The sequence below is a fragment of the Carya illinoinensis genome, chromosome 1 (genome assembly GCF_018687715.1).
Source record: "Carya illinoinensis cultivar Pawnee chromosome 1, C.illinoinensisPawnee_v1, whole genome shotgun sequence".
In the NCBI taxonomy this organism is placed as follows: domain Eukaryota; kingdom Viridiplantae; phylum Streptophyta; class Magnoliopsida; order Fagales; family Juglandaceae; genus Carya; species Carya illinoinensis.
The window spans coordinates 2,034,512-2,176,096 of record NC_056752.1 but is presented as its reverse complement, the minus strand read 5'-3'; the positions used below and the strand labels follow the sequence as shown (position 1 = coordinate 2,176,096).

The 141,585-nt window shown below is 36.5% G+C and overlaps 12 protein-coding genes and 1 pseudogene across 21 annotated transcripts; 7 read left to right on the top strand and 6 right to left on the bottom strand.

Annotated features, from left to right (window-relative positions):
- Window positions 1-5,256: 5,256 nt before the first annotated feature.
- LOC122293315 lies at window positions 5,257-18,172 on the bottom strand (annotated as a pseudogene).
- Window positions 18,173-22,587: 4,415 nt separating this feature from the next.
- LOC122305251 (SUMO-conjugating enzyme SCE1) lies at window positions 22,588-28,604 on the bottom strand. 2 transcript variants are annotated; one of them, XM_043117644.1, is made up of 5 exons: window positions 28,377-28,596; window positions 28,132-28,215; window positions 23,667-23,819; window positions 23,407-23,520; window positions 22,588-22,981 (listed from the first exon to the last, which is right to left on the bottom strand). In XM_043117644.1, exons 1-5 carry the CDS (start codon window positions 28,443-28,445, stop codon window positions 22,919-22,921), a joined length of 483 nt encoding a protein of 160 aa, XP_042973578.1. In that variant the 5' UTR covers window positions 28,446-28,596; the 3' UTR covers window positions 22,588-22,918. The 2 variants fall into 2 exon arrangements, with proteins under 2 accessions (XP_042973578.1, XP_042973570.1); XM_043117636.1 differs by having other exon boundaries at window positions 22,908-23,328; window positions 28,377-28,604.
- Window positions 28,605-38,357: 9,753 nt separating this feature from the next.
- Window positions 38,358-65,530, top strand: LOC122305219 (kinesin-like protein KIN-4A). 6 transcript variants are annotated; one of them, XM_043117624.1, is made up of 27 exons: window positions 38,359-38,585; window positions 38,740-38,864; window positions 40,349-40,472; window positions 40,591-40,740; window positions 41,108-41,361; window positions 41,728-41,915; window positions 42,000-42,124; window positions 42,663-42,699; window positions 56,924-57,015; window positions 57,176-57,286; window positions 57,363-57,476; window positions 57,695-57,788; window positions 58,291-58,403; window positions 59,233-59,331; window positions 59,448-59,561; window positions 59,732-59,848; window positions 60,136-60,216; window positions 61,025-61,096; window positions 61,759-61,852; window positions 61,923-61,954; window positions 62,611-62,708; window positions 62,808-62,906; window positions 63,005-63,226; window positions 63,589-63,751; window positions 64,064-64,219; window positions 64,296-64,595; window positions 64,962-65,530. In XM_043117624.1, exons 2-26 carry the CDS (start codon window positions 38,809-38,811, stop codon window positions 64,509-64,511), a joined length of 3,021 nt encoding a protein of 1,006 aa, XP_042973558.1. In that variant the 5' UTR covers window positions 38,359-38,585; window positions 38,740-38,808; the 3' UTR covers window positions 64,512-64,595; window positions 64,962-65,530. The 6 variants fall into 6 exon arrangements, with proteins under 6 accessions (XP_042973550.1, XP_042973543.1, XP_042973558.1 ...); XM_043117593.1 differs by having other exon boundaries at window positions 40,349-40,495; window positions 57,704-57,788; XM_043117603.1 differs by having other exon boundaries at window positions 40,349-40,495; window positions 61,759-61,825.
- An 8,165-nt stretch (window positions 65,531-73,695) lies between these two features.
- On the bottom strand, window positions 73,696-74,202 carry LOC122293307 (patatin-like protein 6). The gene has a single exon (XM_043101851.1). The coding sequence runs from the start codon at window positions 74,200-74,202 to the stop codon at window positions 73,696-73,698; it is 507 nt and encodes a 168-aa protein (XP_042957785.1).
- Window positions 74,203-76,281: 2,079 nt separating this feature from the next.
- Window positions 76,282-77,564, top strand: LOC122305208 (protein IRX15-LIKE). Its single transcript, XM_043117572.1, has one exon. It carries the CDS (start codon window positions 76,404-76,406, stop codon window positions 77,334-77,336), a length of 933 nt encoding a protein of 310 aa, XP_042973506.1. The 5' UTR covers window positions 76,282-76,403; the 3' UTR covers window positions 77,337-77,564.
- Window positions 77,565-81,397: 3,833 nt separating this feature from the next.
- On the top strand, window positions 81,398-86,103 carry LOC122305190 (probable 2-oxoglutarate-dependent dioxygenase At3g50210). Of its 3 annotated transcripts, XM_043117556.1 has the most exons (12): window positions 81,398-81,555; window positions 82,004-82,119; window positions 82,679-82,797; window positions 82,912-82,975; window positions 83,590-83,657; window positions 84,284-84,342; window positions 84,433-84,595; window positions 84,704-84,723; window positions 84,804-84,850; window positions 85,351-85,431; window positions 85,514-85,603; window positions 85,702-86,103. In XM_043117556.1, exons 1-12 carry the CDS (start codon window positions 81,522-81,524, stop codon window positions 85,825-85,827), a joined length of 987 nt encoding a protein of 328 aa, XP_042973490.1. In that variant the 5' UTR covers window positions 81,398-81,521; the 3' UTR covers window positions 85,828-86,103. The 3 variants fall into 3 exon arrangements, with proteins under 3 accessions (XP_042973490.1, XP_042973481.1, XP_042973498.1); XM_043117547.1 differs by having other exon boundaries at window positions 84,284-84,595; XM_043117564.1 differs by lacking the exon at window positions 82,004-82,119 and having other exon boundaries at window positions 81,419-81,555.
- A 739-nt stretch (window positions 86,104-86,842) lies between these two features.
- On the bottom strand, window positions 86,843-89,558 carry LOC122305182 (tRNA-dihydrouridine(16/17) synthase [NAD(P)(+)]). Its single transcript, XM_043117535.1, has 3 exons — window positions 89,043-89,558; window positions 88,845-88,951; window positions 86,843-87,958 (listed from the first exon to the last, which is right to left on the bottom strand). Exons 1-3 carry the CDS (start codon window positions 89,520-89,522, stop codon window positions 87,211-87,213), a joined length of 1,335 nt encoding a protein of 444 aa, XP_042973469.1. The 5' UTR covers window positions 89,523-89,558; the 3' UTR covers window positions 86,843-87,210.
- Window positions 89,559-94,958: 5,400 nt separating this feature from the next.
- LOC122305174 (probable WRKY transcription factor 7) lies at window positions 94,959-96,801 on the bottom strand. Its single transcript, XM_043117524.1, has 3 exons — window positions 95,983-96,801; window positions 95,732-95,857; window positions 94,959-95,468 (listed from the first exon to the last, which is right to left on the bottom strand). Exons 1-3 carry the CDS (start codon window positions 96,723-96,725, stop codon window positions 95,309-95,311), a joined length of 1,029 nt encoding a protein of 342 aa, XP_042973458.1. The 5' UTR covers window positions 96,726-96,801; the 3' UTR covers window positions 94,959-95,308.
- Window positions 96,802-106,984: 10,183 nt separating this feature from the next.
- Window positions 106,985-113,376, top strand: LOC122305167 (beta-1,4-xylosyltransferase IRX14). Its single transcript, XM_043117513.1, has 3 exons — window positions 106,985-108,005; window positions 108,238-108,801; window positions 112,733-113,376. The coding sequence occupies exons 1-3, from the start codon at window positions 107,257-107,259 to the stop codon at window positions 112,965-112,967; spliced, it is 1,548 nt and encodes a 515-aa protein (XP_042973447.1). The 5' UTR covers window positions 106,985-107,256; the 3' UTR covers window positions 112,968-113,376.
- A 1,616-nt stretch (window positions 113,377-114,992) lies between these two features.
- On the top strand, window positions 114,993-117,694 carry LOC122305158 (cysteine proteinase COT44-like). Its single transcript, XM_043117505.1, has 4 exons — window positions 114,993-116,225; window positions 116,493-116,728; window positions 116,848-116,988; window positions 117,156-117,694. The coding sequence occupies exons 1-4, from the start codon at window positions 115,748-115,750 to the stop codon at window positions 117,426-117,428; spliced, it is 1,128 nt and encodes a 375-aa protein (XP_042973439.1). The 5' UTR covers window positions 114,993-115,747; the 3' UTR covers window positions 117,429-117,694.
- A 3,488-nt stretch (window positions 117,695-121,182) lies between these two features.
- Window positions 121,183-123,113, top strand: LOC122305137 (UPF0481 protein At3g47200). Its single transcript, XM_043117472.1, has one exon. It carries the CDS (start codon window positions 121,363-121,365, stop codon window positions 122,944-122,946), a length of 1,584 nt encoding a protein of 527 aa, XP_042973406.1. The 5' UTR covers window positions 121,183-121,362; the 3' UTR covers window positions 122,947-123,113.
- Window positions 123,114-124,763: 1,650 nt separating this feature from the next.
- LOC122305147 (protein RER1A-like) lies at window positions 124,764-127,958 on the bottom strand. 2 transcript variants are annotated; one of them, XM_043117483.1, is made up of 4 exons: window positions 127,511-127,957; window positions 125,449-125,629; window positions 125,266-125,331; window positions 124,764-125,188 (listed from the first exon to the last, which is right to left on the bottom strand). In XM_043117483.1, the coding sequence occupies exons 1-3, from the start codon at window positions 127,867-127,869 to the stop codon at window positions 125,275-125,277; spliced, it is 597 nt and encodes a 198-aa protein (XP_042973417.1). In that variant the 5' UTR covers window positions 127,870-127,957; the 3' UTR covers window positions 124,764-125,188; window positions 125,266-125,274. The 2 variants fall into 2 exon arrangements, with proteins under 2 accessions (XP_042973417.1, XP_042973426.1); XM_043117492.1 differs by having other exon boundaries at window positions 124,764-125,331; window positions 127,511-127,958.
- A 1,073-nt stretch (window positions 127,959-129,031) lies between these two features.
- LOC122305126 (phosphatidylinositol 3,4,5-trisphosphate 3-phosphatase and protein-tyrosine-phosphatase PTEN2A-like) lies at window positions 129,032-135,328 on the top strand. Its single transcript, XM_043117460.1, has 13 exons — window positions 129,032-129,197; window positions 130,484-130,913; window positions 131,120-131,221; window positions 131,316-131,372; window positions 131,555-131,620; window positions 132,439-132,615; window positions 132,732-132,818; window positions 132,913-132,977; window positions 133,059-133,135; window positions 133,550-133,596; window positions 133,727-133,857; window positions 134,345-134,414; window positions 134,556-135,328. Exons 2-13 carry the CDS (start codon window positions 130,485-130,487, stop codon window positions 135,090-135,092), a joined length of 1,845 nt encoding a protein of 614 aa, XP_042973394.1. The 5' UTR covers window positions 129,032-129,197; window position 130,484; the 3' UTR covers window positions 135,093-135,328.
- Window positions 135,329-141,585: the final 6,257 nt, after the last annotated feature.

Sequence of the window (141,585 nt, the reverse complement as noted above, 5' to 3'; positions counted from 1 at the left end):
GTGGTAAGATTGTGGTTTGACACATGTAGCTAGATAATTCTTTTGCTTAAGTATTCATGTGAGTTTGGAGAGGATTGAGAGCATACAAATGCAGTAAATTGTGATAAGCGTTTATTGATCTGTTGAATTGGGCACTTCTTTTGAGAATATCATTACATGGTTTGTGGTACAATGGTGGATATACTTGGGATATGACGAAAGTCAACTTAGGATTAACGTTTGAGCCTTTCAAGCTATCCTTTCCATCATAGACCCCTAGTAGCCAACTTTGAGCCAATAAATACTTGTAACTTTTTCTTTTCATATGCTCATATCATCCATGCCTCTCCACATTGGAGTATAACCTATACACAGATTTTCTTACTCCTTTTACTTCCAAGTGTATACTAGGTGTGGAATTTGTATTTTCTTTCTTTAATTTTATCATTTTCAATTAAGAAGAAGAAGAAGACGACAAAAAAAAGAGAAGAGTACAAGTTGCAAAGTGTTCAATTGAGTGAGCTCCAAAAAAAAAAAAAAAGAAGTTGGTAGAGATGGAAAGAATACAAAAGTGGCATGTGTTTGTCCATCAAATTGTTAAAAACAAAAAAAAAGAGGAAGAAGAAGGAAAATTATTATTATTTGATGATCTGAAAAGTTGGAGAGTATATCAAGTGAGAAGTGTGGTCTATTGAGATATTTAATAAAATTCCCTTTGTATGTACTTGGAAGTTTTTGAATCCCTTTCATCTTTTTTTTTTATTTTTTTATTTTTTTATTTTTTTTATATAACCCCAAAACCAAACCACGTTACAACCTTTTTTGTTGACCATTCTGATCCTAAGTAAGTTGTTGGAAAGATTGATGGAAGTCTCATTTATTAATGTTCCTATCATAAGATCAATGTTTGCTTGTTACTTGTACATAATTGCCAAATTTTTCATGAGAGTGTGTATACACCCATTATCAACTCCATAGAAAGAGCCTTTACACGAAACACTATTATACCCGTGAGTTATGGAGTTGAACCTTTTGCTTAAGATGTTCTTGATGTTGCATGTGTCAAGGTTAGTGATACGATGGTTATGGCTTGGAGAACACACACACACTTTGTGGATTGCTATAGGTGGATTGATCTTGATGGGTTATTGGATTCCTTAAATTGTTTTGATATGTGAATCTGCAAAATGTGACTTGATGGCCTTTATGTGTGATTTTCTTTGGTCTCTTTCATTGTTTTAACATGAAAATTGCTAGGGACTAGCAAAGAGTAAGTTGGGGGGTGTGATGAGTGTGTGAAAGTGCACTTTATATACCCTATTATTGGACTAAAATGCTAAAATGTGAATAGAAATCATAGGAATTAATGTGTATTCTTAAATTGAATTTCTATTTACGTTGGGATACTCCTAAACAGTTTTTTTATGTCTAATTTCAAAGTTTATAAAAGAGCAAGTCAAGCTCAGTCAAATTTAAAGGAGGACATTCATGGGGTTTGAGAGCAATTTGGAAGAAAAGAAAAAGAAAAAAAATCACAAAATGAAACCACAAGAAATCCAAGTCTGAAATTCGCTAGGAGACAGTCTGGACATACTTTAGTCTTTTGACTGTATCTTTTTACTCACAAATCGGATTGATGTGATTCTTAATGCATTGGAAAGCTATCTTAAAGGGCTATAATTTTGTCTCTGATAAAGATTTCCAAATTCAAACTTCTGAAGGCCGTACTTGGCTGTCAAGATAAGTCCTAAAATTTAGGCGATTTTTTTTATGTTGAAATTAAGAGGACATTAGGGTTTCTTTCCTATCCTATATAAGCATATCATTAGCATGAAATGGAGGGGAAGGAAGAGGCACAAGAGGCAGATCTGAAGAGAGGAGAAAATCACTTCCATGGCCACCGTTCGCTTCAGTTTTCTCTGAAGATTTTTGTTGTCCATTATATTTATGGCTAACTAAATTCTCAAGTGGGGTTAGGGATGAACTTGCACATTAGATGGTATTTCTAATTTATTGTTAATTCATGTATTTGATTTTCAATTGCTAAAACTCTTTTGTTTTATCATTCTCAATTCATCGTTGATGTTTTCTTCTCAGATTAATCATAGAATTTATTGTGTTTATGGATTCAGTCATACTTTTTCTATTGAATGGATTAGGTCTTTGATTATGTTTGGATCAATTATTTATCTATATTGATTTAGTTTTTTGTTGCAATATCGCTTCCTGAGTATATTGTTGTCATTGGATTTTATCAATAGGGATAGTAATTCACGTTTTTTAAAAGTGATGAATGTTTTTTCAAATGGTTACATTTTATTTAAGTCTGGTTTATAAATCTATACCTTCCGATTGGGAATTGTGAGAATTGAGTTCCTAATTGAGTTATCCAATGAATTAAGAATAATTAAAATACCAGATTTGTGTAAGGGATTCCCGACACTCTACTGTTTGTCAAATTTGAGTACTTTTTCTATTAATCATTTTGTTTCACTTGAATTTACATTTAAAATTAATCTTTGTTCTCTATTACTTATTTAATATTTTTCTTTAGTTTCTTTATTCCTCTTACTATTTTTTTAATTTGTCTCCCTGTGGAATCGACACCCCAAAACTGTGCTACAACTACCGCGTTATTCTTTGGGCGTAATCATTTATCATAAAATATTCTTCATATAAGTTGTTCCTTTTTTAGTCTAGTTTACGTGGATATCTTATTTGTCCCATTTGAAGATTATTTGGTCAGTCAAATATTGTGTAAACTATAGAAAGGTCATTTTAGGAGATAAACTGGAGAATATGTTATAGTTTGAAATTTTTGCCCAAGCTAATGGATAGATATTGGTTTGAAATTTTTATGGAATATTGTTAACATGTATATATGATTATTGGTTGAGGATTTTTGCACGACTAAAGGTTTTGATGAAAGATTTTCTTAGATTTAGAAACTTAGAAACTGGCAGAGGAAAAATAGTTTCTGTTTTGAGAAAGTTTAACTCTTTGGTGGTTTAAACCTATTCCAATGACTTTGATAATTTTATTGGAGGATCCTAAACATCTTATATACATGTTATATTATTATTTTGAAGATATTTAATGTTAGTTTCAAAAATATGAAATTTTATGCAAAGAGATATTCAGATAAGCCAAAGTGTGGATGTTCTTGGCTAAATTTATGTTTTGGTTAATTTTTAACCATGTGATTTTGAATTAGAAGGTTATATATGTTTTAAGACATATTTTTAAATCATGTGATGGATTGATTTGAAGATCACATTTTTATAAGTTATAGATCAAAAGGTTAATCAAAACAAGTTAGAAACAAAAATACATGGAAATAGCATATGAGAATTTCGACCCTATGGAGTTTTAATAGTTGTGATTAGTTTTAAATTTTTCTAAATAGATATTTGAGTTGAGGATAAAATTTACATGAAGCATGTAAATTTTGGTGACTTTTGGAATTAGTATACAAAATCTTTAAGTTATGGGTTAAACGGTCATTTTCCTACATGTAGAGAGTAAAATGAAAATTTTACTTTTTAAGTTAGTATTTTTTATATTTCAATTTATTAGTGATTTAGTGCTAATTTTTAGAATCACTAATTACAGTTCCTTGTGATCGCGCTTAAGGTTTTATAAGAAACGTGGAGATCGAGGTAAGTTAGCTTTTAATTTACTAACAGTCTACTATGTATGTGTGCTAAGTAAAGGAACTACAGTGTATATATATGTGTGTTATCATATATGTCATGCCATGCCAAGTTATCACATAATTGTCTGTTACATAGAATATATTCTGTCATATATATGAAAGCTGTTACATAATATATTCTGTCATATATATGAAAACTGTTACATAATATATTCTGTCATATATTGCTATACATTACAAGTACGTCATGTTAAGTATGTCATCTATTACATGTATGTCAAGTCATATAATATTCTTTGTTGCAAGTATGTCATATCAAGTATGTTGTCTATTATATGTCATGTTACGAAATGTTTTTATCTCAAGTTGGTCATGTCTTTCAAGTTATGTTCAAGTCACGTTATGTTACGTCTGGGTTTCAGTCCTTTCGTATTCCAGTCATGTTTCATCTTGAGTTACATTGAGTTTCGTGGGGTCCACAACAACTATGGCACACGAAATATGGGGTCACAGCAATTGTGACGCATACACTACGTGAGACACAACAATTATGACACGTAGAATACATGAGGCCACAACAAATGTGGAATATGTATGTAACTGTATTGTGACACATATAATACATGGGGTCACAACAACTGTTAAGTATGTATTTACACGTAGAATATATAGGGCCACAACAACTGTGGAGTATTTATTTTTCATGTTAAGTCAAGTTTCAGATCAAGTTCATGTCAAGTCAAGTTCAGTTCACGTTTCAATTTAAGTTATGTCAATTATGCTATATTATACATCAAGTTATGCTTCAATTACTTAAGAATTTGATTATGCATTCATGCTTTTACTGTCATCCATGCATCATTAGCCTGTGTGGAAGTTTGTTTTTGTTAACTTATTGAGATTTGAAATCAAATCTCACTGTAGTAGTCCCAACTACCATTCTCCCGAGTGGTAGATCTTGTTACAGGACCTGAAGGAGGATCAGAAGCTGACCAACTAGACACAGTCGACTGAACGATGGTGTGTCGTTAATGTTAATATAGTAGTTAAATTACTACTTGTACGATGAAGTTGCATCTCCAGTACTTTTTGGATCATAACTATTTTGGACTAGTGTTGTGATCTTAGTTATTCAATGGATCTTTATATATGAAATATGTTTTAAGTATTTGAGATATTTTCAGTTTGGTGCATAGTATTGCTAAAGAAAAAATTTATCCGCTGCGAATATTGCATAATGTTATATGCATGTTAGGAATATTACATCTTATATGTCATGAACGGGGGCAGGTAACCTTGTGTTGTATGTCTCGACGCTTCAAATGTCCGTTCGATCCCAAACGGAATTTTGGGGCGTCACACCAGCAATGGAAACATCATGCATGGTACAACCAGGAGGGTAACGATAGGCACGTCCCCTAGGAAGCATCTATTTCCAAGCATTGGTATAAAAAGAAAAAATAATGTTCTTAGTCGGTTTCAATATGACCTTTTTCAAATTTATCAAGAACTAGAACAATTAAATTACAGATTACTACCCACTTGTGGCTGCATTAGTGGGAGGGCTTGCTAGTTTTGTTGCCTGTCCTTGCTCCGGACCATTTACCACCTGGATGCTGGCTCTACTGACCTGGTTGGACCATTGGGACAAAAAAGTTTGGCCTCATATTAGTAACTAATTGTTGTTGATACCCAAATCCAGGTTGACAATTATAGAAAGAGGATCAATTCTGCTATAATGGAAATGACACAGGGAAGTGTATCAAACTCATGGAACAATATACATATGAGAGAGAGAGCATGGTCAAGGAGCGAGTCTCAACATAAGAGTATGGCTTGTTTGATATTACTATATCAATATAAAAATTAGCAAAGAGGATTACTTTATGGGAATATCGAATGAGGATTGAGGAATGGGAAGGGGCAAACATAAAGGGAAAACTAACATGTCTAATTTACTCAAGTAATCCATTCTTAAAAGCTGGTTTTAGGATGTGATAGCGACAAAGTAGGATGTGATAGCGACAAAGAGAAGGTACATGAAACACATTGTGAAAACTAAAGTTGAAACAACATCAAAATGACTTCTGATATGAAATGAAAAGACTTGGAAAAAAGGAAGCCTTGGATATAGAACAAAGTGGTAAAATATCTAACTGTTATAAGCAAGCAGATAATACTTGGAAGAGAAAATAGATTTAAAAGAACTTTTCTGTAACAGCCCGCTAGAAGTTCAATTGTGAAATTTCTATTAACTTTAGGAACCTCGTGAAGACCCCATAAGTTTTCACGAATCCATTAATCGTATAGGTTTTTGTCTAAATACATAGTTAGTGTTATTATTTATTATGGTATCAGAAGTGTGTTTTTGATTATTGGAGATAGTTAGAAGTGTCAAAATGTATTATGGTTTGTGCCATTAGACTCGGAGGGTTATTTAAGGTCTTATGGCGCAATAACATTTTTTCATATTTTCGGACAAAACGTCTGTTTAAAACTATAGATATTATTGGATTAAAATATCTTAAGCTAATTTTGTGGATATTATTAGATAAAAATATTTTAAGCTAATTTTGTAGATATTATTGGGTAAAAATATCTTGAATTGATTTTTGTAGATATTATTAGGTAAGAGAGTCCTACACTCCACTCTCACTCCGGGTAAGAGAGTCCTACACTTAACTCTCACTTCAGGTAAGAGAGTCCTACACTTAACTCTCACTCCAGTCTCATCTCTTCCATGTCTCATCCATAAGTATCTCCAACCACCTCTCCCCACGAAATTATTTTTATTTATACTTTCCATTAAAAGAATATCAAACACTCTCTATCGGACAGCTTTTAGGAGTTCTTTTGTATGCCTATTTCGAAGCTTTTGTAAGTGTTTTATCATAAAGTCTCCTTCATATACGTTGTTCCTTTTTGAGTCTAATTTACGTGGATATCTTATTTGTTCCATTTGAAGATCATTTGATCAGTCAAATATTATGTAAACTATAAAAAGGTCATTCTAGAAGATAAACTGGAGAATATGTTATAGTTTGGAGTTTTTGACTAAGCTAATGGATAGATATTGGTCCGAAATTTTTATGGAGTATTGTTAACATGTATATATGACTATTGGTTCATGATTTTTTCATGATTAAAGGTTTTGATGAAATAGTTTCTTAGATTTAGAAACTTAGAAACTTGAAGAGGAAAAACAATTTCTGTTTTGAGAAAGTTTAACTCTTTGGTGGTCTAAACCTATTCCAATGACTTTGATAATTTTATTGGAGGATCCTAAGCATCTCATATACATGTTATATTATTATTTTGAAGATATTTGATATTAGTTTCAAAGATATGAAATTTTATGCAAAGAGATATTCAGATAAGCCAAAGTGTGGATGTTCTTGGCTAAATTTATGTTTTGGTTAATTTTTAACCATGTGATCTTGAATTAGAAGCTTATATATGTTTTAGGATATCTTTTTAAACCATGTGATGGTTTGGTTTGAAAATCACATATTTATAAGTCATAGATCAAAAGGTTGATCAAAACAAGTTGGAAACAAAAATCAACAGAAATAGCACATGGAAATTTTGGCCCTATGGAGTTTTAATAGTTGTGATTAGTTTTAAATTTTTCTAAATTGATATTTGAATTGAGAATAAAATTTACATGATGCATGTAAATTTTGGTGACTTTTGGAGTTAGTATGCAAAATCCTTAAGTTATGGGTAAAGCAGTCATTTTCTTACATGCAGAGAGTAAAATGGAAATTTTACTCTTTAAGTTAATATTTTCTATATTTCAATTTATTAGTGATTTAGTGCTAACTTTTAGAATCACTAATTACAGTTCCTCGTGATCGCGCTTAAAGTTTTATAAGAAACGCGGAGATCGAGGTAAGTTAGATTTTAACTTACTAGCTGTCTACTGTGTATGTGTGCTAAGTAAATGAACTACAGTGTATGTATGTGTGTTATCATATATGTCATGCCATGCCAAGTTATTACGTAATTGTCTATTATACAGAATTTATTCTGTCATCAATTTTTATCTGTTACATAATATATTCTGTCATGTATTACTGTACCTTACAAGTACGTCATGCTAAGTATACCATCTATTACATGTATGTCAAGTCATGTAATATTTATTATTGCAAGTATGTCATGTTATATATGTTGTCTATTATATGTTATGCCATGTTACGAAATGTTTCTATCTCAAGTTGGTCATGTATTTCAAGTTATGTTCAAATCATGTTATGTTACGTCAGGGCTTCAGTCATTTCGTATTCCAGTCACGTTTCATCTTGATTACTTATGTATGGGGTCACAGCAATTGTGACGCATACACTACGTGAGACACAGCAATTGTGACACGTAGAATACATGGGGCCACAACAACTGTGGAGTATGTATTTACACGTAGAATACATGGGGCTACAACAACTGTGGAGTATGTATTTTTCATGTTAAGTCAAGTTTGTGTAGAATACATAGGGCCACAACAACTGTGGAGTATGTATTTACACGTAGAATACATGGAACCACAACAACTGTGGAGTATGTATTTTTCATGTTAAGTCAAGTTTGTGTAGAATACATGGGGCCACAACAACTGTGGAGTTTGTATTTACAAGTAGAATACATGGGGCCACAACAACTGTGGAGTATGTATTTTTCATGTTAAGTCAAGTTTGTATAGAATACATGAGACCACAACAACTGTGGAGTATGTATTTACACGTAGAATACATGGAGCCACAACAACTGTAGAGTATGTATTTTTCATGTTAAGTCAAGTTTGTGTAGAATACATGGGGCCACAACAACTGTGAAATATGTATTTACACGTAGAATACATGAGACCACAACAACTGTGGAGTATGTATTTTTCATGTTAAGTCAAGTTTCAGATCAAGTTCATGTCAAGTCAAGTTCAATTCATGTTTCAATTTAAGTTATGTCAATTATGCTATGTTGTACATCAAGTTATGTTTTAATTACTTATGAATTTAATTATGCATTTATGATTTTACTGTCATCTATGCATCATTAGCTTGTGTGGAAGTTTTTTGTTAACTTACTGAGATTTGCAATCAAATTTCACTTTGGTAGTCCCAACTACCATTCCCCCCGAATGGTAGATCTTGTTACAGGACCTGAAGGAGAATCATGAGCTGATCAACTATATCCCAACTAGAAGCCTTGGATATAGAACAAAGTGGTAAAATATCTAACTGTTATAAGCAAGCAGATAATACTTGGAAGAGAAAATAGATTTAAAAGAACTTTTCTGTAACAGCCCACTAGAAGTTCAATTGTGAAATTTCTATTAACTTTAGGAACCTCGTGAAGACCCCATAAGTTTTCACGAATCCATTAATCGTATAGGTTTTTGTCTAACTACATAGTTAGTGTTATTATTTATTATGGTATCAGAAGTGTGTTTTTGATTATTGGAGATAGTTACAAGTTTTTGATTATTGGAGATAGTTACAAGTGTCAAAATGTATTATGATTTGTGCCATTAGACTCGGATGATTATTTAAGGTCTTATGGCGCAATAATATTTTTTCATATTTTCGGACAAAACGTCTGTTCAAAACTGTAGATATTATTGGATAAAAATATCTTAAACTAATTTTGTGGATATTATTAGATAAAAATATTTTAAATTAATTTCGTGGATATTATTGGGTAAAAATATCTTGAATTGATTTTTGTAGATATTATTAGGTAAGAGAGTCCTACACTCCACTCTCACTCCGGGTAAGAGAGTCCTACACTTAACTCTCATTTCAGGTAAGAGAGTCCTACACTAAACTCTCACTCCAGTCTCATCTCTTCCATATCTCATCCATAAGTATCTCCAGCCACCTCTCCCCACGAAATTATTTTCATTTATACTTTCCATTAAAAGAATATCAAACACTCTCTCTCGGACAGCTTTTAGGAGTTCTTTTGCATGCCTATTTCGAAACTTTTATAAGTATTTTATCATAAAGTCTCATTCATATAAGTTGTTCCTTTTTTAGTTTAGTTTACGTGGATATCTTATTTGTCCCATTTGAAGATCATTTGGTCAATTAAATATTATGTAAACTATAAAAAGGTCATTCTGGAATATAAACTGGAGAATATGTTATAGTTTGGAGTTTTTGACCAAGCTAATGGATAGATATTGGTCCGAAATTTTTATGGAGTATTGTTAACTATTAGTTGAAGATTTTTGCATGATTAAAGGTTTTGATGAAATAGTTTCTTAGATTTAGAAACTTAGAAACTAGAAGAGGAAAAACAGTTTCTGTTTTGAGAAAGTTTAACTCTTTGGTGGTCTAAACCTATTCCAATGACTTTGATAATTTTATTGGAGGATCTTAAGCATCTTATATACATGTTATATTATTATTTTGAAAATATTTGATATTAGTTTCAAAGATATAAAATTTTATACAAATAGATATTCATATAAGCCAAAGTGTGGATATTCTTGGCTAAATTTATGTTTTGGTTAATTTTTAACCATGTGATCTTGAATTATAAGCTTATATATATTTTAGGATATCTTTTAAAACTATGTGATGGTTTGGTTTGAAAATCACATATTTATAAGTCATAGATCAAAAGGTTGATCAAAACAAGTTGGAAACAAAAATCAATAGAAATAGCATATGGAAATTTCGGCCCTATGGAGTTTTAATAGTTGTGATTAGTTTTAAATTTTTCTAAATTTATATTTGAATTGAGGATAAAATTTACATGATGCATGTAAATTTTGGTGACTTTTGGAGTTAGTATGCAAAATCCTTAAGTTATGGGTAAAACGGTCATTTTCTTACATACAGAGAGTAAAATGAAAATTTTACTCTTTAAGTTAGTATTTTCTATATTTCAATTTATTAGTGATTTAGTGCTAACTTTTAGAATCACTAATTACAGTTCCTCGTGATCGCGCTTAAAGTTTTATAAGAAACGCGGAGATCGAGGTAAGTTAGCTTTTAACTTACTCGCAGTCTACTGTGTATGTGTGCTAAGTAAAGGAAGTACAGTGTATGTATGTGTGTTATCATATATGTCATGCCATACCAAGTTATCACGTAATTGTCTATTATACAGAATTTATTCTGTCATCAATTTTTATCTGTTACATAATATATTCTGTCATGTATTACTGTACCTTACAAGTACGTCATGCTAAGTATACCATCTATTACATGTATGTCAAGTCATGTAATATTTACTGTTGCAAGTATGTCATGTTAAATATGTTGTCTATTATATGTTATGCCATATTACGAAATGTTTCTATCTCAAGTTGGTCATGTATTTCAAGTTATGTTCAAGTTACGTTATGTTACGTCAGGGCTTCAGTCATTTCATATTCCAGTCACGTTTCATCTTGATTACTTATGTATGGGGTCACAGCAATTGTGACGCATACACTACGTGAGACACAGCAATTGTGACACGTAGAATACATGGGGCCACAACAACTGTGGAGTATGTATTTTTCATGTTAAGTCCAGTTTGTGTAGAATACATGGGGCCACAACAACTGTGGAGTTTGTATTTACACGTAGAATACATGGGGCCATAACAACTGTGGAGTATGTATTTTTCATGTTAAGTCAAGTTTGTGTAGAATACATGAGGCCACAACAACTGTGGAGTATATATTTACACGTAGAATACATGAGGCCACAACAACTGTGGAGTATGTATTTACACGTAGAATACATGGGACCACAACAACTGTGGAGTATGTATTTTTCATGTTAAGTCAAGTTCAGATCAAGTTCATATCAAGTCAAGTTCAGTTCACGTTTCAATTTAAGTCATGTCAATTATATTATGTTGTACGCCAAGTTATACTTTAATTACTTATGAATTTGATTATGCATTTATGCTTTATTGTCATCTATGCATCATTAGCTTGTGTGGAAATTTTTTGTTAACTTACTGAGATTTGTAATCAAATCTCACTTTGGTAGTCCCAACTACCATTCCCCCCGAATGGTAGATCTTGTTACAGGACCTGAAGGAGAATCAGGAGCTGATCAACTAGACACAGTTGACTAAGCGACGATGCGACGTCAATGTTAATATAGTAGTTAATGTAAATTACTACTTGTACAATGGAGTTGCATCTCTAGTACTTTTTGGATCATAACCATTTTGGACTAGTGTTGTGATCTGTTTAATGGGTCTTTATGTATGAAGTATGTTTTAAGCATTTAGGATATTTTCAATTTGGTGCATAGTATTGCTAAAGAAAAAAATTATCCGCTGCGAATATTGCATAATGTTAGATGCATATTAGGAATATTGCATCTTATATGTCATGAACGGGGGCAGGTAACCTTGTGTTGCATGTCTCGACACTTCAAATGTCTGTCCTATCTCAAATGGAATTTGGTGGTGTCACATTTCCCAAGTGTAAACATAGAACCAAAATTGAACATATAAACAGAGTAATTAGCTTAAATGACAAAAGCAATTACTTGAGAAGGAATAAGAGCAGGAGGGCCTTGACCATAGAATAGTTGCTATTCCAGACTTGGAGCACCTTGGGGATATAAGGGCATGCGAGGGGCCACATGAATTGCAATGCCAGTAGGACGAATTTGTGAAAACTGTGCTTGCAAAGAGGAAAAAAAGAGAACTTTGATATTAGAAGCAGCCTATGGCTACAAGCCAAGTCTTTGACAGGCTAGACAACTATCATGAACTTAAACCACTCCCCTCCAAAAAACATATAGGAAATAAAGGTTACTCTTCCCTAAAATAAATATAAAAATTTTGGCCGCACCAGTACTTACCTGTTGGTCAAAAAAGGCCATAAGTGTGTTGTAGAACACTACAAGCAAGATTGTATAAGTTCATCAAATATCTCCCAATGCTTGTTAACCATTAGAGCACCAGAGCTTGTGTATTATTGAAAATAAAAATAAAAGAAAAATCGTAACTACACACATCTTTTTGTTCAAATGGTAATTTCACCCAACCAAAAGATAATTCTACCCCCAACAAGTTCATCTGGTGGGTGAGGTCATGAGTTCAAGTTCCATGAAATGTGGGTGACAAATTGGTAATTAAAAAAACCAATAAGAATTGAAAAGAAAAAGAAATACTTGCAACTTTGCTCTTCTATCTTCTTTACGTTGTGCAAGTGCGACATTTAGTGGTTTGCTAACAACCATTTTACCATTCATCTCGAGAAGCTACAATCATAAAAAGAAGGGGAAAAAACGTATCATAAGAATAAACTATAAGGGCACAAAAAGAATCAAGAAAACAAGAGGAGAAAAATTGATTAAGTGAATATGCACAATTCAATCAAGAATATCAACTCACAGCTCGAGATGCTTCTTCGATAGTTGAGAAAGCAACAAATCCCAACCCTTTACTTATACCATAAGGGTTAGACATGACCTAGAAAAAAGAAGAACTCACACCACATTGAATATGTTTAATTCATTATCATGGGTGCAATACCAACCTTGCATGAAGTAATCTCACCAAATTCTGAGAACAATTCCCTTAGATTATCATCAGTAATGCTATCATCTAGGTTTTAACATATAAATTCAGTCCTTCATATTTGTCAACCTTTTCCTTCAAGTTTTGCTGGATTCTCCCTTTCAATTCCATCTATTTTTCATATTTCTTTTGGGCTTTACCAACATACCACTCCTTATCCTCAAAATTCTTCCCATTAAGGGCCTCAACAGATCGAGTTGCATCATCAGAATTTTCAAAGTTGACAAATCCAAAACACTTAGATTTTCCATCGCCATCTTTCATAACTACAACACTGGTTATATTTCCATAGTCACCAAAGATTTTTTTTCCAAATCCTCCTTAGTGGTTAATTCAGACAAATTCTTCACATAGACATTATTAAATTTGTTCTTATTTGTAACCGGACTCTCTTTCCTGCTTTCACAGAAAAGGTCCAACAAAGACTTGTTTCTCATTCAATAGCATTCCATTTAGCTTTTCAATAGCATTTTTAGCAAAATCCTCATTATCAAATTGTACATAACCATATTCTTTTGACTGACCCAAATGATCAGTTTTTATCTTGCAAGATAAGATATTCCCGAATGTTGAAAAGGTGTCCTGTAATGCTTTGTTGTCAGTGGCCTTGTCCAGATTTTGCATAACAAAAGAAAAAATCCCAGATGTCAGATCCAACCATCGCAGAAATAATCAATATGCCCATTGAAACTAGCAGGGTTCCAAGTATATAACTGCGAAAATCATAAAATTAGAGTACCTTGATAAATATATTCCCTGCTCCACTTTTATGAATGCTAGGGTAACTATAAGAATACATAATTCTAATTAGGTTGCCATTCAGAGGAGGAAAATTCAAAGCATCCAATGCCCGTGTCGCTATTATCAACAAGGAAAATTTACAAAACACATTACAGGAATATATTCATCAATCAACGCACAAAAATGAACTGGTACACTATTCGTGTAGACAATCCTAATTAGTTGCTGAAAAAAATCATCTAAATGGTCCAATACAAGTTCCATATACATGTTCAAAACTAGACTAACAGAGGCAATGCGTATTATATTAACAATGAGAGGTAAACATAACTTTAAATCAATGCAAATAACAGTCAAATGTGAAACTTTTTACTAGTTCCTAACTCATAGATGGATGTTCTCTTTATATACCTCCTACGTACTTGGGCTACGCTATTCTCTTCTATCAATGATATTTTACTTTACCTATTCAAAAGTGAAAAAACAGTTGTTCTACCCAACACAACACCTAGAGGGGGGTGAATAGGTGTATTTCGAAATTGATGGTCTATTTAAAAAAATAATGACAAACAAACAATTAATCAACAAGAAAAATCACATAAATAATTAACACAACAATTTTGGTCATGAAGTGGAAACTCATTTGAAGAGCGTTTTCAAAATTTAAAATCACTCCGAGTGTAAGTCATCACTTCAAATCCACTTTTTGCCCAGATGAATAACACAAGAGGGGGGAATTGAGTTGTATTTAAAAAAATAAAAATTATAAATCAAATATACAATATAAAATATAAACAAAATACGAAACAACAATAACTATAAAAAGTAAGGGTAAGAGAGAAGCAAACTCAGTATATTAACGAAGTTCGACCCCACTGCCTAAGTCCTCGCCTCAAGCTACCCCTTGAGGATTCACAAATTCACTATTCAACCTCCTTTAGGTGGAGATAGAAACCTATTACACTTTTGAACAATACCGTTACAAAGGATCCGTGTAGAACACCATCTATATTTGCAATCACCTTACACGTGTGATTCAGCTATTCTCTGTGTAGAATATTTTCTACACGCACAAGGGTTATACACACATTTTTACTGATACAAGAGCTGATAGTAGGTAGGTTATCAGAAAACACTCTTCAATGAGTGAAATAAGAATAATATAGTGCAAAATATATATCTCTCAAAATGAATAAGGATTAAGACTCAATGCCTAGAGAAGAGAGAATGAAAACTTTGAATGAATGTTGTATGCTCTTGGTGTTGTGAATGTGAAACTCTCAAATGATCTATTTATAGGCATATGAGACTTCATATTCAAATTTAAAAAGATTCACATGTCAAATATAACATCATTCATTTTTTTAAAAAATTCAAATAAAAGATTCTTCTTTTTCAATTGTCAAAGACAACATCATTCATTTTTCAAAAATTTCAAATCTAATTTTTTTACTTTTGGCATATGATAAAAGGAGCACACTTTACTTTTCAAAAAATTCAAACCTAATCTTTTTACTTTTTACATATGACAAAAGGAGCACACTTTACTTTTCAAAAAATTCAAACATAATCTTTTTACTTCTTGTATATGATAAAAGGAGTACACTTTACTTTTCAAATTTTTCAAACAAAAACATCTACCTTTTGCATAAGTAAAAAAAAAATAATCATTTTTAAAAATATTCAAATAAAACATTCATATGTGAAAAATGACAATCAATCATCTTTAATATTTTGAAATTCAAACTTTTAATCATGTTATGTACATGTGAAAAATGACAATCAGTCATCTTTCAAAATTTTCAAATTTAATTTTCAAAATATTCATGCACATGTGGAAAATGTATTTTAATGCTTTATGATAAAATATTAATTTTGAACCTTAATCCTAATTTCAAATTTTTAAGAGATTTATAACATTACTCTATGACTTTAATGTGAACTTGTTCCCTTCTTGCTCATGCTTGGTTCCTTCATGTGCTTGACTCCATTGTGTGGATAACTTGAGTTAGAAACTCCTTTATTCTTTGAATTCATTTGTTATCATCAAAATTCAAGTGTAGATATATAATTACACAAAACTTGAAACATTGGGTTCACTACTGTAGAAACTTTAATTTATTATAATCAATTTAGAAGCACTCACAAAACTTTTATAGTAGCTAAACTCAGCTTGTAATACCATGAGTGACTCACTCGATCTCTGTACGCATGCAGTGCCGAAACTCCGACCTTTCTATAGCTTCCCACAAGAACTTATCGATATTTGCATCAACAGCAGCTCCAGTAACCTTCTGGCCAATGAACATGTTCACACCAATGGACTCAACTATATTTAATCTTGAGTGTGATATGATGGAAATGTATTTTCCAAGAGAGACTCAACTTTGAATGTGGAAGTGAGTTACTCTCAAGTGCTCTTAAATGGAGCTTAGCTTTAGCTCAATTTCTCCACATTTTAGGATAGAGCACAAGTTTCCTTTTATATCACCCAAAAATTTCAGCCCTCAAAACCCTAGTTTAAGTGACAATTCTAAACATTCACTTTAGCTATGTGTCTAGTGTGTGTCGAGCGCATGATATATTTCATAAATCACTCAAGCTTCATGTCGAGCGAGGGTTGAGCAAACTCTTTGTATAGGTTACCGCTCGAGCGAGGGTTGAGTGAACTCTCTGCATGAGTTCCGCTTGAGCTCCATGTCAAGCGCCTATCAAACAAACTCTTTGTCTGAGTTATGCTCGAGCGCAATATCAAACGCATGTCGAGCGAACTCTATGTATGAGTTCTGCTTGAGCCATGTTGAGTTCATTTTGACCCCTTTTCACTTTAACCTACTTCAACACTTGTTACAATACAATTTTACAAAGATTTTCATAAGAATATGCCACCACACTCATTTTCACATTAACAATGAAGCATTTAATCCATAGATTTACTGGAAGTTCTGAAGTTGATTGGAGCCAGCGAAGTCATATAATAATAAAAGTCCATTGATTATTAAACTAAAACATCATATTAGCTTTAGAAAACCTCTCGACAAAATTTAGATGTTTATATAAACAAAGGAAAAACATTAAAAAAAGAAGACGAACCGTCTTGGGTGTTGCTGTAGTTGACATAACCGTAGCCGAGGGAGCGCCTGCTACTCAGGTCCTTGCATACCCGGACCGAAACCACCTGACCAACTTGGCTAAAGAAGTCATAGAGCTGCGAGTCAGTCACATTCTGTCAAGATCTCCAACGTACAACGATGTCGACAAGAACTGGCCTGCTCCATTGCTGACCACGCCATTCGGAACCGAAGACTGCGCCTGAACTTGAACCTAGGACATTCTGAAAACTCCCCTACAATATCTGCCCACCCTTTTTTTCTTAAATTTTTCTTGAGTTATAGGAAATTTTTGTGTGTTTTCCGTAAGAATTGTGTGTTTTTTTTAGTTTTTTTTCTAGGAATATAGATGATAGAGTGGTCAAAGATGGACAACGATGCACAGTCATACAGTTGAACCAAAATGTCATAAGAAAGTAAGAGAGAGGGCAGGGCTGCACTGGTGGCACCACACCGATTGTCCTACAAATGGACTGTTGCTTATATCCCACCGTCTGATCTTTATTGTGGCCCCACCTGACGTTCTATTATTCATCTGAGTAATTGTACAGTTGTATGTATTTTTTGTTCACTCTATTGATATAATTAATTAAAATAATTATTTTATATTAAAAAATATGTAGCCAAGATCATATTAATAACATACATAAAAAATACATAAAAATGGCTACATATAAAATTTTTATATTCACATATCACTACACTATTTCTAGTAAAAAATTAAAAAACCAACGGAACTTCACTATTATCCCATTTTATCAAGGTGTTTATAAATTTTAAATCAATTGTTATTAAAAACATAATATGAGTTAAATGGTTATTTAATCGCTACCTCCTCAACAAAGTTTAATAGTGGTATAACTTGAAATAGAAAAAATATTTCTATAAGTTGGTATGGATAACATATTCAGTAAAGTATTTACGTGATATAATTTAATTTGAAAATTAACAGTATCTCCTCAACAATATTAGATAGTGCTATAATTTGTAATAGAAAAAAAAAATTATAAGTCGGTATGGATAACATATCCAGCAAAATAGTTATGTGACATAATTTAATTTAAAAATTAAAATAAAATTTAAACATTACAAATCAAATCATACAATTTAAGTTACGTGGATAATATACTCTACACACCGAATAACCCATTAGGATCTTCAAAGTGTTACAAATACGTTGGTACCCGCACGCGTGTAGAATCCATGCTACTATGGCATAAAATGTGTACAATATTTCAATCTCCTATAGGCGAGATTTGAGATTTCAAGAGACCAAAAAAGAAGAATAGAGATATCTCCAATATTTATCCAAACCACAGATTTATTTTTGCCTCTAATGAAAGTTAAAAGTCCGTCACTGGAAAGTATCTTCTTTTTTGGAGGGAGTTTGCAATTCCTTTTTCTTAAGAGGGATTTTGCAAACAAATCACTCTTTAAGCACATCCAAGATGGGTCCCTGTTATCAAGATAGGCAAGCTCTTCCTTCATATGTGCCTTTGAATTCTGATGCAACCTAGCTAATGATACAGACACAGACCATATGGCTTTACAGAGATAATGTATCTTGACTTGGGTCCTAAACTTCTTAACTGAAAAAGCTTTGGTGCTCTTATGAAAGTGTCAACAGGAAACATCAATAATTTTGTGTATGAAATTGTCTTCTGCATTTGACTTGGGGACCATATTTTCTGCAGAATAAATTATGTTGGGTTATTTGTTTCCTCCTAGTAGTGTGAGGCTTTGGGATGAAATGAGGATTGTTTTTTTTTTGGGGGGGGGGGGGGGTCATTTTGCTTTACTTCTGAGTGCTTGTTTACCTTTTTTTTAACCACTTCTGGTTCTCAAGCGAAAACCAAGGAAGGAAAATTGAAAAGCAAAGCAAAACAAAACGTATGTTTAGGTTCCAGCAGCTTAGAAATAATGTAAACTATTAGTGTAAAATATCTGCAGCTTGGAAATAAGTTTTATGCCCCAGCAGTGCATCAAATATTAAAAATATGTATGGAATTTCTTGTCCAGATTTTTTATCCTTACTTCATCTTTATCGTTTTCTTTACTCTCTTGGCCCTTTCTTCTCAACTTTATTTTTTATCATAATTTAATAGCCCAGGAAAAAAAAAAAAACCAAAAAAAAAAAAAAAAACAGAATCTTATGCTCTTTCTGCTTTGCCTTCGTGTTGTAGTTCTGTTGCATGTGTTGATCTTTAAATTGTTATTAATGCTTGTTTTATCTCAGATTGTAGTTGAGCCTCATGGACCTTAGTGCTACCATGCCTTTGTTGGGATCTGAAACAATCCCCAATGTGATTGATTTGGATGGCTCTCTGTCTTTGCCTCTACCTCCAACTTTGGATACCTCTTTTTTTGCCTACGGTTGGTCCTAATGTTCACCCTCCCATCAAAAGATCTCAAGGTAGAGAGATGTATGTCATCATTTTACTAGGATTGGGGACGGGGCACAAAGCTGCATGTAATTACCGTGGTAAACTTTTATTATATTATTCTAAAAAACAACATACTTCATCTTTGAAATACCATAGTGACACATGTAAGACCTTTATTTTTTGATAATTAGAAGGGTAACTCCCAATAAAAAATGACCAAGCTTAAGAAGAAGGATGGAGTAGATGGTACAATTAGCAGTCCTAGTGTTGGACTTGGCAAGTACAATAAATAGAAAATAAGGTTGACAGTAGCTAAAATAATAATTGCAGATGAGCTACCTTTTAGATTTGTAGAACGGCAGAGATTTAAAGACTTTATGGCTGTAGTTGAGCCTAGATTTCCAATTTCCTCTTGCATTACTGTTATGCAAAATTATATGAAGATGTACTTGTCAGAAAAAGATAAGTAGTTAAAGGACATATTCATGGCATCCAATTACAAGATTAACATCACTACTGATATATGAACATCAATGCAAAATCTTAGTTATATGTGCATAACATCTCATTTTATTGATGATGATTGGATCTTGCATAAAATAATTATAGGCTTTATGAAAGTTTTTTTTTTTTTTTTTTTTTTTTTCATAAAGGTACAACAATAGGAAGAGAAAATCGGGTCATCCGTACTTGGATGGGGCATAAAAAAATATATTTATAATCACAGTAGACAATGCATCTTCAAATACTAGGGACATCGATTACTTGAGGAAAATTATCAAATTTAGGGATTGTATGGTATTAGACAATGAATGACCTTATGCACATAAGATATGCATATATTTTGAATCTTATTGTCCATGATGGCTTTAAAGAGATTGATTGATCGATTGTGAAGATTCAAAATGCAGTGAAATATGTGAACTTGATTGGAAAATCTTCAAGATTTTTGTTTGATTTTTTAAGATTTTTTACAATGTCACCTTATGGGTTTCAGGCTCAACTTATGCAATTTCAAATTTATTCATCAAAGAAATAACTACAATCTACAACCATTTGAACAAATTTTCTATGAGTGATGATGATATGTTGAAAACCATATCGAAATATGACAAATATTAGAGGGATGTGATTATGCTTGATCTGCACTCCAAGTTAAAAGTTTTGGAGTTTTTGTTTATAGATCTTCTTGGTCACGAGCGAGCTTCCAAACTTGTTACAAGTTTAAGGAAGATGATTCAGATGTATAAACAATATTCAAAATCCAATGTATGTTCAAATAGGGTCAGTCAAGTGTTGCTGAGACCCAAAGCAACACAAAGTCCTATGATGATGAGGATGATTTATATAATAGGTATAGGCAGTATTAAGCATCAAAGGGTGTGTAGAGTCCAAATTAGCATTGGATCGGTATTTTACGGGAGCGTAAAAGGATTTTAAAGCCCAACTTTGATATTTTAATGTGGTGGAAGATAAACTCAACCAATTTTGCGATCCTTACCAATATAGTTTGAGATGTGTTAGCTATTCTAATATCTATTGTTACTTTTGAGTTGACATTTCGTTTTGGAGGTCGTGTCTTAGATTCATTCTCTAGCTCATTATTGTCAAAGCTCTTGTCTGCACACAAAACAAGTTGAAGACTTCCTCTATTAATTATGACTCCCAAAATATAATAGAAGATGTAAATGCTACAAGTTAGAAACTAATAAGATTCATATTAGAAGAATATTTTCATATAGTCCTTTCAATTAATTATATTTTTAACATAATTTTTTTCATGTAGAGATAACTTTGAAGAATATTTTGAACAAAGACAATTGAAGATTACTTGAATTTTCCATACTTGAACTTATGGTGATCATGAAGTTCCTTGTGGTGTTTCACAATTTTATTTAGAACTTTATTTGCTGGCTAACTTATTTAACTTGATCATTTTTTCAGGTAAATATGGATTTTTGCATCATATGATCTTATCTTTCATTTTGGCACAAAACTAGCTAATCCAAGGTTAAGACCATATTGTAGTTGTAGACACTTGTGAGAATTAAACTGATGTTAATGTCCGTTAATGTTCTGCCTGTTATCTTGATGTCTGATTCTGGAAATGTTCTTTATTGCTGCTACTGGAGTTCCCTTTGTATGATCTGCTCTGGTTGTGAAATTAGCAATATATAGATAGCTTAGAGCATTCATTGTGGTCAAACTGAAGAGGCAAACCCAGGTAGCATAATATCATTTTCCTAATAATATTGCTACTTCTTAATGGTTAAGGATTGACAATTAGTGAATTTGTGTATTTTTTTTTTTTTTATAAATTTTTAAAGATGTTTAATAAACGTTTGAAAGAAAAAAGAGGAATAAATAGAAAGTGAATTCAAGGTTACCATGATTATTTGTAATCAATGCCTCTTGAATACTCAAGTGTACAAATTAACAGAAGCATCATTTTGTTACTTTTATTTGTATGTTTTTGATGTTTTAAAAGGATCTGATTTAGTGTAATGTGTACTTTTATGTAATTGGGTGGATGGTACAAAAAGCAATATGTTGATTTGTCTAATGTGGAACTACAAATGGCATTTTCATAGGATATTATTTTTACCATTTCACAAATGATATGACCCAGACAACGACGTCCAACATATCTTATATGCGTTCAGTAACCAAAAAAAAAAAAAAGGTTTTCCCACCCGATATTTCCCGGAAGCAAGTCTGGTTCAGGTAATTGATTAAAATGTACAGTTCATAATTACAATTTTTGGAAGCAAAACTCTTTCAGGTCAGCCCAAAATCTGGGTTTTTCAGTCTGGGTCGGGTGAACGGTCCAAGAAGTAAGATTAATCTTTGCTTATACACGAACCTTTCTTGGTTCATTGCTCAGGCCCAGAATACTATTAATCCGGCATGGGCTACATGATCTCCCAGTAATTTACCAAATAAATTGATAAGCCGAGCATCCCAAGCAATAGGCTAACGCTAAAGTTCAATTGAAAATAAAATTATCATCATATCCATCAAACTTATTTATCTTGCATATTTTTTGATGCATAACATATCTTTAGTCTCTAATAATCTTGAGAATTGAGAGAACAGAAATCATAAGGTGAGAAAGCATACATTCTAACAATGAGTAAGACCCAAAATACTCATCCAATGAAAAGTTAGGACGATAAATAGAGACACAGAAACAGGGTTAATTAATAGATATCGCGCTGCAATGGATATTCAGAGACAAGATTTTCCCAGGACATTAGAATAGACACAGTAAGTTTCTTAATAATATGAAGACCGATGAGTCATTGGTCAGGTCATTTACTCCCATATATAAATAGACTTTAACGGCAAATCTAGAAAGGAAAAACATTTCCACATGCAGTCTAGACATGATGGTAACTTACATTTACTGAATCCTGACAATTCCTTGAAAAAACACTTTTCTAGCTTCAAACAAGAGGTGGCACAAATAACAATTGCCATAGAACGCATTCTCAGTAAACACGGAGTTAACCTTACAGGAGAGGTGGGTATTGCTTGGCCTGCAGTCGGACTCTTTTGTTGTACTCTGCAGTATCCTGTTGAGGGTTGTGTTTTCTTAATGAGAACATAGACTCAAGAAAGATAAGAACAAAAACAAAAGTGAAACCCTATACATTGTTACTTGTAAAACGAATTTAATTCTCTGCACTTAAACCCTACTGTCCTACATTCAGACAGCACAGACATCATGAGAATTAATTATGATCAACAGAAAGAACTATTCCCTGGTTTACTATATAACCCAGTCATATAGTATCTCATCAGACAAGGAGGGCTTTGCATCTAGACAACACAGATGTACATCACCACTACACCTGCTTTGCCTCATTGAATGAAATGAATTGGCCCTTTTATACCCTGTTGAGATAGTATGTGACTGGACCTGTTGATGCACAGAGGCTCATTGAGAACAACGGGATTTTCAAAGGGAAATTCAGAAAGTACATCTGGCCATGTATACCTGGATAAAGAGGTGATATCCTTCTGTCTGTGCAGGATCAGCGGGATTTGGTTGGTCAAGCAAGTCCTGAATTCCCACAAGAATTTGCTTCACTGTGATGGCCGGTCTCCACCCCTACAAATGGCACAGGGTTTTTCATGTTACTCAACCCTAAAATCAAGGTTTGCAACGTTATCCCAGGGCTTCACCATTATGGCTAGGCTCCAGTCCTATGTATAACAGTAGCTTCAAATTGTCAAGAGCAGCAGAAAGGTACTTACACTATCCTCATTAAGAATAGATAGACAGACAGTTCCAGAAGGGTAGACATTAGGGTGGAAGAAACCTTGAGGGAATTTACATTTAGGGGGCTTGCTAGGGTAGTCTTCACTGAAGTGGAGTGTCAGTGGAAAGTAACCGCCCTCCCAGTGAGTCTGCAACATAATATGAGTGGAAAAGGAGGTCATGAGTCTTAGAATAAAACATTAGATGCTTTTAAAGAGTCCAAAAATTTCGTACAAACATTCTATAAACCTATCTTATATGCTGATAGAAATGGAAAATATAGAAGATAACCAAAAGAACGAATAAAGGATATAAGACACAAGCAATGAGGGAAAAACCCAATGACATGAGAAAAATTCTGACAATGTTGCAAAGCAGGTATGCTTTATGGTAGCAATTTTAGGAACTTGAAAAACTAACATAGTGGTTAAAAGCTACAGATTCATTCCATTGTGCTGGAAATAGATGTTGCAAGAAAAAACCTCCAACCTTATTTTTCAAATACCAAAACTAGTTTCCACAGTTATCGGCCTTTTTTTATATAGGCAATCAGTTCTGATAACATAGCACCAATCATACTTCAGGATCCCGTGGGATTAGTCGAGGTGCACGCAAGCTAGCCCGGACACCCACGGATATTAAAAAAAAAAAAAAAAAAAAAAAAAAAAAAAAAAAAAACCACCAATCATTATTCTGCATATTAAAGCTGACATATCTATCAAAGAATGAAATGGCATGTGTATGGTGAAAACCACATGACGCAGATGAACCTCGATTGAAAAGAGGATGAGACAATGCAATGAAGTAGAAGAGGAGAAACTGCTACATTACTTTTTTTTTTATAAGTAAATATTATATATATATATATCAATAGGAGTAACCAAGTAGACTGGACATATACAAGAAAACACCTAACCCATACTAGAGTGCCCCAAATCACCTAAAAGCCTGCCGTGAAAACTATCCTAAATACACGAAACCCGAATTGGAATGGAACACACCTCCCCAACCCCAGCCCCTTGTTTCCCATACAACTAATTCAAATCCCTCTACAAGACCGTCCTCACAATGTCTTCCCTTTAGTCTTCCCTCGACTTGAACTACCTCCCTTAGCGTTGTAGCTAAGTGCCCATGAAAGAAGCTTTAACTCCCTACTTTTCTTGAAAGTTGATTTGGTTTCAAGCGTGTGGCTCGCCTCAATCATAGTGAATAGAGCTTTAATTTGGTCTTCGTATGCATCATTTGAAATCCCCACGATTTGCTTAAACCCATTAAATTTATTAAGAACCCAATCCAATGGTGAACTCGCTATATCATTTAACGGAGGAAGAGAAACCAGGGGAGCAACATTATCCCCAGACATAGTACCCAACTGCACTCCCAACTCTAAGCCTTCCTCCACACTAGGCACCGACAACAAATCTTGAGTCTCCTCGACAGCTAAATGGTTACTGCACCAACACTAACTGCTACATTACTAAAAGGTTAAAAATAACTCGGGATGTATATGTAACTTAAAATCAAACTCAGGAGAAGTTCATACTTGAGCACCCACTGTAGAAAAAGCAACTCCATTATCTCCCATTATCTGGACTAAGGCTATCCATTCAACAGCACAATAAACTAGAATAAATGGAAAGTCCAATATTTGAATCTTCTTTTGGATTTTGTTCAGGGTTACTTTTAAGTTTAAGTAGATTTTCCAAACTTTTTGAATGAGCTCATTTTTTTAATATAGGACCAAGTCGCAACCCTCATTATTACCCATCCAGGCAGGCCTCATCTCTTAATCCAACTACCACGTCAACATATTGAGCATGAATACTAATTACTGATCATAGAATAGTAAATTCATTAAACAACAACATATTACTCTGCACTGAATCATAGAGTCTTGGTTCAAAATGCAAAATGTGCAACGAAAATAAAAGGTACTAATAAATCTATTTGCAAGCCTATTTATTGACACACCAAACACAACCGCTGAAGAGAAGCATGCCAAATCAGCTAAGATAAAAAAGTATTTGTAACGTCCCGAACTTCTGAGGTTTCTATTTTAGGATAGTTTGGGTTTACACTATAATTAGGGTTAGATCTAAAATTAGGCATTTGAGCCTGTGTTCATTCCTTGAAGTTAATTATTGGGCACCTAGGATTTGACCATCGTTATGCAGGATTATATTTATGAAGATTTAGAAACCCACCAAGACCATTAGGCCCAAGCCCACTAGGCCCATGTAAGGATGAGCAAGCCCAAGTATTATCCTTGCCAAACCCATATAGCCAATGAAAGTGAACCCACATATCTTATACCCGAAACCTATTTGCAATACACTTCTAGTTGCAACTTGCAAGTACAAGTCTAGTCCTACTCCAACCACAAGTCACCTATTCTGACTCCAACCACAACTCCTAAGGCGAACACAAGTCCTAAGGCAACACAACTCATAGGGCAACTATGACTCCAAGTCAAATTCAAACACTCCACTAAACCCACAATACTAGTACCATCACACCCCTTGGACTCTAGACCCTCCAAACTCTATTATAGACCCCATATGAGAGCCTACCTACCATTAGATGAGCCCCAAGTATGGCGCCCCCCCAAGGCCACGAAATTCTCTTATATTTTGTGCTAAAACCAGAAAACATAAGCCCCATAACCCTACAATGTTCACACCACACCCTATGCAAGAAGATCAAGATCCAAACCGCTTAGCCAAGCCGTGTACTCCAACCCAACCTTTGGATCAACCTCTTACTTTAGGTAACTCTCTCTCTCTCTCTCTCTCTCTCTCTCTCTCTCTCTCTCTCTCTCTCTCTCTCTCTTCCCTTTTCTCTTTTAATGATAGGTATGTTGGATAAATGCCATGAGATCATATGGAAATAGTGAAACTCGGATTTCATAAAGGGCTAGGAAATACACATGCTAGAATTAAGTTTTACAGCATTAGAATGCATCTTTATATGTGGGATTGGACAAGCATATATATAGGATGATCATTTGAATAAAATCATGCATATTTGAGGACTTAGACCCACAATTTTGATGGTTTAAACATAGGGACAGATTTTACAAAGAGAGATCATAAACAACTTGGGTGACATCTTTATACTTATAAAAAGAATGGATGGATGCATTAAGGTTCAGATGATATGAAATCACATGACTTTGTGTTAATAGCATGAATAGTCATAGGTTTACTTAGACAAGATTAGGTTTGAAGATCTTAGAGTGAATAGGTATCAATTGTGATGGACTAAAATGACTAAAGTGATCTAGCAAAATGTTAAGGGCTAATTGAATGTTTAGGAACTCAATAAGCATTTGGGTAGTCCAACTAAGAGAAGTTTGTCTTTTTTTTTTTTTTTTTTGTATCGGTAACTAAGAGAAGTTTTGTGATGATATACGAGATTATAAATTGATGCGATTACATATTTATTGGATAAGTGATTATTGATGCGCTAATTGATGTTTAGAGTTGCGAGGTTAGTAATATGATAATGCCCTTCATTATCACGCGTGTTTTCTATATTATGCAAGTAACATGATCACGCCCTTCATTGTCACGCATATTTTAGGTAAGTAACATGATCATACATTTAAACGTATGTAAGGTAAACAATATGTCTTTTATAAAAGTATCATGTAAGTATGCCTTTTATTAAAAGCCCCTTTTTACATATCAAGTTATGATGAAAGTGATTTTTGAATGTCATGTTATAATATGTGTTTTACATGCATCATGATATGTTTTCATTTATGATCATGATAAGCTATGTCGTTATGTGTTCCGCATGCATCATGATAAGAAAGATAAAAGACAAGTTATGAAAGAAGATTTAAGAATGGCTATAAGAGATGCATGATACCAATGCAGTTGTAGGCAGACGTGCAAGCCACGAATCTAAGCATGGTCCACCAAAGTATGTTATGATAAGTTAAGTGGTTCCCCTATATTCCTAAAAATGATTTTATTCTTAACCCTAGTGGGACTGGGTGTTACAATATTAGTACTTTCACTCTTTATAAATACAATGGGTCCCACAATAAATGGTGGGTTTCACACCATAATTGCAAGTAGCATAACTTTAAAAGGTGCACCATAGGGGTCAAATGCCCAGAGATATACAGGACTTCGCAAAAGGATTGGCGTGAGTGAGTGAGATCGACACCTATCCCCTCCCGCATGTTCTCAAAGTCATAAGAACCATCGTATTATGTTCATAAGATAAAACAAAGAACTAAATTGTCTTCAACTCAAGTTCCAACCTAAATGATCCGCACCAAAATTACTTGTTGCCATTATGCATACCTTATCCATAAAACCAGGGGAGCTATACAATTATATAGAATAAAAGCATGCTAGGGATTGGCAAGTGATAGCAGAAATTTAGGGGAAAAACGAAGAAAATGGACAATATATGGTTGAGATAGGCAGTAACAAGATAGGAACTTACGCCAGATTTGCCAGGGATAGTGCAATGCCACACCATCAAATTGACCGTACCATCGGGCAGAGTCTCTGGCTTCGCAACAAAACCCTAGAATTCCAAGAAACAAAAATAAATATATCCAATCAACAAACAACAAATGCAAATAACATATATATCCAACACATATACATATATATAAATACAAAACAAATTGCACAAGAAACTGAAAATAAATGCAAACTATATCAGATTGAGAGAGTTGTACGCACGTGCGGATGGTTTTTACGCCAAGCCTTTCGCTCCTCAGCAAGACGACCACGAGCTATCCCTCCAGACATGGCTCTCTCTCTATCTCTCTCTCTCTCTAAACTATAAACGTCTCGCTCCGTTGTGAAGTATTTAAGAAGGTAGACACGGAGAGAGAGAATCCTGTTCGTCTTCTACGGGACCGATGCTCCCCCGAGTAGAACTTTTGGCTCGGTGGGTTCGAGGAAAATACGGTCCAGATTTCATCAAGACCGGTACGGAGCATCTGACAGGCTGGCATTTTTGTCCCACGAATTTTACGAAATAAAAATAAAAAATAAAAAATAAAAAAGGATCCCAAGAAGTCAAAACAATTTTGGCTTTTCTTCTATTCTCGCGTGAGAATCACGCCACCGCCTGCCTTCACGTGATGCTTCCACAAACTGACCCACGGCAAAGGGCCAAAGGTGTTGCTTATCACATTTTTATGAGATTTTATCATCCTAATTATTATTTTATTTTTAGCTACATAATTTAAATTGTATTGGGCTTATTCATATTATTATTAAAATTTTATTTTAACATTTATTTTTAATAAAATTGTAAAATTATATTGATTAATTGTAAAATGGGTTATAAGAGAGTTATAAATATATTATTATTCTTATAAAATAATAATACATTATGATATTATCTATCATAGAAGTATGAAAATTTCAAGACGGTGTGTGAAAAACTTTCAGGTGAGACACTCCCTTTTCACTTTTGAGTTTTGAGTATTGCTATTGTATCTTACCTCCCGTTTGTTGAGTGTTGGCCTTTACGAAATAGAGTTTCTTGACAATTTTATTTGTTTGAACATGTTTTCAGTAAGAATGGTTAATTAATAAGAATTAGCCGACGTTGATGATATAACTTAAATAATTATGTTTATCGCTTTTTATTAGTTTAGATTTTTAAGACGAGTGATAATTTAATATTAATACTGTTTAGCTATCAAGAATTCTTATCTTAAATATAAAATTTTCATCTCATTATTACAATTTTATTAAATCTCCATACAAAATATAATAAACAATTCAACTTTTTTTCTACTTCTTCAAATCTCAAAATAATAATAATATTAAAATATAATATTTTAATATTTAGTTTTAAAATTCAAAATTCTCATTTAAAAAATCTCAGTGGCCAAACAGAATATAATGATGTTGCTCATGTTTCCTGGGTCTCACCCATAGCCATGTTGGGTGGGTGCCCCATTAAGTTGACGGCCGAATTAGCCTCCAAGGTCGTCTACCCATATTTTGGATGACAGGGAGATAGGGTTGGGACGAGAGCGAGAGGGATATAGTCCATTAATTAAACAAATTTGTTTTATTGAAAACAAATCATTTTTTAATATAAATTTTTATTTTGAATAATGATAGTCTTATCACTATTTTACTACCCTTTTATCACTTTTTTTTAATTTTTTTTTAAATTTTTCTTTTACTTAATGATTAAGTAAGTGACTATCACTAAAATTATATATTTTTAAAAAAATTTTTTAATGGCTAAAGATGTTAAAAAAATACTTAAAAGAAAATGATAAAAAAATAAATACACTATAAGTGGTAAAATAGTAATAAAAGAGTGGTAAGTATATCATTACCTTTTTATTTTTATATATTGGGTGGGGCAGGCTGAATGTAAGGGCCATTCATGAGGCCTATTTAATACGGTATTAGAGTAGAAGTCTCAAATTCTAACCTTGACATCATACTTCACTCCATTAATAAAATAATTGACACATTCGACTATATAATTAAAAAAAAGTTTGACTTAAAGCCTCACAAGTGAGAATCAATATTAAGAATATAATTTTGTAGAATCATGTTAAAAAATCTAAATATTACTTATTTTATGGATCCTATGAGCGAATTTTCGAGGGTTCACCCAAAGTGATTTAGGCTGCATTTGAATATTGAGTTGAGATGAAAGTTGAATAAAATATTATTAAAATATTATTTTTAAATATTATTATTATTTTAAGATTTGAAAATTTTGAATTATTTATTATATTTTGTGTTAAAATTTAAAAAAATTATAATAAATAGATAAGATGAATTGAGATAAGTTGAAAAACCAAACGGACACTTTAAGAATACTCGTCGATGCCGGGCTGAATCATTGAACCATGTATCAACCCATTATTGGTAATGCTGGTAAGCAGAAAATGGCCTTCACCCAACCGAGTAGGAGGCCCAACTCAATCTATCCATGATTTATTAGCAAGCCCAAATAGTCATGACCTCTCTAAAATAAAAATAATGAGGTCACCAAGATATCACAAATTTGCTTTATTTTATTTAATAATTAAGAAAATACTTTTTTCATAAATTTATAATTTTTTAAATTTTTAAGAGAGAAGAATTTTCTTGCTTGGCGAGGATCCTCGATGTCAGAAGATGAGTAAAGGCAAAGAGAGATGGAGAGAGAAAAAATCGGCTAAAAAAGAAAGGAAAATACTACTTTTACAGGGATTTCTACCAAATGTTTTTTAATTTTTTTTTATTTAGCTATTAAGTAAGTGTTTTTAAATGAATATATGATTTTTTTTTAATTTCAAAAAATGTTTAAATAGTTTTAAAAAAATAGTAAAAGAAAAAATGAAAAAAAATAAAGATTTACACTGATCGATAGAAGGAAATTTTAAGTACACACAGCATGATACAAAAAGAAAAGAAAAGAAAATAGAAAAAGGTGATTGATTGTAATAACAATTTTAGTACATAATCATTATTACTTGCAATCAAGAACTAATCTATTAAAAAAAGGTAAGTCTTTGAAAGGGCTCCGATATAGTTATCCAAATGAATAACATTCATGCATCCAGACTATTAATATCACGATCAAGGTGTAAATAAAGACTCGTGCATTCAAAATTAGCCACTGCAATTATATATGTTCTTTCCTGCATGCCCAAGTACAATTAACGTTTAATCGATTGGTGGATATATATATATATATATATATATAGATGGTTGAGGAACTTGGAGATCATGAAATATTTCAGAAACATTACCTGTAAAGGAAAAGGACATGTTAACAACAAGTGCAATGCTTAGGCTCTTGACCAAGAATATTATTGTCGACACTCATGGTTGCTGTCTTTCAAAGTTTAAACACCCCCCCCCCCCCCCCCCCTCCCCCCACCCCCCACACTTCAAAAAAAAAAAAAAAAAATAATTATATTTATATATATGTCTCCAAATTTCATTAATTCTTAAAGGCGTTATATATTTCATTCCAAGCTCGGATACCTGGATTTGATATGTTGTATAGAACTTTTAGTTATCTTTAGTTAGCTTCAATATCTAAATTTAACTGTTTTTCATCTGAATGTATAATCCCCAGCTGTCAAGATGTAATTATGATATTCTTCCACCATAAGTAATAACTATTAATAAATTTAAGGTACCATCGTCTTCTAAAAAAAAAATGTCATTCCAAGCTTTAAAACCTTATCCAAGACACAAGAAAATCCCCATTTGACACTTTGAGCATATATATATATATATATTAATAACGCATGATCTGAATTTATCCTTTGTTGTTGAACCTCCAAATTAACCAATTAAGCTTGTTTTCTTTTGTCAATATATATGCCAGATTGCAAATATAATTTTTCATAATGAACCGACGTTTCAAATTAAGTAGAAAAAAGCTAAGTATGGTGCAAAGGTATATTGTTTTCACTGAAGTGATGCTGTCAAGGACACACTGCCAATAAAGAAGATCGATCACAGTAAGTGTATGTCTCAAAGCACAACATGGTGGGAATTTGCAGCGCTAGCTGCACATGCAGCTGTTGGCAATTGCTATGAATTAACTCGATCGAGCTGGAAAGATAGCTAGGGAGAAAGAAAAAAGAAAAGAAAACGAAAAGAAAGATAAAGCTAAGATGGTCAGTCATATAAAGCTTTGGAGTCATTGCATGCATGCAGTAGTTGATGACCAAGACAGGACATGATTCAAAATGAAAGGCCAAGAAGTGTGACTGGGATCGATAGTTCAGGACGATAAGGCCGGGACCACAACCCTGATAGCTAGCCACCTTACCATCGATGCTAGCTCCTGATCTCATGTAGTCCCAAGTTATAAAGGCAGTTACACTGACTAATTATTAAAACAAATTAACCAAGTCCAGATCAGCAATCTTCGTGTTGGATTAGAAAGTCTGAGATTCGGAGAACCTGATCATTCACACTCAGATACAAGTTCATCCAAAGGCCCACATTTGCAGAAAGCGTGATGAAAAAAAGCTGAGAGAGAGTACTGATCAGGATGCAGCGTGGCATGCAGTGTGGCATGCAGTGGTATATAAGAAGGGATAAGTCTACGAATATTGATGAGATCGCATGACAACTTTCGTAAAACTCATCCTAGTTTGGGATCAACGAACAATTAAAAAGATCGAGAAGACGAAGTGATCATTTATTCAATAGTATTTCCAATATAATTATCATATAAAAGAGTAATAATTAATACGCACCTTCTTGATTATAATAATTAATCAATAATCACGGGATGCCTTATAAAAAGGCTGTAAACAAAGAAGTTTAAATTCAAATCAAATTTCAAATATTATTCCTACCTACCAAAACTCGTGAATGTGACTTTGCTTGGAAATTAAAGTATTTATTTCCACAAAATTTTTTCATGGGAAAACAATATTAATCTACCTTCACTATTTATTGCAAAATGTCATATTGCTCATCATGAAAGCCAAAATTGGTGTTCATTTGCCACCAAATTCATAGACTTCCTCCACCGTTTGAGTTGTCGGAAAAAGTACTTATTTCTCACGAGTTAGTGATTTGGTAGAAAAAATATTTAATGTCACGAGACTCCATGATTGAATTTAGTGAGAAAATGCTCCTTTTCCGACCACATATCCTCCGGGGAAAAATTAGCATTTCTTGTAGTCGACATAGGCTTTATACGTACCCATGAATCATCGTAATCATAACGCTGTTAAAAACTCTAAAAACATAACTGATCTTTGATTAAAAAAAAAAAAAAATTAATCAACGACTTTAAGACTCCAGATCGACTTTAAGGCCGCCGGCCCTAGTACTCTAGATGAAAAGGGCGAAAAAAAAAGAAAAGAAAAAGACTTCAATTGACCAAAAAAAGGCCAGCAAGATTTCAAACGTCCCGCATGTAAAATTATCGCAAGTCACGTGGCCATGGAACTAGAATGATTTTTATTTTCTTCATCTTGGACGTGACCACACACGCCACCAATTAGCTGATACGTGCATGTACGTCTAGCCATGCACGCGTCTCTACCTTTTCCTGTACGTGTTAATTGCAATTTCACTTGTTAGCTTTCCGAAAGCCAGCTTAATTTTACTGTGCGAGACTGATAAAGGGACGAGCCGGCCCTAGTTTTAAAGTAAGGCTCCTCTTCCCTCTAGACACCAACCCAAAAGAGATCTGTGCAGATTCTGCAGAAGGATCAGCTCCTTCCGTCATCCCTCCTCCTCCTCCTCCTCTCAAGTTTTTAATTATTTATTATTATTATTATTTTTTAATATTTTTTCAGAATTAAGTATAGAGAAAGGTGGATCTATTACTCTCTAGCTCTCGGCAATCACCACATTCCTTACTGTAGGCTTCCTGAGATACCGATCCTTCAAACAAATTAAAAAGTTTGTCAAACGGAGTAGCGCGTGAGCCATACATATAGTTTAAAGTTGGCACGTGAATCCATGCATCTTTGTTAAGGTGATTATTCTGCTGCCACACGCGACTTTTCTGAATCTAAAGTCACTAGTTACATCGCTTGCTATATTCTCAGAGTGCGTGTCCCTCACGTACTATCATAGTCGTTGTGTTTATAATTTTTCTTCTAAGGATGAAATTACATATTTATATATTTTCAAGATGCATTTTCATTATTTCTCATGTATATTTAATTTTTTATACTATTTTTTATTTTAGAAAAATAAAAAACTAAAAAACATATTGTCTCTTAAACTTTTATCCATAGAATGTGTCATTTACTCCGTTTTAGATGGAGTACGGAGTTTGTTAATTCTATTTTAGATAGAATTGTGCTGTCTCTCAGATTGTAGGTTTGTAGAAATTTACAGTATGGATTAGATCATATCAATCACGATTATGTACTGAAGAGTTATTAATGTTATAGTTGTCTTGTAATATATATATATATATATATATATATATATTTAAGCTTATGTTGTAATGTCCATTATTAATTAATGTAATATGCTCTTATAAAATTGAAAAAAGCTTAATTTTACCGTAACTAGCACGAAATTAATATGTAGTGTATGTTTCAAATTAACTAGTCATGACCTGAATCAAATATCCCAATATCGGCAAAATGTACAGATGATCATCGATCGTGCATGTACAGTCCCGAGATCGTGGGTAAATTTTATGGTACGTAAGTACTTGCTTAGTTATGAGGGGGTCTTGGGATCTAATAATTATTACCGCGTTTAATTGAGGATATATTAAGCTAGAGAAATATATATGGTATTTAATTACCGCAGATTATTATTAATTTTCCCTGATGATGAGCCGGCGCCGCTTTGGATGCATTAATTGATTAATTACCTCTCGATCGACCTCTGATATTTAATTTCATTATATTATATAATATATAAAGTGATCAGTACTACGTACGTACGTACGATTCTTACACCCTTTTAATTTTACAGAGAGCGCATATATATATAGATGATATTTACAACTGTCTAATCGTTTAAAAAAAATAAATTAATATAAAATTTATGTAAAAAAAATTAATTTTTTAATTATAAATTTTATTATTTTTTAAAATTATTATATAATATTTACATATTTCACGATTATATATAATATTATTCATATATATATATATACACATATAATTATATATAATACATATGTATTGATCTCTTATAGATCATATGTGTGTATATATATATTACTTTTACAGCATTGATGTAATTAATTGGTGCATTAACAACGTCCGTACTAGTACTCTCTCTACACATATATCTTTAATTTCTGGCCTTAAATTTCTGGCCTTAAAGTCTGAAAGCAAAATTCTTCTACACATGATTATGAATTAAACCTGATAATCGCTTTCGCATCTCTCTCTATAGCTCACCCTTTCTCTCTCTCTCATATACTACAAGGTGGGTAAAAGTACTTGTCGGTGCAAAACCCTATCTATTCCCAATTAGATCCATTCTGTTAACAAGATTATACTAAATTAATCATCACGTTCTTAAAATTAACAATTAAACCGATCCAAATCAAATTGGGGCAAGCTGATCAAATCATTAATTCTATGGGGACCTCGACGATCTGGCCTTGTACGAACATGCATGGTCAATTACTTGCCATGATGCATGTATATATACAAGCTAACACGGTAGGAGAGAGAGAGAGAGAGAGAGAGAGAGAGAGAGAGAGAGAGAGAGAGAGAGTTAGGTAAGAGAGAAGGATAGTTGAGGTTGAGATCTTTGTAATATAGTGTCTAATTCTTCCGGATTAAGGAAATTGAAATTCACATCACTAAAATAGTTGAGGTCGGTCATGTACTGCAGACCAGTTTGCTTGAATTGTGTTTTTCCGTAAAGAAATTAAAGCAATTTGATTATTATGGCTTTGATCTATCGTTATTTAATTTATGGGTATACCAATAATATGAAGGAAACGTCGGGGGGGAATTAAAAGAACTGCAAAGCTATTTTTGTCAGCACATATATATGAATTATATCCTGCATTGACGTCTATATAAATGAATAGGACAAAACCAAGCTGCATCTGTTCCTTTCGTGAGCTGTTAGTGTGATAATTAAAGTTTGCTTTACTTGTGTTTCACCATGCAGTTTGCTTAACCTGTCCTGTTGTACCGCGCGTAAAGGAATTGATCAAGCAATCATTGGAATATAATACAAGGTTGTAGCCTAGTTGATACGATTCGGTATTTTACGATTTCAAGATTAGAAATTTAAGTTAGGATATAAGTTAAAATCAAAGTCTGACCTTTAAACTATGAGACGGATTTGAATTAATTAAATATTTTTAGAGTGTTATGGTGACAGACTTGAGACAATAATAATGATACAAATCAGGCATTTTGCAACCGATAAGGATTCCGATGGTTATGCTTAAAAATGGTTACTAGTTGCCCCCATCTTCCTTTTTTATTAAGAAAAAAAAAAAAGAGAATTCCATTATTATCCAACTTTCTTTTTTGGATGGGGCCATATATGATGTCTTCTAAAGAAGAAATCAAGTACCCTCGGAGGGGAAAAATAAAAAGAACTACAAAACAAAAAATGGGAGTATTAATTACATCATTCATAATAATGGAGGCAATAGAAATATAACAGAGTTGTTTTATAAGTATAATTTAATAGGGTTTGAAAATTAATTGCAAAGGATTTTTTAAAAAAAAAAAAAGAGAAAAAGACTGAAAAGGTAGAAGAAAATGGAAAGTTACCTATAAAAAAATGGAGTAATGGGACTAAAGAGAGAGACTGTGGGGACACTCTGCTTTCCTTAGCGGTAAATAAACTATAAGAGGCCATGTGAACAAGGGCCCAAAAGCTGCTTATTACTTATGTCTAGTTGATCGTGGCCGTCGCTTTCGGTCCTATCCTGTGTTTTATAGAAAAATTATGCACATCGACTTGATTCTTTACGCTACACATTATATATATATATATATTTTATTTTTTTAATTATTTTGTCTTATCAAATATGTGATATGTAGACGGTAAATAAAAAAAATTTAATTAATTTAAGAAGAATAAAATTAATTAAAAAAATAAAAAATAATATATAATATATAGGAATGATGAGTAACAAAACTTTTTATTTATATATATATTTTTTAACTCATTCCACTTATCCGAAATGCCATCCAGGTTTTTTATTTTTTGGTACTTAAAATGTTATTTTCTCTCGTGATAGGGTAGAAGAGAAATATTTTAACTATAAAGATATCCCATATAAATAAATTTTACGAAAATAAATTTATAAACTGATGTAATTTAATATGATATATTAGATTGTAAAATTATTATTATTTAAATAAATCTAACATATTATATGAAATCATGTCAGTTTGAAAGTTTATTTTTATATAATCTTTTTACAGATGTAATATTTGATATTTTTAAACTTATTTTCTTTTTCTTTTATTGCATTATGGCTGGTTAGAAGTAATCAAATTTTCATACTTATAAGAAATTTTAAATAAATAATTACTTAAAAATGATAGAATAACATTATGGATTTGTATCATAATAGGAGTTAAAAGAATTAACATTTTGATGGTGTCTCGCCGAAGAAGGGCATCACTTTACACGAGGTGGTCACCATTTTTCTTGTTAAAGGAACATTAGCTATATTAATTATATATTTTATATAATTTTAAAAAATAGATATAATATAATAATCTCGTAATATTTAATGATGTCAACTATTAATATTATATCAGCGAAACTAAGCTATTAATATTATATTGTCTATTATTTATATATTTTTAAAGTTTTTTGAGCTAAGATAATATAAACATGACATTGGTAATATTGATGCTCATCATTGTCATCAATACTTATGAGTGCTCATTTGTCTAAATTAAGATTTTAAAGTTTCACCTTTTTTATTTACCTATAGGGCCATTGAGTTATTCTCTCTTTAAAGTTTTTTTTTTTAAATATTAGTTATAGTTTGAATGGTGGGATTAGACGAAATAAGATAATTTTAGATAAAAAATAAAAAATTTATTTTTTTTAAAATTAAAATATTAAAAATATTAAAAATTAATATTTTGATAATATTTTTATTTAAAATTATCTCATTTTATTTGATTATCTAAATTGCACTAAAAAAAATTGGGAGAGAAAAAAAAAAAACTCAAAAAGTGAAGAAAAAAAAAAAAAGAAAAAAGAAGAAGGGAGAAGTCGGTGTTGGGCGTGGGAGACTGCAGCTTCACAGTTGGCGCAAAGAACCAGGATCTAGTCAAACAGGAGAGAGAGAGAGAGAGAGAGAGAGAGAGAGAGGATGCTTGAAGTGCAGCTGAGGACAATATAGGAAACGAATGAGAGCGAAGTGTTCCAACTTCCAACACCACCACCGTGGTCTTTGGGGTGGCTGCCGACTGATTGAGTGTGTAGAGCAAGCTGGAAGAAAAAGTTGAAATAAAAAGTGAAGTGGTAATAGTCGTTGATTTGTTATTGCACTTTGCATTGCTCCTCCCGCTCTGTTTCTCCTCTTTTCGAACCACCACCGCCTCCTCTCTCTCATATTTTTCACTCTCTTGAGAGTTAAAAATCCACCACCTTAATTTCCATCTTTTTTTATTCACAGTGCAACGCATGGACACTCCTGAGAATTGTTGTGTCAAGGTTGCGGTTCATATACGTCCCCTTATCGCCGATGAACGCCTTCACGGTTGTAAAGAATGTGTTACTGTTACACCCCGGAAAAATCAGGTACTTTGCATTTTTTGCCTCCCGAGAGCAACTGGGGATTATTGAACTGGAAGCTGCTATGTTCTATATTTTAGCATGTGGGGTTTTTTTCCCTCTGGCTAAAAGTTAAACACCTTTTCTATCGTTTGGCGCGGAATCTATTGAATTCTAGATGTTTTCGACTTCTAGCTTCTGGTTTAATCTATTGGCGTTTGTAGCTTGTGTTCAGTTTGTTATTTCTTTTTTCCATATTTATGCATTTTCTCAATTGGTTTTTGGGTGAGAACTTGGAGGATTGAAGAATCCTTATGTGTCCTTGTTGCTAGTAATGTTTCAGAACAAGTACAATCTGGTTCCTTATTCTCTGTATGTACACTTGTTTCACTGACAAATATAAATTTCCTAAAATGGGTAAGTAGTAGTTGGATATAATCTTAAATACTTGGCATGCAACCTCTTTTTATTGTGCCACACTGCCACCTCCTGCCAATCTGTAAATATTCCTTTTTATTTATGCCAATGGCGTGTGCCGCCGCTCATCTAAACCAAACCGTAGTTTCACAAATTGAGCTCTGCTGCATGAGTGTTGATTTCTACTTATCACCTTTCTGCTTTATGCCAAGGCTATTTAATTTATTGAACCGTAGGTTGTTGAGTAGTTTCTCATTACCCTGATCCGATGATCATAATTGGCCAACACGTTTTCACTTTGTGTATACTGTGCTGAGAACGAAACATTTAATGCACTTGCATACTTGAACCTGGATATGAGGTTTGAAATATAGTTTGTTTATGCAGCCCTGATACAAATCTTGTAATCTCTCTGTACTGACTTTAATTTATACAAGAGTGGATAATAGAGGTATTGTATTTGAAGCTTCAAATATGCAGTATTTTAAATTGGAAAACCTTTTTCCTTTTCAATGTATAGGTGGAGAGATTAGAGGTGTCTTGCTTTAAATTTCGTAGAAGAGCAGCTTAAAGAGAGAGGTTTCCTAATCAGATTATCTTTTTTTTTTTTTTTTTTTTCCTTTCTTTCTTCTTTTTATTTTTTTGGGCCTACGAGTTACATAAGGGAGGCAACTTTTTCCCATCCCTTGACCCCATCATCCATGGTGGGATTGGAACCTAGGTCTCTTATACAATAAAGTTTTTCTAATTGAGCCAAATTGTGTATTTGATTGCTAATTTTGTAATAATATACTGCTATACACCTTTTAAGTATATTTCAATGGGAGATATGGCATGTATGCAATGTGTCATGTCATAAAGTGCATATTTCAGTTTGTGAAATATGTATGTGTTACTTGCTGACATGATATCTCAATTTCAAAATGGAAAATGCTAAGGCACATTATGTGGCCTTAATGCAGCATAATTTCAGGGGAACCTATTTCAATTTATTTTTGCAATTATTTGAAATATTTTATGTTGATAATTCATGCAACATTTTCCTTTCTACCTACATTTCCAAGAATGAAATCTTAGTTGTTTCCGTGGAGCAGGTACAAATTGGCACCCATTCCTTTACATTTGATCATGTCTATGGAAGCAGTGGATCTCCTTCATCTGCCATGTTTGAAGAATGCATTGCTGCACTTGTTGATGGTTTATTCCAAGGATATAATGGTACTGTACTGGCTTATGGTCAGGTAATCTCTAACCTGTACATAAAATGTTATAAATAGAGCAAGACCTCACATCATGTCTCATTTCTATTGATTATCGGCATATATGTATGCTGCAGACAGGATCTGGGAAAACTTATACCATGGGGACTAGCTTCAAGGATGGTTGCCAGACAGGACTTATTCCTCAAGTTATGAATGCACTGTTCAACAAGATCAAAACATTGAATCATCAAACTGAATTCCAGTTGCATGTTTCTTTCATTGAGGTCATTCATTATATGGTTTTTTTTTTTTTTTATGCTTAATACCTAGGTATTCCCTCGGGCATGCACTTTAGAACACAATAGTTTCTGCTGAAGCTACTTATTTCCCAATTGAAATTATACTCAACGGGCCACAACGAAGTAGAATGGGAAATTTATAAGCTTTCTTGATTTATTAATTTGACCTAAAATATAATTGGTTCCAATTCTTCTGAAATGTCATTCCATTGGTCTTTTTGAAGAGAGTCCACCTTGAGACAGTGTGTCGATATGCAAGTGTGATACAATGGCTAGGTTGACCATTTTCTTTTTCTAGATTCCTCTAGTTCCTGATATCCTTAGAAAATAATTAGAATTTTTGAATTTGAAGATTCTCAAGGAAGAAGTAAGGGACTTGCTGGATTCTGTAGCTATTAGCAAATTGGATACTGCTAAAGGACATGCTGGAAAAGTTGCTATTGACGGTAGGCAGCTGATTCAAATTCGTGAAACATCAAAAGGAGCTATAACACTTACTGGATCAACTGAAGTTACTGTTACTACATTACAAGAAATGGCGACCTGTCTGGAGCAAGGTTCTTTAAGCAGGGCAACTGGGAGTACAAATATGAACAACCAGTCCAGGTAAAACTGCCTTTTCTGCCTAATTGTAGTTTAGATGCCAACTTATGCAATCAAATTTGCATTTATGTGCAAACAACGAAAACATTCACTTCTCCAGTGATCAGCTTGTTGCGGAGCTGGGTTGAGGTATCTCATCATGGTCATTGTTACGAAATAAAATTGCCAATGTCATTGATATTGATTCCATTGGCTTGTCATAAACTCTTGTTTGATGACGCATAAATGTAAAATGAAAGATATTGTGTTAAAAGTAAGCACTTGCTCATTTTGCTAAGAAAGTTTTTGTTGATTATTTTGGGGTTATGTCTTATGATTAAATCTTCATAATCTAATGGTGTATGGTTTTCATTTACATGTTTGTACTAGTCGGTCACACGCCATCTTCACAATCACATTAGAGCAGATGCGGAAACTACGTTTGGTTCTTCCTTGTAATGACACGTTGGATGAGGAAATGGGTGAAGAGTATTTTTGTGCAAAGCTCCATCTGGTAGATCTTGCTGGATCTGAACGAGCAAAAAGGACAGGTTCTGATGGTCTTCGTTTTAAAGAGGGTTAGTAAAACTGCTTACTGATATTCCTATTGTACTTTTATATCTTAATAGAATGGAATTTCTAAATTTTGTCATTGTGAATAGGTATACATATTAATAAGGGTCTTCTTGCCCTTGGTAACGTCATTAGTGCACTGGGCGACGAGAAAAAGCGGAAAGAGGGTGTGCATGTCCCTTACCGAGACAGTAAACTAACTCGATTGTTGCAGGTTGGTTTAACATTATTTTGATCTATATGTTATATCTGAGATCCTATCTTTGTCATTGATATTTTATCTCAGCTGAGGAAATTCTGACAAATGTCTTCATAAGTTAAATAAAACATCTTAAACTTATTTAAAATTAGGGAGAGACAGATTCAACATTTGTTTTAGCAGTTAGTCACAAATACCCTCCAGATACAGTGATGTTAGCCAAGAAGGATTTGATTACCTTAAATCTCCTTACCAATCAGATTTGCTGAGTATTGAGATAGCTTGTTGAGATCTTCAGTTGATGGCGATTTTAAATATTATGGTTTAAACCTTAATATACTATTATACAGTTAATTTTCTGGTCTTACAAATAAGGAAAAATATGGGTATTTACCATTAGAACTGAACTAGAGATTAAAATTAAGTTCAACTTTTCATCTTTTTCATGTTCTTTTCTCTCTCTCTATTTTCTTGTTCTTCTGTTGTAGTTGTCTGACTCAAACTTATCAAAAAAAAAGTTGTCTGACTCAATTTCTTTTCTGCATCTTGGCAGGATTCACTTGGTGGAAACAGCAAAACCGTCATGATAGGTAACCTTGAAGTGATTGTTTAATTGTTCAAAAAATTTGGTCCAAGGACGTGATTGTATCATAGTTTCCCATATAGACACAGATCTGTATTCTTGAGTTGCCCTGCTAAAGGATTGAATAGAAGCGAGTTTATTCACCATAGTTTTCATATGTTTTGGTGGTCACCTGTCAGAAAAAGAAATTACTTTCTTTGGTTGATTTCTTTTGAACCAGGTGTAATTCAATTTACACCTTTTGCTATGGCAGCTAAATCATGCGTTAGAAACAACCTTTTCCAAAATGTGATATGTTCTCTTCTTTCCAGAAGATAAAGAAAGGTAATAGTAATAAAAGCTATTCTTAATTTTTTGGAGCAGAAGCTGGTATGCTAGACTTTCTCCCTCTAGAAAGTCTCAGTTTTCTCTTTCTTGCTCGTTGCCGATGATGGGTGTTAGTTAGTATTAAGATTGATAAAGGTTTCTTGATGTCTTTCACACGGGAGTTATTGATTGAATCTAAACTTTTTTTTTGTCGTGAGAGAAGGTGGCCTGGTTCGAATTATTGAGAGAGGAAGAAGGTGTAAACAGGAGTTATTGTTGGGTCTGGGTACTGCATGATGGCTAGGGAGGGTGTTGGAGGACTAAGCAAAGGGTGAAAGAAAGGATTTTTATGCCTCCAGGAGAGAAGGTTCTCGGTGCTTCATAGCTCAGAGACGTCATAATTTTCGTGGAAGATTTTTGGAGGTGGTACTCTTTGGGGATGGGGGACGGCAAAGTGTAGTCATTATCCCGGAAGAAGAGAGGGGAAGAAGATGGTGGAGACTGAAGGAGTTGGTCTTGGAAGCCTCTAAGGAGGGTAGAGAGGGGTCTGATGGAGCTGTATAGAGGCAGCCATGGAAGGGGACAAAGGGGGGAGGGAAGTTGTACAGAGAGGCTCTCGTTCCGGCAGAAAGACACGGTGGTCCGAGGCATGGGGCAGGTGAGGGGGATCGTGATGGCGACGTGCATCGAGCCCCTCGGGGTCTGTCACGAGAGAGGGACTATGGAAGAGAAGTTTATTGTATGGTGAGGGAGTTGCAGGTGCAAATAGAGTATTTGTAGAGGGAGTTGGAAAAGGTGGTTTGGATGGTCGGGGTTAATAAGGAAAGGGGTGAAATGGGGACCAGAAATTGGCCCTTCTATGGATCAGACTTCTAACTGAGAAAAGAACTAAAGAAAACTCAGAGAAGTATCACAAACTTAAAATTTTTATTGCGGAAGCTTTCAAAGTAGTAAGTCACTCAAGGTTCTCTTGTGTTTCTTGCCTACTATCAATTACACACTTATATAGAGGTTCATAAAGTGGAAAGTAGCTCGGGTGCGCTTAGTGGGCCCCATAGACAGCTAATGATCGCACTAAAAGATTCCTCTTTTACAAAAGGCACCGAAAGTGTACCTAAGGAACTGTGCAACACACTAAAAGTATAAATCACACACAACTGGCCATGTGGCCGACATTAAAGTAAATCACACTGTTGGCTCGTGACGAGCATTATTGTTTCACACCGTAGGGATTCAGAAGTGGGGTCCCCAACCCACGTGCTACATGCTGGCCTCCGCCAACTTTGACAGCTCGTTGGCTCGCGCTACCAGCTCCTCCATGAGCTGCTGCCTCAATTGCAATTTTGGCAGTACATCCCCTGCCCAATTGTCCTTTATTGAGATGCGCCTGCAGAAGTCTGCTTCCTTCCGTAGGATCCATTCAATGGAGGCAAGACTGGTTCTGAAGTCCTCCATGGCATCCTCCTTGATTCTCCGCGCGAGGCTACCAAGTTCCTCTGCCCTGTCTGACCGTATTGGCTTCGTTGGTTCATATTGAATGGTTGGTGGTTCACCATATTCCACGATGACTCCCTTCGTTTGCCTGAAATAGTCTGGGTTATAGATGACAGCCCTTTCTGATGGGTAAACAGTTGTTCCGTTAGGGCGTAGAACGAGGCTTGGCCTTGCTTTGAGTGAGATTCCGGGAGTACAGTCAGGATAGACGACAAGGTCTCCCTGGCTTTCTCCGTGTACATCTCCGGATGATCCTCCTGGCTGCATATTGTCAGGGCTACAGAGTTTGCTAATCTAGATAGATGATCGGCTAACTGATTATCTTCCCCCTTAATATGTTCGAATTTCACGCAAATCCCAGTGCCCGTTATATAATCACAGAAAAGCATCCAGCGGACCCTAGATGGCTTTTTATGTGATTGCTTGTCATGGAAGGATATGATAGCTTGACAATCAGTTCTAATGGTAATCTCCTTTTGGTCAAGATAATAAATCTTTAAAGATTCCATTGTTTCCATGACCGCATAAATTTCCGCGTCGATCGTTGATTTTGGATTTGGGAACTTTCCTGACGCGTAGGCGCACACCTTCTCCTTTCCCTTTGGCGTGCCTTTATATGGTGCCCATTTACAGATTCCTCCCCAACCTTCCATACAGCCGTCGGTTTCCAGAATGATGTGACACTCCTTAGGTGGGAGTTCTAGGTCCGGGAGTTTCTGGACCATGTCTTTTATTTGGGCTACCAGTTTCCAGTCACTGTCGGTCCATTTCTTATCCCCGTGGGCTCCGACCTTTTGATACAGCGGCCCAAGTAGTGTTCCGCATTTGGGAATATGGGCCCTAGCGTAGTTTATCACCCCCAACCACGATCTCAGCCCTTTGAGCGTTTTAAGGCTTTCACTGCTTACGTCAGCTATTTTTCTGATGATGTGTGGCTGGAGTCGAACCTTCCGATCTGCGATTGTGGCTCCCAAAAAGTCTACTTCTTTGACTGCCACCTTCATCTTTGTTGGGGAAAGGATTAACCCATTCTTCCTGCATATCTCCAGCATCACCCTGAGGTGCTCCGCGTGACTTTTCATGTCTGGTGAAAATACTAATATGTCATCTATGTATACCGCAATAAAGTCTTCCGTGCCGCGGAAACACTGGTCCATCTTTCTTTGAAACACCGCTGGTGCATTCCTAAGCCCGAATGGCATTACGAGCCATTCATAGAGTCCTCCGGGGACCACAAATGCTGTCCATGGTATGGATTCTTCGTCCATTACCACTTGGTGAAAACCACTCTTAAGGTCAAACTTTGAGAATACCTTTGACCCTCCCACTCTTTTAATGATGGAAGATATCCCAGGTAGGGAATACTGATCCTTGTGGGTATTCATGTTGAGTGTCCTGTAATCCAGCACCATCCTCTCCTTGCCCTTGGTCTCCTTGCCAGTCTTGGGGTCTACCGTCGTTCCCGAGTTGACTATCATGGCTTTGGTCCTGTGCCTACTCGTGCTGGGCCTTATGACTCCGACCTTTAGGAGGGCATCTATGTGCCTTCGGTACTGGTCTTCTACCGCTGGTGGGACCTTTCCAATGGGCTTTGACTCGATTGTTACGTCTGGATTGATGATTTCCAGTTTGCATTTAATTCCGTTTTTGGCCCAATGCTTCAACGGGTCCTCCCCTATATACCCTTGGGCTTCCAGCTCCTTTAGTAGAGGCCTGTATCTTTGTTCGAACTGTTGATCTATCGAGTTTCCTTGGGCTTCAAGTCCTGCCGCCATGGCCCAATTGTCGCACTCGAACTGCTCCTCCTCTTCTAGCACTAGCAATCCTGCCACCTTCTGCGGCGCAAGCGTTGTTTCTATCGACGAGACATTGCGGTAGAAGGTTACCTGCGTTCCTTCAATTCTCAAGCCACCCCCCATGGATCTAATAAAATTACACCCTATCAGCATGTCCACTCCCGGGAGCGTCATCTCAAAACAATAGATATATGGGACCGGGAAGTACTGGGTCCCAACATACATCTTGCCCTGCTTCACTCTCTGCCTTGCAACCTGATTGGAGTTGATTCCGTGAAATACTGAGGCCATTCCTACTTCTTCCATAGCCTCTCCTGGTACTTTCTTTATATTGATGCAACAGGTAGTGCACCCTGTGTCCAAGATCGCTGGTACTTCAAAAGTCACTTCTTTGCCCTGATTAGGAATTACAAACTTTACTAGGACATTGTAAAGTTTATTGTTCATTCTCCTCCCTATTGCTTCTGATCCTGCCAGCTGCTCTTGGCATTCTTCCTGGCAAAGGATCCCTACCTTGTCTTTGCCTTTGTCGTGCGCTGCTAGCTCTTCTGCATCAGCATCCAGTTCTTCCACAGCACCTTGTTCATCGAGCTCCTTATCCCTTTTCTGTCTTCCTTGTAGGGCTTTGAGCTGTTCTGTCAGCGCTTGCACTTGCTTCATCAGGATTGAGTTGTGCTCATACAGGAAGTTTATCAGCTGATCCTTGTTCCAGAACTCTTGCTTTCCTTCACCCTCCCGTATTATTCTTATGCCGTAGCACATCCTGGCACAGAATAAACATATCAGGAGGTCGCATTCCTTGCATTGTACCCTCGTTCTGACTTCTGTAAGGGATCTACAGTGGTAACAACCCCGTTGTGGTACAGGGACCTCTTCCCCTTCCTTCCACTTGTGTGAACATGTTTCATATTTTCCCTCCAACGGCTTCCTCAGCGTCCATCCTCCTGAGGGGTTTTTTGGTACCTCCCCCTGTATCAATACGAACGCCAAGTCATAGTCATCGTCATATGGCATTGGATTGTTGAAGATAGGTGCCACCGTTGGTCCGATTTCTCCTTCTGACATACTGCATATGCCATCGGAGTCGGGCTCACCTTGATCCACAGAGACTACGTCCCAGTCGGGGGGTAGCTGCAGGTTATCCAAGTAAGCTGCCCTATTTATGTCACCTTTACCATTCCTGGGGCATTCTCTTGCAAAGTGGTTTGGTGATCCGCACACGAAACAAGCGCACTTCTTTTGTTTGTCCTTATCCTTGTTTCTAATGACCCGCATGTGGGTCTTGTGTGGCTTCCCTTTGTAGGTTTTTGCCTTCCTTAGGTCATATTTCTTTTCAGGGTCCTTGTAGTACCCTGGTATTGTGACCTTCCTGCAGAAACTGAGATCCTTCAGGCTTCTCTGTATCGCCGCCTGTTTGCACATCTCTGCCAGGTACTAGTAAGTAAAATATATTCTTAGCGGGACGTTAATTCCCACCCCTGGGTATTTTGTCGAAAAGGACTGCTCAATGGCTGGCCCTATTACCGGTGGTAGTTTCCTGAAAAATTTCTCCGACAGCTCGCTTCCTACCCACATCCTTCCTGATTTTGCCGCCAGCGAAAAGTACTGGTTGAGGTAACTGAAGACATGACTCATATCTTTGCATGTTAGCCTCTCTAGGTCCACATAAGCCCTGTTCTGAGCTCCTACGTCACCCTGGTAGGCGTCTTTTCCAGTAAACATCCTTCTGATGGCTGAGGTGATATTCCTTGCCTCTCCAGCCATTTCCACGAGCCCATTGTATTCATTTTCATAGGCTGCTCTCCAGCCCAGCCACGTTAGCTTCTCCTTCTCCCCCAAGGTATTTTCTATTGCATATACCTTGTCGAGGTTGCTGTCCCAGTTCATCCCATTGATGTAGTTGATGGTGATGGACTCCCACCTGCTGATAGCTTCATCATACTGTTCGATATCATCAGGGAGTACCAACATTACTCCTTTGATTCCCGCAGTCGGCAAGTTCCAGAGCTGCTTCGTTGGGGGTATATACCCTGGTGGTAGCTTACACCCATCTAAATTTATAGGTCCTGGTATACCACTGTCCATTCTGCTCGCTGGTTGGTATGTTGGATTTCCCATTATTATTTGTCGCGATGAGGCTCCGTCACCTCCTGTGATGGCACTATGCGCCGTGTCCTTGGTCATTTTTGCGGCTGCTCTTTCGAATTTTTCTCCCATTGCCATTAATTGTGGATAGTCTAGGTCAGCAACGTCCTCCGACACGACCATCGGAGCTGCGGTTTCGCTGGCAGGTAGGGATCCTTTGCCAGGAAGAATGCCAAGAGCAGCTGGCAGGATCAGAAGCAATAGGGAGGAGAATGAACAATAAACTTTACAATGTCCTAGTAAAGTTTGTAATTCCTAATCAGGGCAAAGAAGTGACTTTTGAAGTACCAGCGATCTTGGACACAGCGTGCACTACCTGTTGCATCAATATAAAGAAAGTACCAGGAGAGGCTATGGAAGAAGCAGGAATGGCCTCAGTATTTCACGGAATCAACTCCAATCAGGTTGCAAGGCAGAGAGTGAAGCAGGGCAAGATGTATGTTGGGACCCAGTACTTCCCGGTCCCATATATCTATTGTTTTGAGATGACGCTCCCGGGAGTGGACATGCTGATAGGGTGTAATTTTATTAGATCCATGGGGGGTGGCTTGAGAATTGAAGGAACGCAGGTAACCTTCTACCGCAATGTCTCGTCGATAGAAACAACGCTTGCGCCGCAGAAGGTGGCAGGATTGCTAGTGCTAGAAGAGGAGGAGCAGTTCGAGTGCGACAATTGGGCCATGGCGGCAGGACTTGAAGCCCAAGGAAACTCGATAGATCAACAGTTCGAACAAAGATACAGGCCTCTACTAAAGGAGCTGGAAGCCCAAGGGTATATAGGGGAGGACCCGTTGAAGCATTGGGCCAAAAATGGAATTAAATGCAAACTGGAAATCATCAATCCAGACGTAACAATCGAGTCAAAGCCCATTGGAAAGGTCCCACCAGCGGTAGAAGACCAGTACCGAAGGCACATAGATGCCCTCCTAAAGGTCGGAGTCATAAGGCCCAGCACGAGTAGGCACAGGACCAAAGCCATGATAGTCAACTCGGGAACGACGGTAGACCCCAAGACTGGCAAGGAGACCAAGGGCAAGGAGAGGATGGTGCTGGATTACAGGGCACTCAACATGAATACCCACAAGGATCAGTATTCCCTACCTGGGATATCTTCCATCATTAAAAGAGTGGGAGGGTCAAAGGTATTCTCAAAGTTTGACCTTAAGAGTGGTTTTCACCAGGTGGTAATGGACGAAGAATCCATACCATGGACAGCATTTGTGGTCCCCGGAGGACTCTATGAATGGCTCGTAATGCCATTCGGGCTTAGGAATGCACCAGCGGTGTTTCAAAGAAAGATGGACCAGTGTTTCCGCGGCACGGAAGACTTTATTGCGGTATACATAGATGACATATTAGTATTTTCACCAGACATGAAAAGTCACGCGGAGCACCTCAGGGTGATGCTGGAGATATGCAGGAAGAATGGTTTAATCCTTTCCCCAACAAAGATGAAGGTGGCAGTCAAAGAAGTAGACTTTTTGGGAGCCACAATCGCAGATCGGAAGGTTCGACTCCAGCCACACATCATCAGAAAAATAGCTGACGTAAGCAGTGAAAGCCTTAAAATGCTCAAAGGGCTGAGATCGTGGTTGGGGGTGATAAACTACGCTAGGGCCCATATTCCCAAATGCGGAACGCTACTTGGGCCGCTGTATCAAAAGGTCGGAGCCCACGGGGATAAGAGATGGACCGACAGTGACTGGAAACTGGTAGCCCAAATAAAAGACATGGTCCAGAAACTCCCGGACCTAGAACTCCCACCTAAGGAGTGTCACATCATTCTGGAAACCGACGGCTGTATGGAAGGTTGGGGAGGAATCTGTAAATGGGCACCATATAAAGGCGCGCCAAAGGGAAAGGAGAAGGTGTGCGCCTACGCGTCAGGAAAGTTCCCAAATCCAAAATCAACGATCGACGCGGAAATTTATGCGGTCATGGAAACAATGGAATCTTTAAAGATTTATTATCTTGACCAAAAGGAGATTACCATTAGAACTGATTGTCAAGCTATCATATCCTTCCATGACAAGCAATCACATAAAAAGCCATCTAGGGTCCGCTGGATGCTTTTCTGTGATTATATAACGGGCACTGGGATTTGCGTGAAATTCGAACATATTAAGGGGGAAGATAATCAGTTAGCCGATCATCTATCCAGATTAGCAAACTCTGTAGCCCTGACAATATGCAGCCAGGAGGATCATCCGGAGATGTACACGGAGAAAGCCAGGGAGACCTTGTCGTCTATCCTGACTGTACTCCCGGAATCTCACTCAAAGCAAGGCCAAGCCTCGTTCTGCGCCCTAACGGAACAACTGTTTACCCATCAGAAAGGGCTGTCATCTATAACCCAGACTATTTCAGGCAAACGAAGGGAGTCATCGTGGAATATGGTGAACCACCAACCATTCAATATGAACCAACGAAGCCAATACGGTCAGACAGGGCAGAGGAACTTGGTAGCCTCGCGCGGAGAATCAAGGAGGATGCCATGGAGGACTTCAGAACCAGTCTTGCCTCCATTGAATGGATCCTACGGAAGGAAGCAGACTTCTGCAGGCGCATCTCAACAAAGGACAATTGGGCAGGGGATGTACTGCCAAAATTGCAATTGAGGCAGCAGCTCATGGAGGAGCTGGTAGCGCGAGCCAACGAGCTGTCAAAGTTGGCGGAGGCCAGCATGTAGCACGTGGGTTGGGGACCCCACTTCTGAATCCCTATGGTGTGAAACAATAATGCTCGTCACGAGCCAACAGTGTGATTTACTTTAATGTCGGCCACATGGCCAGTTGTGTGTGATTTATACTTTTAGTGTGTTGCACAGTTCCTTAGGTACACTTTCGGTGCCTTTTGTAAAAGAGGAATCTTTTAGTGCGATCGTTAGCTGTCTATGGGGCCCACTAAGCGCACCCGAGCTACTTTCCACTTTATGAACCTCTATATAAGTGTGTAATTGATAGTAGGCAAGACACACAAGAGAACCTTGAGTGACTTACTACTTTGAAAGCTTCCGCAATAAAAATTTTAAGTTTGTGATACTTCTCTGAGTTTTCTTTAGTTCTTTTCTCAGTTAGAAGTCTGATCCATAGAAGGGCCAATTTCTGGAGAGGGCGGCGGATGCTCCGGAGTCGTCGCATCGGCAACAGACGACGCCGACAACGGTGGAGGTATCGCCAGTGGCTCGAGCGGACCAGTCGGAGAAGCTGAAATCGCCGATAGAGCCATTTTTAGCCCCTTTCTCAACATAGAACCTACTAATGGTTTTGGGGGTGGGAGATGGTGGCTCGGCGAGTCCCCTTGAGCTGAGTTGTGGTGTATCGGTGGTGGGGGTCAGTGAGAATACGGTTTCAAAGGGTACGACAGAGAGGTTGCTAGCCCTTTCTTCAACATCGAATGACGTCTCTCCCCTGGGAACAGCACAAAAGTTGCCAATGGTGTGTGGGGGGGAAGTTGATGGCTCGGCAAGCTCCAAAGTGCAGATAAGTGGGAACCCAGAGTTGGTGGTCAGCAAGAAAGGGGTAATAGGGGACTCAGCCAATGAAGACCTATTTCTCTATGATGAGGAAAACCAAGTGGGTTTTCTGACTGGGGAAGAGTGCCTAGAGGAACAACTAGAGTTCAATTTACAGAATCCTATCCCTCTAAATTTTTTGTTTCCAGATCAGTCAAGTGTGTCGGACTGGGTGTTTTGACACTGTGAGGGACATTCAGGAGTTGGTGGGTTTGAAATGCGAAGGCTATGAGGAGCAATTCATGGCGTTACCCACCGCCATCGAAGTGGGACACCAACAACATAGGAAAGCGGATTCAAAGAAACAACGGGAACTCAAGAGGTTAACTTGGTCGATGAACTCAGAAGGTGGGTCAAGTAGGGACAGGTCTTAGGGGAAGGGGTTGGTCTATCCAAAGTGAAACAAAAAATTGTCTCGTGGAATGTCCGCGGAATAAATGAGGCTAGTAAGCGTCTTCAAATAAAAAACTTATTGCGAGGGTGGAAGGCGGACATCATATGTTTGCAAGAGACAAAGTTGAAAGTTATAACGACAAAAATTGTATGAAGCATATGGAGTTGTGTACATGTGGATTGGGTTTATTTGGTTGCGGATGGGGCCTCAGGAGGCGTTCTGGTGATGTGGGACCAAAGGGTGGTGGAAAAATGAGAGGAGTTCATTGGGTCTTTTTCAGTAGCATGTTCTTTCAGAAGTGTGGCCGATGGTTTTTTGTGGGCTTTTGCAGGTGTTTATGGGCCCAATACAGACTCTGATCGTAGATTATTGTGGGATGAAATAGTCGGCCTACACAGTTGGTGGGATCTTCCATGTTGCGTTGGTGGAGACTTAACGTAACAAGATTTCCCTGTGAGTAGGGGTGAGCATCGGCCGGTCTGGACCGGCAAAACCGACCGGACCGGCACTGTTTGGACCGGACCGATCCGGTCCCATTTTTAAGGGACCGAAAAGATTCGGTCCGGTCCCGGTCCGGGAGTTTTTCACCCCGGACCGAACCGGACCAGACCGAATAGAAATAAAAATAAATAAATATTATTTATATATATTATTTATATAATAGTATTAGCATATTACTAATATATATAATAGTATACTACATGTATATATATTAAATATATTACAATATAATTACATAAATATTAAAAAAATGTCATTAAATATTAGCATATTATATAAATATATAGTTATCACTATTACTATTATTACATATAGTTATTAGTTATAGTATAGTTATTATTACATATATTTATTAGTTATAGTATTATTACTAATAGACTAATAGTATTAGCATATTACTAATATATATATAATACTATATGTATATATATTAAATATATTACAATATAATTACATAAATATTAAAAAAAATGTCATTAGATAAAAAAAAAAAAAAAAAAGTCAACCTTGGACCGACCGGACCGGACCGGACCGGTCCTGATGGAGTTCGGTCCGGTCCAGGGTGGAAAAACCCTGGACCGAATAGGTCCGGTCCGGTCCACAAAACCTCCCCGGACCGGACCGGACCGGACCGAACTCACCCCTACCTGTGAGTGTTTTGGCATCAGAAGAATGTGACCAGCTATGTCAGAATTTTCGGAGTGCATCTTTGAGTTGAATTTGGTGGATCTACCTTTGGCGGGGGGGTCAGGTACGTGGGTGAATAATCAGACGTGGTCTCGCCTGGATCGATTCTTAATTTCCCCAGAGTTGGAAATTCATTTTCCAAAGGTTTGGCAAAAGAGACTTCCTCGCCTATGTTCTGATCATTGGCCTATTATGCTGGATTGTGGGGGAATTCAAAAAAGGCGCAGATACTTTAAGTTTGAAAACATGTGGTTGAAATCGGAAGGTTTTGTGGATAGGGTTAGACAATGGTGGGCTTTCTATCAGTTTCAGGCTACTCCTAGTTTCATATTTGCGAGTAAACTAAAAGCTTTAAAATAAGATTTGAAATTGTGGAATAGATAGTTATTTGGCGATATAGGGGTACAAAAGGACAGTAAGACAAGAGAGATCTAGATGTTGGAAAGGTTACAAGAATCGCGGACATTAACACAGGAGGAACTAGCCCAAAAGCTAGTTCTAGTTGCGGATCTTGAAAGGATTGTCCTTTTAGAAGAAATTTCATGGCGGCAAAAATCTAGAGCTTTATGGTTGAAGGAAGGAGACCGAAGTACCAAGTTTTTTCACAGGATAGCCAACTCGCACAGGAGAGCCAATAATATTGAGACGCTGAAAATTGATGGGTTCTTTGTAGGGAAGAGAATGTAATTAACTCTCATTTAGTTGGTTTTTTTGAGCAAGTTCTGTCAAAGCAGGTGAGTTGCAGGCCTAAGCTTGATGGGTTGGTCTTTGATACTATTGGTCCAATGGAAGGTAACCGTTTGGAGAGGCGGAGGCTGAGGCAATGGATGTGCTAAGAAAAATGGCTAAAGATAAGGCCCCGGGTCCTGATGGGTTTTCTATTGCCTTCTTCCAAACTTGCTGGGATGTGTTAAAGGATGACTTCATGAAGGTCTTACAGGAGTTTCACTTGGAAGGAAAATTCGAAAAAAGCCTTAAAGCCACTTTCCTGGCTTTGTTTCCGAAGAAGGTTGGGGCTGAGGAGATTAAGGAGTTTCGACCCATTAGTTTAGTAAATGGGGTATACAAGATCCTTTCTAAGGTGCTTGCTAATCGCCTTAGTGAGGTTGTGGGAAAGATAATCTCAAAGCCTCAAAATGCCTTTGTAAAAGGTAGACAGATCCTCGATGCAGTGCTTATTGCAAATGAATGTTTAAATAGTAGATTGAAATCTGGCAAGGAAGGGATACTCTGCAAGTTGGATATGGAGAAGGTGTATGACCATGTTAACTGGGATTTCTTACTCGATCTTCTTAGGAGATGTGGTTTTGGAGAGAAATGGCAATCTTGGATCCGTTGGTATATCTCTACGGTGAAATACTCAGTTCTGTTAAATGGAAGCCCAACAGGTTTCTTCGACAGCACAAGAGGCTTAAGACAAAGAGACCCGTTGTTCCCTCTACTTTTTTTTATTGTGATGGAGGCGCTAAGCAAGATGATTTCAGCCTTGGTCCTTAACGGGGAGGGTGTCAAGGTATTCGATCGGACCTAATGGAGGGGGTTCTATTAACATTTCTCATCTATTTTTTGCAGATGACACTCTTTTTTTCTGTGAGGCAAATCGTAACAAGGTTCAAGTATTGAAGGCCCTTTTACTTTGTTTTGAAGCATCTTCTGGGTTGAAAGTGAATTTGGACAAATCAGAGATGGTGCCTGTTGGGAGTGTTCAGAATCTAAGACAGTTGGCTAAGACCTTGGGGTGCAAGATGGCCTCACTTCCTATGACATACCTTGACCTTCCGTTGGGAGCTGCCTCGAGAGCGGCCTCCGTTTGGGACACAGTGATTGAGAAAGTAGATCGCCTCTTAGCAAGTTGGAAGAGAATGTAGTTGTCGAAGGGTGGAAGGATTACTCTGATAAAGAGTACACTATCCAACCTACCGACGTATTTTTTGTCCTTCTTTCTTATTCTAACAAGTGTGGCGCTTCGCATCGAGAAACTACAACGGGATTTTTTGTGGGGGGGAATAGGCGAGGAATTTAAATTCCACATTGTCAGGTGGGAGAAGGTATGTAGCCCCATTTCTAATGGAGGTTTGGGCATAAGAAACCTGAGAACTTTTAATCGGGCGCTAATTGGAAAATGATTATGGAGATACCATAAAAAACCAGAAGCACTATGGAAGATGGTGATAGAGTAAATATGGTGGCTCATGGGGAGGATGGTGCTCCAATGAAGTGAGAGGGGCATACGGAGTGGGTTTGTGGAAACACATAAGGAAAGGATGGAGGGTTTTTTCTCGCCATTTGCGACTACGCCTTGGTGATGGATCCAGAATTAAATTTTGGCAAGATGTTTGGTGCGGTAATGCAGCTTTAAAGGACTTATTTCCTGCTTTATTCAAGATCGCTAATGCCAAAGACATTTCAGTGGAGGAAGCGAGGGTAATAGTAGGGGGACAAATCCAGTGGAACATCAATTTCAGCAGGCCGGCAAATGATTGGGAAATAGACAGCATAGAAGCTCTTCTCAATTTGTTGTATTCCCTCCAAAATAACAATCAGCAGGTTGACTTTTTGTGGTGGTTACCAACTAGTAAGGGTATGTTCTCAGTTCGCTCGTTTTATAAGTCTCTTCTACAAGAACATCCTATTCAGTTCCCTTGGAAAAAACTATGGAGACATAAGGTGCCTCTCAAAGCTGCATTTTTTGTGTGGACTGCCTCTTTATGTAAGATTCTCACAACAGATAATTTGAGGAAAAGAAGGGTGATCATCGCAAATTGGTGTTGTATGTGCAAGAATGGGGGAGAAACGGTGGACCACCTTTTATTACACTGTGATATAGCTCGAGGGTTATGGAACGAGGTATTTAATAGATTAGAGTTGGGTTGGGTTATGCCTGAGACAGTTGTGGTGGCTTTGGCTAGCTGGTCAGATTTAAGAGGCAATCAACAGATCAAGCCTGTTTGGAAGATGATTCCCATTTGCATCATGTGGTGTTTATGGCAGGAGCGTAATGATCGGACTTTTGAGGACAAAGAGAGATTGATGGAGGAACTAAAAGCTTTCTTCCTTAGAACTCTTTGTATTTGGACCATTGCCATTAACTTTCATGGCCAAACCTTTCATGACTTTCTTGTATCTTTTGCCCCTACCTAAAGTAGGGCTTTCTTTGTAACATTTGGCTATGCCTATTCTTTGATTAATACAATTTGATTTTACTTATAAAAAAAAAAAAAAAGATTTAGAAACTGCACCCGCCCCACTTCTTTCTTTTGCCCTAGGTGTCATTCACTTCAGGTTTTTTACCCTATTTCTAGAAATTGTATTGTGTGTGCTTCCTATTTTTGACACCTTTTGATCTGGACTTCTCCTTTATTATAAATTGAACTAATTATGATCCTTGTTCCAGCTTGCATCAGTCCTGCTGACATCAATGCTGAGGAAAGTCTTAATACTCTCAAATATGCAAATCGTGCTCGCAATATTCAAAATAAGCCTGTTGTAAGTTTGTTAGATGACTTTGTTATGACTATTTTTTAGCTGATTCCATCGTGTTCTTCAAGATTTATGTGAAGAAACTTGGGAAACTTTATCAGGTTTTATGATCCATATCCCATGGAGCAAAACATTGATGTTTTTTTTTTTTTTTTTTTGGCTGCAGATTAATAGAGATATAATATCCAATGAGATGCAAAAGATGCAGCAGCAGTTAAAGTACTTACAGGCAGAGCTTTATGCTCGTGGGGAAGGAGTGCCATCAGATGAAGTGCAGGTACTTGCTTTGTACCATACAGAAGTGTTGTTTGATCTTAGTGTTTACTGCATTATATGTTCTTTTGAATGTATAGGTCCTTAAGGATCGGATCGGTTGGCTTGAGGCTACCAATAGGAACATTTTTCAAGAACTCCATGAATACCGCAGCAGATGCGGCGTCATACAGCAGGATGAAATAGATGCTCAAGTATGTTAATAGACACACAAATTTTTTATCTTCTTCTTTGTTTTTCTTTTTCTCCCTGAAAACTTTCCTTTCCATAATTGTATGGAGTAAATTGCCAGTATTTTTCTTGGCATCAGTAGAATGTGGCTGTATTTATATTCACTTTATTCCTCTAATAACATATTTGAGTAAAGTTTCTGCATTGTTATCTACATTACCCAGTGTTTTTATTTTTTAAGGAAATCCAGATCTGTATGACAAAAAGTGATGGACTTAAGAGGGGCTTTCACAGCATGGACTTATCTGATTATCAGATAGTTGAAGCCATATCAGGTGAACACTGCTTTTTGCTTTATAGTTTGGGCAATCTTAGAAGAATGATTGTTTGTATTCAATACAGTGCACCCTTAGGACCATTTAATTAGTAAATAACTAGCATCCCTATCGTGATATGGGTGAAATGAAACGGGTACTCATTTTGCTGTCTGTTTGAATCGTTTTAGAAGTATGATGTGCATTATCGGCTTGATTGTGCTTCAAGCATTGCATCTACAGATATAAAATTGATTCGAGTTTATTGTGGTCATTTAACTAAGAAAAGGGGAAAATACTCTTTCCACTCCCATTAACAGCACTTTGCAATGTGCACCCTAAACTACCAAATTGTCCCATTGCATCCGCCAATGTAATCTCTCTCCTTGTTTAATTATTTTCTCGTGTTGTTGTGTGTGTGGGGGGTGGGGATTGGGTAACGGGTTTCTTCTGTTACTTGAATTACATTTTCATTTGCTAGTCCAATGCTTCAAATGATCACGTTTTATTCTCATTTCTGCAGGTGAAAATTCAATGGAGTTTGATGAAGTAACTAAAGAGTGGGAGCATGCACTTCTGCAAGATACCATGGATAAAGAGTTAAATGAATTGAACGAACTTTTGGAACAGAAAGAGGTTTAATTTATTTGCCTCTTTTATGCTTTGTATGTAAATAAATTGTAGGCTCTAAAGGGAATACTTAAGAATTAGCCAATACGCATGTTTGACGTAATGATTGTTTGCAAAAGAAAAGAAAAAAAAAAAACAGTGATGACGGAAGGAAATCCTGAACCCTTGTCGTATGGAGCCAACGTTATGTTTGATGCATTCTGCATTGTGCCTCTTGGGCTTTCAGTCTGCTGCAGGAGAAGACATTGGCCACTCTGATAATTTTCAAATGTATATTTGGGGCCCTTACCTTTGGCAAGCTCTCTTTTAACTTTTACGGATTAAATTCCAAAATGTGATTATCCTAAGTGAAAAATAAGATACAAAAGCTTGGAAATGCAATTTTAATGAAGGCTCAATAGTTTTGCCTTATCTGAAAAAGCCACTTCTACCCTTTAGAAGTAACTTGGTTTTAACAGAGAACGCTCGCAGGAAGAGATTGGAGGCTTTTTCTACCATATATTTTTCCTTTGGGCTTCTGGTATTGGTCTTGATGGGGAAAGTTTTCATGATTTCCTTGTTTCTTTTTCTAGATCCTAGCTTGCAATTAGGTGTTCTTTCTTATATACCCCCTGTGTACTTGGGCTATTCTGAATTACTTGCTTTAATCAAATTTTATCTTACTTATAAAAAAAAATAGATTTTACCCTGACTTCCATATTGGCATATATGCAATTCTGTATGTGTCGACTACACTGTATGATAGGACCTGAGGACTGGCATCAAATTGGCGGTTTGTAAATATCTTGAAACACCTTTTTTATTTATGTTTTAAAATGTGCTATTTTTTGTGCAGTCTGAGATGAAACTTCTTTGGGGAGTTGACACTGAAGCACTCAAGCAGCGCCTTGGGAAGAAAATCTTGGAACTTGAGGAAGAGAAAAGGATCATGCAGGTTAGATATATATATATGTGTGTGTGTGTGTGTGTGTGTGTGTGTGTGTGTTCATGAATTACTAGTGTCCACCATGCTTTCACTTTTATGGCTGACGTTCAATCACATAAATTCAGCAAGAGAGGGATTGTTTGTTGGCAAAAGTTGAGAATCTTGCTGCTAATTTTGATGGACGGATACCAAAGATGCAAGAAATTCAAGCTCAAAAATTTAAAGCACTTGAAGCACAGGTTAATGCCATTCAGCTTTTTTTTTTTTTTTTTAATTCCTGGTTAATGTAAACTTTCATAACTAAGTCCTGTTCTGTTTTCGAAAATGGGACTATTGATTAATGTGTGAACTTTCCGTTACAAGCTTCAGATTATAGATCTTAAGGATTGTCTTTTCTTATAAAAAAAAGATTCTAGATCTTAAGAAGAAACAGGAAAGCCAGGTCCAACTTTTGAAGCAAAAACAAAAAAGTGATGAAGCAGCAAAGCGCTTGCAAGCCGAAATACAGTGTATCAAGGCTCAGAAGGTTGGTTGGTTGGTTTTCATTTTAGTAATTACCAAGTTTAGGTCATGTTAATTGTAAAAAAAAATTAGAGTTTAGGTCATGTGAATTTGGATTTCTCAGTGGTTGGTTCTTGGTGTATTAAAGCTGACAGGGCTGGTTTGGTTCACATGAACATATGCCTTACTCTCTTTTGTTCTGAAATCAAACTTGTCTTACTTTTCAAAAACAAAACAAAAAATTGCCCATCGAATTTTATGATATCTCATGCTTTTTGGTTCCGTCTTGCTTGTTTTCCATCCATGTTCTAGGTCCAGTTGCAGCATAAGATAAAACAGGTGGCAGAACAGTTTCGACAATGGAAGACCTCTCGGGAAAAGGAATTGCTTCAGGTGCTTCACTTCATACTCAGAAACTTCATTTGCTTACTTTCTTATGGTTTCTTGGAGATATCATGTTTCACGGATTCCACTGTCGTTTGCCACAAACTGGAAATCTGAAGCATTGGATATACATTTGGGTTGCACTTGATGCAAGGTTTTCAACAGAGCCCATCTTTATTAAAAATGTTTATTGCATGTGGTGTAGAATACTAAAGTGCTTTCAAAAGATGTTCCAATATGCTAATAAAAAACCTACCTATAGAAATATATTAATAAGAAACCTAATTTTTTCTAAACTTAAAAGAACATTTGAAACAGAAACTTGCCAAGTTTTCTGTCTCCTCATCAAAATATACTTCTAAAGGGCTACTAATTTGAAATCTTCAGACATTAGGATTTTCTTTTCTTCTCGAGAAGTCATTCAAACCCTTAATATTGTAGCTGGCAAGATTTTTTGCCATTGTCTATGTCTTTAATGCTTTCTTATGGTTTTATGCTGTTGTATTACTAGGTATGTGGAGTGCACCTTCACAAGCTTTTTCCATGTTTCTGATTTGTTCATATGTTTCTTGGAACTTGTTTCAAACGTTCATGCTTTTTTTGACATTTCCAATGGGTTGAACCTTTCCACATAATGGATACTTTGTTGTACCAGGATGTCGTGCTCTTTTAACCACCTTGTTCTGGCTTTTCTTGTGGTTATGTACTTTATAGTCATGCTTGATATATTAAAACTCGTGTTTTATTAAAACTCACGTGTTTAATTTGTGTGATTATGTTATTTACTGTAGTTTTTCTTAAATTTGTTTTCAAGCAGCTAAAGAAGGAGGGAAGGAGAAACGAATATGAAAGACATAAACTCGAATCACTGAATCAGCGCCAGAAAATGGTAAAAGTTAGATTCAACTATTTTTGTTGGAATACTTTAATGCAACCCAAGTCTGGGCCAACTCTCTCTGTCTCTCTGTCTCTCTGTCTCTGTCTCTCTCTCTCAATGTATGGAAAAGTTGGAGAACAATTAGGTAACCATCAGCGTGAGTCTACTCTAGAGGGAAAACCAAGTTAGATAAAGAACAATAATATAGAAGATAGATATATGGCCAAAAGAATATAAACGAAAATTTTCCTCAATTAAATAATGGAAGTACACAAGATTTTGGATGGGTTGGGGCTATTATTTAGAAGTTAGAACTTCATTTAAAAGGAAGATCCAGAAACTCAAAAAAGAAAAACCTGCAGGAGAAGGTAAAAGATAAGGCAATTTTAAATCAAATCTGCCTTGAGTAGAGTAGAATAATAAGAGTAACTTTTGGGAAAAAAATGCTACAGAAATTAGTGCCACCATACAGACAGGAATTTTGGGATTGGAAGGTGTAGCCATTCAAATGAATCATTCTTTACCAAACCAACCCTCAATTCAAGCGTCCATATGTGCAGATAGCGTATATTTAAGATAACAAATCAGGCTCTTCTCATGCTGATTGATATGTGTGGTTATTATCTGTGACTAATCACTATAATCTTTTCCTATAAAAAAAATCTTTTCCCCAGGTTCTTCAAAGGAAAACAGAAGAGGCTGCTACGGCTACTAGAAGACTGAAAGAGTTGTTAGAAGCTCGTAAGCCTGCTGCACGTGACCATTCTGGTGAATATTTTTCCTTAAATTATTCTGTCATTGATACTTTCCCTTTCTGATCTTTTGTTGTGTATTTCAGGGACATATGTGGGACATACAGTGATTGGACAGGTAAATGATCTTTACCATAGTGCAATTTGTAAATTGGCCACATCCATTCAAACACCAGCAACAAGTTTATATACTGCTTGGGGCTGGGATGGGTTCCTAGAAGACAGTTATGATCAATGTGATACCAGCTGCATTCACGTTTTGAAATATCTTTTTGATTGTCAAACATACATATATGGTAACCCCTAGGGGTTTGCTCAAATGGTAAAGGCCTTGGCCATGGTCATATGCTCCCTCCAAGTCTAAGGTTCGAATCCTCTTGGATTCAAACAATTTCTAGGGGCCATCGGATTGGGAGAACTTCTCCATGAATTACCCAAGGTGCACTTGGGGGAAACTCATTGTTGACGGCTTGTGCAACCCTAGGATTAGTCAAGACTTTATTCTTGGACACTTGGTGCCAATAAAAAAAAAAAAAAACATATATAGTGATGCGTAATTATCAAACCTATATTTACTATGAGCAAGTTAGTACATCCGTTTCAATGGATTCTAACAGGGTTTGATTTAGAGGTTCTTTCATTATGATCACCAACGGACTAGAGAATTTAAACGTGACCCACGGCCAGCAAAGATAACCCATTCCTGACTTCAATTAATATTACATCTGCTATACATTTCACAAGGGACCAATTTAATATGAATTGCATCTTTAGGGAAATGAAAAACCTTTGCAAAGGTGGCTTGATCATGAGCTAGAAGTCATGGTGAATGTGCATGAAGTCCATTTTGAATATGAAAAGCAAAGCCAATTGTATGTATTCAGGTTTTTTTTTTTCTTTCAGATTTTCCCTACTTTAGCAAGCTTTCTCAAATGTCTTCAATTGGCTTATTCTTTGGAATTATTGTATAGACAAGCTGCACTGGCAGAAGAGTTGGCCTTAATGAAACAAGTGGATCAGTTTTCTTTTGATGGGCAGAGTCCCCCAAGAGGGAAGAATGGATATTCCAGGTATATAATTATGACATCGTCTCCTTAAGGTTTTCATCCCACTGGTCGTGATTGATTACTTTTTGTGTATGTATATGATATATGTTGTATGGAATTAGACTGTTATCCATGTCACCAAATGCAAGAATGGCAAGGATAGCTTCTCTGGAGAGCATGCTTAGCATGTCTTCCAAAGCACTCATGGCAATGGCCTCACAGCTCTCAGAGGCAAAAGAAAGGGAGCGTGCCTCAATTGGTCGTGGACGTTGGAATCACTTGCGCTCAATGGGAGATGCAAAGAACTTGCTTCAATACATGTTTGACGCCGCTGCAGAAGCAAGGTGCTTGTACAACCTGGCATGAAGCTTGATAGAATTTGCTTTTATTTACTTATTAAAAAATTGGCTTCTATATCTGGCAATTAAAGTCAACATAAAATACATTTTGATATTTGCCAAAGTATATTGAGGCTGATAGGCTAAACTCTGTGCTGAAAGCCCATCACAAACTTTTATTGACCAACAAGTCCATTCCTTCTTGAGCCAATTTGTGGTATTTGTTTAGCTGAGGTGTTAATCACAGAGCTTATTCTACTTATAAAAAAAGCAGTGAACTTATTCTTGATGTTAAGAGTCTTTTGCTGGAGCAAGTGATTTCAAGTTTGAAGTGTTTATATTAGCACTTACATTTTTTTTATCAACAGGTGCCAGTTGTGGGAAAAGAACTTGGAGATTAAGGAAATGAAAGAGCAGGTGAAGGAGCTTTTATTTCTATTAGAAGAGAGTGAAGTACAGAGAAAACAACTCATAAAGGAGCAACAAGTGAGGGAACAAGCTGTTGCAGCTGACTCGGGTTCGTCAGCTTCGGTGAGGCCATCTTCTTAAACTGCATTGTAATCTATAAACTTGAACATCCTGTTCCATGGTAGACATGAATGCAAATCTACAATATTGAAATAGAGTAGGAGTAATTTTAATGGTGTCCATATTAACTAAAATGCAACCTTCTAGTACCTTATGTTTCTTTGCCCATCTAAAAATCATAATTTGGGCTAAATTGTGTACACTGGTTTCTTGAGACTCGAAAAGTCAGAAATTAGCTCTACGATCAAGTACTGTTACTCTGGTGACTCTTCCAGTTTTGAATGTTGTTTTGACACTTCTTAATGCAATCAACAGGGCAATTCATGCACTTCGTTGAAACATTTGGCGGATGATATGAGTGACCCCTTGTCCCCCATGTCACTTCCAGTACCAAAGCAACTAAAATTTACACCTGGAATTGTTAATGGGTCCGTTAGGGAGTCGGCGACATTTCTGAATCAGACGCAAAAGGTAGCTCACCTTTCTCATGCTGCCTATTGGGTTCTCTCCCTCCTGTTTGATTAAGTAGAGATGGTTCTGGCTGCAGATGGTACCTGTAGGACAATTGTCAATGAAGAAACTAGCAGCTGTGGGACAAGCTGCAAAACTCTGGAGGTGGAAGAGAAGTCATCACCAGTGGCTACTGCAGTTCAAATGGAGATGGCAAAAACCATGGAGACTCTCAGAATGGATCAAGCATTGTGATGAGACAGTGATAAGGTCAAGGCCTCGCCCACCGGTTCTGGTTGATAGCATGCGATAACTCCAATATTCATCAGCTTTCTTTTGGCGCATGTCTGGGCTGCCCTGTGGGATCCAAAAGATGGGTCGGTGGGAACGTCAATGGGTTAGTTTTCTCTTCTTGTTTTCCAAACCTGTCAAATTTGGTACCAGGAGAGACAGATTTATTCCTTTACAGAGTTTCAGATTTATAGTGTCATGAACTTCAAATTTTTTTCCAAGGAAAAATTAAACGACCTTGTTATTATCCTGACTACATAAATATCCCTGATGTTAGCATACTTCTGAAGCATATCATCATTTTTCTCAATGAAAAATATTACTTCTTGAATATGTGCATTATGCTATAGCTGCCTCGGGTGACCAAACTCACTTGTCCGCCATGCAGTGTTTCAACCAGACCACTTCCACTTGCTGTGCAAGTTCCTACTCATCATGAACTTCATCTTTTATTCATTTGTTGTACATGCAGGCATCTCATAAATTGGTAAGAGGACATTGGCATTTTCCTTGGTACTTTGGTGGAAGCATTAATGGAATTTTTTGGTATCTTTGGTTATTTTCTGGATTTGATTGGTGAAGATTACGTCAGAAGCATTTCAGGCTGGCAGGCTCACCTCCCACGAAAGTAGTAGGAAAATGCGGATATCAGAGTGAGAGCATTGGATATGCTGGAAGTTAAATTCTGCGATGTTACTTCGTCATGCCGATATGCTTTTTTCTTTCTTCCCTTGTATTTTGTACATAGCTTTTGTGAAGAATACGATCAAGGAGAGATCGAACAAGCCCAGTTAGAACTTCCAAGCTTGGACTGACTTAACCAACTCAGGAATCTAATATAATGATCTTGATTCTTGACCCCCAAAAAAAAAAAAAAAAAAAACTTTCAGAGAATTACACGCAACAGGGAATTGTTCTACCGGGGCAAAAGTCAAAAGTTCATGTAAATGATTCCCCCAAACTCGTTCTTATGTATATACAGTCGTTAACTAACGTGATGCACAGCAGGAATGATAAGTGAAACGTACATAGAGTCATAAACTCAGTTGAGTACTTACAGTTACAGAGACATGCAATATTTTTACAACTCCGCAGAATTTAACGGGCATTTTTATAAAATAATATTATTTTACAACTCTATTTGACAGCTTTCCTTCAGATGCTTTAATATAATATGATATTATATATATATATATATATATTATAAAAATTCAAAACGAGGTGGGTTTCTATATACTATTGTTTGGTCGTTGCATGAATTACAAGGGAGGTATTGTGCCGACGGTTCATTTTAGATGAGGTCTTGTCATTCTTTCGGAGACCCATTCACTTTCCCAACCTTTGGAAGGACACGCCAAATTCTGGGCCATCCTTATCAAAAAAGAAAAAGAAATGGCCCCTTTGCTTACTTTCTTTATTCTGTGCACAGGTTCAAAGGACAAAAGTTGATGCTTTCTTGACCAAAAGGCAAAAAGAGGGATCTGTCAATGTGGGTCTGCTTGCCACACGAAAATTGTCAGATTGGGCTGTGGATACTCGGATTCATTTGCCACGCATACGATTTGGACAAAGCCTACAAACATACGGAGAAAGGCTTTGTGATCCCAAACGTGGCTTCTTCGGCCTAAACGCAGACCAAAATTGTTTTGTCTCTATCACTGTTGTATGGATTAGGCTTAATGGCTTGTTTGGACATTGAGTTGTGTTGAAATAAAAATTTAATAAAATATTATTTTTTATATTATTATTATTTTAGAATTTGAAAATATTGAATTATTTATTATATTTCATATTGAAAGTTAGGAAAATTGTAATGATTAGATAAAATGAGTTTAGTAACCAAATGCAACCTTAATAACCAGAATGATATATAGAAATGTAGTTAATGAGATCTCACCTTATTTAGAAGAGATAAATTTTTACTCTTTATAATAAAATTTAAAAGACATTAATTATATCATTGACTAGTTATTCCAAAGTATAGACCTACGAATGATTTAGACCTTTCTCAAATAGTTACGTTGTGTATGGGCATGATCACTCATGAGGGGTGATATGGCCCTTGCCTGGTGAAGTGGCAATATGGCCCTCCACTCGCTTATATGGTCTTTATATGTTCTCATTGACCTAACAAACGGATTTCTTTTACCCTCTACCTATACATTCAGCCAATATCAACACCCCCAACACAAATTTGGCCACAATCAACATCACTACACTAAAAAAAATTAAACTCAAATAATAAAACATAGATCTGGCTTGAGAACATAGATTTAAGTTAAGAACACAAAAAATAAAATCGAAAACGCTAGGCTAGTCTCTGACTCGAGTGACCTACAACCAAGACTACCAGTCTCTAGCCCAGAGGCTATGGCTATCAACCTCTAGCTTAAGCGATCTACGACCATGATATTGGATCTTACATAGATTAGGGAGAAAAAAATGGAGGAACAAGAGCAAGAGCAAGAGAAGATGAGAAGGAGAAAGAAGATGAGGGAAGCACGACTAGGAGAAGAGAAGAGTAAGAATCTATTGAATTGAATGATATGGGTATTGAGATTTGAAAAAGTCTTGGAAGCAGCCACTGTTTGTGTTGCCCAGATGACTAACACAAAAGGAGGGGTGAATTGAGTTGTATTTAAAAAAATAACAATTATAAATCAAATATACAATATAAAATATAAACAAAATACGAAACAATAATAAATATAAAGAGTAAGGGTAAAAGAGAAGTAAACTCAGTATGTTAACGAGATTCGGCCCCACTGCCTACGTCATCGCCTAAAGCTACCTCTTGAGGATCCCAAATTCACTATTCAACCTCTTTCAGGTAAAAATAGAAATCTATTACACCTTTGAACAATACCGTTACAAAGGATCCGTGTAGAACATTATCTACACTTGCAATCACCTTATACGTGGTGATTCAACTATTCCCTGTGTAAAACACTTTTTACACGCACAAGGATCATACACACCCTTTTACTAATACAAGAGCTGATAGTAGGTAGGTTATCAAAAAACACTTCTCAATGAGTGAAATAAGAACAATACAGCGCAAACTATATCTCTCTCAAAATGAACAAGGATTAAGACTCAATGCTTAGAGAAGAAAGAATGAAGGCTTTGAATGAATGTTATATGCTCTAGATGTTTTGAATGTGAAACTCTCAAATGATCTATTTATAGGCATGTAAGACTTTATATTCAAATTTAAAAAGATTCACATGTCAAACACAACATTATTCACTTTTTTAAAAAAATCAAATAAAAGGTTCTTCTTTTTCAATTGTCAAAGACAACATCATTCATTTTTTAAATACTTCAAACCTAATCTTTTACTTTTGGCATATGACAAAATAAGCACACTTTACTTTTCAAAAAATTCAAACCTAATCTTTTACTTTTTGCATATGACAAAAGGAGCACACTTTACTTTTCAAAATTTTCAAACAAAAACATCTATATTTTGCATAAGTCAAAAAAAGTATCAATCACTTTTGAAAATATTAAAATAAAACATGCACATGTGAAAGATGACAATCAATCATCTTTCAAAATTTTCAAATTTAATTTTCAAAATATTCATGCACATGTGGAAAATGTATTTTAATGCTTTATGATAAAATATTAATTTTGAGCTTTAATTCTAATTTTGAATTTTTAAGATATTTACAACATTACTCTATGACTTTAATGTGAACTTGTTCCCTTCTTGGTCATGCTTGTTTCCTTGATGTGCTTGACTCCATTGTGCAGATAACTTGAGCTTGAGACTCCTCTATTTTTTGAATTCATTTGTTATCATCAAAATCCATGTGTAGATATATAATTACACAAAACTTGAAATCTTGGTTTCAACAATTTGAGTGAATCCATCGCACACATTACGTGTGAACTAGGTTCATTAAAACACTTAACCGATTTCAAGGATTACGTCTCTCAACCCTCAGCCCTCCCCTCCCCCCCCCCCCCCCCACCAAAAAACCTCACAACCCTCAATGCCCTCCCGAAATCAACCCCTTCCCCCTTTGTATCCTACGACATCCATCAAAGCTAGGCACCACCAAGCATCCTTCGTCTTCTTCGACAGCCAAGCCAAACACTGTTGTGAAAAACGATGACAATGAATTGAAAATTAATATCGAACGAGAAAAACACACACACAATCACACACGACACAAGATGTACGTGGTTCGGCAAAATTGCCTACGTCCACGAGAGCTGCAGAGGATTTTATTATTGAGGAATATCACACTACAAGATGGATCTTCAATACTGTACGTCCATAGTGTTCACTCATACAGTAATCGTACGGCCATATGAATTAAAACATCATATATATGGTTACACGGCGGAAACCCTACAAAAAGTATGTTCACTCGAGCGGCGTGTCGAGCGCGCGTCGAGCGAACTTCCCTTCCGCATTCTGCTCGAGCTCACTGTCGAGCTGACATCGAGCGTTCGACTCTGCCTGACTTCGCTCGAGTGGTCAATGTCTTCGCCTTCGCTCGAGCGAAAGCTTCCTGCTCGAGCTCACTGTCGAGCTCATTGTCGAGCTAACATCGAGCGTTCGACTCTGTCTGAATTCGCTCGAGCGGCCAATGCCTCCGCTCGAGCGGTGTGGACCAGACTCCACAACACTCAACAATTCTCCCACTTGGAGACTGGTACACTCGTTGCATCGCCGTCTTCCTCAAATATGATATCCTCCACCTTTGCAACTCATTACTCTTGTCTTCATGATAGAAGACCAACTGAAGTTGCGCACAACTTCAGTTTCTCAAGCGAAACACCCTTAGTCAACATATCAGCAGGGTTCTTGCTTCCATAAATCTTCTCAAGTAATAACTGTCCGTCATCTAACAATGACCGTATGAAGTGATACTTGATCTGAATGTACTTGGTCCTGAAATGAAATGCTAGATTCTTGGCAAGGAATATGGCACTCTAACTATCACTGTAAAGAGTGCCTTTCTGATTCTTCTTACCCAACTCCTCCAAGAAGCCCTGTAGCCATACCATCTCCTTTGCAGCCTTTGACACTGCAATATACTCAGCTTCTGTTGTAGACAAAGAAACTGTTTTCTGTAGATTAGAATCCCATGACACTGCAGTATCACCAAGTGTATAAACAAAGCTCGTAGTACTCTTTCTGCTATCAATATCTCCAGCTAAATCAGCATAAACAAAGTCCTGCACCTCCAAGCTCTTTCTAGAGAAACACAAACAGGTTTCGGAGAAACCCTTTAGGTACCCCAAAATCCACTTCACTGCTTCCCAATGTTGCTTTCTCGGGTTACTCATGTATCTACTCACAACTCTCACTGCATGTGCAATATCCGGTTTTGTGCAAACCATAACATACATAAGTGAACCAATAGCTGAGGTATAAGGAACCTTACTCATGTAATCTTGTTCCTCCTCTGACTCTGGTGACTGATTCTTGCTGAGTCTGAAGTGACTTCCCAAGGGTGTGCCAACTGGTTTGGCCTTGTCCATATTGAACCTGCTGAGTACCTTTTTCACATACTCAGCCTGTGAGAGTCTCAACGTACCTCTAACTCTATTCCTGACAATTCTCATACCAAGGATTTGCTTTGCAGCTCCCAAATCTTTCATTGTAAAGTACTCTGACATCTGCTTTTTCAGATTATTGATCTCATCAATACTAGCACCTGCAATCAGCATGTCATCCACATACAACAACAAAATAATGTAAGAATTGTCAAAATACCTGACATAGCAACAGTGATCTGCCTGACATCTAATGTACCCTGCACTGTGCATGAAGTTGTCAAATTTCTTGTACCACTGTCTAGGAGTTTGCTTCAGGCCATACAAGCTCTTCTTCAGTCTGCAAACTGAACCTTCCTTTCCCTGTACCACAAACCCCTCAGGCTGGTGCATGTAGATGTCTTCTTCAAGGTCTCCATAAAGAAAAGCTGTCTTCACATCTAACTGCTCAAGAAATAAATCTTCAGTAGCAACCATAGCCAGTACTATCCTGATGGTTGTGATCTTCACCACAAGAGAAAAGATCTCAGAGTAATCAATACCCTATTTCTGCTGAAAGCCTTTTACAAGAAGTCTAGCCTTGTACCTCTTACTGCCGTCATGCTCAGTTTTCACCCGGTACACCCACTTTTTGTGTAACACCTTCTTCCCTGATGGAAGTTCTGTCAACTCTCATGTCTGATTCCCTAACAAGGAATCTATCCCATCCTTCATGGCCAGCTCTCACTTGCTAGAATTTTCATCTTGCAAGGTTTCTTCGTAACTCTGTAGTTCTCCACCATCTGTCAACAAAATGTAATTCAAGGTAGGTGAGAAATGCTGTGGAGGACGTATAGTCCTAATTGACCTGCGAACTGCAACTGTAGAAGTGGACGGTTCTGAAACTGCCTGCGGAATAATATGAATGGGTGCATTGGACCCACTCTCCCCGTCACTCACATCTCTACACTGCACTGTGACCTCTGGTAGGTCATCTAATCCCACAAACTCGGACTCCTGAGGAGCTACCGCAGAAACTGTACTAGACTTATCCTTGTACATAATTTTCTCATTAAAAATCACATTCCTGCTTCTTATGATTTTCCGACCCTGATCATCCCAGAAACGATAGCCAAATGCCTCGTTTCCATAGCCAATGAAATAACATTTCTTTGACTTAGCTTCTAACTTACTACGAGCATCAGAATCAACAAGCACATAAGAAAGACAACCAAAAGTTTTAAGGTGAGAAAATTGAACCTCTTTCCTGCTTCAAACCTCCTCAGGCAATCCACAATCCAGTGGAACTGATGGCCCTCTGTTTATCAAGTAAACGGCAGTGCTGACTGCATCTGCCCAAAAAGTGGGTGGTAGTCCAGCGTGCAACCTCATGCTTCTAGCACGCTCATTTATGGTTCTGTTCATACGCTCAGCAACTCCATTTTGCTATGGTGTTCCAGGAATGGTCTTCTCCATTCTGATACCCAGAGCTGCACAATACTCCTTGAACCCGCCATCAACATACTCACCACCATTGTCAGACCTCAAACACTTCAGTTTCAAGCCTGTCTCTGTCTCAACCATGGCTTTCCAAATTTTGAAAACATTAAATATTTCAGATTTATGCTTCAAAAAATAAATCCATACCTTCCTACTATGGTCATCAATGAACGTAACATAGTAGTAAGAACCTCCAAGAGATGCAACTGGGGAAGGACCCCACACATCTGTGTGCACAAGATCAAGTCTTCCTGTCTTTGGCGTCCTGCCACTTTTCAAGAAGTTGACCTTCTTTTGTTTCCCTATAACACAACTCTCGCACATACTGAGATTAACTGTCTTCAGTTCTGGTAGCTTGCATCTAGACAGAAGTTCCATCATGCCCTTCTGACTCATATAGCCAAGCCTGCAATGCTACAAATCTGCTGTGCTTTCTGCAACGGTAATAGCAATAGTGTCAATTAAACCAGTAGTCATATATAGTGTACCAGTTTTCTTACCCCGAGCTAGTACCAATGCCCCTTTGTGACCTTCCAGGTACTATCTGAGAACACCACTGAATGACCACACTCATCAAGCTACCCAACAGAAATGAGGTTCTTCTTCAACTCAGGAATGTGCCTGACCTTTTGCAAGGTCCATTTGTTCTTGCCAGGGAGTGCAATATCAATGTCTCTCATCCCCACTACGTTCAAAGCCTCTCCATCAGCTAGATACACCATCCCAAAATCACCTGCAACATAGTTTCGCATTAGCTCCTGGTGGGAAGATGTATGGAAGGAAGCCCCTGAATCCAGTATCCAGTCATTAACTAAACTGTGAACTGCAAGCAATAGTGCATCCTGTACTTCTTCAGTTACCACATTAGTACTATCATTCTCCGTCTTCTTAGGTTTTTTGCAGTTCTTCTTTATGTGGCCAGCTTTGCCACAATTCCAGCAAGTTGCCTGCTGACCAGGCCTCGACTTGCTCTTGCCCCTGTACTTTGATTTTGATCTTCCTCTGTTTGAGTTCCTGTCATGTGATCTCCCTCGAGAGTCAACATTTAGGGCTGAACTTAAACCTGAGGTCTCGCCTGAATCTTTCCTGCGCACCTCCTCAGCCAAAATCAAATTACGAATATCATCATATTTCAGTTTAGTTTTACCAGCAGAATTACTAACAGCCATTCTCATGGCTTCCCAACTATTTGACAGTGAAGCCAATAGTATCAGTGCACGTATCTCATCATCAAATTCAATTTCAACAGACGACAATTGATTTGTGATAGTATTAAAATCATTCAGATGTTGTGCAACAGACGTACCATCTGCTATTTTCAAATTGAATAACTTTTTCGTCAGATATACCTTGTTATTCGCTGAAGGCTTTTCATACATACCTGACAAAGCCGCCATGAGATCCGCATTCGTCTTCTCCTTGATGACGTTGTGTGCAACGGATCTCGACAGGGTTAATCGAATAACTCCCAGAACCTGTCGATCCAACAGGTTCCAATTAGCATCATCCATCTTTTCCGGTTACTGCCCCAATAGTGGAAGATGAAGTTTCTTCCTAGGGGTAGTCCTCTATCTGCATCCTCCAGTATCCAAAATCCGTGCCATCAAACTTCTCGATCCCCGATACCTTCAAATCATCTCCAGCCATCGTTTTTTCTCATACTTGAACTTTGGCTCTTGATACCAATTGTTATGAAAAACAATGACAATGAATTGAAAAATAATATCGAACGAGAAAAACACACAAGCAATCACAGACGACACAAAATGTACGTGGTTCGGCAAAATTGCCTACGTCCACGGGAGCTGCAGAGGATTTTATTATTGAGAAATATCACACTACAAGATGGATCTTCAATACTGTACGTCCACATTGTTCACTCATACAGTAATCGTACAACCATATGAATTAAAACATCATATATATAGTTACACGGCGGAAACCTTACAAAAAGTATGTTCGCTCGAGCGACGTGTCGAGCGAACTTCCCTTCCGCATCCTGCTCGAGCTGACTGTCGAGCTGACATCGAGCGTTCGACTCTACCTAACTTCGCTCGAGCGAAAACTTCCTGCTCAAGCTCACTGTCAAACTAACATCGAGCGTTCGGCTCTGTCTGAATTCGCTTGAGCAACCAATGCCTCCGCTCGAGCGGTGTGGACCAGACTCCACAGCACTCAACAAAACACCACATGCACTACGACCTCAGCCCTCACTCAAAACCAAAACCAGAAGAGCGGTAAAATCTCTTCTCTTGTTCAGACAAAAACCTCCACGTGTCGTCAGCCTTGAAAATTGGAAGTCCTTGGTCTTTCAAGGAAAGGAGCATGGCGGTGAAAATACCTCTAACGTCGGAGCCAGCAGCGACATCGAAATAATCGGCGATTATGGCTTCTAAATTACCGAATTTCAGTTTGAGCGCGTTTTCCAAATATGCCAAAGCTTTTACTGGAGAGAATGTCTCGCATGCCAACGCTGTCGATGCTAAGAATGCAAATTTTACCCATTTGGTTCTTGATTGCCAAGACTCTATTATTGACGGTGGCTGATTAGACTTGGGCTTGAGGTTGAGCTTCGGTGGCCGAGAGAGCGATCGGCTTGGGAACCTAGAGCTTTGATCGTTGTAGCCAAAGAGGAATTTGCTCTCTAGGATGGAGAAGATTTCGTAGCTGAGCTTGTCAATGCCTCGCTCTTGTATTTTCGACAGATTTGAACCCATTTGCTCGAAAACTCTGAGCAAGTTTCTTATAGAAAGAGGCGCCACCTAATTTGCCCTTCGAGGAACCCAATTAATCTTCGTTTTAGGTATTAGATTCATTCCCTTGCATGTCCCTCCGTACACACACCTTTAACAGAACTTAAGAACAAAACATGCAAAGAGTTTAACCAAGCATCTCTCTCTCTCTCTCTCTCTCTCAAACATGGTTGAGCAGTTAGAGGTTTTTCATTCTTTTTGTTGTTACAAAATATTAAGAAAATGGGATTCAGGAATTTAGATCTCAAATCTCATTTTTAATTGTGTTTTCCTTCCCAATTAGAACATTCTATAACACAACGCTTGATATTGATAACGATGCTCAACCCAATGTGTCCAACTCATCCCCTTCAAACAAAACGTACCCAAACAAGAATCTCCAAACGAAACTTTTTTCTTCGAGTTTCCTCCTAACCAAACACCGTCACTCTAATTCTGCGCCAAAACCAATTATATATCTCTCCCAAAAGTAAAAGAAGAAAAATAAAGCAGAGAAAGAATGACGTTTTGGATGTTAAAAAAGAAATGGAAAATATAGAAGCAACAACATAGTGAGTGTATTGCTACAATAGCTGCCCTGTAGAAGAACTAAGATTTTTATTTCCTCAAATATTAGGTATACGGGCGGGGAAGATAAAAACTGGGTGCGTGGGATACCCACCCGACAACTGCTTATTCTTTATAAAGTTTTAAAAAGTTGTATGTCTGTTATTTTTCCTTTTTAACATACCTAATACAAGGACTCACCTAATAGGCCTAATCACCACTTGATTCAATGGCGGCAAACGACAATAATCGCCACAAAAGTAAGATTATCAATACACACAAATATTAAGAGTTGGTAATAATTTCATTTCTTTTTATCATATCATTATAATTTTTTTAAATTTTTATATAATAAATAATTTAATTTTTTTAAATCTTAAAATAAAATTAATATTAAAAAATTATTAATTTTTAATAAAATATTTCATCTCATTTCATCTTATCTATACTGTCTAATCAAATGAAAATTAAATGTGACAAATTTTCAGAAGGCGGTTCTTGGGCCTCCATCTAACATGTTAGGGCCCAGTCAATGGATTCATTGCCTTAGATTTCTGTAACTTATACAACAAAAGAAAGCTTGCTTGGACAATTACAACATGGGAAGAAACTTGTACTCAAGTATAATTAAGGTACACTCAGTACAATTGGACTAGTTTTCTGGCTAAATCGTTGGCTTCACCACGAGTCACCAAATCCCCCTGTTCTTTTGCTCAATAATCAGTCAAAATCCGCTGATTTTCCATAACATGTTTTCCATCTGGAATATGTTGCAGGTGATTTGTCTCCCTCAAAGGTAACTACTTATTTAAGAAATGCAAAATATTCAAAGAGCTTCCGTAGGAACCAAAGCTGAATTGAAGAAGGAAAAACGACTTCTCGCTTGCAATTAGTTATTGGGTCGCCACCTATCTATGCCTTTTCTACCTATCATCCACCAGCTCCAGTCCAACCACCCCCTTCGAATATTCTACTACTCCCTTCCCCTCCTCCGATACATTTCCTTAAACAGTAATATTATATACAGTATACAAGTTTCTCGTAGTCATTATAATAAAAGGTGGGTCGATCTACTATTAAAAAAATAATTATTTTTTTTTACGAGTCACAAATTTATTCACTTTTTTTAAAAAAGTGTGTGCATAGGCTGCACATCTTAAGACTGTAAATATCATTTCTCCTCCTTAAATTATCATTTAAAAAAAAACCAAAAATCAATAATATTGGAAAGGAAAAATGGAAATACCTAATATAAAGAGGGATAACAATTTTAAGTAGAAGTAAGATAGATACGTTAAATTAATATTAAAATATTTATAATTCGATCGTCTTTAGACAACCCAACCAACATAAAGTAGGAAAAATAATCATTAATTGGCATTAATGAAAAAAACAAATTGGTATGACCACAATTAAGAGGGTCATTGCAAAGTCACCCTCATATATCCTACGTTAGTAATTTATACATTGCTTAAATTTTATATGCTTACTGCCACACACATATATCTTTATATCAATCCCTCTTCCTCATCATCTCTGACTCTCAGGATTCAGAATCAACTGATCCACCCACCTCAATCTAAGATCAAAGAGATCATCTCTCTCTATCTCCTTTCAAGATGAAGAACAACAACGGTAACACAAAGTTAATACTCCTCCACCCTTATATCCAAAAACAAGGAGGCTCCAATCGTCTATGGCTTCTAGCCTTTGTTTCCTTCTTCACGCTTGCTTTCCTCCTCACCCTCATCTACACCAGAGAATCTACATCCACCTCTGCCACCTCTACAGCCGCCGCAGCCACCATCGCTTCCCCCGGTTTGGGCGGATTGCCGACCACTGTCATTAACACCCTCCTCTACTACGCCTCAACGTCCAATAACACATTCCACATGTCCCACGCCGAGCTCAAGCAAATCTCCGATGTACTTCGAAAGTGCTCGTCCCCATGCAACTTCCTCGTATTCGGCCTCACCCCGGAGACTCTCCTCTGGAAAGCCCTCAACCACAACGGCCGGACCGTGTTCATTGACGAAAACCGCTACTACGCCGCGTACATGGAAGAGAAACACCCAGAAATCGACGCGTACGACGTGCAGTACACGACGAAACTGAGGGAGCTGCACGAGCTCGTGGCATCAACCAAGAAACAGATACGAAACGAGTGCCGGCCGGTGCAGAACCTGTTGTTCTCGGAGTGTAAGCTCGGGCTCAATGATCTTCCCAACCATGTGTATGAGGTGGACTGGGATGTAATATTGGTGGATGGACCGCGCGGGGAGTGGCCGGATGCTCCTGGTCGGATGTCACCCATATTCACCGCCGGCGTGCTTGCGAGGAGCAAGAAAACGGGTGTGAATGCTAAGACCCATGTGTTTGTGCATGACTTCTATGGAGAGGTAGAGAGGGTTTGTGGGGATGAGTTTTTATGCAGAGAGAATTTGGTTGAGGCAAGTGACACTCTTGGGCATTATGTTCTTGAGAGAATGGATGCGAATAGCTTTCAGTTCTGTCGCAGCAATACATCATCGAAAGCTTCTTCATCTTCCTAGCTATTTGGATTGTTGATCTTCATCATCATCATCCATCTTCTTCTTAATCAGCTTAGTCCCGGTGGATCAAGGGCATAAAGTGGTAAAAAGTGGCTATTTATGATCATTTCGTTTTTTTTTTTTTTCTCTCTTTCGAAACTTGTTTCTTGGGTGGGTAATGTATAAAATAATTTTTTTGGCATTGCAAAGTGTAATTTCTTCAAATTAAAAATTCACCTTACCAATTAATTATTGGAGTAATGCTGCATATAGTTATAGAATGTGCAAACGTCGCGTAATCGCTTTGAAAAATAGTGGGATCCACGGTTAAAAAATTAATTTTTTCATATGGGTCTTGTATTAATTCATTTTTTTAAAAAAACTGTGCGGTACTTCATAACTACAACTGTAAATATCATTTCTCTAATTACCGTTCCTTACACTGGCAAGAGTAGTTATATAACTTATATTAATGGCTATAAACTAGCGTTTAATAATTTAGTTTACATCCTTTTTTAAAATCTATAGAGAGTGTGTAGTATACTGCATATATATATATATATATATATATCTATAAACGAATCTAAATGATCAGTTTAACACCTTGGACTTGGAGGACCAATATAGTTTAATAACCACCATATTAAATAATGGCTACCTAGTGTAAGTTTAAACGCATTCTTTGGGGGATGGAAAACATTTGTAATTATCAGATAAGGGTGAAAATCGAAGGTCTCAGTGCGAAATCACACCAATAAGAAAATTATGTGATTATCTCGATTGAAACTGGCCGGTGAAGAGGTCTCGATTTTCTTCCAATCGGTTCACCGACATCCCGGTGGCACAATGAGAGAGAGAGAGAGAGAGAGAGAGAGAGAGAGAGAGAGAGGAATGAGAATAAAGAAACTGACAGATTCACAAATACAAATATAAATACAAATACCATTGATGGTCGCAAATTCAAATATAGATTTATGAATACAAACACAGATTCACGAAAAGGAACTCACAAACTCATGGTCGTAGACTCGCAGTTGTGTTGCGTGTGAGAGAGAGAGAGAGAGAGATCGGGAGGGAGAAGAAGAGGGAGAGGAGTTAATTCGAATCCTAATTCCAAACAACACCATTGGTTTAATAAACCAAACGATATCATTTTATTTTAATTTTTTTTTTCCAAACGGTATGAATAAAATGACGTTGTTTTACTTAAATGAAATGACGTCATTTTACTTAAAATATATACAAATAATATCTATATTAGATCGACCAGTTCAGCAGTTTGAGCCTGATCAAACTGAGACCAAATCGGCCAACGTCGATTTCTTCAAATTGCCACTACCTCCCAACGGGTTCTCCACTAGTTCGGGCCAGTTCCTGACTCCAGCTGCTTATTCCTGTCTGTGCTAGCCGGTTCTCTCGATTCCTATACACCCCTATTATTAGCACATAGTTTTATTATTAGCACATAGTTTTCATAAAATCCCAAAATTCCACACTTGCATGAGTTGTACGGTTTTTTAGTGTTTAAATATCCTCCAAACATGGACTTTTGAACACGTCTGTTGTCTGCACAAGTTGAAAGGTTTTTGTCAATGTTTAATTGGTAGACTAATCAATAGTGCATGCGGCAGTACTCATAGATGACAAAACAGATCAATACAGCAAATTAACTTGTGATATTCGTTATACCAAACCGCATTTGACTCGTTAATCATAAAACCAGAAGTCCAGGTTGGGTCAAGAGTTAAGTACACCCACTCACAAAATTGGACCTACCTGGAAATTTGGGAGCAGGATTCAATATATAATTACAATGTTTAATTGGTTTTTGCTTGGTACCAGAGAAAAGAAAGGAAGGATAAAACCCATGTGGCTTGATTAGGTTAGGACTTCTTTTGTTTTTTCTTTAGGAGCGTCCTTATAAATATTCACTACTATAAATACAAATAGAAATAAACAACAATATCATAAATTTAATTTTGACCCATATTTCTTGGCAAAATTGAGAAATGATCACAGAATGAGACGTGGCAAACGAATTGATTCGATAATTAATATTTCTTTTTCATTAATTTTATAAGAGTTAATTAAATTCTTCTGGGCTATCAAAATTATAGTCAGATTCATTTCTTTTATTTGAATAGCGGATATAGCAATTTAGTTATTTAATTGAATCATTTTTTCCTATCCAATACCATCCAAGTGATAACTCCTAAGTTTTGAGTCGTATCACACATGAATAGGGTTGGACTCCGACTCGTAGTGAACTCCGACCTCGGACGTTAACTTGGTTTGGAGGTCATTTTGAGTTCCGACTCCAGTTCCAAATCAGAGCGGATTTCGACTCCGATCAAAATTGTCGGAGTTGAAGTCTGAGGTCAAAGAAATAAAGATAAACAAGGCACTCTTTGCCTCTACAGTCTACTCCATCTCTGCACTCTATTGATGTTCTTCATTCCCACCTTTACATTCAGAGAGAAAGAAAGAGAGGGTGAAGTGTGAACCAGAGAATGAGAGAAGTCTCCATTGCTTGAGCCTTGCACGTCACTTCATCAATATATTATGTGAATCAGAAAACTTTACTAAGCATCATCACGAAAATGGGTGAAGAAACAAGGAACCAGAAAAGAAAGTGGAATGCAAAGAATAAAATGCAGAAGAGAAAAAATGAAGAAGAATACAAGAGAAAATGGAAAGGCAGCATAACAAAAAAGATGTTCGAAAGTCTACAAAAGAAAAGTGGTAGTCAGTAGACATGAGGAAGAGAACTCCGAATGGTGTAAAAAGTGGGAAGAAAAGTGGCAAACATTGGGAAGAAAACAAATACCCAAGGAAGAGAGAAAGGAAAAGTGTCCTCTACTGTAATGGTTGTTTTGAAGAAAACAATTTTATTTAAAAGGTTGGAGTTCAGAGCCGATACTGACTTGGATTCCAACTCCGACCAATTTTTCAACAAAAACTCGGACTCTGAATTCCAACTTTCCGACTTTGTTGGAGTCGGTGGTCAGCCAAAATCGGCGTTACAAAGGAAATGCACAGCTCTATCCACACTGAAACATTTGGGCTTCCATTCGGGTAGTCATTTATATTTGGTACTTTCCAAGACCTAGGAACTGCATTCTATCCATTCCTAGGAAATTTCATCCACAAAGGTAAAATTTATGGTTAATCGATATTGCTCATCATCATTTAGCTATCTCATTTATTTTTATCATGTAAAAATAAATAAATAAATCAATTGAACTGGCCAAACTGGTGGATTCATTTTGGTTCGTGATCCGGTACCAATTCTTAAAAATCGAGATTAGACTCTTATATATTTTTAATTTTTTATATTATATTATATTATATATGCTAAATTGTTGACTAATATAACTTGAAATTTTAATCTTAAACATGAACATTAATATTAAATTATTAATACAAACTTACTTTTGATATGATCTTGATCTTCTAAATTAAATTATGCTATATAGATGGTATGTGGTATTTCAAATAGAATTATTCATATATATATAGATATCAAGGATAAATACATTTTTAGCATAATAAAAATAATATATATTCTTTTTAATAAATATATTTTTACACATTAGATCATATATTCTCAACTTTTGTAGTACCACACGTATAAACGGTAAATTAAAAAAATCGGATCAGACTGGATCAAAATTGAAAAACATCTTAAATTCTAGTTTCGATGATGAATCTGTCCATATCAAATATTAAATTTTCAAAACCGGACCGATTAGATTCTTAGTTGTTGAAAGGATAAAATGTTCAATAAGGCATAAATTATTAAATTCTATTACCATAAAATTTAAAAAAAAAAATTCCATATATAAACAAGTGTAAATAACACATTTAATAAGGTGTTTGTATAATATAATCTGATTTAAAGATAATTTTAAAAATTTTAAAATTAAAAATCAAATCTTATCATTAATTTGAATAATATATTATACGCACTAAATTGATAATAAAATAATTCTTGCCATAAATGATAATATTTTAAGAACGTGCACAAATTTTGGCGTTTCTGAACTTTAAGACACATCATTACATCAATATATGAGTTCGGATGACATGAGTTCGGATGACAAAGACAATAGGGATTTCGTTACGTTTGGGATTCTCATCTCTTTCATTTGGGTACCTGCCACTGCCAGAGCCTAATAGGGACGCAAATTAGCAGCAGGCATCCGCATGGCTACCAACTTCAAGTTCATACCCGTTATCGGTAAAACTAATCTCGACTCTCTCCCTCAAATGTTTTTATTGTATCCACCTATTCCTCAATGTTATAATCATATCCAAAGCTCAAACTTGTCTCCGTTTTTCCCAAATGTGAAATTGATTGGATTCTCTCGCACTGTTTAATTTGGCAATCATTATTCATTTGAGACAAGTCTGTTCTCTGGTGGGGTTGAAGATCGTATTTTTCTCCATACCCAGACCAAGTGGAGATGTATGCATGCCATATGCTATTGTTTTGACTGTCTAATTCTAGCTAAATCTCCGATTTCATATTATCACGCAAGCTTCACAAACTGAGTTCAGTATTGCCAAGTGGGGAAAAAGAACACAGAGAGAGAGAGAGAGAGAGAGAGAGAGAGAGAGAGAGAGAAGAATAAGAGCAAGTTAATGTTATTTGGTCGATATCATTTAATTTATTTCATGTGATTCAGATATAAGTCCTCTTTTGGCCAAGTGTAACGACCCAAAAATGGCGGAGGACCCAGGTGTATCTGAAGTTGTTAGACAGTTAGACCAGGCTTGCCGAGAGGCGGGATTCTTCTATGTGGTATGCATCTTTCTTAACATGTGTTTTCGTTTCTAGTTTCTTTTAAAACCAAAGAGCTGACAAAATGCTCTTCAGGCTAAATGGCACCTCCGCTGCTTTTTTGATAGTTAATCAAAAAGTTTTCTTCCGAAAAAAAAAAAGGAAGGCATAGCCAAAATATATAGATGTATACATGAGAAGTAGCTAAATAGAGTTTACAACTGAAAATAGAAAATCATGGACATTTAGCCCATTCAAATCAAAGACCCCACCCACAAGAACAATGTTTTTAAAAAGAGAACTTTAAAACCTCCTCTTCTTTTATGGTCATATAGGGTGGCGAATGAGGTTATGGCTTCAAGACATTAGTTAAAGAGTTTGTAATCTCTATAAGAAAATCTTTTAAATTAAGAAATCGTATATATTAATGTATCTGCCCAATATTGAGCGTAGATATTAAGACACTGATTAATGTTTTCACTAAATGGATAAATCACTTAGAATTTTGTTGACTGTGTGTGGGTGCGTGTAAAGAGTTTTAGCTCAAAATTTTCATCTGAAGATGCTTGTGGGTGTGTAGAAGGGCCATGGCATTCCAGATTCCATTATTAAAGAGGTGAAAAGTGTGGCGCACAAATTTTTCGAACTTCCATATGAAGAAAAACTCAAAATCAAGATGACTGCAGCAACTGGGTTCAGGTTTTGCTTGTGGAATTACATCCTACATGTGTATTTTGTAATTAAGCTCGGTTTCTGATTTATGAGTTAGAAATGTTGGACTTCATATTAAGTGGAAGTAAATTTTGAATGCAGAGGATATCAGAGAATTGGGGAAAATATAACTAAAGGCGTACCAGACATGCACGAAGCTATTGATGTAGGTTATGCTAGAAGCTTTACAAATTATAGGTGTTCTTGTAGAGATATTTTGTTATCATCTTGATAGTCTGTAGTGTAAGCTGTTTGGTAGATAATGCTGTTGTTCATGGTTTGCTATGTTATACCATGCATACCAATAAAGGTTCTTGGAAAAATGAGAAGATGATGCACATGACTATCACAAAACTTCCTTGCATTAGTGTCGAGCTAAAAAGAACAACAACTTCTAAAAACATTTGACTGTATTCTTGGGGCTTCAACTAAGAGTGAACAACTTGTTTAGGTGATCCTATTTTATTGTCTTCATTCAACTCAGGAAATTGTCAATTAAACATTACAAATATGGCACACTAATCTGTTGTGCTTGCTGGTTAATTGGAGTGATGTTGCATCCATCAAACTGCTTGCCTTGAAGTCCATACTGTGTAAACTTCTAGAGGCTCTGATATTACCATCTTTATTTGTGTGCAAAATTGTGAGGTATCAATAAAAATCTACATTAACTTCCAATATCTCTCATGGTATGGTAGAATCGCCCTTGTTGTTGCTGCTGCTGCTCGAATTATTAGTCTTACTCTTAATAATATTATCACATAGTTTTGCCAATGACAGTGCTATAGAGAAGTGAAAGAAGGGATGTATGGAGAGCTTGGGAAACCTATGGAAGGACGTAACCAATGGTAAGTATAAATCAAGGTTTCTCAGCTAACTCCTGTTCTCCAATTTTTTCTATAGAAGTCTTATTCCACATTACAATATAGTTATTGTAAGTTAATACTTGTTAGCAAAGTATTATTACCATGTTGTTGAGACTGATGTGACACATCGCAAACAAAAGTGCTTGCCTGTTTCCAGTATGAGTTCCTGCTTTGCATAAGTAAAGCGAGCCAATGAAGGTGCAGGGCTTCTATCCTATCCTGAAGGGGGTGGGGTGGGGGAAGGACTTCTAACATGGTGGTTGGTAACACCCATCTGCCAATAAAAGCTATTGAACGGTGTAAACATGTTTTACTAGTTACTTGATCTTGAGAATAGCTAATTAATGTCTATAATTTGAATTATGAATATGTATGATATCGACTTCTGTTCCATTGTTTTTAAAACCTCCTCTTTGTTTTTAAACCTCCACAAAAATATATCCTATTGAATCATCTAATTGCTGATTCTGTAGCTCTAACACAAGTCTAGGCAGCTAGATGCTGGTTGTTTTTTTCAAAATGTGGTTTATTAACTCGATGACTGTTTTCGTAACACTCAATTGAAATTCTTATTTGATTGTTATTTCATCTAAAGGTCCATTATGCAGGCCATCCAATCCTCCAAACTATACAGAGCTAATGGAGGAGTATATCAGCCTATGCACAGGCATGCTTTGCAGGACCACTCTTTCTTCTTTTCACCTTATATTTCATGTGCTCTCTACTTACAACTTACAATTTTTTTTATTGCTGTTAGACCTTTCAAGAAAAATTATGCGGGGAATTGCTTTAGCATTGGGTGGATCACCAGATGAATTTGAAGGTGACAGAGCTGGAGATGCATTTTGGGTGATGCGTATTATAGGTTACCCAGGTGCACCCACATCAAATGGTCATGGCCCAAGAAATGATATTGGATGGTAATGCAATAAAGCTGCTGTTGATGCCTGTACTTATCCCTTTATTACAGTATTTTATGAAAATGATGTCTTTTCTTTTGTCCATGCATTCCGTACAAATAAATTCAGTGGAGCTCACACTGACTATGGTGAGTTTCTTGTCCTCTCGATTATCAGAAGCCCTGGAAATCTTGTTTATCAATCTCATTCATTTGAAAATCTTTCATAGGTTTGTTGACATTGGTTAATCAAGATGATGAGATAACTGCACTACAGGTACAAACATTTAGTCACTTTATCAGGAGTCAACTTTTAATTTTGCAGATACAATGCAGCATTGGTTGCATGTCAAGTATGTGGTCTTTATACATTTAAATCGGCATCGTTTAGTTAGTTATCCCCACTTTCCCCCCAACCCTTCTTTCCAAGAAAAAGGAAAGAGAATAACGAAAGGACTTGCTTATCTGATATTCCATAAAAGGTGTATCATTTAACCTTTCTTGTGAGCTATCTAAGATATGTTATCTAATTTTATATTATAGACTATAGTTGCATTATATAACCCTTTATGATAATAAAGTATATATGTTACAATTCAAAGAGCAGCTGATTTGCAAGCCAAAAGTAGCATTTTGTAAATTATTATGGAAGTTTTGGCATCTGCAAAGTTGGGGGAAGTCATTTGCATGAATTTCTTCTCTCTTTTCTTGTTTTTTCTTCCATTTTAAACCCTTCTACTTCAGTTTCCACCACATTAATTGTATAAGTTGTTGAAGGTAAGAAACTTGTCAGGCGAATGGATTTCAGCTCCTCCAATTCCTGGAACATTTGTATGCAACATTGGGGACATGCTGAAGGTAATATCACTTTGTCAAAGTCGCACTCTCTATACATCTTTCCAAGTAAATTGAAATTCTAATGAAACATGGAAGAATGCAGATTTACTCAAATGGTTTGTATGACTCAACTTTGCATCAAGTTATCAATAACGCCCCAAAATATCGGGTCTGTGTAGCATATTTCTATGAGGTCAGTCTCAGTCCGTCTCTCTATTTGCTTCTATATTGTTTTATCCCTTCCTCCTTAAAGGAATTGTCCTCTCCACATGCTCTCGGGTGGTTGTACAGACAAACTTCGACACAGCAGTAGAGCCTTTGGAAATTTGTAAACAGAGGACAGGTGGAGCTAAGAAGTTCGGAAGAGCTGTGTATGGAGAGCATTTGGTCAGCAAGGTCCTAACAAATTTCAATTAGGAGTGGAAATTGTCATTTTTTTGTGTAATAAATCAGTAAAATACCTCAAGCTGAAATGACGAGATTAGAAAACTTGAGGTGTGGAGATGAATGTTGTGGTTTATAAATTGTGTCATTTGAGTGGCGTCAGTCATCTGAAAACTGGTTCTCTGTGTCAACTTCTTACTTGGACTTAAGAATACTATTTCATCTGTCGTGGATGAACGTGAGTGCAAACTTCAGCAGGGGATGATATTATGATGGTATGAAGGTCAAAATGTAGTTCCATTTTCTCTATTTCAGGCTTTCTTAGAAATTAAGGGAGTATCAAATTGCTTTGCTAGTTTTGAGGATGAAGAAACAAAATTCTATTTCCTTATTTTTCATGTCGTGCTGGTGTGAGAGAACTGCGTAGTTACTGGCGTGATCGTCAACGCCTTCGAAATGAGGAATATAATTATTTTCAGATTACTTTACTATTATTAGCAAACAATTCACTATTATTTACAAATAGTTCACTACTATTCATAAATGATCTAAGATACTCCTAATATCCAAACGGAGCCCATGCTCATTTGCCTAAAGAGTCCTTACGTAGAGAATGTGAATGGCAAGAATGAAGATGAACAACGTGAAGAGACGAAAATGCCAGAGGCAGGTTCTCGAGGGAGACTTTAGGAGGGGATGGAGAATGCCAAGATAGACCAAAACCATTGAATTGAGAATGAACTTCTAAAATGTGATGATTCCAAAGGAGGAGGAAGGCTTCATTGACGCGAAGGCCATTGACATCCCGGCTAAACTGTTGTCCCAGAAATTACGTATGTAGTTACACTTGCAAAATGGTTTTCAATAGATTGCTTGTTCGACAATCGACACGATTTGTTTCCCAAGTCTCTACCGCCTTTCAACATTCTGGAACGATTCCAGCATCCAAGCTGAGCGTAATTGATTAGAAACTTCTTAAAATACCAGTAACAAATAAAACCAAGAAAATCTAGCAATAAAACAGACCCAAAATCCAGACTAGCAAAAATACAAACTAAAAAATCAAATGCAGATCTTTTGACTTTGAAAAGATAAATGCCTCCAGACTACAGCACTGCAAATGTTTTTACATATTTCCTGACAGTGAGAAGTTCATACAGCAGAACGAACTGAAATACTGACACAATAAATCATATCGAGAAAGGACTTCAGCTAGAACTTCCTCCGCTACGATACACTCCTAAACTCCTCAGTATATTAGATGGTCAGCAGCAACAATTAAGATGCCGACAAATGGAAACCTTTAATGTGAAAAGATAATAACAAAAATCATTAAGTTAACAATCAATCTGATAGCCCGTTAAAAATTTTGCTATAAATCCAAAATTTTGGACACCTTGAACCAAACCATCCGCTTCATACATCTCTGGATACCAGCCCATCTGCTGGAACTCTATCTCCATGTTTATCATCCAGATAAAGTGGAATTCTTGTTCCCAGCTCCCTAAGACGGTCAACCATGTTATAAAGAAATTCAAATGTCAGTTTGGATTGGGAGTTGAAATCCTCTCTTACATGTGGATGCCTCCTGAACCAGTCTCCCAACATCCTGTGCACATGAGCACGAATCATTCTCCATGCCACAGGGTATCTTTCACAAAACTTCAAATACTCCACTAGCAGGTCTGTCTGGTCCAGTTTTCCATCTCTCTCAATTCCTTCACTGTCCACTACCCATTCAGCAGTTCGATACCCAGCAAAAAGAGCTGGATTCTCAAGGAGAGACTCAGCAGAAAGCACCCCATCAGCACCAGTCTTTTCCAAACAGGTATGAACATCATCCACATGCCTAATGTTCCCATTTGCAAGAACAGGGATTCTAACTGCGTTTTTTACCGCCCTGATAGCATCCCAATCTGCCCGAAATTTCTTTCCATCTTTCTCATCCCTGGTTCGGCCATGCACAGCTAAAAGAGAGCAACCTGCATCCTCTAGCATCCTAGCATACTTGATTGTATCCTGCAAATCTGGGAATAATCGGATTTTGCATGACACAGGAACATTAAGGTTGAGAGCCAGCTTCTGCACTAGAGATTTTACAAGGGGAAGATTATCCATAAGGAAAGCTCCATAATTGCCCCTCCTAGCAATACGCTGAGGACAGCTGCGTGAAGACCATAGAGGAATTGGCATTTTGAGTAAAAGCTTTTCACAACAACAGTAGCACACATACTACATTATGTAAAAGTTACTCAAGTATTTATGTTACAATTGGTTAGGACAAGTAGGCCCTTGTATGTCATTCCAGAGCTAAAAAAGTCAACTTTGTCACTCATATGTCAGTTGATATTGTCCTCCAGAAACAAACCTTTAGGTAAGTCTAAACGTAAAAAGAAACTAACATTCACTACTAAAGGTGTGATCAGTCGGTAGTCCTCAACCTCGTGAAATTATGAGTTAGATACCTCCACTATTGTCTTCTCCACCTTCACTGTCGATGTTTGAAATGACTTTGAATTTTTACTTCTCTTAAAATAATGATCGATTAATTCAATTCACAATTTATTATCAGCTTAGGCTTTGATAAAATAATTATTTATCATTGTTCTAGAACCAATTGGTAGTTTATCATATATCAAAGCAGGCAGTTGGAGTTCAAATCCTAACTTCCCTCTACCTCCCATTTAATTTAATAAAAAAAAAAATTAAAAAAAAAAATCAATGGATTGGCTCCAAAGTGTAGGCTCGCAAATGAGGGAGTTCTAAATAATGCTTAAGTTATCTAATTCACCATTTCCTATCAGTTTCGCTTAATAGAAGTCTTTCTCACCTTCCTTATTTTCATAAGTTAGCAGTCTTTCGCACCTTTCACTATTTGATTGCATAAATATAGGTTCAAATAGATTAGTATCATAGGAAGTATTGCCATTGAGCTTTATGTGAAAGTATGGATCAGAAGACTATCTTATATATCATCATAGTGGGAAACAAATATATTTTAAAAAAAGGACCCAAAATTGAGCACTAGCGATGAACAAAACTATAATTACCCCAAATTGATGTCAATGTAATCACAAAAAGGTTCCACTCTCCTTGCAGCCTCCAATAAAACTTCTGGATCGTTCGCACAAAATTGGACAAACAATGGGCGATCCTCCTGCAAATTACGTAGAGAGTAAAAAAAAAAAAAAAAGCTAATCCTGAACAAATGCTAAATCAAACATCGAGGTGGAAGGTTTTGAATTTGCCTTGCAAGTGGTGAATTCCTGGTTGCGATACTTCTCGTTCTCGGTGAAAATGCGAGAGTGCAACATGGGCGTGTACGCCGCCTCAGCGCCGTACTTCCGGCAGAGCATTCGAAACGGTAGCTCCGAGTTATCGACCATTGGGGCCACGATCAACTTGGGCCGACCGATTTTTTCCCAGTGAGTCCATGCCCGCTCGACGAGGGACTCTCCCGACAAACACCGGCTCGGCGAACCAAATCCCAACGGCGACGAATCGGAGGAAGAAAGAAGCAACTGTTGTCGCTCTTGTCGCTCTTGTTGCGGGTCGGAGCAGAGGATACCATCCAGGTCGTCTTGCGCTGGGTCTGCATGGAGGCTTCTGGTTTCGGTTTGGGAAAGGTTTAGGGTTTGGGGGAGAGGGGAGACCATGAGAGATTTTTGTGCTGGGCAGCAGGAATTGCGCGAAGAGCGGAGGGATAGGGAGGGAATTATGAATTTCATGATATGGGGATGTTCCAACGACGCATCATCGCCACCTTCGGTTAACTTCGTCTATGATTCGGTAGGAGTGTGGGCCTGAGATACTCTTCGGCTTCTGCAAAGTTGGGGCTGCGTTTATTTTAGGCTTCATGTTGGGCCTCAATTGATACCTCGAGACCTATTTTGCCAAGCCCTGAATTAACGAAAGGTCCAGACTCAAAACTATTTTTTTTAACAAATAATATTGAAAATCGTGAGTGTAGAAGCGTTACGTAATTATTTTTAAATAAATAAATAAATATGAGACTCATTTTAAAAAATTAATTTTTTAATATTGAACCATATTCTTTTTCAAAACGATTACACGATACTTATGCACTGTATAACTATATGTAATATTATTCTTTTTTTTCTTTAAAATTTTCCTCCGTACGAATTGATGTATAAATATATTATTTATTATAAAATCTATTATAGCTTTAAAAAATTAAGATAATTTATATGGAAGACTTCCACATTGCTATATGTTAGGACTAGAAATTAGGATTGTAAATAGATTTTTTCATTTTTTTCTATCTTACTCTAATATTTTCTTTTTTCTTTTTTAAGCAAGTCCATGTCCAATAACTAATGGAGGAATGGAGTGTGGCACGTAAACATGGCAAGAAAAGGATAAGTTAAAGATGTTGCATATACCATAACTTGATGTATGGAAAATAATTTTTAAATGAACAGATACATTTAACATCGTCAATCTATTAAGAATTTTGTAATCTATGCCTCGTTAAAACCCGACATGTTTCAAATGTATAGATAATAATATACATATTTCACGCTCAAATTATAAGAAATTGACACTTTACAGCCATAAAATCTACCTATCGAGATTTTTGTCAAGTTACTTATTTTTTATTCATCTTAACAATTAAAATTAGAGTTGTAAGCGATTTGATTCGATTCAATTTTGAACAATTTTTGAAACCTAATCAGTATATATCGGTTTTAGAAATTTAAGAACTGACATATACGAATTGATTCATCACTGAAACCAAAATTTTCTATCCGGTCTGGTTTTCCAATTTATAGTTTACACATATGGTACTATATAAGTTTAATATTATAATTTTTTCAATAGGAAACTTAATTGTTAGAATTTAGTATTTATTATTAACAATTACTAATTCATTAATATTCAACTATACTAGTATAATATAAGTAGTGTCTAACTTAAATAAAATATTATATTAATTAACAATTTAGTATATAAAAATATAGACTAGTCCGATTCAGTTTAAACCGATTTTTAAAATATAAAAATCAGTACCTCACTGATTTCAGTTCTTAAGAACCCGATACTACACTAAACTAGTTACAAACTGGACCATAGGTTTCGTCTAGTCTGGTTCAACCAATTTTTCAAAATTTTTTTTTTAATACCCCTAATTAAAATTGAACAAAGTTACATAAGTGTGCAATATAAGGACTTTAATAACCATGGTGCAAAGTTCAAAGTATCTTACAGTCTAAAGGGTCGAAAATGGGTTTTTTTTTTTTCAAATGCTGACAACAAAAGAAAGAAGAAAAATCTCAGTAGTTTTCTAAAGCATCTCGAACTATGTGGTTGAATCTTGAATTATTTCCACGACCTTGGAAGTATTCTGGAGAAACATTGAATGACAATAAAGAAATGTTTGTTTTATTTGTTGTCATCCGTTATTTCCTTGAACTATCGTAATCTACTCTTATGTCGGTAATTCCAATCACGTCTCAAGTTAATTGCTTATCGTTATGCTAAATAATTTTCTGCCTACTCCGAACATGTTTAACTAGCGACAGTCCTCCTGTCGTAAAAGGAAACTTCTCGTCCGAGAGAGAGAAAGAGAGAGAGAGATAGAGGTGTTAATGTAGCATTTAGCACATAATTTTTTACATACTTGTAGTAGTAAGTACATAAGTATTGCATGATTATTTTTTTAAAAAAAATAAATAAATACGACACTTATATAAAAAAAAAATTAATTTTTAATAATATATTTTTCTATTTTTTAAAATAATTATACAATACTTATATACTTTACAACTATATATAACATTATATTTATTTTTATCATAACAAGGTTTATATCATGTTTGAAGTAAATTAATGAACCAATATGACAAAACGACAAATCATTTATTTGATTGGAAATGATAAAATTAAAGTAAAATAATATTTCCTTCAACAAAATTGTGTTATTTTTTAGATAATTATTTAAAATAGTTTTTTCAAGAGTAATATTACTATGCTTTCTAATTTATAATTTGATACCATTTATTTTGTTCTTTTGATATGACTATATGACTTATTAAAAAAAATAAAAATACAAAATAAAAATACAAACATAAAAAGAAAAAAAAAATTAAGATTTTAGTATTCATCTTTTTATATTTTTAGACGCCATTTTATTTAAAATATATTTTTTTAATAAGTCAAAAGACACCACAATGTTATTCATTTTCCAATTTCTTTTTAGAAAATATTTTGATATAATGTTTGTTGTGAAACGTGAGACAATTGCTTATAAATTGTATGGAATAATCAAAACAAAAAAAAAACAATAGAAATCAATACAAATTTAAAATATGTCTATATCTACAAAAAAAACAAGCGACGTGAAATTCAATATTAATCAATTAGATTTATATAATATATATTTATACTAACTCTAGACGTACAATGCATTTAAGTAAATTACAAAAATACCCTAGATATATTTAGATGCCATGTTGCTCCACTCCGTTCATTTCGACATCTACCTATTTTCATTGTATGAGTCATATATTTTAATAATGTTTTAGAGAGAAAAAGAGAGAAGTGTGGCTAAACTTGAACACTACTTTCTAAAGCGCGTAAAATTAAAGTCAAAGCCATCTCAATCATAAGCCATTCCCATGGTATTGTTCTATCTAAGAGAGAAATTAGACAACAAATTATTTCCCACGAAAGTGAAAACAAAAACAAAACAAAAAGAAACCTAACTAATAAATTAACAATATTATTTCTGAAATGGTTAGATTTCTTCCGATGTTATTTGAAGAAATACGTACGTTGTTCCCTAACCGCGTAAAATCAAAGTCAAAGACGTCTCAATCTACATTCAATTTATATTATTTCGCATTTAGCACATAATTCCATCATATTGAAAGCAAATCCCTTTTTTATGTTCGAGTGAAACTAAAACAGAAACCAACCAAAAAAAAAAAAAAAATTTCTTAAATGGTCTCCATAATTTCCAATTATTAATATTGATGAAAAATAATGCCACTCGTTTCGAAAAGTTTTATAAAAATAAGTTCTCTGACCGTAAAAATATCACAAAAAACCTTTCGAAATATAAGATAATACGAATTGTTTCGAAAAATTTTAATGTATCAAATCAAATCATATTAATTTTAATTTTTTTTTTTAATAAAGAAAGCATTTATCTTGTTTTAAACAGGCAAAATACACGCTTTTCCACCGTATTGTTGCGTGGACTTGACAAATTCAGAAGCTTGCATCATTTTTTATTTTTTTATTTATTTTTATTTTTTAATTTTTTTGTGTTCCAGTCCAGAAGTGGACATTTCGTATCCTTTCAATTTGTTCAATAAGAAACTTTGTCGAACTTGTTCGGCCGACTACATATTTATGATCATTGACGGTTGCGGGCAAGTTACGGCTGAATATGGAAAGATAAATATGGTCTTCGAAAGATTACTTTTCACTTTTCACTGCGTGGAGGTTGGGAGGGATATTTCAAGTCATAGTCTCCTTTTACAGTGATATATCGGATATTAAATTATAGAAAATTTCTATTCTATATAGTATATAAATATTTTAATTTTATTTCACATTTTATGACAAAGTTATCATCATTAAATAATATTTTATTAGATAATTTTTTATCATTTAATAATAATAAATGTGTTACATCTTATATAATAAGATAAAAATGAGATGAAAATATAGTATATAACATTCTTTTTATTTGCATTTAACTTCTTTACAAGATTGAATAATCTTGGAATTTTAAGTTTAAAATTCTTGTGCATCTCTTTATTAAAAAAATATATATTTATCGTGTACTCAAAAAATGTGTAATAATTATATAAGAGAAATAACATTTGAAATTTTAGAGTGTGTAAGTTTTGCATTTATTTAAAAAAAAAATTATAAATTTGAGATTAACATAAAAAAAAATATTTTTTTAATAATAAATCTTACTTTCAAAAGAATTGAATCTATTATTAAAAAATTAATTTTTTATATGAATCATTTATTTACTCAATTTTTTAAAAATAATTACGTAAAATTTACGCATTCTATAATTATAAATATTATTTTTCAAATCGGTTACTATTTTTTAAATGGATTTGTGGAAGTTTCCTCTATTCAATTTGGAAGAAAAGTTAAAAGAGGGCTCAATTTAAATATTATTAACTATTTTACAGTTTACCATTTGGAAGAGTACTAGATGTTTAGCAGCAACGCGGAGATCACGTTGGTGGGAATACAGGCCGATAAGTCTGTATTTGCAGCTTATGTAACGTAGGTGCGAAGATCCCACAAAAATCCAAATGCTTTCGAGTGAATGCTTGACTTCATATGCAAACATCATTCTACTATTTTTTACTCGGATTGCGGAAAGCAATGAGAAACTTCCACCCTTGTCTCTCTCTCTCCGCGTCAATCTCGACTGATTCTTTGTTTATAATGCGTGTAAATGAGTCATCCACATGTGTGGATGACCCAAGTGTTAAAATGATGGAGGAAAGAGGGACTAGAAATACGTGGGAGGACTGAGGAAGGGACCACGAATGCAAAACAGAGTTGACGTTAAGGCAAAGGAAAAGAACCAAAATTGTGGACGTTGTAGATGGGGGGCCCACATCACCAGAGGCAATGCCTAGGACTTATCAATTTCGCACCCACTCATTTTGACTTTGTCCATTTGATTTTTCCCTTTCACGAGTGGGCTTCAACTCCTTGTGCACCAACCATCTCTCTCTCTCTCTCTCTCAAGTCCCCTCCAAATTCAGCCAACCTTTTTCCCACAAGCCAAACAGGGCAACATTTTTTTTTTCTTTTTTGCATTAAAAACTCTCTCTCTCTCTTTATTTCGTTTCCACCACCCATCACCCACCTTCTTCACTAATTGGCCATCCCAAACCAGCAACTGCCAACCCCTTTTCCAAATTTTCCAAATCCCCCCCTTCTTCTCCTCTCAATCCTTTTGGTCAACCGTCCCTAGCACGACATGTTGGTCCACTTCTTTCTATTTGTTTGACCTAGTCATTTTCCTTCCTTTAATGTCTCTTTGTTTGTTTGTGCTGCTGCTACTATTAAATCGACGAAAAACTTTGGGGGTGATGGGAAAATAAAGTAAAGAGGTAGGCCTCCAAATACAAAAACCAAAGTTAAAGCAATCAATACAATTTCAAAGCGAATATAACCCACTTTTGTTTTCTGCTTTTCATACTGAGAAACTATTACCAAATCCACCATCTTCTCCTTTTTCCTTGTTTTAAAATCATAATGATTCCACAGTGCTCCAAGAGAGAGAAATACAGAGAGAGAGAGAGAGAGAGAGAGAGAGAGAGAGAGGAATCCAATATGTTACAGGAATTAAACTAACCCCACTAATCTCCTTCGAGATAGAGTTGAGTCTGAGCGATCGAGCCAACAGATACTGCTGCCATTAAACTGCTACTATTCTAGCTCCTTTAAATAAAATGAAACATAAATTAAGAGGAAGGCTCCTTGCAGCGCTGTGAATCTGTGATCTTCAAGAGGATTCTAGGATCAGACTGGAGGCCTCGGCAACAGACAGGGAGTGGTTGTGGTCGCCCTCGTATGTCACCACTAGCATGGCTGGATCATCCAGAGCTCGCTCCACGTGTTTACGTGCTGGGCAACCTCTCACGCTGCTGCACTTGTAGTAGCCCCTGTTCCATATAAATATTGCATATGCATCAAAACTCTGATTAAGAACTTTGTTGCTGAAAATTCGCTAATTATTGTTTTGAGTTAAAATGACAATCTTTGGTAACAAAAATGGTCGTACTTTAAAAATGTAATATTTAAAATTGGAAAAGAAACAAAGGTCAACGAGTAATTAAGCATCTGGATGACAGTGTTGACGACAGAGTTAAAACTTAACAGAGTGAAATCTAAAAACTGAAGGAATCTTATCTTATTATCTATATACCTTGGATGAGGAGAACCCTTAATCGGCTTCTGTCCGTACTTCCTCCATGAATAATCGTCCGGTGGAATATCTGCCATCTTCAAGCTAATCGCCGGAACCCTCACCACCCTTTTCACTCTCAATTTTCTGCAAAATGAAAATATATAATGAGAACATAAATAAAAAATCAATATGTGTGTGCGTGTATGTGTATGTGAGAGAGAGAGAGAGAGAGAGAGAGAGAGAGAGAGGGAGGGAAGGAGGTGACCGACCGTTTCTTGGAACAATGGCATCGGCCGGAGGAGCCACCACACTTGCCGGAACCCAAGGTCTCGGAGCTACACTTCCTCTTCAACGATGAAGAAGACAAAGGTGGCTTTCCCACCGAGGAAACCTGAGACAGATTCGTGATTTGAAACGCCGAAGACGACGACGGCTGCTTACTGTCGGTGTCGCCCGTCAACGACGACATGAACGAGGTCCCGCCAGAGTAGGAGAAATTGATCGTGGTAGACGAGTCCTTCTTCTCGATCGCACTGATCTTTTTAGGCATCAAAGAGTCGCTGTACTGGTATTGATTATTGAGGTTGTGGTGAGGAAGAGGTGGAATCTGCTGGATCGGGGTGGCGTAGTAAACTTTGTTGGGTGCAGAAGCCGAAGGCTTCTCTATCTCTTGGCTTTGGGAATTAGCCAAAGGGGCTCTTCTGAAGCGAGCGTGGCCGGTCCTGGCCCTACCCAGAAGAGAAATAACCTTCTTGAACTTCGAAACGGCGACGTCCGCCACGGCCTTGCAGTCCATCTCCATTTCCAACGAAGGTTTCGAGTTAGAGGAAGACGACGATTGGTATTGCTGTTGCTGCTGACTCTGCTGGGAAAGCAATCTGATTAGCTTTTCGACGCTCTCGAGCCCAGACGCCGCTTCCTGCACAGCGTTCTCTTCCATTTTCGCCCTGGTGAAATCGCTGCTGCTGCTGCTATTGCTGTTCCTATACTCCATCATGAACTCCACGGCCATCCCTCAGAACCATCAAAGACAGAGAACGGAAGAGAAAAAGGGTAAAAGGCAACAAGGAGAGCTAATAAAAGGAAAGGTGGGTCTCTGGTCAAAGAGGTGCCCATTAAATTTTTAGCCCTCCTTAGTCCCCTACTGGCCCACAACGTGACCGACCTGTCACGCTAGCGGCCCCCGTCAAACCGTAGGTGCGAATCAGGCCCCCAACTACGTGACAATTTTCATCGATTACCGTTCACAAAATTAATTTTTTAATTTTATTTCCTATTTTCTAACTTTTTTTTTTTTATTAAATAGTCACGACATTGACCTCATCTGAACGATGTGGGGCCTATTAAGGTTAATGTAGTCTTTACGAACGTTGTGAGATTGGCCTACATCAGGTCAAACCATTGGCTATCAACCATTCGATCTGTGTTGGAGAAGGAGAGTGGGTTAATTTGTTGTTGCCTGCCAGCACCGTAGAGTTGACTTCGTAATGCTGGATTTGCAACAGTACTTTGATTGGAGTTGTTAATAATATGGATGTCTTTTTTTTTTTTTTTTGACCAATAATAAGGATGTCTTTATTGTTTTGTTCTTGTTTTTCCGGTACTTTTAATAATAATAATTTGTTCATTTCCTTTTCTACCACATATTTTGATTCGTTACATGTATTCCATTCAATACGGTCCGTTTTTTCTCTGCAATTTCAACAAACCTATGCCAAATTCTCAATTTTACTTGGTTGTATTTGTTACAAATTTTCTGTAATTAAACGAGCTGGTTTTAAGATCATGCTCACAATATTATCGCTATTTTTTTTACCAATCAGATCAAATTAAGAGCATATTAAATACAGTTTTAAAGTATATAAATTTTGTATTTTTTTATAAAAAAAATAAAATTTATTATTAAAAAATTAATTTTTTTCTATAAATATTATTTTTTTAATTTTAAATAGAGACGTTAAATGTAAGTCGCATAATAGTCGATGCTATTTTATACTAGACTTTTTTTATTGTACCCACCCGCAAATTGAGGTCCCTTCCTATGCTTGACTAAACTGGATTTGAATTCATTTGTTGACAAAGATATATCATACACACGACCAACTACTACAATGTTAATGCAATATGTTTTGACAACTTGAGAGTTGAAAAGACGAAGAGAACATTTGGTCATGACTCAGTAATAAACATGGAAATATAAAATGGGTTGAAGGAAATTTAGTAGGGATGGAGATGTTTTGTAGAATCTTTTTTTTGAAAAGAATCATTTTGTATTCATATTCAACTTGTATCAGTATCAGTATACATTTTGTCTATAAGTATTTGGTTAGAAACCGAATCTAGTCTCTCCTCTATCCAATACACATCATCATCCCCAAACATAGCCATTTAGCCAGTTGATGAGCAACCTCATTATCCTCCCTATGAACAAAACCCACTTCCCACCTGTTGTACATCTTCAGTTAGGAGTGTAACCGGTCCGATTCAGTCTGATTTTAGACAAAATCTAGGACCGAACCGGTAGGCACCGGTTTTACATTTTTTAAAACCAATTACGCACCGATTACCCTCCTAAACCGGTATTCCGGTTTTACCGGTCCGGTTTTCCTGTTTTAATAAAATATATATTTATTATAAAAAAAATCTATTTAAAAAAAAAATAAAAACTGCTATGTCAAAAAATTCTACTTAAAAAAAAACTACTATATAAAAAAACTGCTATGCAAAAAAAAAAAGTGCTATGTAAAAAATTTATGCTATTAGTATAGCTTTGGTATGGCTTTATATAAATTATATGTTAATATATATAATTTATATTTATCTACTAATGTCTTATGTACTTATCAAAAAAAATATAAAGAGTTTTAAGTGTATTAGGCCATTAAAATTTAGTAATAATATTTGAGTGATTTTCTTTCTTTTTAGGTTCTTACTTCTTATGAATCTATGATAAAATGTTATTAATAAATAATATATATTTATAATATTATATATTTAAAGCATATGATCAATTAAATTTTCATATTTGAGATTAAACTTTTATTTTATAAATTAAAATAACACTATCTTATATATAATTATAATTTATATTATTATATATTATATATAAAAATATATATAATATAAAATATATAACTTATAACATTAAATAAATAAAAAAATATACACATATTAAATAGTACCGGTCCGGGCCGGTCCGATCCGGTTTTCCGGTTTACCGGTTAAAATTTATACCCCTATCTTCAGTTTCTGCTGCAGACCTTCCACCAAGTGACCAAACTTTGAATCATCCCTCATATGTCTCATTACCGCATCTATTACACACTTAGCATCCCCTTCAAACACCACACCCCTTAAATCCTCACACAACACCATTGCTTTCCAAAGAGCAGTACATTCTGCAACAAAAGCATGGCAACTGTATGGCCTTTTAGCACACTTAGCAGCAAAAATATCTCCATTACAGTCCCTGATGACAACCCCCACACCCATACACCTAAAGGCCACACTAATAGCTGCATCAAAGTTTGCTTTGACTTGCAAACCCACTGGCTTCTTCCATCCCCTCCCTTTCCTACTCCCAGCCTTAATTGTTTCTTGCTCACCTTCACCCTCCAGCCTTCTTCGAGCTAGCTTGAAATTTTCATATCCTACCAATGACATCAGCATCGCAGTAGCTGGACCCAACACCTGCTTATCAAAAATGGCTTTATTTCTCTGGTGCCATATATTTCTCAGTATCATCACCATTTTCTCAACATTCTTAGTTGCAAGTTTACAAAACATCTCATTCAAAAGCTGAAAAATATCATTCACCCCAACCCTCCATTTCTAAACAGTACTGCCCTCCTCTGCCCACACATCAAAGGCTGCTGGGCACCACCAGATAGCATGCATCACTATTGCTTTAGCTTGCTTACAAATAGGGCACACTGCTTCCTCAACAACCCTTCTCTTTCTTAGGTTCACCTTTGTAGGAAGAATATTATTGATCAACTTCCATAGGAAAATGTTTAACTGATTCTGGAACATCTAGATGCCATATTTGCTTCCATGTTTTTACCTCATTCCCAACTCTCGATACCTCACCCTCATTTTGCCTTCTTCTTTCTTGCTTCATATGGTAAGCACTCTTAACAGAATACTTTCCATCTTTAATAAGCTCCTATGTCAGTCTATCCTCAGCTCCCATTGGCCAAATTGGTAGTGATAGTATCAAATCAGCTTCCCCCTCATCGAAAATTTGTCTCACAAGCTCCACATTCCATCCTTTTGTATTTTCATCAATCAATTCAGATACCTTGGCCTCTGCTTGTAACACTTTTACTTGAGATTGTACACATCCTGTTACAGGTTTAGATAACCATTTTTGTCCCCATATTTTTATATTCTTCCCATTTCCCACTCTCCATAACAAGCCTCTCCTTACTACCCCCAAAGCTGACCAAATACTCCTCCAAATGAAAGAGGGAGACTTTCCAAGTTGAGACTCAAGCAATTGAGAGTTTCTGAAATATTTTTCTTTAAAAACTCTTGCCACCAAAGAACTCGGATCCTTCAATATTCTTCATCCCTGCTTAGCAAGCATGGCCACATTAAAATCTTCAAGTTGTCTGAATCCCAACCCTCCACTTGATTTACTCAACCCCATACAGCTCCACTTCCTCCAATGAATTCCATTTTCTCTTTTATATTGAGCCCACCAAAATTTAGCAAATAACTGCTCAATTTCCTTACATAACATTTGAGGCAACTTAAACACACTCATTGTATAAGTTGGGATAGTTTGAAGCACAGCCTTGATCAAAACTTCCTTTCCAGCTTTTGATAGGAATCCATTTTTCCAATTTTGTATCCTACTCCATACCCTATCCTTGAGTCCCCTTAGGGCATTATATTTTGATCTCCCCACAATAGCAGACAATCCGAGGTATTTCTCATATTTGTCACAAACAAAAGACCTAGCCTCCATGAATATTCCTTTCCTCACACTTTCCTTGTATTTGAATTAAAGAAAATCGAAGTCTTTTGCTTATTTTATTTCTTCCCTGATGTTTTTTCATAGCATTCAAGTATCTTATAAATGCTTCTCCATTTCTCATTAATAGCATTGCCAAATATCACACAATCATCTACAAATAGCAGGTGATTAACCCTTAAACCCCCCTTACTGCTGCCACCCCTTTTAGAATCCCATCCCTTTCAGCTTTCAATAAGAGTTGACTCAATCCTTTTGCACAAATCAAGAACAGATATGGAGAGAGAGGATCACCCTGCCTCAATCCCCTAGATAGTATTATTTTCTTCCCTGGCCTACCATTCACCACCACTGAGTAGCTTACTGTTTGCACACACTTCATGAGAAGCCTTGTAATTTTCTCCCCAAACCCCAATTTGAGAAGCATAGCTTTCAAAAAAGGCCACTCCACTCTATCATAAGCCTTAGACATATCAATTTTCACAGCCATGTTCCCAGTTTTCCTTTGTGCTTTGACTGCATCGAGTGTAATAATTCAAATGCCACCAAAATATTGTCAGTGATAAGCCTATCTGAGATGAAAGCACTCTGATTTTGGAAAATTGCCACATTCAGCACCTTTTTAACTCTATTGGCAAGAACTTTTGAAATTAGCTTGTATAATACATTGCACAAGCTAATTGGTCGAAAATCCACCACATTCTTCGGCTCCTTCACCTTTGGCACCAAAGTAATAAGGGTATGATTCAAATCTTCACTTATAGATTCCCCATTAAGGAATTCCAAAACTGCACCACTCACTTCCTTTCCTATCACACCCCAATGCTTTTGATAAAATCCTGCCCCAAACCCATCTGCCCCTAGGGCCTTCCATGGAGACATGTTTTTTGGAATCTTAAAAATACTATCTCAAATATTTTTAGAATTAAAAAAATCGACTTAATATATGAACCACATGATATATAATGTTGATATTTACATTATTTAAAATAATAGTTAGTAGTGTAAAATCTTAATTTTATAAATTATAAAATATATAAAATGGATCATTATCCGATAAAAAATTAAAAATTATAATAATTAAATGAAATGTATTGTAAAAATAAATGGGTAATTTATCGTATTATTATTATTATTTTATGCTTTATTATTTTTCTCTTTGATTATTTTATAATTACATAGCTCAAAGATCAAGTTCATGCGGCTGGCTCGTTTTGCGTGCAAGAAAGAATCTCCTTCTCCCGCAGTACAGCCTTAATTAGGAATTTTATTTCAATTATTTTAAGTAGTTTTTTTATACATTTTAATTGATGAAAATAATTATTTTATATTAAAAACAATAATTCAATCAAATACATTAATATAATGCATTATGAATATAGAAGAGTTATTGCACATAAAATTTATCAAAATTGAAGAGTTTTACAAATTGTACTTTAAAATATTTAAAAAATATAATATTTTTTAAATAATATTTTTATTTTTTAATAGAGCTGTACGTATAATCCTCTACTCGGGACTGTAAAAAATGTTTTTCTAAATTGAGTAAAAATCAAAGGAAATAGAAGAGTCACGGGATTGCCATGGAGAAATTGATTTGTCGAGCATGTGATTGGAATATCTGCAGTTTGGACAGGGACTCCATTTTTTAATGGGCAATGCTGCTCCAACAAGTACAGCCACAATAACCTGGACGATAAGTTTGAAAACTAGGGCAGGTTTCATACCCGAATTCGTACTCGCAGCCACCAAAGTCAAATGACGGAAAGCTTTTAAATATTTTAAATATTCTGAATATGGATGAGAGAGTAGCAACGTGCTAGAGTTCTCTTATTATATATATATTTTAATTTTTATATAAAATATAAAAAATAATTTAATTTTTATTAAATAATTAATTGAATAGATATTTAAAATATTTACAACATTTCAAAAAAAGAATTAGAGCGAGAGAGAGAGACATAAAACACATATAAATTATAATATATAATATTTATTGAGTATTTCAATATTATTTCATAAATTTATAAGATTTATTTCAATTTTAAGTTATAGAGTTTAGTTTAAACAATAAATCCAAAAGATCACTCATTACAAAAGCACACATTTGGGATAACGATTAAGATTGCTGTCGAGATCCCAAATACCGAAAAGAGGATTTGACTATTGTTGTGGTTTCATTAAACATATTCTAAAAGACCACGGTTGTTGTGGGGTTCACATGAAGAATCTGATTGCGCCATTTCTGTCGGGCATGTTTCTACCTCTCTATTTTCTACCTTCTTTTTTCTTCAGTGGTGTCTAATCTTGCTCTCCAGTCATTTTGGGCCAACTAGTTAGCCATGCATATCCTCTAAAATCTACTATTGGGCCTAATGAATTGATGTTGGGCTCACAATCTTGACGGCTTAAGTAATCTGCCTAAAAGCTTGGGCATTAGTTGTAGACCCACTGGGCTTTGAAAATAAAAGTCTTAAAATTGTGTTTGAGTAGTGAGCCATATCTAAGATATTTTATAAATAATAATAATAAAATAATAAATAATAATAAAATATTATTAAAACACTCCACTACGATGATAAACCACCGTAGCATTCTTAGTATGAGGAATGTTGTCCAGCTTCTTATACCACACGCTACTTATATTTATTTTATTTATTTATTTTTATTTTTATTAAACTAATTGAATTTTTCTACTCATCATTCATATACCACATATTTATTAAAAGAAAAAAATAAAAATAAGTATGCGGTATAAAGATGAAGAGTAAAATTATCATTCTTAATATTGTGTCATTAGAAGATTCTCCATTATTAATAAAAGAAAAATATGATTAACTTGGCTTTCCAACCGAATCATGTTGCTTTTGGTTTGGTTTACAATCATCATCAATCAACCACAAGATGACTAAATGTTCCCTTTTTTTTTCTTTTTTCTTTTTTTTTAATCTATTTCTCCATCTCAAACGGAAAGAACTACTCTTTAAAAATTGAGACTCCTGAAAATTATGAATATCCTTGTCCTACAATATTTCAATCTAATGGTCGAGTTTCTACCAAACATCAGTGGCAAAAACTACTGGACTTGACTTCAGGCTAAGTTGGTGGTGGGTGTTAGTGAAAGGTGTTAAAACTATATGTTTACACTTTGAATTACAATGATGCTTAAAAAAAGTACCTTGACTTGTTGCCTCTCTATAAAGGAAACAAACCCATTTCGGGTGATACATGCTAATCAAGCAACAACCCCAACCACCCCTCCTCCCAACCCCCAACCCCTTTCCTGTTCCATACTCTACCTTCCATGGCGGAATTTTGTTAGTTATAATATTTTCATTCTTCGCATCATTTGTTTTATTAATATTAGATAAGTGTTATAGTCATAAATTTTTTTTATTTAAATAAATTTATAAATTGACGTAATTTTATATGATATATTAAATCTATTTAATAATAAAAAAAATTTTACAATCAGATATATTATATTAAATTATATTAATTTTTATGAAATTCCTATTATATAAGTAAAGCATTTTTCTTACTAATAACTAAATGGGTCAGCCTCCATTCTCGTACTTTCCCACTCTCTTTATCACACAGCCCAGTTGAGCTGTTACGAGAAGGAAAATAGATATACAGATAGAATGAACTTCGGTGCATGTCAATCTGACATGGGTCAATGTCCAACTTCATTGTTTTGTTTGGCAAGGCATCTGTCAAACAAAGGCAAACATCAATTCTCCATATTCCACTCTCTACTTTGCTTCGAAGAGTCATCCTTTTATTTGAATTGCTTCCGGTTTCTTTACTGGTTGCCAACAGAATCGCCGCCAAAAACAAACAATTGTCTGGAAAATTGAGGCGACACGTGTATCATGTTTCTTAAAAACTTGTAACCTAGCAATTTAGGGTTGGTAAATTATGTTAATGGTGGTCTTGGTGTCGTGTCATGTTATATTATATATGTTAACCTAAATTTCACCAAGTTTAATGAGTCATGTTTCTAAATTTTAATATGATTTATTAAAATAACGAGTTAATACGATATAATTTATTTTAATTCATTATAAATTATTTTAAAATATATTGATACGACATAATTTATTGTAACTCGTTTTAATCTGTTTATGTAAATAGATTAAATTAACTCAAATAATATATTTGAATTGATTAACATAATTTTACATAAAAGTTAAAAGTACAATATCTCTAAAAATGTAAAACTACTACATAAATCTAAAATTACAATTCAAATAAAATAAAAGAGGTGGTCGTGACTCGTGAGAATTGAGAAAGAGTTAGGGTTTGCGAGAGAGTTAAAAAATATGAAATAGGTTTATAGCATTTCAATTTTTAAGTTATAAAAAAAATTTAAGTGGTCTAAATGGGTCACTAATAGATTAAGTGGGTTGATTCGTTAGTAACCTGTTTATGAATTGTGTCTTAATAGATCAACCTATTTTGACATGAACTTATTAACATCAAAGTCAAATCCGTTAATTTTACATTGTGTTCGTATTGAATTAACATGTCGTATCGCATATGAAAAGAAATATATAGAGATATATATATACATATATAATATGTGAATCTTATTATATAAAACACTATTCGTATACCACAACATTGTATACATTGACATCTACGTGATATATATATATATATATATAATATTTTTGAAATATGAAAATATTTAAATAAAAAAGTCTATTTATACACCACATATCAACATGTGATTTGTTATTTTTGTCCTATTTAAATACATACATATTGATCTATAAATATATGAGTTTAAATAAAATTATAAAAATAACAAATCACATATTAGTATATGGTGTAAAGATGATAAATAACATTTATTAACTTTACAAACTTAGCCCAAATTAAGATGTCCAATTTATAAATTACCCATAAATCAAGGTTCAAAAAATTGGAATCGGGTTTTGCATTGAGTAAGGATTCAATGAATTGGATAATTTAACAAATTGAATATGCTGATTCATGATAATTTTGAATAGAATATTTTAATATTGATAAAAAATATTAAAAACCAAATTTGATGCAATTCAAGCATCTAATATCATGTATGAAAATTAAAATATAAAAATATTGACTAGTTTCGATAAAAATATGATATGAATTTAAATAGTTTCAATAAATATGTAATTTATGTATTTAATCTCAATAGTCAACATTTTTTTGCCTTTATTTTATGCAAAAGCATAAATTTAATATAAAATACTTATTCATCTCCTTAACTTTTCGTTTTAACTGAAAAAACAAAGAGCTATATATTTTATCTTTCAATTTTTCTACAATTCTTATTAAATACAATGATTAAAAAGTTAATATATATTAAGTTCTATCATATGTTGTGCAAAATATTAAAAGAAAAATTCAGTTATTATAAAACTTAAAAATAAACACAATTTTGAATCAGCTCAAATCAATTTAAAAGCAGTTAAAATCAATAAATTGTAGTGGTTCAATGAACGATTCAAAATATTCACTAAAATCGGTTTCATTTTCTTTGGTTTCTTAACCAAATCAACTTAAATGGAATCGTTTTTTGGTTCATTGCCATATTCTGCAAAACTCTTTCTCAAGCACTCAATCCCAAACCACCATCGATGACTTGTCACCCTTTCAAAGCTTTCCCTGCTTGTATCCGGACTTTGAAGGCTTTGATTCCTCCGATAAATATGCTTAAGAATTATATTTTCAAAATTCGATAATTATTACATAAATATATATATATATATATATATATATATATTAATATATAGCTAGAAAGACTATCCATATATAAAATAAGACTATAATAATTATCCAAATGTCACAAGTATGTCGTAACAAAATACAAGAATATGTGTCATCATCAAATCGTTCAAGTTTCAATAAAAAAAAAATGGAATAAGTCAAAAGTAGTGTATATGTTAAAGGAAAAATTTAATTGGAAGTAATTTTATGTACCAATATGTACACTCATATTATATGATTATTCAAAAAATAAATTTTATTAAAAATAATATTAATTTAAATTTTAAAAATAAAGATAATAATATTAATACATAGATTAATAGATTAATATGCTTACCTATACGTAGCAAAGCTATCGAAAGCTTCCGAGTAAAAAACATTCAAAATTGGCTCGTGCTGGTCTTTCAAACCAAAACTTCAACTGTCCGAAAGTGAGCCCATCACGGGGGGCCCTTACTGTTAATCCCCTACATTGATGGGCTCCACTGTCTCTCCGACCTCGCTGTTTCTGTTGTTTTCGTTGTTGTTATAAGAAGTAAGCAAGAAAGAAAAAAAGAAAAGAAAAGAGGCGCACCGCGATTCATTCATAAACCCAAAGAAAACTCTGATTAAATCATACCGCTCCCTAACCCCACCAGCCTAATCCCCACCACCATCTCCTCCTCCACCACCATCACCACCACCAAATCCTTCCAAACAAACTCAACAAGTAGCCCCACAAATCACAGCTCTCAGACGCATACACAGACAGAGAGAAAAAAGAGACAGATAAAGACAGTGTCGGAGAGAGGGAATTAAAGAGAAGATGAAGCTCTCGGCGTTACAGCAAAGCTACTTAAACCGTCGCAGCAACAGCTTCAGGTCATCTGGGGCGTTGGATTCGTCTTCGGACAGTTCGATCAAGTCCACCTCCGCGATCTTCTGGCTCGTACTCCACGGACTCTGCTGCCTCATTAGTCTCTTTCTCGGCTTCCGCTTCTCACGGTTGGTCTTCTTGTTCCTCTTCTCCACTTCTGCTACCACCAACCTCTACACCTCGCCGTTTCGCACAGCCTCCGAGCTCGCCCAGACCCTCACCGTTCACTCCACTCCGATTCGGGATCTCGAGTTTCCGCCTGGGAACATAACCTCCATGGCCGGCGGGAGCTCCGGCAGTAGTCGAGTTGTGGTCGGAAGACACGGGATCCGAATCCGGCCCTGGCCTCACCCGAACCCCGTCGAGGTCATGAGGGCTCATCAGATCATCGAGAGGGTCCAGAAGGAGCAGAGACTTCAGTTCGGGCTCAAGAACCCGAGGACAGTCATCGTAATCACGCCGACCTATGTACGGACGTTCCAGGCGCTGCATTTGACAGGCGTGATGCACTCGCTCATGCTGGTTCCGTACGATCTCGTCTGGATCGTGATTGAGGCCGGTGGAGCCACCAACGAGACCGCTTCGCTCTTCGCTAAGTCTGGGCTTCGGACTATCCACATTGGATTCCGTCAGCGGATGCCGAATTCGTGGGAGGGACGGCACCATTTGGAGGCTCGGATGCGGCTTCACGCTTTGAGGTGAATGTTCTTGCTTTTCTGCCCCGCTTGTATCTTGTAATTATTTTTGGTTGCTGAGAGAACTTCTACATTCTCTACTGTAGAAGCCTGGAAAATAAACTTAAGATTAACCAAACGGTTGTAATGTAATTAAGCTTGTGCTTCATTTTCTTGGTTTTTGTTATTAATTGAGTAGGGGATTTCGGTTGTTGTTAGAATATGAGTTTCATCCAGTTTGTCTGTGATTGAGCAGAATTGTGAGAGAAAAGAAGCTGGATGGGATCGTGATGTTTGCAGATGATAGTAATATGCATAGTATGGAGCTCTTTGATGAGATTCAGAATGTCAGATGGGTTGGTGCTCTTTCGGTTGGGATACTTGCGCATTCGAGTGATGCAGATGAGACCTCTGCGTCTGTAATTGAGAAAAACGAGGATGAGGAGAACCCTGAATCACTGCCTGTTCAGGGTCCTGCCTGCAACTCATCCAATCATTTGGCTGGATGGCACACCTTTAATTCTCTGCCGTATCTCGGGAAGAGCGCTACTTACATTGGTGATCGAGGGATTGTGTTACCCAGGAAGCTTGAATGGGCTGGGTTTGTGTTGAATTCCCAGTTGCTTTGGAAGGATGCTGAAGACAAGCCAGAGTGGGTCAAGGATCTAGATGCATTAACTCACAATGATGAGGACATAGAGAGTCCGTTATTTCTGCTAAAGGATTTTTCTGTGGTGGAGCCACTTGGAAGCTGTGGACGGCAGATATTGCTCTGGTGGCTTCGAGTTGAAGCTCGTGCGGACAGCAAATTTCCTCCTGGGTGAGTCGTTTCTCTCTATTACTAATGTCTTGCTTCCTAATGATTCTGGCATAATTGAGTTTTGCCTTTTGGAGCATCTGCTTTGTTTAGTGTAAAAGCTGAGTTAGGTGAGCAGTGCAAAGTCATTTTAGATGTTTGTCATGTTGCCCGAAATAAATATCCATTATTGAAGGTTTTGATGTGTTTGCCTACTGTCTCATTTTTTGCATGCTAGAATTCTTTTTACCTGACTGTTGATGAGTATCTTCCCAAAGTCATTGAATGTATAAGATCATGTTGATACTTTAGAAAACAACTTAATTGTTTATTTCTTTATAAGTTGGAATTGGAGCATTAGTGAAAGGGCATCAATGACTTTCTAGTCTTAGACGGCAAGGTGAACTTCTCAGTAGAGTTAAGCTGATTGACTGCCATATATTACTTATTATTTCAAGCACTGCCCCTTAAGAGTTTTGGAAATCAAACATTATTAAAAAAACGTACTTTTTGGGCCTCAAAGTTCCTCTGATCTGCTGGGATTGCAGTTTGAGTGAAATAATCTAGTCTTACTTAACTTATCTATATTAAATTAAGTGTACTATATGTAGCCCATATGCAACTTCCTAATTTATAACATCTTATTGAGAAGGGGAATACGGTGGCTGATCTAATGCCAACCTTTCCTCGCACGTCTCATCTTACTGAGAATGACATTTTGGGAAGAAACCGTTTTCTACTTGTTTTGATTGTAGGGGCATTTCAATGCATTGATTGTTTCATGTTTTACCCTCATAATGGTCAAACCTCTAGAAGTTGTGCATCTCATATGTTTTGTTATATTGATGGATTTTTTCCTTGTTACACTACCTTCTTCGATATGTTGGGCACAGCTTCATGTTGAGTTATAAGATGCATCAGCTGTGTACATGTGTCTTAGAATTTTTTTGGGAACTAATGGATGTTTACTTCTCTATCAATTGACCTCAAATTGAGTAGAATGTTTGCTGACTGTTTTGTTTTTGAGGTTTTATCTAAAATTTGCCTCTGTATGCTTGTACAAGCCTGAATATCATAAATCTCCTAAATTTATACGCAAGCATTTTATGTTGATCATGCTTTGTTCATGGTAATACAACCTGTCTGGTTAAAGTTGTGTATGTTACTTTGCAATGCAGTTTTGTGGCTGTTTAGAGTATTTTAGAGTGACAGTATGAATCTGAAATGGTATTTGAGAGAGAGAGAGAGAGAGAGAGAGAGAGAGAGAGAGAGAGAGAGAGAGAGAGAGAGAGAGAGAGAGAGAGAGAGAGAGAGAGAGAGAGAGAGAGAGAGAGAGAGAGAGAGAGAGAGAGAGAGAGAGAGAGAGAGAGAGAGAGAGAGAGAGAGGATTGGTCATGTTGCACATGGTTGCATGAGAGCCGCATCGTATTCATTGCCACCGCTGTAAACAATATAAACGAGTCAGCGTTATCAAGATGAATGTGAAGAGGTGCTTTTTGATAAGTAATCTTTATTGGTAAGTGCAAAGGTGAATGTTAAGAGGAGTTAGTTCAAGAATGCTCTTAATCCATTCGGTGATGAGAGTGGCAGTGAAAGGATGGGATGTAAAGTGGCAGTTTAGAGTCCTTCCAAAGGACTCTCGTGAAATGGATATTGGTGAATAGGTGCTCATGAGTCACCTTTTCCAGTTGCTAGGTTTCTGATTACTCATAAGTCACATCTAGTTAACTTGGTTTGCGGTTATGATATCCTCTTACTGCAACCAAATTTTTTGTTGAATGCCTAGAAAATAAAGAAATGCTATGTGAGACAAAATGCATTCTTTTGGTTTTCATTAGTTGTCTAAATATCCTTCTATATTTCGTTTTATTCTTGTTTACTACATAAAAGAACTCAGCCATAAGCACAAACTTATTGATTTTTCATTTTGCTTGAACTCATCCATGTCCTAGGGCTTGATTTTAAGACTCTGCATGAGGTAAATGCTACTTGGCCATGTTAACTAAAAGGCCTTCCGCAATTAAATTTGTGTATGTATAGCTTCATAATCTAGCTTTTGATGCTGCCAGATGTGTGCCTTCTGAAATATCTATGCCCTATTGTTTGTTCGCTCGAAGTCTAATTTGACCCATCACAGCGAAGTCTAGTGGTCAAAGGATAGGCTTGGGATGAGTTGTAAACTTAGGGCAGGTTTGGTGCCTCAGATGAGATACAAAATTCTCATCTGATCTCATTTCATTTCATTCCATCTTATCCCCAAACATAATTAAAATACAAAATAAAAAACAATTTCAACTTTTTCAAATCCCCAAACAAAAATAATATTATAAAACTATATTCTAACAATATTTTAAATTTATAATATTTTTTATTTAACTTTTTCTCTCTTTTCCCAAATCCCAAAAAATAATTGACTCAACCTATTTCATTACTATTCATAAACTATCTTACTATTAACAAAATTTTCATCTCATCTCACTCTCCAAAGCTGCCCTAGACATCCTAGGTTTGGTTCTGCCTTAGGAGTTATCTTGGATACCTAATACATGGTTTTGGTTAGGGGTGCTACTTGCACACCCTGGATTGGGGGGGTGCCCCTTTCCTTCCCCCTCCCCCACATGGGGAGGGGAGGGAGGGACAGTTTGGCCCCCCAAACCCTGGCACTGCCCTCGTCTGGATGCCGGGGGGCGGATTGGCCCCCCAGTCCGTCTTCCCACTCTGTCCAACACTGCATTACAAGGTTACATAATACACTATACACTAACACTATACAAATCTTACAAAAAACTCCAACAAAATCACACAAATCATTACAGATTTACAAATCCAAACAAAAACTAAAAAATAAACTTACAACCAAACAAACTTACTGTCTTACGAATCAGAAAAATCTAAGAAATTGAACAAAAAATCAAATTGAACAAATCAAACAATAGACCCGTGGGCCACGGCTGTGGTCATGGGTCATTAAACTCGAAATCTGTGCATAGATTTGTATGGCCCGTGGTCACGACCATGGGTCATTAAACTCAAAGACCCATCACGGTGTCTTGGACTCCAGTTTCACCCACGATTGCAGCCACCATCCGCTACCCACGACAACAAAGTTACGAAGAGAAGTTCTCTCATCTCTGCTGGCTTAGAGGAGGAGGAGGAGAAGAAGGGAAGAGGGAAGACGAAGAGAAATGAGAGAGAAGTTGAGGATGGCGGCTGTGGACTGTCGCCACTGGCACTGAGGCGTGAAAGCCTAACGTACAGGGGAGAAAAATCAGAAGAGGGGGAAAGGGAGGCAACTGGGACTGGGAGTCTGGAATGAGAAAAGCGAGAGAAGAGAGAGAAAATGTGATATTTATACGTAGGGTTTTGTAACCCTGTAATGATACGACGCCGTTTTGGCTATCATTACAAACCTATTTTTTTTTTTTTTTATAATATATGTGTGTGTGTGTGGGCTGGACGGGTAATATCCTGGGCAGGCCTTGGGCCTAGCCCGGGTCCCGTCCCCGCATGGGTTCACCATGTGGGTGGATGCCCTATAGCTTATACCTGACGGGCAGGGGCCAGACCAGGGGGGTGGACTGACGTGCTGCGATGTGCTGCGGGGCCTCACCACCCACCCCTAGTTTTGGTGGGTGGAGTGGTGTTTGGGTTTTGGTGGGTCTGAAGGGCCTTGCCTTGATGAAATTCTGAACCTCTAAAAAAAAAATTCTAATCTCAAAGTTGAAAGTTTAATAGTTTTCTTTAAAAATGTTCAATATTTTGGTCATCTTGATCCATTTTATCTCCATTTTATTTACTTTTTTTTATATGAACACACGAAAGGCATAAATTTTACCTTGATATTCACATCTCAAACGAGTGTAATTGGATCTGTATTTACTTTTACAATTTCTGTTAACTCAAGAAGCTGTCCAGCATGCATAATATGTATTGATTTTTTGTGTGTTTTATACAGATGGATAATTGACCCTCCTTTGGAGATCACTGTCCCGTCAAAACGCACACCTTGGCCGGATGCCCCTCCTGAACTCCCATCTACTGAAAAAGTAGTGACTGGTGTCCAAGAGCAGATAGTGAAGCATTCTTCAAAGACTCGAACACCCAGATCTAAACGCACTCGTAGTAAGAGAAAGCGTGACACAAAAATAGTAGACACACGGCTTCCAGTGAGGAATTCTGAACAAAATTGAAAGATGATCCCAGTACATCTAATGATAATATAATGCTGTGTGAATTTGAAACCCCTGGCTTTTCAGCTTCAAGATTCAATTGATATAGCAGAGAAGCAAGGTATTACAGGGTACATAGCGAAGGCACTGGTTACAGCGGGTCAGTCACCCAATTCAGCCTGAATTCCACCTGATTTTGCAATTTTTCGCCTTTGATTTTATATTTTTGTTGGGTGATTCATATTCTGGTCTCATGAAAGTGGTATATTCACTGGATCCTGACGAGTCTCATGCTTTGTAGAAAGCTTGTATCCAATAGGCTTCAAATTTTATACAGAAATCGTTTCTAAATAGGAATTATAGAGTTGCAATCAGTTGGGCCTCTCAGAAACGATACCAAAATGTAATAAAATCTTCATTCATTACAAAACATTGTTGTTGCGATTGTGCTTGACACATGACTGGACTAATATCTGATGCCCCCAACTACTCCAGTCGTAGCCGGCAACCCCGTTTATGTTCATCATTTTATTTGTCAACGCCTAGGAAGCATTTATGTAGAAGTGTCGTCTGAAGGAGAGAATTGGGAGGTACAGATCTTGGTTGGAATGAAGATGGGAATGACCTATCATATGTAGAAGTGTCCATGAAGCTTTGGGAGAAACTGATCACATAACATACTAAGATGGCACACACGTACTTGCCAAAATTGTTGACAATTTTAATAAAAACAAATAAAACCTGTAACTAATTCGTACTATGTTCCTCGTACTATTGAGCGACCAAAGGGACAAATTGGGTCACTCAGTCCAAAAGCAGCATTCAAATATGGATATAGATTGGCTTTTAAATGGCTTTTAAATTGTGGTATTTATTTTGGGTTTGTAGGGTCCGGGACTTTGAAACTTGATAGCATGTTGGGCAAACTATGAGTCTCTAGAGCCTAATTTAAGAGCCCGAGTGACTCTAGCCCCTGCGCCATCCCTTCATGGAACACGTGTGGCCGCACTCCCAGTAGGGCAGCGATGAGTGCAGAGGTAATATAGTTCGTCCCGTTGTGAGCAGGGCAAATCTCGCCCCTATCGTGTGAATTCCCCATGTTATGGTATCTTTCTATCAATTGAAAAAGAGTTTTGCTATATATAAATAGTCGCATATTAATTTATATATTAATATTAATTTATTTATATTTAAAATTTAAATTAATACTATTTTTAATAAAATTTATTTTTTGACCAATCACATCATATTGATACATAAATTAATACATAATTATACTTATAATTATATTTTTTTATTAAAAAAATGGATAGCATTAAATATACGTGACGTAAATATTATATAATTTTTTTATAAACTTTATTATTAAAAAATTAATTAATTTTTAATAATGTGAATTCGTATTTACTTTTTTTTTTTCAAGCCTAAGGTATAGGTTTGTACGTTTTACAACTTTCGAGATATGTAACGGTATGTTTGAGATAAAAATCTTGCAGACAACACCAAGTGTAATAAATTCAGCATTCACTGCAAAACAGTGGGCACTTTCAGGGAGAATCAAAACCGGTGCCCCATGTTTCAAAATTCCTCTCTAGATGTTTCTTTGCATCCCAGAAGAAGCATTTATGAACAAGTGCCAAAAGGGAACCAAAAGTAGTTACTCCATCTTTATGGGCATCAACTGAAAGTAGTGGCAAAATATATCTTTTAATTTTCCTTTTGAATGAATGAAGGGAGTGAGATTGGTGGGCGGAGTAGCTGGATTTCGTTTCGTGGGTGACTCTGCTGACAGTTAGTTGGATCTAACTTTCAAAGGAGAGGAGTGAGAATGACGTATCGAAAATTGAAAACAGGTATGGGCTGATTGTGCCAAGCGATAAGGAAGGAAATTTCTTAGGACCCAACACACTCTGTTTTGGATTGCAAAACAACAACAAACAAATTCCCAAAAGTTTTGAGTTGAAAGCCTAGCAAATCTTTCTTGTCGTGGAGAGGCACAAACAATATTAATACATGAATGGCTTTAAGACATCTCTAGAGTGAGGATTCCAGAGAGAGATTTATTCAGCATTCAGAAGCCTAAAAAGAATCCAAAGGTTCTTCTGTCTCGTCAGATGCCTGATGATCGCGCTACGAAAATCAATCTTAACTCACAGCAATCTGTAATCCAGAGGACGATGTTTTATCCTAAAAAAAAATAATAATCAAGATGACAAAAGGGTGTTTAATGCTTTTGTGCTCGTAGAGCTTTATGATTGTTACCGTCTTCTCTTGCTTGCGGCGGCCATTCGTTTTTTTCTTTTTATAATTTTCTTCAGTTCTTTGCCCATAAAGATCAGTGGCACGGAGTTCAAGTTGATCGCAATGTTTCAGAAAAAACCTTACCTCTGATCTAAGCAAAGACGTCCAGCGCGGCAATGATTCATTCGCTGAAATAGGCGGCTCTCACTTAACTTCCCCCACTCCCCAGTATTGGGGTTCTGTAACTACTCGCAACTGCCGGGCTTCTGCTTCGCCTTGTATTTCTAATGTCCAACGACAACCCACGAGGTCACATGGTGTCGCAGTGCTGTGCCCCTGTTTCTAGGAGTTGGTCCCCCCCCCCCTCTCTCTCAATACCCATGAATCATTCCAGGTATTTAACAAATTCATCTTATTTTGTCTTGCGAGTACATCTGTAATTTCTTTTTCTGGTTGGTAAATTCGTTCTCTATATAAGCTCGACCCCACCTTACATTCTTCATCAAACACCCGCTCCTTTGTTCTCTTCTCCTGTTCTCCAAGAAAAATAGCCTTCCACCATGGCAACCATGTCCGTAGCCATCTGCACTCTTCTCTTCCTCTTCTTTGTTTCCTCTTCCGCCTCTGACATGTCCATCATCAGCTACAACAACGAAAACCACGAACAACCGACTAAGCGAACCGACGCCGAGGTGAAGGACATGTACATGTCGTGGCTGGCCAGGCATGGGAAAGCCTACAACGGGCTGGGAGAGAACGAGAAGAGGTTCGAGATTTTCAAGGATAATCTGAGGTTCATTGATGAGCACAACACCCAAAACCGCACCTACAAGGTTGGCTTGAATCGTTTTGCTGATTTGACGAGCGAGGAGTACCGTGCCTTGTACTTGGGCACCAGGACTGACCCCAAACGAAGGGTCATGAAGTCCAAGAACCCCAGCCAGAGGTACGCTTTTAGAGCCGATGAAAAGTTGCCGGCGTCCGTAGATTGGAGGGCGAAAGGTGCTGTTAATTCTGTCAAGGATCAAGGAAGTTGCGGTAAGCTAAAAATTTGATCTTTTTCTTTAATTTCTTATTTCCAATTAAGAGAATTAATATTAAAAGGAAAGCAAAGAAAAAGCTTGTCGAACTTGTCGAAGCATTGAATTGAGACTCTTTGGTGGCTGAAAGCGTACTGTTATATATGGACTTCACGTTGGGAACTCTGGGAATGTGAATGTCGAATGACGATCTAAAATTCGAGTATTTTAATGAAACTGTTCCATAAAAATTAATAAAAATGCTCTGTTTGTAAATGGTGAGCAGGAAGTTGCTGGGCGTTCTCTACCGTGGCAACGGTGGAAGGCATAAACCAAATCGTCACCGGCGAATTGATCTCTCTATCGGAACAAGAACTTGTGGATTGTGACAGAGAATACAACGCCGGGTGCAACGGAGGTCTCATGGATTACGCGTTCGAGTTCATTATCAACAATGGAGGCATGGACACCGAAGCAGACTATCCTTACCAAGGCGTTAACAGCAAATGCGACACGGCCAGGGTCAGTATCCAAGTCTCTCAATTTATTTTCAGTTTTTTTTTTTTTTTTTTTTTGGTGTTTTGTTGAAGTTTATGTTGTTATTTATATGTTGTGGGTTTATTGGTATTGGATTATTGCAGAAGCATTCAAAGGTAGTTAGCATTGATGGGTACGAGGATGTCCCGCCCTATGATGAGAATGCGTTGAAGAAGGCTGTGGCGCATCAGCCTGTGAGTGTTGCAATTGAAGCCAGTGGCAGGGCTCTACAGCTCTACGAGTCGGTAAGCTTACTTGCTGTGACTATATAAAGATGGATTTAGCATTAGGGGAAGGCTTGTATGTTTCTCAAAGGACAGCTTAGGTCAAATTTTGGTTCTTTTCATGAATTGGCTCGAGTGTAATTTCACTCATACTATGAGGTATTTATTACCTTCAAATCGTATTTCAGGGTGTATTTACAGGTGAATGTGGGTCAGAGCTAGACCATGCGGTGGTTGCAGTTGGATATGGCACAGAGAATGGGGCAGATTACTGGCTTGTGAGGAACTCCTGGGGAGCCAACTGGGGTGAGGATGGATACATCAAGATAGAGCGCAACGCGGTCGGCACATTTACTGGCAAGTGTGGAATTGCAATGGAGGCCTCCTATCCCATTAAGACTACTCCCCAAAACCCAAATAGCCCTTACAAGAGCGTTATCAAGATGGTCAGCAGTGCTTGAAAGCTAATGTTTCTGTTTCTTCCTCTGCTTGATAAACCCATTAAGCCCCTCATGGTTGAGTGTAGCATATGCTATTCATTGGGCGATGCTGTTTTTTTGTTTTGTTTTGTTTAAATTTGGTCATTGATCATCTTTGTACATAGCCTGTCGAACTGTACTTGCACCCTCAAGAATTGATGTTGTTGTAATTCAGTGTCATTTGCTTTTGCAATATTATTCTGAGTTCTCCAGGGGTTTAAATGAAGTTGCATCTGTTATCATCTGCCCATGTTGATGGTTTGCTTAGAGTAGGAGATGATATTCCACAGTGTATTTAGAACTTGGTTCTGGCCAAAACCCTCCGGCTTCCAGCCTCCTCCGGTCATAGCTTGTTCTGTAGTTGAAGGCTGAACAACAAAGCAAAGTGCAAACACGTTTGCAAAACTGATATTAATTTATATAATGAATAATATATACCCATCTATTACCTTGAGACCTACTTTCAAATTACTCCCTTGAGGACACTAAAGTGGATTCTTCATCTTATTCTTTAAATTACATCATTAAAATTCATTTTTTCTATTTTACATTCTGATTTTTATAATATCTCATTCATTAGCTTATCTATTTTTTATTCATATTATTTAAATATTATACTTTTTAATTTTTTTATTCATTTCAAATATATGGGCAATATCTCTCCATATACAATTTCAAATAATTATGTTCTATTTTAAATTAATCCAAAGTTATAAACTAAACCAAAATATAAATTAATTCAAAAAATAAAAATAAAAAGAAGAGATTAATTCAGCTTCAGATTTTGTCTTTGGTGCCCAACAAAGAAGAAAGCATGGAAATGATAGAGAGGGTTTGAAATGGAAATAAATAATTTTTGAAGAAATGGAGAAAATCAACATTAGGAGAGATAAACTAATTTAAAATGTTTACAACCATTAACATCTCCCTCCACATCTATTGGGTTTACGTAGTAGAATGTAAAATGAATGATGGAATATAATATCTATTAGATGGCACTTTTGAGAGAATTTCTTTATATTTTAAAGAAAATTGTATTATAGAGCATCTATTAAGAATTTTCAAGTTAAATAAAATATTATAAAAATATTATTTTTGAGTTTTACAGTTTACTACTCATCTTCTCACAAATCACACACTATATTTTTTTAGATTTTTTTTAAAAAAAATTTTGGTTTTATTATTCCTAAACTAATTAAATTTTTTTATTCATCATCCATGCATTACATATTTGATAAGAGAAAAAATAAAAAAAATTATACATAACACATTGTATATGGAGATGATGAATAGAAATTTTCTTGTTAGTTTGTTTTGAATAAAATCAGTAGGGCACTAGGAGAAGTAGATGTACACTCTTCCACTGGTTTTTTCAGGTGCTATTATTAATTGAGAAATACTTTTTGCAGTCGGCAGATGCAGTCGGCGTGCAGTCGGCTGTAAAAAAAAAATTAATACGGGACCTACATGAAAAAAAAAATTATTTTTATAATTTTTTATAATTCATGTAGGTCCCCTTGAATATAAAAAAATTTTTTTATAATTTTTTTTTATTCATTCCGTACAGCCGACTGCACGCCGACTGCATGTGACGACTGTATGTAGTAAAGCTGTAATTGATTAGAGTAACGCTAGTGTGTCGCTTGTAATAGAGTGACGGTTAGTACAAAAGTAGTGTTTTTTTATCTAATTTTTTTATTCATATTTTTTTTTTTATTTTTAAATATTTTTAAAAAATATATCAATATATTAAAAATTATTATTTTAACCATTAAATAAAAAAATTACTGAACTTTCAAATAAAGCAGTAACTATCGGGCCACTTTCCTTTCCTAAGCAACCCTTCCGCGATTGAAAAGGGAAGAGAGAATGAAGAGATTAGTTTATTGGGATTAAGATTGAGATCTTGTCGATTTAAAGTAAAATATATTATTAGAAAATAATTTTTTACATAATTTCGATAATAATAATATATAATAAAAAGAGATCTTGTCACTGCTACTTTTTTCTAGTATTCCGTCTGGGACTCTGTCCTACAACAATTGATAGATTATGTAATTTTATTTTATTTTTTAAAAAAATTGTTTCAAAATAAACAAAATTCTTAAAAATAAATGTATTTTCTTATCGATTTAATTTCTCAAATTATGCTAAATCATGAAACTTCTTTACAAAAAAAAGAAATTTTTTCATTTGTTTTGTTTTGCAAAATTGCAATGTGATATCTTTCTCAGTGGTCAACCATGTCCTGCCAGGATGCTTAATAATAATCATATTATCACATCATTTCTTGAATATTAGTTGCCATTCATAAGCTACTATTAAATTGCCTCAATTTTCTAATTAAATTGAGAAAAGATATTTGTGATTGTAAATTATATAACTGTTGCGTAATCGTTTTAAAAAAAGTGAATAAAATATGAAATTTACATGAAAAGATTAATTTTTTAATAGTAAACTCCACTCATTTTCAAAACGTTTACGTTATCTTTACGCACTTCATAGTTATATGTAGAATTATTCTATTAAATTTAAAAGAAAAAATATATTCATCATCAATTTTCTCATTATCTCATGATGTGATATTAAATAATAAGTTCACAATTGAAGCTATTGTAGTAGAATCCGAGTCAAATGATGCTGAGTTGTTAGATAACACGTTGATGGCACTAAGATATCTTGAGTTGGTAGATTAGCACCAAGATGGTAGGTAATCGTAATCTTCCTAATTGACGCAGTTTTGGATGTATTTCGATATTTTGGTCATAACTTTGACTGCAGGTATCAAAACAGCACATATGACCCCAATTTAGAAAGTTATTTTCAATGCGCACATCATGGCCACTCAGTTTTGCTTGGTGCATATCTTTTTCGAGGTCAAAATCCACTATTTTCTCTTCCGAATCACTATTTTTAATGATTTTTTTCCTTTTATGGTAACATTTTATTTATTGTTTAAGAAGTGATTCTGAACTTGATTTGGGTTAGATTTTTGAAAGATTAATTCTTTTATTACGTATTTAATTTTGGCATAATTGTTGAGAGTTTACTATTTTTGGTAAAATTCTGATAAAGACGATTTTTAGCTATACAACCAGACTTGTGGGCCGATTTTCGACATTTTTTGATTTGATAATTTTGAATTGAACATCAAAAATGTTTCTCTATGTTTTTGGGTGATTCTTTTGTATTTTTTACTGTGAATTATCTGTTGAAACTAACTTACAGAATAATCGTTATTTTGTTTGACGTCATAAGCATAACAAATAGTCTCCGATCATTTTATCTCACATTATGTAATGATGAGATGATGATGAGAAAATGAATGATAAGTAGCCTTACTCTTCAAAAAGTTAGACAACCATATATAACTCAATACTCACTTCGCTTGTCTATCTTTGGAACTTGATATTTTGTTCACTAATCCCCACATTATTTGTTGAATCATATTAGCAATGCTTTCACGCGAAACTAATCTTGTATTGGAGAGATTAATGGGTCTCTCTCGTTAAATTGACATAATCCATTTCCTTCGGATGCCCCTAAATATCATTAAGTGACTTTTCAGGCAGTTCACAATTACTTGCCTTTGATTTTTTAGTTTTTCCTTCCTTCTGAGCAATTGCCTTAGAATCCGGTCATAAAAGAGATACAATCAAACATTGGGGAATGGATGGATATAAAACTTTAAAAAAGGAGGAATAAACCACTACAGCTAAAAATTGTCTAGAAATTGCTGTTCCAAAACAAAGGGGTCCATGTGGGGGCAGGCCAATTAAAACTGGGCATCTCCTTTATTTCTTTAGGAATAATAAACATTTCAATCGTGCTTTTAGTTGCTAGAAAGGCACCTCTTAAGCAAAGCCAAGACAAGCCAAACCAAACCCAGAAATAGAGTAGGATTTTCACCAAAAAGATGGTGGCTGTGTTCACCAAGGAGCACTTGAGTTGGTACCTGATCACCCTCAAACTCAGAGAAGCTTTAGAATCTGGGGTACCAACAACGCCTGAGGGATTTCCAGGACAAACTAGGGAGCTGCTGCAGAAACAACAGCAGGAACCATCAGAATCTCTGCAAATCGTGGTAAGACCAAATGATGGTGAAAATTATGAAGAGGAAGACGACAATCCAAGAGATTCTGAATGGGTGATATCTATCAAGGAAAAGCTTGAGCAAGCGCGTCAAGACGATGTTGCAGGCTCATGGGCAAAGCTCTGCATTTACAGAATCCCTCACTACCTACGAGAAGGCGATGACAAAGCTTATGTTCCCCAGATCGTTTCCTTGGGGCCTTACCACCAAGGAAAGAGACGCTTACGCCAAATGGATCGCCACAAATGGCGTGCCCTTCACCATGTCCTCAAGCGTACGAACCATGACGTTAAAGTCTATCTTGATGCTGTAATAGAACTTGAAGAAAAAGCCCGCACCTGTTACGAAGGATCGATCTCTCTTAGCAGCAATGAATTCGTAGAAATGATGGTGCTAGATGGTTGCTTTGTGCTTGAGCTCTTCCGGGGTGCTGCTGAAGGATTCAAGCAACTGGGGTACCCTCGTAACGACCCCATCTTTGCAATGCGTGGCTCAATGCATTCAATTCAGAGAGATATGATAATGCTGGAGAATCAGCTTCCACTCTTTATTCTTGATCGCCTTCTCGGAATTCAGTTAGGCTACCCAGACCAGAAAGGACTTGTAGCCCAGCTAACCCTCCAGTTCTTCGACCCCTTGATGCCCACAGATGAACCAATGTCAAAAAGTGATAGGAACAAATTGGAGTCATCGCTTGGACATCCGACCACCTTTGACCCTTTATCAGATCAAGGTTGTGTTCATTGTCTTGATGTTTTCCGACGAAGTCTTTTGCGCACAGGGCCTCAACCGGAACCCAGGATTTGGATCAAGAGATGGTCTCATGGAAATCGCGTTGCAGATAAACGAAGGCAGCAATTGATACATTGTGTTGCAGAACTCAAGGAGGCTGGAATCAAGTTTACCAAAAGGAGAACAGATCGCTTCTGGGATATAAAATTCAAGAATGGAATTCTCCAAATCCCTCGGCTCTTGATCCACGATGGTACCAAGTCGCTTTTTCTCAACCTGATTGCCTTTGAGCAGTGTCATCTTGATTGCAGCAATGACATTACCTCATATATTGTTTTCATGGACAACTTGATCGACTCTCATCAGGATGTGAGTTACCTCCATTACTACGGAATAATCGAGCACTGGCTCGGCAGTGATGCCGAAGTTGCTGATCTCTTCAACCGCATCTGTCAAGAGGTGGTTTTTGACATCAATGACAGTTACCTTTCTAGTCTGTCCGAGAATGTAAATCGGTATTACAACCGTAAGTGGAATACTTGGTGTGCGAGTTTGAAGCATAATTATTTCAGCAATCCTTGGGCCATTCTCTCATTAGTTGCTGCTGTTGTCTTGCTGCTGCTTACTTTTGGACAGACTTTCTACGGAATATATGGCTATTACAAGCCAAGGTGAATCGGGTGAGTCCAAGCTTGGTCTTTGGTTTGAGTTTTTTCTTAAAAGAGTCCGGATAATGAATACCCAGATGTTTGAATGTGTTTGTCTCGGTTTGCAGAGATACTTACTGAGGTCTCAATATTGAAATTTGGTTGCCAAATAAATTTCAACCAAGCAGTCACCTATCTTCTACGTTTGTGGCAATTTTGAGGGGTGAATAATCAATGCATTAACCGAGCGAGCTAAAACACCAGAATACGTAATCAAAAGCATGTTTTAATAGAGGCTGGCTTCACGTAATCACGTTCATTTCTACGTAACTCAAACCTACCCCGATGATGTATTACCTGCTATTCACACACTTCCAACAATTTCACAGTTCGTGTTCCTTATAGGTGAACCTACAAAAAGCTGCTGGATTCTAAAGCCATCTATCTCATAAACTACGGAGAATTACTTGGCACATAATTAGCGAAGATTTTGAAGAAACAACGTTTTACGTGCAACAGTCAATCCCGGACAATTGATTGAGACTATGCTGAAATTCCAATATATAGTATAAAAAATTTATAAACGTGTGCGGTTCCGTTATTAATCCAACTCCAATATAGATTGAGCGCATTATAGCCATGACCAACAGGCTAACCCAGTTCAACTATATCCCGTGAAAAACTTGCATTTACTTGGTTAATAATAAAGGAATGACATCAGGCCGGAAACGAGAAATAAATCATGCAAGGACTTCTTACACTTGAGCATTACAAACACAATACAAAGAGTAATTCTCTTAGGCCCTTTTAGTCTCCAACACCACACAAAGGTGAGCTGGCTTATTTTATTTTATTTTTTTACAGTTAAACGATTCGTTTTGTCTACGCCCCACGTTTTCCACATTTTCCCCAAATCACTAATTCAAATTTCTCCTCCCCACTTCTCCCTCCATGATTCGCACCTCCACCCATGTTGCAGTACATCTGCCACAACCTTTCACTGCCGACAACTCCAATCGACCAAAGAAGCTTAGATTCAGCAGGTTGTTGTGTTGCTCTGGTATAAAAGTGCTCTTTTATACCCAACCTCTCACTCTATGGCAATCTCTCTCTCTCTAAAAAATTTCTAAAAAGAACATAGAAAACACCCACATTTCTCTGCAATCTGAGTTGAAGAAAGTTGATGCTTGAGTCGCATGAGCACAAATAGAGTTGAGTGAAAAAAATTAAATTAAAAAGTTGATGCTTTGTCGATCTGAGTCGCATGAGCACAAATACACACATGCAAATGCAATGCACAGGAGCAGTGCAGTGTAGAACTTGAGTGAAAAAAAGGATGATGGGTCAGGTAGCAACTACTAATTTTGAAAAGAGAGTTCCGACGACAATGTAGCTTTAAAAAAAAGAGAGAGAAAAGCTTTCCCTGAGGCAACTTCAATAGAGAGAAATCGACATTTTTTACTTGATATTGCTGAAATTTGTTGCTTTCTGATGTTGCAGTCTTGTGCAGTGTCTCCTAGATCCAAAATTTTTTGTTGTTATCATTTCCTCCATTGTTTTAAGTCTGAGAAATTGAGAATGTTACCGTGCAGAGGGAGGGGGGAGAAGATGGATTCAGCAGGGAGGCGGGAGGGCAAAGGAGGGAGGGGGTAGGGCAGAGAGGGAACTCGATTCTCAAGCATTAGACCGTTTTCAAATAAACCGGTTTGCCGCATCATTAGTGTGTGGTGTATACATCTAGCCCGGCCTAAGAGTAGAATTACTCCAATACAAAACTTCGATAAAGCCAATTAACTACAAATACAGCATACATCAACAATAAGGCAGAGAAGATGCCCTCCAATATAATCCTCACAATAGATCTTAAGAATACGATCCAATAGCTAAGAAAATTTATGTAAGCATACTGTTGAAAGTGCACTGCATAATAAGCAAAGGGAAGTTCCAAGTAAATGCGGGAAAAAAGTACAGTTTAATCTAAATTTGAATTAGCCCAATTGCGAAGCTAGACTCATTCCTCACAACGAAGGCTCTGTGAAACATATGCCGCTAGATTTTAAAAATCTCAGCAACGGGAATGTAGCAAGTGCCTTCTATACATGAGGATAATTATACTATGAGCAAAAGGGAAAAAGGATTTCATGAACTACTTCATCTCCCCAACAATAGATTTCCAGGAGGCATACAGAAGCTTGGAAAAAATCAAGGGAAAATGAATGATCATCCATGGCGCTGAATCTAGTTGTTAACACATTCTCCGAAAGTTTCCACTGTGTCACAACAAGGCAGAATAAATTGAGGAAGATGGTGTGTGCAGTGTAAAAGAAGCAAATACAATTCAATCTACCTGAATCAATCAATCTGTAGATAGGCTTGAGCTTTCAGTTGAAGATGTTCTCTTTTGATCATACCGCTATGAAAAGTAAAATAAAATGAACATATTGTTAAAACCAACAACACAATTCCAATTAACACACAAGCCTACAAACCATGTTGGTCTAAACTCCAAGTAAGATGGGTCCTTAGATACCTGCTTTCCAAGTGAGAATGGAACATATTTGTATTTAATCATGTGTGTTATTTGTCGCCTCATGGTGAGAATGAAGAGTGACAGCCAGTAGAAAAGCAGTATTGGCCAGAACACAGGTACATCAAATGCGCTGAAAAATGTCATCACAAAAGCAATGCAAAATGCCTTTGTGATAGAGTACCTTCCAAGGAGGAAAACAAGGGAACTTCAGTACACAGAACAATCAAGAATAGTGGCCCGTTTAAGTGATTTACCAATACAAAACGAAAATGACAGCATCATAGACAAATACTTCCATGATCATAAAAATATATTTTAGTCTAAGAGCATAAGTTGGAGCATTGGTCCTAAGAATGCTTACCTAAAAAGCACCCTGACAAATAAAAGAGGCAGAATAACATTGGAATTATTGCCCATTGTGTAACCATCCGACTAAAAACAAGCTAGTGTACTATAATACTATAAGTTCATTAATGTTAGAATATAAATAAAAAAGATTAAATACATTTCTTCTCATCGGCTTCAATTTTTTCCACAAATGTTGATTTAACATTTTATTAATACATGTTGTCTATGGTGGAGTATTTGGAGGGAGAGGAATGCAAGAAGCTTTGAAGATCAAGAGTGGTCAATGGAAGCGCTTAGAAGTTTATTTTTCAATCCATTGGTTGATTGTAATTGATTGATTTTAATGGAATATCTTTTCATGACTTCCTTGTATTGCTAAACTCGAATATATAGGTGACGCTCTCGTATATGTTCCATATACTCATGCATTTTGTCTACTTTAAACTCAATAAAATTTTGTTTATCGATCAAAAAAATTAAAGCAGAAATTCTAAATTTGAAACCTAACTCCACACTTCACCATTTCAAGTGAATAATCTACAGGTTAGACCGATTTATTAATGAGAGTCTGACTAACCCCAAGGGGTTGGGCCAAGTGGTAAAAGCCTTTGTCTTGGGATATCACTCCCTTCAAGGTCCAAAGTTGAACACCTCATGGGTGCAAACAATCATTTTGGGCCACAACTCCTAGTGAAAAGCCAACGATTTAACCAATTCCGTATAGGTACTTTTGAGGGTGCGGTGCACAGGACCAGAGTTTACTCTGTAGGAGTGGGTCCGAATGGCTCTGCCTTGGAGAGGTTCCCGATATTAACAAAAAATAAAAAAAAATAAAAAAATTGTGATAGTCTGACTCCCATGGGAAGAAGAAAATTTAATAATTTAATTTATGGTCTAACATATTAGGAAGATTAAACACTCGATATGCAACTTTTTATGCTTTGATAACCCATATGTAGTTCTTGTAGATCAATCAGCACAAACGGAAATAGAACAAATCAGATTCCTAACCAAACATCCTTGTTTTGCATGAATAATCTGTTGCTAATCAAGTTCGTTTTTATGCTATGCACGCTAACCTCTCACTTTGAACCACTTGCTAACCATAACCATCGACAAGTGCACACATATATTGGAAAAATATAGTTGCAAACACAATTGTGTACTAATCTGTGCACTAATATGATGTGATTGGTCAAAAAATAGATTTTATTAAAAACAGTGTTGATTTAAATTTTAAGTATGAATAAATCAGTACTGTTACACAGATTAGTGTGCGACTCTGCTTATATGTAGCAAAACTCATAAATATAATGCATACACTGATTATCAACGTCTTCTCCACACGCATCTAGCAATCAATAAAATCAAATTGAAAGAACCAATTTCTATTTCTTTTCTTTTCTTTTCTTTTTAAAAAAAAAAAATCCAATATTGCTTGCAATCCCCTTTGCAGATATCATACCCACAAAGAATCCGAATCTAACTAATCCCTGGTAGTTTCAGGGAATGATTGGATATCCCAACTAACCTACTTTCGCAATATAAACTTTGCACGGTACCTACAATTACCAATCAAGAAGCAAACTCCAATCCCCGCACATAGATATATATAGCTACCAATATTATGAACCACGGTTAAAAGCCCTGGAAACGATCAAAACATACAAGTCAAAGCAAAATGATAGGGGGAGAAATGAAAACGGCGACGCACCAGAACTTAAATTCTGGGAGCCGACGAACGAAGGGGCGGAATTCATCGGAGCCACGTGTCGGTAGCGAGGGCCCCTCGGAGAGGTTCTGGATCTCGGGGTCCACCTGGGGAGACAGAAACCCTATGAGGAGGTTAAGAATGTAGATTCCGAGGCCGTACGAAACGATGTAGAACCCTTGGATGAGGTAAACGCGGAGGACGTAGACCGAGGCGACAAAGAGAAAGGCGATCCAGCGGTTGAGCATGTGCGGAGTCGACTTGTCGAGCAGATGCTGGTACCGCTGCGACACTCTGAAACTCCACCGGGAGATAGCCGTGGCCGGAGTGACATCATCGCCGCCGGCCGGTGCCCCCTCCATTTGATTGGACTTAATTACTGCGATCGATTTCGTTGCGGTTGGATGCGATTTTTATTTTTGTTTTTTCAATACATATTTTCTTTAATTTATTGTTGCCCCTTTTATAAGTTGTGGCATTGTAAGACTTTCGGACACTTGCTGCAACACTCAAGCTCCGTACGTGCCAGCTTGGGCCGGATCGGATTATCCGGGTGGATCATTTTACAAGTAACTACCTCAAAGATGAAAGACCTTTGGTGTTTGACTTTTATTAAGCAAGTAAATAAGTTGAAATTATTTCTTAAAAAAACCCTAATCAAAACACCATTTATTTCTTATAAGTTAGTGCGTTTAGGACACCACTATGTAATTTTAAAAAATCAGAATATAAATAATTTTTTAGCATAGTTAATGTATAAAATTTCAACATCAGCAATATGCTGAGTATGTAAAAGATAAGACTTTTAAATAGATTTTTTCTATATATATATATGTGAAATAATTTATACAATTTTAAAATATATAATATCCGTATTTTTGTATTGTGAATTCTACCTTTTTTTAACTAGAATATAATAGATTTATAGATCTTAAAACTATATTTATCTTTAGAAAATACTGGTAAATACCAATGTAAAAAAGATATAACAATTATTTTTAGGGATACTAATGGAGATTTTTCTTCCTCAAGATATAATTTCTTATATGAGAAAATGCTATGAATTACAAGAACATATGAATTTCATAGTGTTCTAAGATGTAATTCTTTTTCAAAATAATAATCTTTTGAATATTTCGTTTAAAATGGTTATAATTTTGTTTATATATTCAAACTTTATTTGTGAATTTTATTAATGTGATTGATTGCTTTCTTTTTTAATATAAAATAGTTAATTTATCTAATCACATCAATAAAATACGTAAAGAGTATATAAAAGTGCTTGTATGTAACAAAACTTTTATATTAAAAATAAAATATAAAATTAAAGATAGAATAAGTAAAGTGTATACAAAATTATCATATAATAATTTTTTTCTTTTCAAAACTACAAAGGTTGATATATCCCAATGAAATAATAGTTACATTTTTCCTTTTTTTTTTTTTTAATTTTTTTTTTTTTTTTTTTTATAGACCAATTTTTCGAATGTTTAAATGGCTTATAAATGGTCAAAACCATTTAACGCGGCGACTCACTGTTATTAACCACGGGCCACGGCTACCGCCTGCAATTGTTGCTTATTCTCTTTTCTGTCTCTACCAAAGCTTCACACTCTCAGAAATCGCCGCTGTACCTCTTCAACCCACTCCCAGATCCTCCGTCAACCCGAGCACGACTGCATTTCGTCTGGTAAATGATCTCAAACCCCTTTGCTCAGTATGGTCGTTTACGTTTACGAACGCGTTTCACTATCCGCATATACTCGTAGATTCGTAATGCAATTGAGTGGATTTTCTTATCACATTGTGGATTTTCTTACGAAATTTTGAATCTTTTTTTTTCCCCTGCCAGATCTCATTGTTTCGTTTTGTAAATCTATTTATTTGGCCAAATGAGATTGAAACGATAAGCTTCAATTGAATTTGTGGGTTTTGGTTCGAGGATTTGAAAAGATGACATATTTGTACACTTAATTGGTCAATTCGCCGATTAAATTTTAAATGTGAGGTACAATTAATTTTTTTCTCAAACGGGAAACAGTCCACAGAATATATGGTCCTTTTCATTAAATTGCTTACTCATTATTCCTGCCATTGTGTTTGGTATAAAGTATTAACGATTGATTCCTTAAGTAGTTTGATGCTTAGAAGTTCATTGTGCTATTTATTTATTTTTGGCAAGTAAATATTATGTAATATAAATGGTTCATTTTTTCATCGCTAAATAAGGAAATTAATGGTGAGAATAATAGGCATGGCCCAAGTACATGGGAATAATATAAATGTTACATGATAGGTATGTATCTACATAGCGCCCATTTCTTGAGAAAAACTGCTAAAATCCCTTTTCTTGCCAACTTTTGTTTGTCGCATACTTTTGCTTTAGCACATGCATAATTTAAAGGAATCTTCATTTATTTCAAAAGCTTACGCTATGTAAAAAGGTGAACATCATCTGATGATGTTATATCACTACGCTGTACACTGTACAGCTATTATTCACCCGATACTGTTGATTGGATTTATCTTTTTTAATCATTTTGGTTAATTTAGAATTTTGTTGCCGTATCCTTATTTCAAAATTTCGAGGTTGAGTGTAGGATGTTGGTAACTCAGTTTTATGAGAATAACTATTTTGAATTAGATTGCTACATGCTTGCCCATGCAAAACTTTCGCAGAAGCTGTTGAGGATAACCGCATGGCAGCTTGGCTCATTTACAAATTACAACCATAGTTGAGCATGCCTTGTGCACAATGATATATTTGAAATCTGTTGAGCATGCCTTGTGCACAATGATATATTTGAAATCTATAATTTTATCTTTCATGTAAATTGCTACTAGCTGGTTAATCTTTTCTTTTCCTCTCAAGTTTTATCGACTAATGAATCCCAATTTGTTTATATTAAGTTTACAAGCTCCATGGTTGAGCCTCTATTTAGCATGGATTGATTTAATTATGGCCTTCGTTTTCAGAATGGATCCGGAATCTGCTGACTCATCATCTCAACCTCTGGGTACAGCCTCTGATGTTGAACATTCTGCTGCTCCTGTCTCTCTGCAAGATAGTAATGCAAATCAAACACCATCTATTTCATCTTCTTCTGGGATATCATCTTGGACTAGAAGTCTGAAATTTCCGCATTCCTTCGGGGCAGCACAAGAGGACTCTCAAAATGGAAATGCTGGGACATCAACATTTGCCCGTTTCACTAGTGGGTTAGGATTCCGGATCAGTCCAGTGGCAAACATACCAGCAGAGAATAGTGAAGGAGTGACAGAAACTGCCCAATCTGGCGTTCTTGAATCATTCACAAAAGGGTTGGTTGACTCATCCCGGAGCGCAGTGAAGGCTATGCAAGTCAAAGCACGTCATATTGTCTCTCAAAACAAACGAAGATACATGGTAGCTCACCATTCTATTGCCTATGTTGATTTTCTTTTTCATTTATAGTGCTAAATGATAACTTGGTCGTGAATATCTTCTATTACTCAGGTAACTTTAATTCAATTGTCCTGTACTATCTTTGTAATACTCCTTTTTTTTTTCCACAAAATATGTCTGGACCAAAAATGTCACTGATTTAAAGAGATTCTATACCTGATTTACAGGAGGGAGGATTTGATTTGGACATGGCATATATCACCGAGAATATAATTGCTATGGGATTCCCTGCTGGTGATTTAAGCTCTGGGATTTTTGGATATTTTGAGGTAAAATACTTATGTGCTTTGTATTTGATGTTAAATTAGGCAAGTTCATCTATATTGTTGGGACAAAAAATTAACTGAAAAAAATATGGTGCAGGGATTCTATCGGAATCATATGGAAGAAGTGATCAAGTTTTTTGAAACTCACCACAAGGTAAAACATGGTTTAGTTTTTGAGGTTGGAAATTTCCGACCATGTGCAATGGCTGGGTATCTAGTTATTGTTTCTAGGAAAAAAGTTAACTGTTGGTAACCATAAAATTTGAACTTCAAATATGATTTGCCTATTTCTGGTTTCCAAATTTGTGTTATCAAAATTCCTCCATTCACATGCAGGGAAAATATAAAGTCTACAATCTTTGTTCAGAGAGGTTGTATGATGCATCACTATTTGAGGGGAAGGTACAGCCTTAATCTATATTGCATTTTGGTATTACCATCATGTTCGTACAAAAATATTATCATTATGTTCAACGTCAATGTCAGAGCCTAAACAAAATACTAAGGTCAAATGCTCAATTTATATCATAAGAATTTGAAGTCCGCATTCTCGTGTCTATTGTGCAGATATCAGACCTTGACGTTTTTTCTTTGTTTTCAATATTAGTGGTTGATTATATACTCTTTGCAATGAATAGTTTTAAAGATGATATCCTGGTCCTCGTGCAACATGTGAACTACAAATTCTATTTAGTATATTGATTAAAGCTAGAAAAATATCGTAGACATTATAGTTCATTTGCTCCCACTATTAGTGTTCAGTACATTCAAGATTATAAATAAAAGGATTTCATCTAACTCTCAATTTCTTTCTTTGTATTAGTTATCAAAGTTGAAGGTATCTGTATAATGTAAGATAAGATTCATATTCAGAATACCTGAAATGAACGTGAAAGTAGAGTTAGTTTCCACTTGGTGGTTTGACTGTCTAAATACATTCTGAGCATACAAAGTACAAAGTACAAAAATGTGCTCATTATACTGCTTGACCACCAGTAATTTATGTTTATAGAAAACATTAAATGTCACAGGGATTTAAACACAAAAGAAGAAGTAGAAGAAGAAATATAAATGACACTTCTGTCTTCCTTTAGTTGTTGTTAACCAATTAAGAATGTGCTATAAATAGACAGATTTAGGTTATTGAGGCTGTATGTTGTCCATGAATTATTTGGGCATGTAAGCTTCTTCAATTTCTGATTTGTTTGGAGATTTTCCAGGTGGCGAGCTTCCCATTCGATGACCATAATTGTCCTCCTATCCACCTCATAAAATCATTTTGTCAAAGTGCATATTCATGGTTGAAGGAAGACATTCAGAATGTTGTAGTTGTTCACTGTAAAGCTGGTATGGCGAGGACTGGATTGATGATTTGTAGCCTTCTCTTGTTCCTTAAGGTTGGATCTTATGGTCGGCCACTTTAAATGTTTTCAGTTTTGTATCATGGAAACAGTTGTCCTGTATCTCATTGCTTCTTTTACTATTATTATTTTGTTTTGATATCTCTCTGCAGTTCTTCCCAACAGCTGAGGAGGCCATTGATTACTACAACCAGAAAAGATGCATTGATGGGAAGGGTCTGGTTCTACCAAGTCAGATTGTCAGTCCATTGTTTTAGAGAATGCTGTTATCTTTTCAAGGGTTGATCTTCTTTACATCTTTCTAATAATTTAGTTTTTTTCTGATTTTCCCAGAGGTATGTCAAATATTTTGAGCGTGTCTTAACATACTTCAATGGTGAAATTCAGCCTGCGCGTAGGTATCCTCCCGATTTTCTCTCATGATGCTTAATTTTTTTCTTTTTATCTTCAAAGGGTTACTGAAAATAAAAATTATGCAGGTGCATGCTAAGGGGATTTCGGCTACACAAGTGTCCTTATTGGGTTAGGCCCTCCATTACCATCTCCAATCACAGTGGTATGTTTCTGAGCTATGGCTCATTGTACTCTTCCTTGCAATATTAGTTATATCTAAAGATACTTACAAAAGAATGTATCATATATTAATATATGGTAGAGACTCTATGTTGTATGTGTATTGTCAAGTTTCATTTCTTGAACCGAGTAAAGTTATGATGTTTGGTTGTTTGCAGAGAACATGGACCTTTTATAATTGTCAACTCGTTTTAGGAGTTAAAAGTTCATGAAAATAGGGATAGGTCTTTAGAAGTGCCTTCAATTTAGTGAATCTTATTTCCGTTGTTTTCATCTCACTTTCCATCTTTTATCTGTTGCCATTCTCGGAGAAAGGGACCTTTTTGCATATTCATTGTTTTCATCTCACTTGCATTATTTTTTTCTTTTTGACATGGTACTTTTCCATAATCCACAGGAATTCTGTTCTCATCAAGAAAGCATCCAAAAACGAAGGATCTAATGGTGAATGTTTATTTAATCTGGTCTCCCTCTAATGGATTTTTTTTTTTTTTTGTTAGTTCAATCTTTTAGGATCACATGCTTAATTAATCAATCAAATTTCTAATATGAGCCCACCAATTCATTTTTGCAGCCAGAAGATTTCTGGATCAGTGCATCAAAGAAAGGGATTGTCGTCTTCGCTCTACCAGGAGAGCCTGGTCTGACAGAGTTGGTGGGGGACTTCAAAATTCATTTTCATGACCACCAAGGAAATTTCTATTGGTCTGTATACTACTGCCTTCCTTTCACAATCGTTGTTACTAGTTTGGTATGAATGTAAACTCGATTTCATCTGCCCCCTCCCTGCCCCTGTGGGTTGTGTTTTCGTTCTGGCCAAACAATTAAAGTTTCCCTAACCTTAGGAATCTCTCTCCTTGACAGTTTGAAACGTAGGGCTCCCTGTGCCAGCATGCCCTCTGTGCAATTAAAAGGTGTATCCTTACAGGATGAGACCTGTGATCTGACCTTCGATCATTTGGTTCGAAGATCATCAGCAAAAACCAAAAAATAGAAGAAATTCCTTACTTTTTTCGTTGTTGATTTTAAGAACATCATTTTTTAAATAAAACGTTTAAAATCCAAATGTTTAGTTTTTTCTTTCTTTTTTTGTGTTCTGGTAAGATGTGGAAATAGCATGAACTCTTTTTGTATAGGGATACCTATAAAAAATGTGTTTCATTTACTTGATTTTTGGGGATTTTTGTTTCAGTTGGTTAAATACAACAATGACGGAAAACAGAAAAATGCTGAACACCTCTGATCTTGATGGTTTCGATAAGGTAAATGACATTCTTTTCTGATATTGCTTTTACTTTATTCTGTAAGTAAATAAGGTACACTTTTCTCTCTTATCCCATATCTGTTCTTTCACTTTCCCATTCTTAGCAGTCTATTAATGAGCCGTTGGCTATGCTTTCCAGAGAAAATTGCCGTCTCCGGGGTTCCAGGTTGAAGTTGTGATGATAGACTACAATGGTTCTTCACTGAGTAGGTCGAAAGCGGATTCTGTCAGCAAGCAATCTGATGGTTGCTCAGACTATCCTCCTGCTTCAAATGTTGGGATTATAGCTAATTCCAACAGAAGTAAGGTCTCTGGCAGTGACGACAACGATGATGTGTTCTCAGATAGCGAGGGAGAGGAGAATGGTACTTCAAAGAGCAGACAAAATCATGCCACTTCTGGAGCTAGATCTGCTGCAACTGGTCATGTAACCAATGCCAATGCAGAGGAAATCGGTAATATGGCACGTAGAACCGATCAGCTCTCCCTCAGGAGCAGCGAGGAACCCACACAAAGTACTGCTTCCACGGCAACAGATAGTGATGGAACAGGGAAACCTGGCTCCGGCCTTAAGACCCCTAACATGGACTCAGCAGGGGCAAGTGATATCAAAGCTATTGCTGCTGATGCTTCAGTATTCAGTTTTGGGGATGAAGAAGATTTTGAAAGTGATTGAAGCAGTATTGAGCTTCGCTGCTGGCTGTAACTTTGTCAAAAGCACTTGTACATGAACAATTTTTTCAAGTAACAACGTGGAGTTGATGAATGTCAGGGGGCAAGGAATATTCATCGAATTCCATACGTTCTCTTTTCAATTTTAATTCCCAATGCCTTGTAATATGACTTCGCTACATTTCCAGGAATAAACATCTACTTTCACCACTAATAGAAAGGAGTTCTATTATATTGTCATTTTTGCGTAATCGTTTTTCATTTTATTTAAATGATTAACCAAATCAGTTATTTTATATTAAAAAAAGTGATGCAACTAATCAAAAAATAGACAAAATGACTAGAACTCGAATTTTTGAAAGAAAAGTATAATTGCAAGCATAATTGTACACTACTCTGTGCACTAATGTGATGTGATTGGTTAAAAAGTAGATTTTATTGAAAGAGTTTTGCTACATACAAGTACAGTCGCACACTAATCTGTGTACCAATACTGATTTATTCATACTTAAAATTTAAATTAATACTGTTTTCAATAAAATCTACTTTTTGACCAATCACATCACATTGGTGCACAGATTAGTGCATAATTGTGCTTACAACTATATTTTTCCTTATTGAAAACAGTGTTAATTTAAATTTTAAATATGAATAAATTAGTGTTGGTACACGATTAGTGCGCGACTGTGCTTGTATGTAGCAAAACTCATTTTTGAATAGAAAATCTAATTCTTAAAATACAAAACCCAACAAAAATAGGAAAAATATAGTTGCAAACATAATTGTGTACTAATTTGTACACTAATATGATGTGATTGGTCAAAAAGTATATTTTATTAAAAATAGTGTTAATTTAAATTTTAAATATAAATTAATCAATATTAATATATAGATTAGTGCGTAACTGTATTTGTATATAGCAAAACCCACAAAAATAGGATGGCAGGCATAATGGTAAGTTGAAAGAATCGTGTTAAAAAGAAAAAGTACGTACCTTTTCTTTGCCACCAGACAGTTTTCTGTGCTTGATGTGACTCTTTCATGTGGATTCGGATGCTTAGCAAGATAAGAATGTTGCGCCTCCGGCCGCCCAGAAATCACACCCACAATAGATAGAGACAATATTTAAGTGGTTCGGCAACTGCCTACGTCCACTGAAGCGGAAATTCGATTTTTCACTATGTTTGTACAATTTTACAAACACTCACACCATCTCTCTATCTCTCTCAAATGGCCTCCGTTCTGGGTTTCCCCAGAACCCATTTTCGCCCTCTGCCCTCTGCCTGATCTCTCACCTCAGTGAGGATCATTTTCTCTTCACAATTCATCTCCTTTTATAGGAGAAATTATGGGGGACAAATTGCCACCATTCTTGACCAAGATGGCCTTCAATTCGGTGCAGCATTTGTTGATCAATCTTTGCTGCAGAATTCGGTGGATGGGTAGATGGTTGGTGGCTGCAGTTGGTGCCTAATACAACCAAGAAAGAAAACGGTGCATGTGCAGCCCTTCATACTTGGGTTGATTCAACAATCACCCCCTCCACCCAAGTGTGCCATACCAGGCTGCTTGCAAACTGATTCATTCTTCAAATGAATTCACCTCTTTCTTGGAATGCTTGTCAGCCATGAGAGATCCGCTATCACATGCATCTTCAGCTACGTCTTCAAATGGATATCTAGATGCCTCTCCAAATGCATCTTCAAATGCATCAGCATCGTCTACATCCACGGAGCTTGCAAGGGATTTTCTTCAGAGGAGATTTACCAGTGCTCAATTGCACAATCTCAACTCTCTAGGATTCTTCTTTTGCTCGAGTCCATGAGTCCGCACTCATGTACACCTTGAGCAAACTGAGCTTCGCTCTAGGCTCATCCGAACGAACAATCTGCTTCGCTCTAGCCACATCCGAGCGAACAATCTGATTGGTGCCTTTACAGCTTTCAAAACCAGGCTCCATAATCCTACAATCACACCAATCTCCAACTTGGAGACTGGTTCTCAACATGCCGAGCTCTATCTCCAGCATGATCCCTTATACAATTTTACAGCTCATGTCTTCAACTTAGAAGACTAACTAAAGTGATGCATAACTTTAGTTCATCACGTACAATGCCCTTAATCAACACATCTACATAGGGCAACACATCTCCCACTGCACTGGGAATCAATGGTCTCGCACAGACCTTGACACATATCAGAGAACCTGTTGCTGAGGTCTCATCTCTGATCTGGGTGACTGACCCCTTATCCTGCTGCTATCTTCAGTCGCATGTGTCCATCTTGTGTGCAGTCTCCGACTTGCATAATCTCCCTTCTTGCAAGATTTTTCTTCATACCGTAGTTCACTACCTTCATTCAGCAGGATACATTTTAAGGTAGTAACCACCATGGAGGTCTGATCGTCTTGGCAGTTCTTTAGGTGTAGATATCCCTGGAACATCTGACGTTTTGTTCCCATCTCTCACACCTGTACTTCATGTCGTGGTCTAGGAAGATTTCTTTAGAAAAGTAAAACTGGGTTCCTTTTACTTTCTCTAATTCACACGACAATTAACCCGAGCCAAGACCAATTAATCTTTCGTGACCTTCTAACGCCAAATGCTATTGGGCAACAATAGCAACAATCTCCACCTCAATGAAGATCTTCATAGCTCCCGCTATCATGCTTCACCATAAAAGCATATCCACTTAGAATAAACCAATTCCAAGCATTTCACTTCGGCCCATGTCGAAAATAACCTTGCTGAAAACTATGGTGTAACTTCCACGTTTGGCTCTCCTGGAAGTTCATCAGCCATCGACATGAATTTCCACCACACACCCTGCATTAATGCCAAACCAATGTTGTGTGTAAACCTGTGGACCTGCAGTATCTCCATTTATTGACTTGGAGCCACTTGCCGAAATTGCTCCTTATACTAGCCGTTTCACCAGTCGCTAGTATCACTGTTGACTTCCGGAATTGATTTGCCCTTCAACGCCTTTGAGAAAACACTACTGAATGACTGCTGTCATCAGGCTGTCCTTAACAGCATTGTGCACTGCAAGAAATGCAATGCCATGTATTTCTTCAGTCACCATATTCACAGCATCATTCTCAATTTTCTCCTCATTTTAGCAGTCTCTTGTGGCCTGTCTTGCCACAATTTCTAGCGAGTCATCTGTTGTCCAGATCTTGACTTGCCTCTGTCCTTACAATCAACATTCAGGACCAACAACTCGAAATCTTGCCAGAATCTCTTCTGCGCACCTCCTCATCCAGGATAAGATCTCTTACATTGAGAAACTTCAATTTTGACTTCTTTGCAGAATTACTCATAGTCATTCTCATGACCTCCCAACCTTTTGACCACAACGCCAAATGCTATTGGGCAACAATAGTACCTTCTGCCTTATCTGAAATTGAACCGTTTCTCCACCTCAAATCTGACAAGATTTGAAACCTTACTTCCTGACATTGCTTTAATGAATTTACCGTAAAAATGAATAGTACCTCACTAAGTCAGTTCCCAGGAAAGATTGGAGGGTCACAATGGACACACTTAAAATTTCCAATCTCCTAGACAGAACCTCCTTAGACTGTACGTATCCACACTACCACACCAAAGCTTCATCTGCACTTTGTTATTTGCAACTGGCTTTTCAAAGAAAGCCACAACGAGATCCGATGCGGTTCTCCTCTTAATAACAATATGCTCCATGAGTTGTATGACTGCCAAAACCTGCTGATATAACAAGTTAATCAGCATTGTCCAATGATCTGAAATTTGCTCCATCAAATTTCACGATCCCAACTGGCTTAAATTAAGCCCAAAACCAATGAGTCCATCATGACTCCAACTGGCTACGATCAAGCCCACAACTGATCTGCAACACGTGGACGGTTCAGATCAAATGTACCGATGGCGAATCTCAACAATCCCACCGTACCGATGAGTCCGGAATGATCCAAATAGTTTGCCACCACTATTTGATCATCGCGATGGAACTCCAACTGGCTACGATCAAGCCCAAAATGATCTGCAACACCTCGACAGTTCAGATCGACTGTACCGATGGTGAATCTCAACATTCCCACCGTACGGATGAGTCCGGAATAATCCAAATAGTTTGACATCACTATTTGATCATCGCGATGGAACTCCAACTGGCATAGATCTAGCCCAAAATGATCTGCAACGCATCGACAGTTCAGATCAACAGTACCGATGGCGAATCTCGACATTCCCACCGTACGGATGAGTCTGGAATAATCCAAATAGTTGGAAAGCACTATTTGATCGTTGAAATCGGACTCCGGATGGCTTAGTTCTAGCCCAACAAAGATCTGAAAATCGGACGGTCCAGATCTCTCTGGCGCGTGACCACACGCGCCGCAGTAGGGCGTCTGAGGCGCGTCTGGCGCGTGTCCAACACGCGCCAGAGTACTCCGAGTGCGCGTGGGGGAGCGTGAGCGCGTGCCATGCACGCGTCTGCAACCCCAGCCGCGCGTGAGGGCGCGTGGACGCGTGTTACTCACGCGTCTTCTTCATCTGCCGCGCGTGGGGGCGCGTGAGGCCGTGTGTTCCACGCGTCTTCTTCCTCCAGCCGCGCGTGGGGGCGCGTGGCGCGTGTATCCCACTTCGTCTTCTTCCTCCAGTGCGACTGAGGCGCGTGCATCGCACTCTCCGACTTCCAGGGGCGCGTACGGGCTCCTCCGACATCCGTTTTCGACGCCGTTTGCGGCTACGGATCCGTCTCGATGAGAGGAACATTTTTGTGTGATCAAAAGTTGATTTTGATCAACTGTAATTTTCTGGGTAGCACGAACCGAAGCTCTGATACCATTTGTTGCGCCTCCGGCCGCCCAGAAATCACACCCACAATAGATAGAGACAATATTTAAGTGGTTCGGCAACTGCCTACGTCCACTGAAGCGGAAATTCGATTTTTCACTATGTTTGTACAATTTTACAAACACTCACACCATCTCTCTATCTCTCTCAAATGGCCTCCGTTCTGGGTTTCCCCAGAACCCATTTTCGCCCTCTGCCCTCTGCCTGATCTCTCACCTCAGTGAGGATCATTTTCTCTTCACAATTCATCTCCTTTTATAGGAGAAATTATGGGGGACAAATTGCCACCATTCTTGACCAAGATGGCCTTCAATTCGGTGCAGCATTTGTTGATCAATCTTTGCTGCAGAATTCGGTGGATGGGTAGATGGTTGGTGGCTGCAGTTGGTGCCTAATACAACCAAGAAAGAAAACGGTGCATGTGCAGCCCTTCATACTTGGGTTGATTCAACAAAGAATACCTGTCTCCTAGTCCTTGCTTTCATAAATGGATGCAGGAGAGAACCATTCCCACCATGATCGCAATGCAATGAATAAAGTGCATATACATACACATAAAGTGGGCAACATTTTTCAGGGATAAATATTTAAACCAGTCTCATTCTTTTCTTATTCAGGCCTCACGGAAGGACTCAGCTCTTTGGAGAGCCATCAGATCTCTTTTACCGGAAGTAATTAGAGGCATATGATGATTGTTAAGCGGATAATATCTCCTTCTGCTTTGGTAAGTAGTCATTACTAGGTTGCTTATAAAAAAAAAAAGAAAAAGGCAGTCATTACTAGATATATTAGCACATAAAGTAGAGCAGGTTACTCAACCCGAGCTACAAGGGAAAGAAGTATGGGGTCAACATGGTTGGAATTTCCAACAGATTAAAAGGCTTATTGGTGAAGGTTTAGCCGATCAATTGATGAACATGAATCTATGGATCAGGAATAGAAAGGATCGCCGTGTGGATAGCCCGATCTCGGGTAGTTTCTCGACCAATTAGTCTACCTTGTCCACCATCCGAACATGTGGAGAGAATGTAGATTGGGTAAAATGGGTTATGGCACATGGCACTTTCACTAAAGTGTCTATATATTCATGTGGAAATGCTTTCAGAAAAGCTTGCCTTTTGATTCCAATATACGAAGATTAAATATTTCTATGGCCTCTAAATGCAACTGTTGCGAAAGTCCAAATTTAGAAACACGAAATCGTGTTTTAGAGTTGAAATATGTTGGGGTATTATGTAGAGCTGTCGGGTCTAAAACTGGATAGAATCAGAAGTTAGCAGCAGTCGGTGTTAGTTTGGTTTCGCAAGGCCAAAGCTGCCGGTATTGTAATGGGGTCAATACCATCAATTATAAGTTGATGTATACGGATTTGAAGATGCAAATGGTGAAAGTGTCTACTTGCTAGAAGGTAAGCACAACTGATCATGAGGCGAACTTACATAGTTTAGGACTTCATGTCTTGGGCTTAAAAGCACAAAAACTTATGACTCTATGATGGTCTTTTTCGCTATTGGATTTTGTCAAGTTAAATATTGATGGGTGTAGTTTGGAGAATTCTAGTGAATGTAGTGGTGGAGGTGTTGTTCGGGATTCTAAAGGGGGGTCTATTGGGTGGTTTTATGGCCTATTATGGCTGCAGCTCTAACACCATGGCTGAGA

Coding starts and splice junctions, on each gene's coding strand:
- LOC122305126 (XM_043117460.1), top strand. CDS start 130,485: ATGGATCCGGAATCTGCTGACTCATCATCTCAACCTCTGGGTACAGCC. Junction 130,914..131,119: donor AAAACAAACGAAGATACATG/GTAGCTCACCAT, acceptor CCTGATTTACAG/GAGGGAGGATTTGATTTGGA. Junction 132,819..132,912: donor TGGTTCTACCAAGTCAGATT/GTCAGTCCATTG, acceptor TGATTTTCCCAG/AGGTATGTCAAATATTTTGA.
- LOC122305137 (XM_043117472.1), top strand. CDS start 121,363: ATGGTGGCTGTGTTCACCAAGGAGCACTTGAGTTGGTACCTGATCACC.
- LOC122305208 (XM_043117572.1), top strand. CDS start 76,404: ATGAAGAACAACAACGGTAACACAAAGTTAATACTCCTCCACCCTTAT.
- LOC122305219 (XM_043117586.1), top strand. CDS start 38,748: ATGGACACTCCTGAGAATTGTTGTGTCAAGGTTGCGGTTCATATACGT. Junction 57,477..57,694: donor AGGATGAAATAGATGCTCAA/GTATGTTAATAG, acceptor TTATTTTTTAAG/GAAATCCAGATCTGTATGAC. Junction 59,562..59,731: donor TTAAAGCACTTGAAGCACAG/GTTAATGCCATT, acceptor TATAAAAAAAAG/ATTCTAGATCTTAAGAAGAA.
- LOC122293307 (XM_043101851.1), bottom strand. CDS start 74,202: ATGGGTTCAAATCTGTCGAAAATACAAGAGCGAGGCATTGACAAGCTC.
- LOC122305174 (XM_043117524.1), bottom strand. CDS start 96,725: ATGGCCGTGGAGTTCATGATGGAGTATAGGAACAGCAATAGCAGCAGC. Junction 95,858..95,982: donor TGCCATTGTTCCAAGAAACG/GTCGGTCACCTC, acceptor TTCATTTTGCAG/AAAATTGAGAGTGAAAAGGG. Junction 95,469..95,731: donor AAGGGTTCTCCTCATCCAAG/GTATATAGATAA, acceptor TATATGGAACAG/GGGCTACTACAAGTGCAGCA.
- LOC122305158 (XM_043117505.1), top strand. CDS start 115,748: ATGGCAACCATGTCCGTAGCCATCTGCACTCTTCTCTTCCTCTTCTTT. Junction 116,226..116,492: donor CAAGGATCAAGGAAGTTGCG/GTAAGCTAAAAA, acceptor AATGGTGAGCAG/GAAGTTGCTGGGCGTTCTCT. Junction 116,729..116,847: donor GCAAATGCGACACGGCCAGG/GTCAGTATCCAA, acceptor GGATTATTGCAG/AAGCATTCAAAGGTAGTTAG.
- LOC122305251 (XM_043117636.1), bottom strand. CDS start 28,445: ATGTCTGGAGGGATAGCTCGTGGTCGTCTTGCTGAGGAGCGAAAGGCT. Junction 23,820..28,131: donor CTATCCCTGGCAAATCTGGC/GTAAGTTCCTAT, acceptor ATTATGTTGCAG/ACTCACTGGGAGGGCGGTTA. Junction 23,329..23,406: donor GATATCACCTCTTTATCCAG/GTATACATGGCC, acceptor GTGCATCAACAG/GTCCAGTCACATACTATCTC.
- LOC122305147 (XM_043117492.1), bottom strand. CDS start 127,869: ATGGAGGGGGCACCGGCCGGCGGCGATGATGTCACTCCGGCCACGGCT. Junction 125,630..127,510: donor CTCCCAGAATTTAAGTTCTG/GTGCGTCGCCGT, acceptor CCTCCTTGGAAG/GTACTCTATCACAAAGGCAT. Junction 125,332..125,448: donor CATTCTCACTTGGAAAGCAG/GTATCTAAGGAC, acceptor TACTTTTCATAG/CGGTATGATCAAAAGAGAAC.
- LOC122305190 (XM_043117547.1), top strand. CDS start 81,522: ATGGCTACCAACTTCAAGTTCATACCCGTTATCG. Junction 82,798..82,911: donor ACTGCAGCAACTGGGTTCAG/GTTTTGCTTGTG, acceptor TTTTGAATGCAG/AGGATATCAGAGAATTGGGG. Junction 84,851..85,350: donor ATGAGATAACTGCACTACAG/GTACAAACATTT, acceptor AAGTTGTTGAAG/GTAAGAAACTTGTCAGGCGA.
- LOC122305167 (XM_043117513.1), top strand. CDS start 107,257: ATGAAGCTCTCGGCGTTACAGCAAAGCTACTTAAACCGTCGCAGCAAC. Junction 108,006..108,237: donor ATGCGGCTTCACGCTTTGAG/GTGAATGTTCTT, acceptor GTGATTGAGCAG/AATTGTGAGAGAAAAGAAGC. Junction 108,802..112,732: donor GACAGCAAATTTCCTCCTGG/GTGAGTCGTTTC, acceptor TGTTTTATACAG/ATGGATAATTGACCCTCCTT.
- LOC122305182 (XM_043117535.1), bottom strand. CDS start 89,522: ATGAAATTCATAATTCCCTCCCTATCCCTCCGCTCTTCGCGCAATTCC. Junction 88,952..89,042: donor AGGAATTCACCACTTGCAAG/GCAAATTCAAAA, acceptor CGTAATTTGCAG/GAGGATCGCCCATTGTTTGT. Junction 87,959..88,844: donor TACATTGACATCAATTTGGG/GTAATTATAGTT, acceptor GTCTTCACGCAG/CTGTCCTCAGCGTATTGCTA.